The sequence below is a fragment of the Martes martes genome, assembly GCF_963455335.1.
Source record: "Martes martes genome assembly, chromosome: 2".
NCBI classification, from domain to species: domain Eukaryota; kingdom Metazoa; phylum Chordata; class Mammalia; order Carnivora; family Mustelidae; genus Martes; species Martes martes.
The window spans coordinates 126027208-126149103 of NC_137889.1; the positions used below are offsets into that span (position 1 = coordinate 126027208).

General features: G+C 42.4%; 1 protein-coding gene across 2 annotated transcripts; it reads left to right on the forward strand.

Annotated features, from left to right (window-relative positions):
* The first annotated feature begins 62154 nt into the window (after nucleotides 1-62154).
* JADE1 (jade family PHD finger 1) lies at nucleotides 62155-121272 on the forward strand. 2 transcript variants are annotated; one of them, XM_080796115.1, is made up of 11 exons: nucleotides 62155-62339; nucleotides 80127-80204; nucleotides 91636-91721; nucleotides 94724-94881; nucleotides 96695-96882; nucleotides 99691-99902; nucleotides 102899-103066; nucleotides 104341-104457; nucleotides 108601-109122; nucleotides 114492-114609; nucleotides 118204-121272. In XM_080796115.1, the coding sequence occupies exons 2-11, from the start codon at nucleotides 80153-80155 to the stop codon at nucleotides 119112-119114; spliced, it is 2532 nt and encodes an 843-aa protein (XP_080652241.1). In that variant the 5' UTR covers nucleotides 62155-62339; nucleotides 80127-80152; the 3' UTR covers nucleotides 119115-121272. The 2 variants fall into 2 exon arrangements, with proteins under 2 accessions (XP_080652241.1, XP_080652242.1); XM_080796116.1 differs by lacking the exon at nucleotides 62155-62339 and adding an exon at nucleotides 62607-62762.
* The last annotated feature ends 624 nt before the right edge of the window (nucleotides 121273-121896 follow it).

The following is a 121896-nucleotide window of genomic DNA, read 5'->3' on the forward strand; positions in this document are numbered from 1 at the left end:
AAAGCAAAGGTCAAGCAAAGCTTTATTTTGCGTCAAGCATCAAGAATCAAACTGACCGGCCAGGGCCACGCCTCTTACAGAGAGGGGGACCCCTCTCTGTTCCACAGACTAGCTTTTAAGGGCAAAGGCCATGCGGTTGGGCCTGGCCACGCAGAGTTGGCCAATGAAATTGTAACACACAGAAAAAGCTGCACAGTCATGCTAGGTCACACATAAGTGAGCAATTGCATTACAATTTACCCTATAGTAGACATTTGAACCAGCCTATCACCTTGGTCAGAATTGGCGCCCAAAAGGCGCCCAAAGGGCGGGGCCCATACTCCTTGGTAACCAGTATGCATCCCCCCACTGACAGGATGTCTCCACCTGGCCTGACCCACCCTTGTATTTGGGCTTTGTTACCTGGGGCTGGTTTCCGGGACTTGTTTTTAAGTAAGTCCCCTGGGGGAAGGGGGCAGGGACAGTTTAAGTTTTAGAAAACAAAGTTATCATTTAAACTGATGGAAGCGCTCTGGCTAAATAGGTCCTTACAGTATCAAAATTCTTTTTTTTTTTTTTTAACTTATAAATGAACCAGCTTTGACTTGCTGAATCTGAGGCAGCTTTGACCACGAGATAAATTTCCTTTTCTAAGATTCCTTTTCTGCAAACCTACCAAATTTATATCCATTCAGTTTTTGTCCTACACTTTTCCTCTTTTTCATTCTGAAAGAACTAGTCATTTAATTTAAGACAAAAATTACTCTTTTTCCCTTAACAAAAACACACCCTCCATTCCTTGCTTTCTTTTCACGTTAAGTTTCTCTTTACCCTTATTATTTGTAGTAGTTTTATTTACATATACTTATTATAATTTTTAGCCATTAGTAACCTTTTCTGAAACAGAGAAAATGGGGAAGTAGTCAATTGTGAATTTTATGTTGCATACCATAATTCTGCAGCAGATTGGCAAATCTTATGAGTATATTATTTGTATCAGTCAGGGTTCTCCGGAGAAACAGAACCAATAGGACATATACAGATATATATAATATAAGATTTATAATAGGAGTTGACTCACACAGTTATGGTGGTCAAGAAGTGGTGTCTGCCATCTACAAATTACAGAACCAGGAAAGGCAGTTGTGTAATTTAGTCTGAGTCATAAGACCTGAAAATTAAGAGACCAATGGTATAAGTCCCAGTCTTAGTCCAAAAGCCCAAGAACCAGGAACTCTCATGTCCCCCAGAGCAGTAGAAAATGGATGTGTCAGCTCAAGAGAGGAAATTTTCTTTTTCTTCACCTTTTTCTTCTATTCAGGCTCTTGTTGGATTGAATAATGCCCACCCCCACTGGTAAGACCAGTGGTCTACTTGGTCTACTTGATCTACTTGGTCTACTGATTCAAATGCTAATCACTTCCCAGACCTCCTCACAGACACACCAGGAAATGGCGTTCTACCAGCCATCTAGATATCCTTTAGCCTTGTCAAGTTGACACATAAAATTAGCCATCCCTGCATCTCACGATTTTTATGGATATATGCTTCCTCATAGTACAACTTTTCAATATGGCAAAAAGAATTTATTAATAGACCCAAATACATTTAGCTTCTCTGTGCCATATTAAAATAAGAAGCCAAAGTATATAAACTTAAATTTATGCTTAGTGATGAATGTTTCAGTAGTTTATCTTACTTAGAAATGATCTAGATAGGGGTGCCTTCATGTCTCAGTTGTGTCTGCCTTCAGCTCAGGTCATAATCTCAAGGTCCTGGAACTGAGCCAGGAGTTGGGCTCCCTGCTCAGTGGAGAGTCTGCTTCTCCCTCTCCCTCCCCTCTACCCCTCCCCTTGTTTGTGCTTTCTATCTCAAATAAATAAATAACATCTTCAAAAAAGAAAAAAGAGTTAGAAAAAAAGAAGAAAAGGGAAAAGAAAAACATTCAGAATAATTTCTATTTTTTTTAATTTAAAATTTCTATGTTTCTGATAGTTTTAGGATTATTTAATTTATTTAAGTGTGTATTTCTCTCTAAGCCAATTTGGTTGGGTTTTTTTAAAGATTTTATTTATTTATTTAACAGAGAGAGAGAAAGAGACAGGGAGAGAGGGAACACAAGCAGTGTGAGTGGGAGATGGAGAAGCAGGTTCCCTGATAACCAGGATCCTGGGATCATGAACGGAGCTGAAGGCAGATGCTTAATGACTAAGCCACCCGAGCGCTCCTCCCTGAGTTTCTTAGGAGCTTCCGGTGGGGGCAGGAGACTTAAAGTTGTAGTGATTATGGGGAGTTGAGGGCCTGGAGTGGGGCAGGAAAGGTCTGGAGGGGTGGATAGGGGCGTGGAGGAGACAGGATTTGGGAGGCAGACAAACTAAAAGTTTCAAGGGATGAAGGAAGATTGAAGGTGGTAAAAGAAGTAGAGGTGATGGAAAAGGAGAGATCTTAGATGAGCCAGTTAGGAGAGATCCTAAGTTCCAAATTATCCTTTGTAAAATCATGTCAGCTAGAAAGAAAGTGGGCAGAATTAGTGCCTCAGTGATGGAGCATATAGTTAATAGGAGTTTGAGAAAAAGGGGCTTCAGCTGACTGAGACATTCTCATGGGAGAAGCAGGATCAAATAGAGAAGAGAAAGAGGCTTCACAAGGAGCCAGGAAACAAATTTCCAGCCTAGGAGTCAGGACATAAATCACACTTGAAACAAAGTGCTAGGAAGAAATTTCCAACCCCAAAATCAGGGAGTGATCTCCATTTGAAAGTTCTGGAGAGAACTCCCAGCTCAGGAGGTATCTTTCAAACAAAAAACCCCTGTGACTGCATGTAACCCAGCCACAGAGAGTATACTCAGAACCCTAAGAATCAGAATCTGCCCTTACAGCGCTTCAATGGCCTGTCATCCAAAGCACTGGCTTAGTCGTCAGACTCACCAACAGATCCCCAGTCAGTCAGGACTGAAGACAAAGGCTTCAAAGATGTACACTTGGGATCCTGGGTGAGGGGTCCAGGGGTCTGATGATGAATGGGATCCTGAGTGGCAGCATCGTAGCTGTTAAAGAAAAAGTTATTCTGACATCTGTTAAAGCAGTAAGGAATACTTTATTTGGGACTATGGCTACAGGCGTCAAGACTGCGGCAACAGAATAGAGAGACCAGGCTCTGCTCTGAATGCAGCAAAGACAATGGAGATTATAGCCAAGGAGCAGAGTGAGAAGTCTGTGGGTGAAAAATTACTAAGAGGAGATACCCACAGTAGGGGGATTCTTGTTAACTGACTTAACAGGACTCTGACTGAAGGCAGGCTAGGGTGCTCATGTATCACGGGTGGGAGATTCTCTCTAAATTGACTTAAGACTCTCATTACAATTGGGCTACATAGCCAGCACGGGGGCTATGGATCAGGCCTGGTCCAGAGGAAGGTCAGAGGAGTCTGCCTACTGCCTGACCACAGGGAGAGTCTTGGTCAATACCTGTGAGGATCTGCACTTGCCCATGAGTATCCCTGTGCTAAAGGGAGAGTGACATTAAGTGGCAAATAAAGAATACCATCAGAGGTAGAGAAAAAGACACTGGAAGAGAGGAAAATCTTGTATTTTAGTAGCTCTAACAGCGTTTTGTTTTTGTTTTTGTTTTTTCTTGTTTCTTGAACAAAGTGCTCTGCATTTTCATTTTGTACTGGGCCCACAAGTTGTGTTGCCTTTCCTGCATACAACCCAGGGAGCATGTATACAATTGCATCCATTTTCTTGGGATTCTATTTCCTCAGGCATAAACTGGAGAAAAGTTTAGTCTGAAAATGTTTCTTGTCATAATCTAGTTTCCTTATCTCTTTGCAAACAAATGGTTGGAAACAGCTAATCAAATATCTTTAGAGAAAGGGATAATTTTTAGGCATGTGGCAGTTGAAATTCAGATTGTGGAAGAAAATAGTTTATTTTTCTGGAGAGGCAAGCTTCCATCAATAATAAACTAATTGAAAGGACTAAGCAGAACGTTAACATTAGTTTTTGCATTTGTGTAACTTGCTGATTCAGAGCATCGGTAAGGGGCCATGCTATGGTCTGAATGTCCGTGTTCCTGCAAAATTCGTATGTTGAAATCCTGGCCCCAAAGGTGATGATTTTAGTATGTGGGGCCTTTCAGAGTTACTTAAGTCATAATGAGAGGGACCCTCATGAATGAGTTCATGCCTTGTGAAAGAGGCTCCACGGAGACCCCTAGGCCCTTCCATGATGTGGGACAGAGTGAGAAGGTGCCAGCTGTGAACCAGGAAGAGGGCTCTCACCAGAGCGTGATCATGCTGCTACCTTGATCTTGGAATTTCCAGCCTCCAGAACAGTGAGAAATAAATTCCTGTTGCTTATAAACTGCCCAGTCTATGCTATTTGGTTATAGCAGCCCAAATGGACTGAGACAGGTGGGAACTGACCGACCTTATATTTGTATCACTAAAAGATTTACCAGAATAGTACTTCCTGGACAGAAATGAGGACTTGACCTAAGGACAAATTCCAGTTCCATGCTCCCACTCAGAATACAGAAGCAACCCCCCAATTTGCAGACTTCCAAATTTAAACACTTGAAAATCGAGCCTCCACTAGTTCCCTGATAGCGAAAGCTTTTGCTGCTGTAATTATTATACTAAAAGTCTTTTATTTTATTTTCACTTGGCTTTAGTGTGCACTTTGTCTTTGGCTCACACTTTTCTGCCTTCTGAACTTGCCCTTCTTTACCTTCTTACCTTCTTCACTTTCTCATTTGCAAAACAGGACAAACCTCACGCCAGAGGTGAGAATGGATAAATACTATTAAAAATAAAATTATTCCCTGATCTCTCCATTTTAAATATTTCCATTTTAAATATTTATTAAAAATATCATATCTTCATCTCTAAGTAAAACAGGATAACAAATGGATTCAAAGTCTAGTGTTTTCATTCTAAAAAATTACTGCTTTATGAAAAGTTCTTCTGCACCTGTGTGTCAAGGGATTACTTGTACTGCAGTCTCATCTTCCTTTTGCCACAATATTTTACAGAGAACTGCTCCTTGCCCCAAATTCATGCCTCAACATTTCCTTTCTTCTTCTTTATGAAACATTTCCCCATTTTAGCAGGTTTTACACTGTATTGATATAAACATTCAAGTTTTAAAATTTTTATGCCTGACAATGTCATTGGGTCTGACATTTCATTTTAGTTTATGGATGTCCACACCGTAACCTCAGAATAGCAAACAGTGTTCTTTTAAAGAGCTAATACCAACAGTTGATAACGGTTCTCTGTAGCACATTAGAAGTACTCAAGGACACATCTGAGCTTATTAAAACAGAAAATCACTGTAGATTAGTGCTGTCTACCCTTAGGGAGGGATGGGGAGTGATGGCACAGGTGCCAAATACTTTCTAATCCCCTCTCCCCCTCCTCCAAGGTTGGGTAATGCGACATTCTCAAACACCATGGTGGAAACAGCCTATGGTAGGAACCAATTAAGAGTTTGGGTTGAGGGGTGTCTGGATGGCTCAGTGGATTAAGCCTCTGCCTTCAGCTGGGGTCCTGATCTCAGGATCCTGGGATCTAGCCCCCGCATGGGGCTCTCTGCAGGGAGCCCACTTCCCCCTCTCTCTCTCTCTGCCTGCTGCTCTGCCTATTTGTGATCTCTCTCTCTCTCTCTCTGTCAAATGGAAAAAAAAGAGAGAGAGAGAGTTTGGATTGAGAAGGCCTTTCTCAATGCCTCTAAAACCCCAAGATAGAGACCCCTTGGTCGCTAATTATATATTCTGTTTCCTTCCAGTTGGTTACCTTTTGATGATTCACCTGCTATTTTATATAACCCGTGATGCAATGGGTGATAGAACCTCTTATTAAGGTATAATACAAATCTGTTAAATGTGACTTTAAGTGAGCAAATTTGATTCATTTCATAGGCCCACATACTTGTTCAGGGTCACATATTTCTCTAGAATTTTGTTGGGGAAGAGAAAGAATAAATAGAGATCAAGACCAGAGGGTGGACATAACACATGTGTTTGTGCATTCTAGATTACTGAATTTGTTCAAGCTGCTGGTGGTGACATGATGCAGGTGGGAAGGAGAAGGGCAAGTCAGAACCATGATAACTGCGACTTTGATGAAAAAACTGATAGAGGATGGGTTTAAAAGTTTGGGCAAAATGAAGCTTGTACTTTTTTGCCGTACCTCTCTCTGATTGCTGATAATGAGCTTCAGGATATTTAAATTGAAGTTACATATAAATCTTCTCAAATGCCTGGGTTTATCATTTAGTTGTTACTTTAACCTATCATGATAAAGATGTTTATTTGACATGAGCTTTCCTAAAGTCTGGCATAAATCCTTTTGATTTGGAGATAGTGTGGGTACTCACAGCCTTTAGGTAGCACAGCTGCAGATATACAGAGCCTGAGTTCTTCGGTGGATCTCTACTGACTTTAAAGATTTAAGAAGGATAGAGGAAGGAGAGGTCTAGTTTAATAAAGAGACCCCAGGAATAAGAACCTAGGTCAGGTTCTCTGTAAGCTGCTTTTGAATTAACTTCAGTTCCAAGAGCTGAATTGGGTCAGATTAACCTCCAGGTTGCTGGGATTCCTAAAGGTGACTTACTTTCAGAAGACTCAAATCAGGATAATCCTGGAAGTCGACTAACTAAGGAGAATCCTACCTATTGAAGTCAACCCTAAAATAGCTCCTCCCTCTCACGGCAACCTCAGTCCTCTAAGACTAACACAGGAGCAAGCCAAGCAGTTATGATATCTAAATCAGTGTTTTGAGGAAAATACAAGGATGTACTTTGGGTTAAAGGGCAAAGGGAATACTTTTGGTGACTCTGTGATGGCTCTTCATTTTGTGTTCTTTGAGTAGGGAAGTGTCTGGAAACTCCTCAACACAAACCACGGTGGCTTCTGTGATGGGCAGTGATGCTTGAGAAATATCATGTTGCTTGACACTTGGACTTTTTTGACCTAAGTGTCAATGTATTTGTATAAAATACTGCTGTGAGGACCCTTATGTGAAGATGTCTATAAACCTTTTCATTCTTTTCCAAATAATCACTGTAGGAAGAAAAAAACAAGCAGTTCCTACTTCAATATCCTAAGTTGTTATGTCCCATCCAGATTTGCTCTAAAAGTCTCTGTGGAAGAACCAGGAATATGATTTTAATGACCTGGGTGGGTTCTTGCATTATAAGTGTACAAAACACTATGTTGAGAAGGCTTAGTGCTCTGAATCACCCAATGTACTTTATACATTTATTTAGAGAGGAATAGTTTAGTTTTAATTATTTATGATAATAGCTCTCAGTGCACTAGTAAATGTCCTTGGGTACATATTTTGTAAAAGTAATGAAGTCTTTGTAATGTGAGCTTTCTCTTTAGCTATAAGCTGCCCTCCCTTTGCTGAAGAACCAGAGCAGAAGAGTGTGTCTGTGTTTTTATGTAAGAGTGTATGTAAATTACCAGGCTTGAGATTTAGCAAGATGTTACTAAACTTCATCAAGAATTTCTAAAATTTATTCCTGAATATACTCATTACTGCCATCCTCCAATCACCCTCTTTCCCAGCCATAACATTAGCAGCCTGACCAGAGAAAATATCACTGTACAGGAGATGAGCAGCCTGTCAGAATATTTTTGTTGTTGTTGTTTCTCAGTGTTTTTCATGTTGTTCTTCCCCTGTTGCTATAGTCTTCTGGTATTGTGATAAAGCACACAGCAAGAAAGAATGTAAATCTACTCTATTTCCTTCTGACTTAAGTTATCTATACAATAACTGATGGGTAATCTTATTATGTCAAGGAAACTTTTCTCTTTCTATTACCTTCTTTCTCCTACTCTTCTCCCTCTGTCTCCTCTGCATGGGATTAGCTTTATATTTCCCCTTCTAGGAAACTTCCACACACCAAAAGCAGAGAAATTGTCCAGAGGGCAATCAAAGTGCACACATCATCCATTAACTCACAACTGGGAGGGCTAAGACCACCAAAATTATAGGTTCTGCTTTCCACGTTTTAGAAGACAGCAAACCTTGATGATGGTCATGATCAATATTCACATTACAGTGAACAGAGCAAAACCCTGGTACACTTTGATTTAATATCTGCTACATTCGTTCTTTGCAGGTGACTTAAAAGGTGCTGGTGTGTTGTGGTTTGCAACAGGAATTCCTATTTCATGGGGTTTGTTGAGAATTACACGAGACAATGCCTTTAAAGTATTCTGTAGGAAAGAATCAGCCAACCCAGAAAGTTGGTGGGTGAGAGTCACTTGGCTAGTGAAAAAAGTTAGTCATATCTTAATTACTAATGTTGGAGATTTGGAGACTCGAGAAGTCTCTAGATACAGCTCTTAAAATTTTACTATACAGTGTTATCACATTTAGGTTCCCATCACTCCATAGGCTCCAACACAGAAACTAAATATTAAGAAAGTTATATGTAAGTGCCTCACTCACAAATGAGATTCAAACAAATTATAGCCATTTGGACAGGAGAAACAGTTCCCGTAATATCCAAATTATCCACCTACAAATTAGACATGGATTCTGTGTAAATAAAGGAGACTGACAATTTTGCTTAAAACATTTCTGTCTCCAGAAAAAGAGGCTCCCAGGCACTGGCTTTGAAGTAAAAGGGTCACCAGTGATTTAGAAGCACTAGCAGAAACCAGAGAACCTGATCATGGGAAGGGAACTCTTGAGGGACAAATGCAGTGATCCATGAGGCAACAATGCTAGAAAGGACATGTGGGGAACACACCGGGCTGATCAGGCACCCTGCCACACATGGATGGGCACAGAATGGGGAGCGGTTTCTATAACAAATGGCAATGCCACCTGCCCATCAAATTTGGAATGCCAGCTCATGGATGCAACAGAATGGACAATGAAAAGTGTTTTAATTAATCCTTCTATTCATAAAGGTTTCTCTTTCAATGAAAGGGAACTGTTGGGCTCCTGGGTGGCTCAGTGGGTTAAAGCCTCTGCCTTCGGCTCAGGTTATGAACCCAGGGTCCTGGGATCAAGCCCCACATCGGGCTCTCTGCTCAGCAGGGAGCCTGCTTCCTCCTCTCTCTCTGCCTGCCTCTCTGCCTGCTTGTGATCTCTGTCTGTCAAATAAATAAATAAAATATTAAAAAAAAAAAAAAAGAAAGGGGACTGTTGCAGTTATCTACTGCCACGTGACAAACTACTCCAAAATGTAGTGGCTTAAACCACATGATTTTATTTATTTGCTTATAATTCTTACTTAAATCCATTAGTTCATGATTAGTTCATAGTGATTAGTTCATAATGTTTGAATTTGATCAAGCCTTTATTTATTTATTTATTTATTTTTATTTTTATTTTTTATTTGTTTAAGATTTTTATTTATTTATTTGACAGAGAGAGGCATAGCGAGAGAGGGAGCACAAGCAGGGGGAGCTGCAGAGAGAAAGGGAGAAGCAGGCTTCCCGCTGAGCAGGGAGCCCGATGTGGGGCTTGATCCCAGGACCCTGGGTTCATGACCTGAGCTGAATGGCAGATGCTTAATGACTGAGCCACTCAGGAGCCTCTGATCAAGCCTTTAGACCTAGCTCTGATTTCACGAGAAATATAAGAGATAGTGGAACATGTTTTTGCTTTTGTGGGGAACCTCAGTAAATAAAAAAAAAAAAAAAAGAAGAAGAAGAAGAAGTTTCTTCAATAAAAAATAAAATTACAGGGGCACCTGGGTGGCTCAGTTGTTAAGCGTCTGATTTCAGTTCAGATCATGATCCCAAGGTCCTGGAATGGAGCCCCACATTGGGCTTCTTGCTCAGCGGGGAGCCTGTTTCTCCCTCTCCCACTCCTTCTGCTTGTGTTTCCTCTCTTGCTGTATCTCTCTCTGTCAAATAAATAAAATCTTTACAAAAATAAAAATAAAATTATGAGATAAAACAGATAGAGATGAGAGGGAAAACAATAAAGAGAAGAGAGACTTTAAAATACTTATCTAACATTTCCAGTGTGTGGACCTTACTTGGACACTGATCCAAGCAAATTGTAAAAAAAGAAGAAAAATGTAAGACAAGTGAAGACAATTAAGTATGAACACTGACTAGATATTTGATAATATTAAGGAGTTGTTGTTAATTTTCTTTGGGTGTGATGAAAGTATTATAATTATGTTTTTTTAAAGAGAGTCTTTATCTTGTAAAGATACGTAGTAAAATACGTATAGGTAAAATGATATGCTGTCTAGAATTTCTTTTTTTAAAATTTCTTTTGATTTTTAAAAAGATTTTACTTATTTATTTGTCAGAGAGAGAGCACAAGCAGATGGAGAGGCTTGGAGAGGGAGAAGCAGGCTCCCTGCTGAGCAAAGAGCCCAAAGCAGGATGAGATCCTAGGACCCTGGGGTTATGACCTGAGGTGAAAGCAGAGACTTAACCGACTGAGCCAGCCAGGCATCCCTGCTATCTAGAATTTCTTCAAAATAATCAGAAGTGTGGGGTGCCTGGCTGGCTCACTCAGGAAAGCATATGACTCTTGGTCTTGGAGTAGTGAGTTTGAGCCCCATGTTGGAGGGTAGAGATTAATTAAATAAATAAATACCTTTAAAAACAAAGTAATCAGAGGTGTAACAAAATTGACTATTTACACCTGATGAAGCTAGGTAATGAATACATGGGGAAGTTTATACTATTACCTCTATTTGTATGTGTTTGAGAAATCTCATCATGTATATTTTTTTGAGATTTTATTTAATTTGACAGAGAGAGAGGGATTACCAGTAGGAAGAGAGGCAGGCAGAGAGAAAGGGGGAAGCAGGCTCCCTGCTGAGCAGAGAGCCCTATGCAAGGTTTTATCCCAGGACCCTGAGACCACGACCTGAGCCAAAGGCTGAGGCTTAACCCGCTGAGCCACCCAGGTTCCCCTCATCATGTATTTTTTTAATTAGTGGAAACATCATAGCCTCCAAACAGTATAGCAAGAGGTGAGGATAGAGACGGCCAGGGGAATCACAAAAACCAAAAATCAGAAAACATTGTTGGGGCGCCTGGGTGGCTCAGTGGGTTAAGCTTCTGCCTTCGGCTTAGGTCATGATCTCAGGGTCTTGGGATCAAGTACGGCATCGGGTTCTCTGCTCAACAGGGAGAGTGCTTCCCCCTGCCCCTCGCTGCCTGCCTCTCTGCCTACTTGTGATCTTTGCCTGTCAAATAAATAAATAAAATTTAAAAATAAATAAATAAAATCTTTTTAAAAATAAAAAAAAAAAAGAAAACATTGTTACTCTAACAGAAAGTGGGAAAGAAGGAAGAAAAAAGTTGCCTAAACAGTAGAGTCTCCTAGTAAGCGAAAGTTCTTCACTAAGCCTTAGGTAACCATCTTTAGAGTCTGTAAAACTAGCCTCTGTCGTGAAAGCGCATTTTGAGCTAGGACACTCGGTTCTATTCCTGACCTTCCTTGTGGCAAGTCATGCAGCTTCTTTGGGCCAAAGGTGTGCATGGATCCTTAGGCTATATTAAGGGCTGGGACATCCTTTGGCCATTGGCAGCTCTGTGACAGCTGGCTGGAGCTAGAGATTCAGTTTGCTGCCACAGAAGAGAGCCAAGCCAACTGGGTCACATGAGGAAGTAACCTGAGCCCTTTGCTCCAACCTGGTGAGCAACGTTCCATTTTGCCTGCTGCTCTTTGTGGCTATTCAAGGATAGCCAAATGTGTATGACCAAATGAAACAGCCAATCCCAAGACACTATTTGAAGAGTGTCAAGTCTTCTATAAACTTTTGAAATATGATTTGGCAAGTTTCTAGTAAAAGTGATTTGCAGCCTATTTGAATGAAAAGGAAGGAAATGGAGTGAATACCACAAAGATGGCTGCATCTTAGTGACCATATTTTTAGAGGACACGGGAATCTTGGAGAGGAAGAAAACCTTTCTTCACTCTCAAACATTGTTGTGAATTTAAGCTCTTTTCTTCTTTGCAGGTTCATCCTTTCAACAGCTTTCTAGTTATTTTCCCATATGTTCTTCATTTTTTTCCCCATAGATTTTTTTAAATTTACTGCCATCTACTAAGCCCTGCATTTATTCCCATATTTCTCACTATGCAGCTTTCTTATTACATTTCCCATTTCCATTCTTGTTCCCATTGCCTGCTAGCAAAACTTTGTCTTTTAAAAAAAAAATCTCCTCCTCTTTTTCCTCTCTACTTTTATATCTTATTCCCCCTGAAACTCTCTTCTGTTCTTGCTCTTGTCCTCTCTAGTTAGCATATAATGTCCCTGAAAGGATTAAGTAGCCAAACAGTCTCAGAGTAAGGTCAGAATGTGTTGTGATGTGGAAAAACTTCCATATTAACTACTTTATTGGTTGAAGTTATTGTTCCTTTTTATCCTCCTGGAGCATTTACTAGATAAAATGTCTGGATCTTTTTTGTTTTGTTATGTTCATAAAATCTCCTAGGGCTCTAAAAGGCAGGTTGTCTTTCCTTTCTAAGTTGTTTCTCAATTTGATTTTCACGTGAAGTGTTGTGTGGTTGAAGATGAGAAGAAAGAATTCAGAGAAAAACTAGATAGAGAAAAAAAAAATCTGAGTAGATAACCTAACTTAGCTTTGATAAAAACTTAGCTTTGATAAAGTCATAACTAAGTTTTCCTGTGGGAATTTGAGGTACATCAGCACAGGTACTAAATAATACATTTTGGTGATAATGGAGATCTAGAACTGTGCTAAAGAGGGAAAACTACATGAAAGAAAGGGAGAAAAAGGGATTTTTTTTTTTTTTAAAGGGAAAGTAATAAAGGTCCCAGATAACAGACCCATAAATGATTTGGGTGGAAGTAACTAAACTTACTACATCAAAACTAACCACTTTGGGGGCGCCTGGGTGGCACAGTCATTAAGCCTCTGCCTTTGGCTCAGGTCATGATCCCAGGGTCCTGGGATCAAGCCCCACATCAGGCTCCCTGCTCAGGGGGAAGCCTGCTTCTCCCTCTCCCACTCCCCCTGCTTGTGTTCTCTTTCTCGCTGTGTCTCTCTCTGTCAAATAAAAAAATAAAATCTTTAAAAAAAAAAACAAAAACTAACTACTTTGCATATATTCATTGTTAACCTTCTTAACTTATGGGGTCGGTACCATTATTAGCCCAGCAGGGGGGGGAAATTGAGTCATACAGAGGCTCAACCTCCTACCCATGGTTACACAATTAGAAAGTAGTAGCCCTGGGAGTGCCTGGGTGGCTCAGTCCTTCACTTAAGTCTGCCTTCAGCTCAGGTCATGATCGCAGGCTCCTCAGATTGAGCCCTGCATCAGCAGGCTCCCTGCTCAGTGGAGAGTCTGCTTCTTCCTCTCCTGCTTCCCCTGCTTGGGTTCCCTCTCATGCTGTCTCTCTCTGTCAAATAAATAAATAAAATCTTTAAAAAAAAAAAAAAAGTAGTAGCCCTGGGATTTGACCCCAAACAGTAATTAACCACAGTAGCCTTTGGTTTTTTATTACAACTAGTACTTGCTTTTCACACACAAAAAAACCAAAAAACACAACAAACAAAAAAACCTTTAAATTAAGTTTATTTAACCAATATTTCAGTAGAAAGGTAGTTCCAAGATATGGGCAACCTAAAAATTTTGTGTGAACCTGGTCACATTTCAAATCTTTGTTCATATCTGTGATTCCAGTGAACTTGTCATAGAGAATGCTTGGGGCACCTGAGTGACGCAGTTGGTTAATCGTCCAACTCTTGGTTTCAGCTCAGGCCATTATCTCAGGGTGGTGAGATCAAGTCCCAAGTCTGGCTCTGCACTCAGCACGGAGTCTGCTTACAACTATTTCTCCCTCTGCCCCCCTATCCCACTGGCATGCTCATGAGCTCTCTCTCTAATAAATAATCTTTTTTTTTTTTAAGAATGTTTAAAAATAAGTCACAAAGTTTTCACTGGTAGCACTAAGGAATGTAAGACAATTACTAAATGATGGGTTTCAGAGAAAAATACTTTATGTGCAAAATTCTAAGTAAAGCCATAACATAGAACATAATTTAAAATTTTAAAAACCTAGAAAAGAGGGGCACCTGGGTGGCTCAGTAGGTTAAGTAAACATCCCATCCAACTCTTGATCTCAGCTCAGGTCTTGATCTCAGGATTATGAGTTCAAGCCCCATGATGGGCTCCATGCTGGGTATGTAGACTACTTTAACAAAAACAAAATAAAACAAAAAACAAGATATTAATCAGTTAAGGTTAAATTCTAAGAAATCAGAATGTATATACTCGAAGAAAATAAGTGATTTTAAAAGTCCATGTACAACAAACCATGAAAGACTCAATCTCAAAAAACAGACTGAGGGTTGCTGGGGGGAGGGGGGGACAGGAGAGGGTGGTGGGGATATGGACATTGGGGAGGGTATGTGCTATGATGAGTGCTGTGAAATGTGTAAACCTGGCAATTCACAGACCTGTACCCCTGGGGATAAAAATACATTATATATTTATTAAAATAAATAAATTAAAAAAAATCCATATACAAATTTTAAAGGATTTTTTTAAATTTAAAAAATTTAAGTTATTTATTTTTTTTAAGCAATCTCTATACCTGAGATCAAGGGTCACATGCTTTTCCAACTGAGTCAGCCAGGCACCCCTAGGTGAATTTTAATATAGAAATATATCGCTGAAAAAAATATATAGCTGAGGCATGGATATGCTCTTGATGAAAGTATTTCAGGTAATCGTCATGTGATATAAACTTACCAATGCTGATAGTAGTAAGGGTAAAACTCAAGTATATAAAACAGGATAGGAATTATCTATCAACCAGAGAAGGAATTATCTGTGCAATGCAAGATTTTGATTATGAACCAGAAAAAAAGTCTATTGAGACTTACTGTTAGCTCTTTTCTCCTGTGAGGCCATAGAAAAGCTGTCTATCTTGTGTTGTTTACAGTGAATCGCCTATAATCATTTAACGGTTGGCAATATTTGCTGGGATAGCTGAGTGATTACCAGTTCTTATACCACACAGACCAATATTCCATCATTAAACTTTGGACATAGATGTCAGTTGGCTGGGAGGAGCTAGAAGAAGCTGACCAAGTTGCTTTTCTAACATCCTCATGGCAGGTGCTATGGGACAATAAACTGATACTGTATCTCATGGTTAAATATCTTTAAATATCAAGTAGGCAGAGAGGCAGGCAGAGAGAGAGGAGGAAGCAGGCTCGAGACCTGAGCCAAAGGCAGAGGCTTTAACCCACTGAGCCACCCAGGTGCCCCATGTCCCCTTTATTTTTATATAGCGTCCTTCTTTGTCTATTCTTACAATCTTTGTTTTAAAGTCTGTTTTGTCTGATATAAGTATTGCTACTCTGGCTTTCTTTTGATCTCTATTTGCATAATAAATCTTTCTCCATCCCCTCACTTTCAATCTGCAAGTGTGTTAGGTCTAAAATGAGTCTTTTGTAGGCAGCATAGATTGGTCTTGGTTTTTTATCCATTCTGTCACCCTCTGCCTTTTGATTGGAGTGTTTAGCCCATTTAATTCAAAGCAATTATTGATAGACATGTACTTATTGTCATTTTATTTCTTGTTTTGTGGTTGTTTCTGAAGATTTTCTCTGATTCTTGTGTTTCTCTCTTTCATGGTATGCTGCTTTTTCTTAGTGAAATATTTGGATTTCTTTTTCTTTATTCTTTGCAAATTTTTGGTGGTTTTTGATTTGTGGTTACCATTAGGTTTTTATATGACATCTGCATACAGCAGTCTATATCAGGTTGTTTAAGTCTGAACTTGTTCTTTACTCCTCTCCTCCTCTTTTTTTAGGCATAAGGTGTCATATTTTATGTCTTTTTATTTTGTGAGTTCCTTGACTGATTTTTTTAACAGAAATATTCATTTTACTGCCTTTGTGTTTCCTACCGTCACATTATCATTTTTAGCCTCTCCTTTCCACTCAGAGAGTCCCCTTTAATATTTCTTGCAGAGCTGGGTTAGTTGTCATGAACTCCTTTAGTTTTTGTTTGTCTGGGAAACTCTTTATCTGTCCTTCTATTCTCAATGATAGCCTTGCTATATAGAGTATTCTTGGCTGCAGGTTTTTCCCATTTAGCACTTTGAATGTATCCTGCCACTCCTTTCTGGCTTGGAAAATTTCTGCTGAAAAATTTGCTGATACTTTATGGGCTTTTCTTTGTATGTAACTGTCTGGTTTTGTCTTGCTGTTTTTAATATTTTTTCTCTTTCATTATATTTTGCCCTTTTAATTGCAATATGTCTTGGTATGCATTTGCTTTTGTTGATTTTTTGGGGGGTTTTCTGTGCTTCTTGGATCTGGATATGTTTCCTTTCTTAGATTAGGGAAATTTTGAGGTATTATTTCTTTTTCTTTTTTTTTTTTCTTTTTTCTTTAGATTTTACTTATTTATTTGAGAGAGAGAGAGAGAACACGCGAGCAGGAAGGGTGAGGCAGAGGGAGAGGGAGAAGCAGACTCCCTGCTGAGCAGGAAATCAGCAAAGGGGCTTGATCCAGGACCCTGAGATCATGACCTGAGCCAAAGGCAGATGCTTACCCAACCAAGCCACCCAGGCACCCCAGGTATTATTTCTTTAAATAAATTATCTGCCCCCTTTTCTCTCTTCTTCTGGGACTCCTATTGTACGAATGTTATTATGTTTGATGGAGTCACTGAGTTCCCTAAGTCTTTTCTCATTTTGCATAGTTCTTTTTTTCAGCTTGATTACTTCCCATTACTCTGTCTTCTAGGTCGCTAATTCATTCCTCTGCTTCTTCCAACCTGCTGTTCATTCCATCAAGTGTGTTTGTTATTTTGTTTATTGAAACTTTTACCTCTGCTATGTTATTTCTTATCTTTGTGTTGATGGTCTCATTGATGTCTTCCACTTCTTTCTCAAGTCCAGTGAGTATCCTTATAATCATTGCTTTAAATTCTCCATCAGACATGTTCCTTATATCTCTTTCACTTAGATCTCTAGCTGTGGCCTGTCCTTTCATTCATCTGGGATAAGTTGCTCTGTCTTCTCATTTTGTCTAAGTCTTTGTTCCACTTCTCTGTGTTAGGAAAGTCAGCTATGTCTCCTGTCCTTGTGGGTAATGGCTTTGTAAAGAAGAGGTCCCATAGTGCCTTGCAGTTTAGTGTCCCCTGTTCCCCAGGGCCTAGTACTTCCTGGAGTGTCTCCAATTTTTGCTGTGTAGGCTTTCCTGTTGTGTCCTGGTTGCTTCATCTTTCAGGACAGTCATCTGCAGAGGCTGTCTTTGCCTTTTGTGGGCAGTGTTTGATCCCTGGCCTGAATGTGGTGCAATGTTGGTAGGGGTTTGGGCCAGTCTTCTGGGGGAGGGGACCCATTGTGCTGGGACTGAGGTGAGCATGACTGGAAAGGGTGGTTCCACTGGAGTGTGAGGCATGAGTCTTGGTGTAAGCAACTTAGGTAACAAGTGTGGGTGTGGTGACTCTGTGCTAATGCTGAGAGGCCAGTGGGGGTGGGGGAGGTGTGGGTGTGTGGTGGTGGTCATAGGGAGAACTACATGGCACCTGCCAGTTCCTTTGTTTCTGGAGGAGTTTCTCCATGAATGCTGCCTCTCTGCGATATGCTTTGAGATGAATAAATAGTTTTATTCATAATAAATAGTTATTTATTCTCCACTGTGTACTGCAGGCACACTTCAGACCTGTTTCCGTACTATAAGTCTGCGAGCTGTTTGTCCTGCCTCTTCTCCAAAAGCAGCCCCAATGTCCTCTGAGCTCTCCCAGAGCCAAGGGCACTGACCTTTAAAACTCTAGGCTTTAAACCCCACTCATTGCAAGAACTCAAGAAATTCATGTCCTTTTGCTTTCCAAGCCAATCGTTTTGGGGATTTGTTTTCCTTGTGCATTCCCCTGTGTGATAGTCTATCTCTCACCCTTCTCTGTGACTGTGACTCCCTCCCTGCCACAGTGGGCAAAATCCATTTCTCTCCCAAGCCATGTCTTCACAATTACCTCCTTTGATGTGGCTACTACTCTGCCTTTAGTTGTGGAGTTTGTTTTGCCAGTCTTCAGATCGATTTCTGGGGTACTTACATGTTATGATAGTTATAGTTGTATTCGTGGAACTAGGCAAGCCTAGAGTCCTCCTATTCCACCACCATCTTTCCCTCTATTGGTACAAAATTCTTTTGATGTATGTCTATAAGTGTGTATGCATGCATGCCTGTTTTTCCTACTTTAAATTATAAATATTCTGTAAATTTCCTTTCAGACCCATTAATTTTTAAGCTTAATTTAAAAAAATTTAAATAGATAATTAACATAATTCAAATTTTAAAAAATTTTTAAAGTGTATACAGTAAGGACTCTTTCTCCCTCTCTGTTCCCATTTCAACCCACCCATTCCCACTTATGTAGCAACCAATGTTATTAAATTTTGTGTATCCTTCCAGAGATATTTTAAATATATACAGGAAAAACAATGTATAGACAATCTTTTTTCCCTTTTCCACACATGTGGTAGTCTATTTTGCACACTTTTTACACACTTTGTTTTTAGGCAACAATAACTCCTGGTATCTTCTAACACTTTTGCCACCCTCGTGCTCTTTATCCTCTCTCTTCCCATGCTCCCATTTCTCACTCTTGATATGCATTTACTCTGCACTTTTGTAAGCTGGAAACACATTAGTTCATTCACTGACTAGTTTAGCTCTTATTGTGCTAAATCTTGTACATGTTTATCCACTCAGTGTTGCCCATTTAAATGTAAGCCTCCAACTGATGTAACGTATGCACTTAGTCTTTTTTGGGTACAAAATCTAGCATAGCACCAAGAATAATTGTGAGTTTAACAAATATATCTTCATGACTCAGTGTCTGGTTTCTTTGCCATTCATTCAGTTAAATTCTATCTTGTTAATAGGCAAATAACATAAATTGGCCAGATTCTGATATAAGAGATATAAGACCATTACTTATTAAGTCAGTGTGATAGAAAAAGACATATGAAATTTAACTATAAACCCGTCAGTGCTTTCTAATTGTGTCTATAAACTCAGTTCAACCCTAATCAAAATACCAGTTAGATTTTTTAAGGAACTTAATAAACGTGTCTAAAGTTTATATGGAAAGACATATGTATAGCCAGCTTAATTTTTAAAAACAAGAATAAAGGGGTATTAAAATATAACAAAGCCTTAGTATTAAAAGCAGGATAATATTTGTGTAAGAACAGATTAATGAATGGAATAAAGTAGAATGGACATATTAGACAGAATACAACCGATTATAGAGATATACTAATGCATACAAATAATTATTGTCAATTTTGTGGTACCACAAAAGAATGAAGAGAAGATAATTTAAGAGATGTTTTTGGGAAAACCTGTTTTCTCTATTTAATACATATAAGGAAATATATAACTGGATCCCTGCCAAAATCACACATGGACTAAAGACCTCAATGTGAATGTTGGAAGTATAAAACTAGTAAGAGAAAATATAGAAAATAATTTCTGACCTGAGAGAAAGAAATAGCTCATTTTTCTTTTTTTTTCATGTTAAAATTTCCAAATATATCAAAAGTAGGATAGAACAGGGGTGTCTGGCTGGCTCAGTAGGTAGGGTATATGACTCTTGATTTCAGGGTTGTGGGTTCAAGCCCCATGTTGGGCATAGAGCTTACTTAAAAAAAATAGAGAGAGAGAAGAATAGAACAATGAACTCCACATAGTCATCACTCAGATATTAATTTTATTATATTTGCTTCTTCTATTCCCTTTTTCATTTCTTCACTTTACCAAATTATTTTAAAGCAAATCCAAGATTTTTATCATTTTTTTCTTTTTTTTTAAAGATTTTTAAAATTTATTTATTTGTTAAAGAGAGAGAGAGCACAAGCAGGGGGAGCAGCAGAGGGAGAAGCAGGTTCCCTGCTGAGCAAGAAGCCTGATATGGGACTCCATCCCAGGACTCTGAAATCATGACCCAAGCCAAAGGCAGACTCTTAACTGACTGAGAAACCCAGGTGTCCCTATTTTATTCTTTATAGTTTTGTGTGACCACATTTTTTCTGATGGCCACAATGCCATCAGTGAACCTATAAAAAATAGCAATCATTAAGTAATGACTTTTAAAACAAGATTTCAAAATATAAAATATTGGGGCACCTGGGTGGCTCAGTCGTTAAGCATCTGCCTTCGGCTCAGGTCATGATCCCAGAGTCCTGGGATCGAGCCCCACATCAGGACTTCGTGCTTAGTGGGAAGCCTGCTTCTCCCTCTCCCACTCCCACTGCTTGTAGTCCCTCTCTTGCTGTGTCTTACTCTACCAAACAAATAAATAAAATCTTAAAAAAAAAAAAACAAAATGTAAAATATTGATGTATTTGATTATGTTGAGGTTAAGAATTCCTCTTCAAGGAAGAACACAGTAAAGATATGAAAATGCAGAATAGAGAAGATATTTGCATTATCTAAAACTGTTGAGGTTAGTATCTAAAACAAGCAAGGAACTCTTGCAAATCAGCAAGAAAATGACATCAAACTCAAAGGGAAAATGGCAAAGGGTACAACTGGCAATTTACAAGAGCGCAAATCCAAAGTCCAAGAAGCATGTGAAGAGATGTTCAAAGTAACTAGTAGTCAGTGAAAAGAAAATGAAAATAACAGGGGTGCTGGGTGGATCAGTGGTTTAAGCCTCTGCCTTCAGCTCAGATCATGATCTGAGCCCCCCGTCGGGCTCTCTGCTCAGTGAGGATCCTGCTTCTCCCTCCCTCTCTGCCTACTTGTGATCTCTGTCTGTCAAATAAATAAATAAAATCTTTAAAAAAAAATGAAAATAACTAAATATTGATTTATACTTTTATCCTTAAAAATTTTGACTAGCTAATGCCAAATATTGGTGGGATAAGTGCTGGTGAAATGTAGGCAGTATAATTTGGGAGAGCAATCTGGCTCATCTTAGTTAAATTAAAATCACAGTATTCCAGGATCCAGCAGTTCTGCTCCTGGCTATACACCTCAAAGAAACTGCACACAGATCCATTCAGCGATATGTGTAAGGATGTTTGTTATAGGGTTGTTTGTGATAATGGGAAGTAGGAGATAATATGGGAGACTGAATAGATGAAATATAGAATACCAATCAGCAGTTAGAAGCAAAGCAAAGATACATACATAGCAACATGTGTGGACATTAAGAATATGGATGAGTAAAAAAAGAATGAGTATATAATAGAACACCATTTGTTTAAGAACACCTGAGCATAAAACACTGTACATATTACAATAGTACATGCAGCCAACACACACATTAAGTTCATAGTTTACAACCATTTATAATAGTTTCCTGGGTCAGGAGTTGGGGAGGAGAAGAAAGGGGAAATGGGAATGGAATCTAAGGATAAGAGAATAAATAAGTAGAATAAGAGCAGAAACTTGCACATAACAGTGTTGATAATGTATGATGTACCAAGGAATGTGATTAACTCATCTTTCTATGTCCAGGTGGGAAAAGGGGTGGGAGGTGCATAGCAGAGACAGTGTATATACCTTTGGATGAACCTAAAATAATGGGTAACTTCATTACAAGATTTGAGAAACTAAACCCAGATACCTGAAAAAATATCTCTCCTTCTGATTGAATCTCTGATTTAGAAATAAAGACTCTTGTGTAGAATAAAAAGGAGTCACGAAGCACTAAAAACAAACAAAACCCCCCTATATTGCTGGGTGTCTATCATAGGGTCACGGGAGCCAAATGAAGTGCTCATAAAATAGCCAAATCTGGAGCAACTCAAGCAACTAGAAAATAAACTGGTATCAGATTATAACCCAACACGTAAGTATCCATGAGTCTATACTGATAGAAATAAATGACTGAGTCCATTAATACATGGTGAGGAAGACACGAATCTCTTCTGTTCGTGTGCAGAAGGCGAAATAATTTATGTAGCTACTCAACCCATAATGAGGGGTTGTATATATGTATAGCATGTATATATGTATAGTATATATGTATAGCATGGGCTATACATAGACTTTCTTCCAAAGAGGACAGTATGGAAAAGGGACATAGAGAGGAACTTTATAATGGAGAAAGCTGACAGACACTACCTCAGCACGGTGATCAAGGACAACCACAGCAGTCATGAATCATGTTGATAGTGTGTACCCTTAATATGATGTGATGAAAATGATACTGTTCCCAAATCTTTTCTTTTTTTTTAACTTTTTTTTTTAAGATTTTATTTATTTATTTGACAGACGGAGATCTCAAGTAGGCAGAGAAGCAGGCAGAGAGAGAGGAGGAAGCAGGCTCCCTGCTGAGCAGAGAGCCCGATGCAGGGCTCGATCCCAGGACCCTGGGATCATGACCTGAGGCAAAGGCAGAGTCTTTAACTCACTGAGCCACCCAAGCACCCCTCGCAATGATTTTCTTAACACACCCTATAACCCCAGTGTAATCATGAAGAAAACTATCAGACAGATTCCAAAAGAGTCACATCCTACAATGTACCTGATCAGCATTCTTCAAAACTGTTAAGGTTATCAAAAACAAAGACTTAGAAACTGTTAGGATTCAGAAACTGTCCTTAGGAACCTAAGGAGACATGAGAACTAAAATATAATTTGGTGTCCTGGAAATGAAAAAGGACGTTAGGTAAAAACTAAGAATATCTAATAAGTATGGGCTTCAGATACTAATAATATATCAACATTGGTTCATTAATTGTAACATGTACTATATTAGTGTAAGATATCACTAAAAATGCAAACTTGGGGTTTAGCGTGGGGTAGGGAACTCTCGGTACTATCTTCTCAATTTTTCTGTGAATTAAAAACTGTTCTTGGGGCACTTGAGTGGTTCAGTTGGTTAAGCATTTGCCTTTGGCTCAGGTCATGATCTCAGGACACTGAGATGGAGTTCTGCATCAGGCTCCTTGCTCAGTGGGGAGTCTGCTTCTCCCTCTCCCTCACCCCTACTTGTGTGCATGTTCTCTCGAGCATGTGCACGCACACACATGTGTACACCCTCTCTCAAATAAATGAAATATTATAAAAACCCACAACAGTTCTCTAAGAAAGTGCCATGAAGTCAGTGGTCAACAGACTACCTTACGATATGCCCTGATTTGTTCATCGATCCCCCTCCATGCATAGCAAAGAAACTTTCCTTTCCTCCCTTCTAACTCAGGGAGTATTTTAAGATTTTTTTATCTATTTCATAGTGAGAGAGAATGAACACAAGTGGGGCAGGAGACAGAGGGAGAGGGAGAAGCAGGCTCCCAGGGAGTCCTACTTGGGGTTTGATCCCAGGGCCCCAGGATCATGACCTGAGTCGAAGGCAGATGCTTAACTGACTAAGCCACCCAGGAGCCCATATTTTGTTGGTTTTCGTTTTTGGGTTTTTTTTGCTAAACACAAAAAAGATCTTTGCTCAGAGACAAAGAAAGTTTTTCTTTTTCCCCTTTGGTGTTATGAGTGAGCTTGCCAAAGTTGAAGACAGATGGCTTAGCACCCTTGAGTAGATGATATAACTATTTAACTAGTTGGAACTTGAAGAGATTTCTAAGGCAGCTGAGAAATAGCCAGTAGTATACACTGAAAGTCAGTAGCTTCTAAATGTTAGAACAGTAGACCCCTTCCTCTGCAGTCCTTGAAGTTCAACCAATGCAGTTACAGTAATGGTTTTAACTGGTCAGAAGTAACCACCATCGGAAGTCTAGTTGCAGGATCTCTGAGCACAGTGTTCAGACAGGACTCCCCGTGGGGACTTTCAGCTCCAGTGCCTAGCAAGGTACCTGAAACCCAGTAGGTACTTAACAAGTGTTCATTGGATTAATGATAATGTGCTCCTAGAGTTCAGGGCAGTATTACAATATTCCACATATGGTTCTAATAAATTATATAGCCTAGCTGGCAAAATAATTATTTCCCCCTCAATCTCATTTATTTGATTTTTTAAAATATCTTCTAGTTCATGAAATTTATCTTTTTTTTTTAAAGATTTTATTTATTTATTAGACAGAGATCACAAGTAGGCAGAGAGACAGGCAGAGAGAGAAGAGGAAGCAGGCTCCCCGCAGAGCAGAGAGTCTGATGCAGGGCTCGATCCCAGGACCCTGGGATCATGACCTGAGCTGAAGGCAGAGGCTTTAATCCACTGAGCCACCCAGGTGCCCCATGAAATTTATCTTTTATTAGTTCATCTACTATTAGTTTCAAATCTTTGAATAGCAGAACTCTGTCTTTTATTATGGGGAAAGTTGGACCAGGTTTCTTGAAAAGTATCTTTCCCCAAGTAAGTATTAATGTCTTAGCTTGAACTCAAAACTGGCCTAGCAGGAATGCCTAATGCTTTCCTCGAGGAATCTTGAAGCAGTTGAATGTTACAATTTTTGTGTGTATTTTTATTAGCTACAGAACCTCGCCAATTCACTCATGCTAATTCTGCAAGTCCTGTAATTATCACAAAAAAGTACTCTGGCAAATTAACCCCACTTCTCAATGCAAGCTTAATAGAAAGGAGTTATTTTGAAAGCTCAATGAATTATAAGCACTAATTTACAGAACACAGTGCAACACACTTATACTTTGAGATACAGCCTTAAATAGTTAAACAAATTCATTGGCATTAAGTGGTTACATTTCCCTCCTTTATTTTTTTCCTATTGACTTCATTACCTAAGATGTGTCTGACTGGATGCTGGCAAAGGGCCTTCTGGAAATGTGCGGCCATGGTGGAGGGGAGTGGAGGGAGCCCCATGTTTGTGAAGGAGAGTGGACGTCCTGGGAGATACATGTGATTTGAACAACTAGCTCCAATTTGGAATATCATTAAGAGAGTAATGCTTGGTTATAATCAGGGGTTATGTAGTGAAACTGTGGATTCAAAGTAACTAATAACTGCTTAGTATAATCTAAGACTCAGAAAGACCCACAATAGAATAACTACAAAGAAGTAAAATCAAAACACAGTCTTGGATGTTTTGATCACTGAAGCTGGAACAATAGGGATAACCATGAAAGCTTATCTCTGAAATGACTTCTTGCAGGAGTCAGGGAGTGGAGACCAAACGCAGACTCTTAGAAGAACTAACTTCAAAAAAGGTTCTATATAATAAGGGTCAAACTGTTAGACGAAAATGACGAAGACCTCCCAGGGATTTTAGGTCATGCCTAAACCATCAAGGTCAGCACAGACATTTCTAGAGACCTAGTACACTTGCTCTCCCACCCTGGCCCTGCTCCCAGCCCCGGTTAGGCATTGAAGTTCCCCACCAGCCCACATGGGGCTAGAGCACAGGCCTCTTTAAACGCAGAACTCCCTGGATACTGCAGTGCCCTGGAAGTCTTGTGAGAGCCGGTGAGCGCAGCCTGAGTGTCTAGGGAGATCAAACCTGAAGAGAGAGTGAGATAAGGAGAGAGTTGAGTCATTAGTCACCTCTTTTAACTAACTCTGAAGTTGGCAGGCTTCACACTAGACCTGGTGATTAATGGTAAAGAGATAGCTCCTGCAATTCAACTTCTGTAAGTAGAAAGAAATTTAAAGCCTCCCTCGAGCATTTGCTTCCTCTTAAAATGCTTCAAAACAAATCTCAGCATCTGTAGGCTGATGCTGGTTCTCATCTTGCACCCTTGATGGGGAAGAAGGAGAGGGAGGGACAGGCATGCCCTATTGGACAGGGACCCATGGTTCTCTGGCTTTTCACAGAACTCCCCCAAGGGAGAAACAAAGTGACAAAATCATGGGACAAAATGGCAGCCCTGAGAGGTCATTACACTGTCAATACACACAAGTTATTATGCTGACGAGGAGAAGAGTACTTGCAACTTCCTTCCTTTCTTTCTTTCTTTCTTCCTTCCTTCTTTCTCTCTTTCTTTCTTCCTTTCCTTCTTTCTTTCTTCTTTCTTTCTTTCTTTTTAAAGATCTTATTTATTTATTTGAGAGAGAGAGAGTACACAAGTGTGGGGAGGAAGAGGAAGACACAGACTCCCACTGAGCAAGGGAGACTGATGTGGGGGCAAGCTCAATCCCAGGATCCTGAGATCACAACCAAGCCAAAGGCAGATGCTTAACCGACTGAGCCACACCAGCACCCCTACTTGCAATTTTCTAAGGATAGCCTGGAGTTTGCCAAAGAAGTGCTTTGTGTTCAATTATCCCTTGTAGACAAATACATACATAAAAGTTAAGAAAATTCAATACTGAGAATGTTTTTCCTGGCTTTGAAAATGTTCCTAATACATAAGCAAGATTCTTATTTCTGGAGCCTCAATTAGTGTTACTGAAACATGGTACGGATAAGGTGACAAACCCCACTATCCACCCACCTGCTCAAACAGAAATCTGTGATTCCTCTCTTCTCATATTCAATCCATTAGTCTCATTAATTCTCCCTTCGAAATAGTTTAATTCATCCATTCTTCTCCATTTCCATGGCACCATGCTGGTCTAAATCACAATCATATCTCACCTGAACTATTATAATATCCTTAAATAGAGGCTAAATAATCTTACAATAATCTTAGAGAAAACTTACTCTTACTTCTTTATAATCTATCTCATGGCAACCAGAGAATTTTTTTTTTTTAAAGATTTTATTTATTTATTTGACAGAGATCACAAGCAAGCAGAGAGGCAGGCAGAGAGAGAGAGAAGGGGAAGCAGGCTCCCTGCCGAGCAGAGAGCCCAATGTGGGGCTCGATCCCAGGACCCTGAGATCATGACCTGAGCCGAAGGCAGAGGCTTTAACCCACTGAGCCACCCAGGTGCCCCAACCAGAGAATTTTTAAAGTAATCTCTATACCCAATGTGGGGCTCAAACTCATGACCCTGAAATCAAGAGTCATATGTTTTGCCAACTAAGCCAGCCAGGCAGCCCCAAGCCAGAGGAATATTTTTGAAACTCCATGAGATCATGTCATTCATGAGAGCATGTCATCTTCAATAGCTTCCTTCCATGATCTGACCCCTATTTACCTCTCAACTTCATTTCCTCATCCAGCTTCATTTCCTTCATCCAGCCTGAACACCACTGGACTCTTTGGAGTCCCTTGACTAAGCCAAACTTCAATCTCCTTGAGGGACTTTGCCTTCATTTCCTCTGTCTGTAATGCTCACTTCCTATGACTGGTTCTTTTCTGTCCTTTATGTCTTAGCATAATTGTCCTCTCCACAGATAGGATCTCTCGGACCAACTTGTCTCCTTCCCCAGTTATTTTCCCTGTACTAGTATCTCCTGTTTATTTTGTTCACAACATTAATAATTAGAAATTGTCCTATTTAGGGGTGTTTGGGTGGCTGGATCAGTTGGGCATCTGCTTTCGGCTAGGGTCATGATCTCAGGGTCATGGGATCAAGTCTCGCATTGGGCTCCTTGCTCAGCAGGGAGCCTGCTTCTCCCTCTGCCTGCCACTCCCCCTGCTTGTGTGCATGCACTCTCTCTCTCTGACAAATAAATAAATAAATATTTTTTAAAAAGAAATTCTCCTATTTATTTATTAATGTATATGCCTATTGTTGGTCTCTTCTCACCCACAACAGAATCTAAGCTCCTGGGCAGGAACCACATTAGTCTTGTGACATCACAGCATCTCCAATACTTAGAACAGTGCCTAGAATGGATTAGATATTCAGTGAATATTCATGAAATGAATGAACAAAGAAAGCTCATCTAGAGCAAAAGTTGGCAAACTTTTTCTGTAGACGGCCAGAGAGAAAATATTTAGGCTTTGTCATGTAAAAATCTCTATTGTCTATTCTTTTTCATGGGAAAACCATTCCTTGTTCTTATGAAAACAGACCGCAGGCTGGATTTGACCCAGGGGCCATAATTGCTAGCCCCTGATAGAGATTAAGAAAGAAGTTTATATATGACCTCGGTTATCTCTAATGCCTAACTTTTGCACACTTTTTGGAGTTCTAGGTTGTAGTATATAAACTGGAATAGATGCACCAGCTCTTACTTCCTTGCCCAAGACCCCTTCTTAGTGACCCTGTTCCACTCACAGTTCCTGGAAAGACAGCTCAGTATACTACTAGATTCCTCAACAACAAGTGTTCCTTACTCATGGGTGACTGTACTAGAACTGAACACTACCCTGATCAGATAATGTCTCTACAAATTTGAAATTGGGCTACTGAAACTGAACCAATTACATGCTGATGGGCTCTTGATCTGCAATAGTTGGGTAGGGCCATGATAAACTAAAACCAATTATAAGCTCCTTTTTTAAGTCATATTTTAGAATAAAAGTTCCACAGTAAAAAGGTCAATCTACTAAAGAATTTTGAGAGAGAAGGAGAGGCAGAGATAGAAGCACAGACCTGAAGCCACAGGGTCCCAGGAGGAAAGACTGGCCTTGGGTCTTGATTGTCCAGTTCCATGTCTCTGTCTCATGTCTGGGTGTACTTTGCTTATGTCCTTGGACATCTATGAATTGTCTATTGTTATCTGTTCTTTTTTTTTTTTTTTTAGATTTTATTTATTTATTTAATAGACAGAGATCACAAGTAGGCAGAGAGGCAGGCAGAGGGGGAGGGGGAGGCAGGCTCCCTGCTGAGCAGAGACCTCTCCCCCCCCCACAATGTGGGGCTTGATCCCAGGACCCTGAGATCATGACCTGAGCCGAAGGCAAAGGCTTAACCCACTGAGCCACCCAGGCGCCCTGTTATCTGTTCTTAACTGACCTAATTTGAGTTTCTATTTTTTTTTTTTAAGATTTTATTTATTTATTTGACAGAGAGATAGGAGAGCACAAGTAGGCAGAGAGGAAGACAGAGGGAGAGGGAGATGCAGGCTCCCTGTTGAGCAGGGAGCCCGATGTGGAGCTTGATCCCAGGATGCTGGGATCATGACCTGAGCCAAAGGCGACTGAGCCACCCAGGCACCCCAAGAGTTCCTATTCCTGACCAGAGGAATGGGTGTTTCACATTACCATCAAAACTATCAATCAATACAGACATATCTAATGGGTGTCTATGTTTAAGACACCTGATAGACAGGATGAGGGCAAACAAATATGTATAAGAGATTTTTATGGGCCTCCAGGAGGGTAAACTTAGTTGAGGGATGACACAGAGACACAGGAAGTGATAATTAGCAGTGCAAGGCTGTGTATGTTAAGTACCACATGACACGATCCTGTGAGTTTAAGACTTTTTAAGAATCAGGTTTAATAGTAGTTAAAGCAAAATGAAAATAGAGGCTGATGAAATGATGGCTACTGTTTCAAAAGAACCACACAAAAGTGAATTTTGCTTTTATCAGAATTATACTTTTATCTAAGTATTTAAGGCACATTTTAGCAAAATTTCAAAACTGCTAACCATGAGTCAAATCTGTTCAGATTAACTAAGAATAAACCATTCTTGTGCTCTTTCTGAAAGAGATAATGATTATCCTCAGAATAACTAAAAAGTGTTTGGTCTTAACAACAAAGGATAGATAAAGTCCCTGGCGTGTCCAAAGTGTACTCTTGGGTATTTCATCAATACAGGCATCATGTTACCAATCGCCTTAAAAAGGTACTGCCTGATACTGTCTCTGCTGACAAAACATTCAGTCAGAAAAGCAATCTCCAGAGACCTATGTCTGATGTGAGTGCATGGAAGAACTAGTTTTTCTGAACCAAGATTTGTAGAAATACCATCTTCTAAGGATGCTTGCTTTAAGATCATCTCCAGCTGAAGTAGAAATAAACTCTACTCATGCAACAAGTTTATTAGGATTTTTTTAAAGTGCTTTTTTCCCCAAAGATTTTATTTATTTATATGACAGAGAGAGACAGCGAGAGAGGGAACACAAGCAGGGGGAGTGGGAGAGGAAGAAGCAGGCTTCCCGCTGAGCAGGGAGCCTGATGTGGGGCTCGATCCAGGACTTGACCTGAGCCGAAGGCAGACGCTTAATGTCTGAGCTACCCAGGTGCCCCCAAAGTACATTTTTTTATCAAAACATGTTTAAAAGGAAACAAAGATGGGAGATGGGGAATAATTGGTTGTCTGTCATATCAAAGGATAGAAATCCAGCTTATATTTCACGATCTGCTATTTCGTCCCCGAATGGTGTTCTTTGTCTTCCACCAGGTATATACACTTGATACAAACAGAATATGAGTCAGTAATTTGTGTTCATGTGCCAGTGATGATAGTACTATACCAGTTAATGAATCAGCGGTTCTCAAACTTAAGTGTGGATTGGAATCACGTGGCGTGTACATGGTACACCCAGATGTACTGGGCCCCACTCCCAGGATGTCAGATTCGGTGAGTCTGGTGTGGGCCTGAGAGTCTGCATTTCTCTTAAGTTTCCCAGTGTACTGAGGCTACTGGTCCGAGGGAACACACGGAGAACAACTGAACAACTGAACTAATAACCACCCTATTCATATAAGCTTCAGCCCACTTACCAGCCTGGACTCCCCTGCTGGATATACTCGGGGAGTCACTAGAACAGTATGAAGAAACAATCCGAGGTGGTTTTGTATGAAATCTATTGCTCCAAGTCATACAACGGTTTGGAGGATTCTGTCTGTGATTCTGATTGGTTCCGAGTTTCCTGTCTTCACATAAGGCTCAGCGTGAAGTGGTGGCTTGGGTAAAGAAGCACACAGCAGGCACCAGGCAGGTTGCCAGCAAGGAACCGTTGCAGATGAAAACCTCACCAAAGTGAAACAGATTGGGTCACACTGATAGCTTCAGTGATAGTGCTTGGCCAGTCCAGTTTTGGGGTTTGAGAAGGGCTGCCCCAAAGAATGGAGTACTGACACGTGCTACCACACAGATGCACCTTGAAAGCATTATGCGAAGCGAAAGAAGCCAGCCCCCAAAGATTCTACTATATTATATGGTTCTACTCATATGGAAGTCCAGAACAGGAAAGCCTATAGAGACAGAAAGTAGATTCGTAGTGTGGGAGGCAGGCAGTGGGGGGGAAGTTAGCTAAAGGGTACAAGGTGTCTTTTTGAAGTAGTGCAAATGTTCTAATCATGGTGATGGTCGCACACATCTGTAAATATACTAAAAACCATTGATTTGTACACAAGTGAGTGACTGCTATGGCATGTGATTTCTATCTCTATAAAGTACATAATTTATTCATTTTTTACTGTGCTCATTGTTTTCCTACTCTTTAAAAAACTTTTCTTAGTACTTGTACATGTACAGACTGTCTCAAGCCAAGGCACTAACGTTAATGACCATATCTAAAAGCAAAGAAGGGATTCCCCAAATACGATTAAGTCTTTGTTACCTATTATTTTTGTCCAAAGTGAAAGAAAAAGGTATGAGAAAGCACAAAACATACAAGACTGACAAAACAGGAAAAATCTTTTCTGACTTCTTTTAAAAAGTGATTTGTACAGTTTAAGTGCTCTAAGCATGAGACTTAGGAAGAAACCACTGAGGCCTCTACTCCAGGAAGCATAGTTTGAAGGGGAGCACAAGGTTGGGGTCCCAGAAAGTATTGCTATACATCCCTAGGTATAAAGTTGGTGTTAAAACGCTAAATAACATTTCCTTTCAAGGGCAACAGGAGACACTGGAAAGGAGGTGTGAGGAAAAAGGCCCTGAATAGTCCAGGCCTTGAACACAGACAAAGGAAAGTAAATGCTTCAGAAAATGAAACTCATCCCAGAAGCAAATTATGTTAGAGTTCATGAATGTATTCACAAAACATTTTCTGATGACATATACTAGCCCCCGACACTGTAGTCAGATACTCTCCTGGGCTCAAGCAATATAAAGAAAACATACCACATCACCCCTCGAAGAACTTATTATCTAGTGGGAAAACTGGACAAACCAGTGGTCACAGTACTTTCTGATGACCACTTGGTTAAACGGAGCTTTGCAAGCCCAGAAGAGGGACAGGTAAATTATACTGTGGGCTCAGAGACAGCTTCCTGTACAAAATAAGCTTGATTTTAAAGGACTGGTAGGAGTTAGCTAGCTAGAGAATGAGGGAAGAGTGTGTGACAGGTCTGACTTAAGAGCAGGTGGGGAACCCCTGCTTTGGAAGGCGCAACTAGCAGGGCTTGGGTCCTCTGTGCTCCCAGCATCTGCAGAACAGGTCTACATGTTCTAGATTTCCCTGGGGAGCCCTGACCCATGGGACATGGTGACACCGCTTCCTCCTCCTCTTCCTTCCAGCCTGGGACTTTCTGTTGGTAGTGGCTTGCTAGTGTTGTTCGTCTCTGGGCCTCACCATCCCAACTGATTTCTTAGCTCTTCTATCACCTGTGTAACCAATTCACTGAAGTAAATGTCCTCTGGTCCAAAGACAAAAATAGAGCAGGTGGGAAGGCATAGAAACATCATTTCTGACTGGAAACTGCAATTAACTGTGAATGGCTGGGGTGAACCATTTGTGTGAGAGGAGTGAAAAAAATAAATAAGACAAGTACAGGGGTGCCTGGGTGGCTCAGTAGTTTCGGGTCAGGTCATGATCTCAGGGTCCTGGGATTGAGTCCCATTTCAGGCTCTCTGCTCAGTGGGGAGTCTGCTTCTTCCTTTCCCTTTGCCTGACGCTTCCCCTGCTTGTGTGCACTTGCTTTCTCTCTCTCAAATAAATAAATAAAATTGTAAAAAAACAAAAGAAGTGTAGTGTTAGATGCTAAACTGAAAGAAACAGGGAGCCATTGAAGGATTAAACAGGGATCTGATTAGCATTTAGTAAGATCACCTTGGAAGCCATGTAGGGAATGGGTATATTGGGATTGGCCATGGACAAATCAGGAGTAGAAAAAACATTAAGAAATTATTCAAATAAATCCTGGTGAGGGATGATGCCGGCATGGATAGGCAGGAGTTCTCAAACATTTTGTTCTCAGAAGCCCTTCACGTTCTTTAAAATTATTTTTAAATTTTTTAAAAAAATTTAAAATTATCTTAAAAATTATTAAAGTCTCGAAGACAGCTACCTTAGTTCTAGACATAAACAGACACAACAAAGTGATAGAAGACAGATTATCAGTTAATGCATATTTGTGTTTAAGGGCCAAGATAACTTTTCTCAAAAGTTCCTCAGCTGACGCTCTCCCAGTGCTTAAACCAGTCACTAGAAAGCTGGGGGTGGGGGAAGAGGGAGCATCATGTTTGGTTTTAAGTGATCATGATTCATTCTCTGGGGTCCAGCCTCTTCTAAAGCTCACAGAGGTGCCTACCAGTAGGAAAGAAAGTGGGAGGGTAAGTAATGTTGGGTGAGCAACTACCAGGGGCAGCTATGGGATTCATCAGTGTAGAAGCTGAAAGAGGAAATCTCATGTCTACTGGTGATTAACCAGAGAGGCAATAAAGTAAGCTGAGCCAAGTACTGCGGACTGGACTCTGAGCAACACGGACACTTGAGTGAGCAAAGGAAAAGGAACCTCAGAAAGAAACTATGGTACGGGGTGAAGAGCATATGCTCTAAGTCAGACTGTTGGAGTTGGATGCTACTAACCTCATCATCTGTCTGACCTGGAGAAAATCACCTAGATTTTCTACACCTAAGTTTTCTCATCTAGAAAATGGAGGGACTAATTATGCCTATTTCATTAGTGCTGTCAAGAGAGAGGATTAAACACAATACTGTGTGTAGCTGGCCCAGAACCTTTAATAAATGAGGGCTATTGTATTATTCATGTTAGTATTAATGAGGATCTGCTTCAGAGACAGAAAGATGATCAGATGTAACCAAAGCCAGGAGAGTAGAGGATTTTTAAAATATCTCTGGTGATAAGTACAAAAAGAAGTCATAAGGTAAGGGCCATCATGAAATGCTTATGGGTTGTTCTATTTGCGTTTTTAGCATCTACTATTACTGTACATTAAATTAGCAGTCCACAAGTTTTATTTATTTGTTATTTATTTTTAATTTTAATTTTAATTCCAGTATGGTTAACACACAGTGTTATATTAGTTTCAGGTGTATAGTATGATTCAACAATTCTATACATTATTCAGGAGTCATAATGATATGATAAATGCACTGCTTAATCCCCATCACATATTTCACCCCCCCCACGCCCCTCTGGTAACCATCAGTTTGTTCTCTATAGTTAAGAGTTTGTTTCTTGGTTTGTTTCTCTTTCTCTCTCTGTCTCTTTTTCCCCTTTGTTCATTTGTTTTGTTTCTTAAATTCCACAAATGAATGAAATCATGTGGTATTTGTCTTTCTCTGACTTATTTTGCTTAGCATATACTCTCTAGCTCTATCCATGTTGTTGCAAATGGCAAGATTCCATTCTTTTTTATGGCTGAATAATATTCCATTACATATGTGTGTGTATATATATCCCAGTACACACACACACACACACACACACACACACATCACACTTCTTTATTCATCCAATTGGTGGACACTGGGCCTGTTTCCATAGTTTGGCTATTGTAAATAATGCAGTAATAAACATGGGGGTGCATGTATCTCTTTGAATTAGTGCTTTTGTATGTTTTGGGTAAATATTCAGTAGTGCAATTACTGGATCACCGGGTCATAGGGTAACTCTGTTTTTAACTTTTTAAGGAACCTCTGCAGTGGCTGCACCAGTTTCCATTCCCACCAACAGTGTGTGAGGGTTTCTTTTTTCTCCATTTCCTCACCTTCACTTGTTGTTTATTACACTTTTGATTTTCGCCATTCTGACACCATTTTATTTATTTATTTATTTTACAAAAACTCCAGGGGCGCCTGGGTGGCTTAGTCGGTTAGGTGTCTGCCTTGGGCTTAGGTCATGATCTCATGGTGTTGAGATGGAGTCCCGCATGGGGCTCCTTGCTCGGTGGGGAGTCTGCTTTTTCCTCTCCCTCTGCCCCTCCACCACTCCACCCCCTGCTAGTGCTCTCTCTCAGATGAATAAATAAAAACAAACAAACGAACAAAAAACTCCAGACAAACTTTCTGTACCCGTGTAACTGACTGCAGGATTTACATTTTATGCCCTGTATTGTATTTAACCTTCAGTTTCAGTCAAGCTTGCTAGCCTGACAAGATCAGTTTGACTCTTTGGTCTATCCTGCTTACATTAGGTGGCTTTTCCACTGTTAATGTCATCTATATATTAAGTGAATATGTCTTGTATATTTTTATCCAATCTTATAACAGGTAAGTTGTAAGAATATTTAAAAGAGATGTAACTTTTCTCTAAATTTTATTCCATTTCCTCATCGGTAAAATGAGTATAATTATATTTATTTCGTGTAGGGTTGTGATAAATAAGTAATAAATAAGTGATAAATTGTGATAAATAAGTAAACGCTTGAACATGCTTAGTATTGTGTCTACACAAACGTGTTAAATTGTGATAAATAAGTAAATAAATAAGTAATATTGTGATAAATAAGTAAACGCTTGAACATGCTTAGTATTGTGTCTACACAAACGTGTTCCTGAATTCTTCCTTGTTTCCTCTTCTCTTCTTCCTGATATTGTTCCTTTTCTTTTTAAATTTCTTTAAAACATTGCTTTAACATATTGCCTGGCTTATAAAGAGAAATCACATATAGAGTAGAATGATGTTTTGAAAGCCAATTGGCTAGCATAGATTAAATTGAATTTCATGCTTTGAATTGATGACAGTTCCCTAAAGTGAGGTAAAGGCATAAATACACTTCAGTCTCCTTTCTCATGATCCCCTAATCCCCACTCACACACTATACTCCATACCCCCTCCTCCCACAACCCCTCAAGACCCTCAAAGCAGATCATAGTCACTTCACTGTTAATAGAAATATAATCACTGAGTACCTATGATGTACAGAGCATGAAGTTAGGGCTAAAGATGAGAGTAGAAGCCAAAAACAACCTCTGCCTTTAGTCCCAATGTACTCAAGAACCCGGACTTAATTTGCTCAGGCTAAAATCTCTCCTTTCCCCTATAAATCAACTACCTCATGCTAACACACTTAGGGAAAAAAATTATAAGAACCTTTCTCGATTCTGCCTTTTTCCAGGTAACATGCACATTTCATACATATATCCCTTTGTGCTTTCAACAAATATTTCTTCTACCCTTATTATGTGCCAGACATGGTTATAAATACTAGGGATACAGTAGAGAGCAAGACAGGAAAGTTCCCTGTTCTCACAGGGTTTACATTTTAGAAAGGAAAGGCATACAATAAACACACACAAAAGTACGTGAACAAGACAGTGTCAGAAGTAAGTGTGATGTAGAGTATTTGAAAAAGTGCAAAATGCTAGAATGCACCTCCTTTAGACTGGGTGGGCAGGAAAAGCCCCTTTGAGCAGGTGACATTTCAGCTGAGACCTGACTCACAAGAAAGAACCCGTCACACTAAGATCTAAAGAACATTCCAGGCAGAAGAAACACTAGTACAAAGCCCCAGAGGTAGGGATGAAATTGCTGTGTTCAGAGGGCTGAAAAGAGGCCAGTGTGGCTGGATTATAGCACCTGATGGGGAGAGTGGTGTGAGATAAAGGGGGAGAGCCAGAGACCAGGTCATGCTGGCAGGACCTGAAAAACATGGAGGCCTCTTAGAATCTCCTGGGAAGCTTTAAAAACTATGTGGGGCCCTCCTCCAGGGATTCTCTTTCACTTAGCCTGAGGTGGGGTCCAGCCATCAAAAGTTGCCAGAGGTTGAAAATCAGTGATGTCTGGGCTTCACAAGCCATGGTGGGGGATTTGTATTTTCTCCTAAGTGGGATCGGAAATCACTAAAGGGTATTAAGCAGAAGAGTGATGGGATTTGAGTAATTTATTTAAAAGATCCCTCTAGCTGCTGTAATGGAGAGTGAATTGTAGTGAATCAAGAGAGGAGGCAGGCTATTACTACTGTCTTTTTGTGGACATATGCTTTCATTTCTCCTGGGTAAATACCTAGGAATGGAATTGCTGGAAACAACCCAGATGTCAATCAAAAGGTGAATAGATAAACAAATTGTGATATGTTCATACAATAAAATACTATTCAGCAATAAAAATAAAGAACTATTGATACAGGCAATCACATGGATGAATCTCAAAACCATTGCATGTTAAGCAAAACCAACCAGACACAAAACAGTATATGTATACTATTCCTTTTATGAGGTTTAAGAAGAAAAACAAGTAAAACTAACCTAATCTATAGTCATAGTTAATCAGATGTGGCTGCCTCTAGTGGATAAGAGCTCGCTGGAAGGGGGTTACTAGGGAATTAAATAGGGTAATGGAAATGTTCTACATCTTGATTACATAAATGTATGCTTTTATCAAAACTCATTGAAAACTTAGGATCATTACATTTCATTGTATGTGAATTTTGCCTCAATAAAAAAAAAGGGGGAAGAATACTACTACACACCAACTAGAGCGGCTTAAAAAAAAAACAAAAAAAAAAAACAAAAGAAACCAATACCAAGTACTAAATAAGATGTGGAAAACTAGATGTGGAACTCTCATATTTTATTGGTGGAAATGCAAAATAGTTTGGCAATTTCTTTTAAAATGAAGTAGTCACTTAGCATATGACTCAGCAATCTCACTTCTAGGTATTTACTCAAGAGACATAAAATATGTCATGCAAAGACCTGTAAGTGAATATTTATAGAGCAGGGATTACAGTTGGAAGGCTATTTGTAGTGTCCTGGTGAAAGACAATGGCTTAATCTAGGCTGATAGAAATAGAGATGAAGAGAAGTTAACAAATTCATGATATGTTCTAGAGGTAGAACCTCATTGATGATTGAATGAGAAGAAGAGAGGAATCAAGAATGACTTAGAGGGGCGCCTGGGTGGCTCAGTGGGTTAAAGCCTCTGCCTTCAGCTCAGGTCATGATCCCAGGGTCCTGGGATCGAGCCCCGCATCGGGCTCTCTGCTTACCAGGGAGCCTGCTTCTTCCTCTCTCTCTCTCTCTCTCTCTCTCTCTCTGCCTACTTGTGATCTCTGTCTGTCAAATAAATAAATCTTCAAAAAAAAAAAAAGAAGGACTTAGATTTTTGGTATGAGCATCTGGGTTGTTGATGGTGCCATCTACAGAGCTGTGGAAAACTAAGAAGAGTAGGCTGGGGGGAGGAAAATTGATGGTTCTTTTTTAGCCATGTTAAACCTGAGATGTTTATTAGACTTCATGGACATTTTAACTATGAAACTATGAGGATAAATGGCAATAGAATGCTATTCCTTTAAGTTGTGATAATAGAGTCAGCAATAGGCTATGAGACACAGAGCTCGACATACTTTAACGTCTATAATTGAGGATCAAACAGATAGAAAGAATAGGGGGGGGGAAATCCAGATGAGATGAAGCAATAAATAGTTTAATCCAAGCAAATGGTGTAGGGACATGAGTGGAGGTTTATAGGAGCTAGTAGACTTAAAATGAGATAATGATATGCTTTAGAGTCAGGGGTGTAGCTGATAGGACCATTCTTTACTAGTTACTTACTGCTACTTAAAATGTCTCAAAGTTCAGAGGCTTAAAACAATAGTAAATGTTTATTATCTCACAGTTTCTATGGATCAGGAGTTTGGGAGCAGGGGTTTTTGTGTTTTGAGCAGGAAGCACCTGCTTGGTCTTAGTGTCAATCAGGGCTACAGTTAGCCGAAGGCTTGACTGGGGATGGGGGATCTGTTTCCCAGATGGGTAATTCTTTTTTTTTTTTAAAGATTTTATTTATTTATTTGACAGACAGAGATCACAAGTAGGTAGCGAGGCAGGCAGAGAGAAAGGAAGGGAAGCAGGCTCCCTGCCAAGCAGAGAGCCCAATGTGGGGCTCAATCCCAGGACCCTGGGATCATGACCTGAGCCGAAAGCAGAGGCTTTAACCCACTGAGCCACCCAGGTGCCCCCCAGATGGGTGATTCATACACATCGCATGTTAACACTGGCTATTGGCAGGAGGATTCAATTTCTCACCACACAGACCTCTTTGCAAGGTTGTATGAGTAGCTGGCTTCCTCCAGAGCAAACGACCCAGGAGCACACAAGATAGAAGCAATGTCTTTTATGACCTAGCTTCAGAAGGAACTCTGCAACATTTCCACAATATCTTATTGATTACACAGGTGAGTCCTGGTTAGAATGGAAACGTCTACCCAGGGAAGTAACTAACAGGAGGTGAGAATCATTGCAAACAATTTGGAGATACTGGTGACAGGCAACTCTCTTTTTATGTTTTTGAGTTTATGATATATTAAGAGTATAAAGGGACTCACCCTGGTAGTGGTGTCATGAGCAATATTCCCTTAGATATTTGTGGCTTCAAACCTCATATGCAATTCAACCAACTTTGGAAGATATGCTCAAAAGAATTAGAGAAAATAAACTTTTTAAAAAAGCAATAAGAATGTTTTTAAACAGTGGGAAATTTTACAACTAAATATAGAAATGTTTAAGAAAATCAAACACATTATATTATACTTTTGTGTAAAGAAATCTGTCCATTAAGTATTTTAACTTTTTATGATGTTCAAGAGAATATGACCTATTAGAATAACGCATTATATATAGAGTTTATTTAAAATATGTAATCTAAGTAAATGATTTATATTTGTGATTTTAAGTGGAAAATTTTCTTTTTTTTTTTTTTTTTTTAAAGATTATTTATTTGACAGACAGAGATCACAAGTAGGCAGAGAGGCAGGCAGAGGGAGAGGAAGGGAAGCAGGCTCCCTGCTGAGCAGAGAGCCCGACGTGGGGCTCGATCCCAGGACCCCGGGATCGTGACCTGAGCCGAAGGCAGCGGCTTTAACCCACTGAGCCACCCAGGCGCCCCTTAAGTGGAAAATTTTCAAATGTAAATGTAATATTAGACATTTAAAAGAACTTAATGTTAATATATTTATAAGATTAATTCATTAGATATATATGAATTACTTAATTTGGAAAGGTTTTTTGTTTTGGGGAGTTTTTTTTTTTTTGTCAGACAACTATAAAGTATTTTTAAAAATAAATTGAATATGTTGAATTTATAAATGCAGTTAAAATACTTAAAATAGGGCGCCTGGGTAGCTCAGTGGGTTAAGCCTCTGCCTTCGGCTCAGGTCATGGTCTCAGGGTCCTGGGATCCAGCCCCACATCAGGCTCTCTGCTCAGCAGGGAGCCTCCTTCCCACCCCCTACCCCCCTCACTCTTTCTCTGCCTGCCTCTTTGCCTACCTGTGATCTCTCTCTGTCAAATAAATAAATAAATAATTGTTAAAGAATACTTAAAATAGGTTAGTTAAGTAAATTTGGAAATGTGACCAAACATTAATCAAAACCCCCCTTAAAACTGATTGTCTAAATTTAGTTATATCTAGGGACCCCTGGCTGGCTCAGTCCATAGAGCATGCAACTCTTGATCTCAGGGTCATGAACTAGAGCCCCATGTTGGATGTAGAGTCTATTTAAAATAAATAGAAATAACATTGGGGAGGGTATGTGCTATGATGAGAAAAAGTAAATTAAAAACATGATTTAGGGGGGGCACCTGGGTGGCTCAGTGGGTTAAAGCCTCTGCCTTCAGCTCAGGTCATGATCCCAGGGTCCTGGGATCGAGTTCTGCATCCGCTCTCTGCTCAGCAGGGAGCCTGCTTTCTCCTCTGTCTCTGCCTGCCTCTCTGCCTACTTGTGATCTCTGTCAAATAAATAAATAAAATATTTTAAAAAATGTTTTAGGGGCTCCTGGGTGGCTCAGTGGGTTAAGCCTCTGCCTTTGGCTGGGCTCATGATCTTAGGGTCCTGAGATGGGACCTGGGTCGGGTTAGTCTCTCTGCTCAGCAGGGGCCTGCTTCCCCCCCCACCCCCCGCCTCTCTCTGCCTGCCTCTCTGTCTACCTGTGATCTCTGTCAAATAAATAAATTAAATCTTTTAAAAAAGTTAAAAAAAAACCAAAATAAATGGAAATAAATAAATAATTTAGCTATATCTATAAAATGTATAAATTGTATAAAATGTATAAAATGTATAAATCTATAAGCTTACCGAAAACTATCCAGAGGTTTTAACTTTGTAAAGTCAATTATTAATTTTCTAAACAGAAGTAACTTCTGAATAGTTTTTCTATGGACCAAAGTTACCCTTGAGTGAAGAGATTCTCTTGAGTGGTAAGTAGGGAAAGGGAGGAAGAGAGATTTTGGCTGATGAGCTGAGCGGGTCCACCTGGAGGAGCTCCTCCCTGCCAGGGCCAGACCAAGGAGGGGAAGGAAGCAGGAAGCCATGCCGAGTCCCTGTTAGTCGTCTGTCTCCCCATCTACCTCCCTTGTCCTCACTGTGCTCGGTGCATGTGATAAGTGCTGTACTGACCTTCATGCCAATTCACAGCATGATTCTTTTTTTTTTTTATAAGATTTTTTATTTATTTATTTGACAGACAGAGATCACAAGTAGGCAGAGAGGCAGGCAGAGGGAGAGGAGGAAGCAGGCTCCCTGCGGAGCAGAGAGCCCGATTCGGGGTTCCATCCCAGGACCCTGAGATCATGACCTGGGCCGAAAGCAGAGGCTTTAACCCACTGAGCCACCCAGGCGCCCCTCACAGCATAATTCTTGTTCTCCCCAAAGAAGGTAAGCACATGGCATGATGGTCTTTCTTTATTAACTTGCTCTTTGATTGTCTGAGGGATTTCGAACTGACCTGCGGGACTAAGCAAAGGGTACAGTAAAAACCTGCGTGAGGTCCTGGACATAGGATCTGCAAATTCATCATATTGTAGTCATATGACTTATCGATATAAAACAAACGTATGGACAAACATTGATTAATTTTGGGTGGCACAGTCCCACATTTTGTTTTTGGTTGTCATATTGAAGTTTTAAATGGACTCTAACTGATCTTACATCTGAACCCGCTACCCAGCTGTTTTATGGGCAGGAGTACTCTTAAATTTTCTATTAACCCTTGTGTCTGTCTTTCCCAGTTTGTGCTCTTTGTCTGAGATGGCATTAAGGGGCAGGAAGGGAGCCTCAGAAGTCCCGGACTTGTTGCGGGGGAAGGGTGAGGGATCCTCTTAGATGCCGGATAGCAGGGTGGTCTCTCTCTGCAATGGTACCATTTTCCCAGCCTTACTGCCCTTTGCATGGGTTTTAACATCCCCTGCACTGCCTCACCAGTGGCCACAACCTCCCAGTCCGGATTTCTTCCTTCCCTTGCCCACCCTAGCCCTGCCCTTACCACCTGCAGGGCACAGCGATCTCTCACCCAGGCACAGCACGGTCACTTCCACTTCCTACCCTACCCAGCTCAGACAAGCATCTCCAATCCCACCCCTGGGTGGCCAGCTGGCCCAGCTCCAGGGGTTTCCATCAATCTAAGCACTATAAGGCTTTGCTTTCCTAATAGGGGAGGCAGACTGTTTACAGAACCTTTGCTGTGACAAGACCTACTTCCATTTTTCCTTCACCAACTTCATCTTCCTGGACTGGCAGTCAAAACTGCCCACTCAGCCCTCTGTTTTTCTCTTTAATACAGGCAAAACCCCCCTCTGCTCTTGCCATCCCTCTCCCTGACATGCCAGCCAGCACGCCTCCCTTCCTAGGTCCTCAGCAGTTTTCTTACCTCTGTCTTCCCCCTCCTTCCCACAGTACTCAGAGCCTGGAGGGATGGGCTTCTTGCAGGGATGTCTTTCTTCAGGGCGCTAAGCTCTAAGGACTTCACTATATTATGCAACAAAGTATGGTTTGAGTCCATGATGTGAGGAAAACAATCAAAGCTAGGTCATATTGCTGAGGACAAAAATACATTGATGTTGTATATGTACCTGTATTTCAATTAAAATGAACTTTACATACTGTTAATTGAATTTTTGAGCGGGTAGGGATGGGGAATTATATTTAACAAAGAACTACTATCTGACTGTTATATACAAAGTACTGGACTTTATCTACAAGGAGCGGACACCTCAGAGAGGGAGAAAACCTGTTTAGAAGTGTCTCCAGTAGAAGCCAGAAGATGGCAAATGCTGTAAAGGAGGTTCCAGCAGAGTCCTAGGGTGGCATGGATCCCAAATGAATAGATACAAGAAGGGTTCAAGGGGCAGCCACAAATTTCCATTAGGGGAAGGGGATATAGGAAAGAATAAGATCTATGGGTTTCTGCTTTTGAGGATTCATGGTCTAATGGTAGAGACCAATGTATTTTGTGGAAAAGGTGACATTTAAGCTAGACTTTAAAAGACATGTGATTTCAGTAAGCAGGGATAGGGAATGAGAGAAAAAGGAATTTCTAGGAAAAGGGAAGCATGAGTATCACGGCACAGTGGTTCTTTTTCCCCTCTCCTTCCGAGATCCACTTCATCTACATGATTTCTGTGAAAATCATCTTCTTGGGGCCATAGGATCACATGGTCTCTGGAGGAATCATCTGATCACTGGTTGGTAAATGAGGCTGAATTCTGATCCAAAAGGATGATCTATTCTTCCTTGGGAATTTTGGAATGGAAAGTGAGACAAAAATAGTCAATTTCAGGGGCATCTGGGTGGCTCAGTGGGTTAAGCCTCTGCTTCAGCTCAGGTCATGATCTGAGGATCCTGGGATTGAGCCCCACATTGGGCTTTCTGCTTAGCAGGGAGCCTGCTTCCCCCTCTCTCTCTGCCTGCCTCTCTGGCTATTTGTGATCTCTGTCTGTCAAATGAATAAATAAAATCTAAAAAAAAAAAAAGTCAATATCTTTTGGGGTACCAGAAAGTAAACTTTGCAGTTGTTGATGACTGTGACCTTGAGAAATGTAGAAAGAGAGGGAGAGAAAATAAGGAAAAGTGGGAAGAGAAAGAAATGAAGCAGATACAAAGGGGAAAAAAAAGTCACAGAGAAACTGGTGGCCTTTGTTTCTCTGATTTTGGACATTCCTGAAGCTCAGTTGCATTTCTGCTATTGGTTCCCTGAAATACAGGAGTATCTTTGTGGTAAATTTCTTTTTCTTTAAGCTAAATTGAGCTTTTTAGATTTTTGTTATGGTTGTTAGCCACCAAAAATCTCCTAGCCAGTTGTGTTAGTTTCCTAGGGCTGCTCTAACAAATGACCTCAAACTTGGTGGCTTAAAAGCACAATTTATTCTCCCAGTTCTGGAAGGTGTAAGTCTGCAATCAAGGTGTGTGGCAGGGTCACGCTCCCTGTAAAGGTTCTAGGGAGGAATCCTTCCTTCACTCTTTCTAGCTTCTGGTGGCTTCTGGCAATCCTTGGCATTTTCTGGCCTGTAGCTGTATCCCTTTAATTTCTGCCTCTATCTGCACATGGCCATTTTCCTTCTGTATGTCTCTTTGTAACTTCACATGGCCTTCTTACAAGACACCAGTCATTGGATTTATCCCACCCCAATCTAGCAAGATTTCACCTTACTAATTACTTCTGCAAAGACCCTATTTCCAAATAAGGCTAGATTCTGGGGTTCCAGGTCCACATGAATTTTGGGAGGGACATTAACCCAGTTCACCAATTCAGTACACCAAGACGCTAGGGTTGCAGGTTCAGGCCATGTTTAAAGCCAGGTGCTTGAAGACCTGGAATGTTGTGTTGAAGATGCTGAGGTTTGCTCTCTACCCAAAAAGGAGGCATCAACTGCTCTGTGCAGGAGAGTATCATGGCTAGAGTTTCGTGGAGGATTGCTTTGGTTACAGTTTCTTTTTTTTCTTTTTTTTTTTTAATATTTTATTTATTTGACAGACAGAGATCACAAGTAGGCAGAGAGGCAGGCAGAGAGGCAGGCAGAGAAAGAGGGGGAAGCAGGCTCCCTGCGGAGCAGAGAGCCCGATGCGGGGCTCGATCCCGGGGCTCGATCCCAGGGCCCTGGGATCATGACCTGAGCCGAAGGCAGAGGCTTTAACCCACTGAGCCACCCAGGAGCCCCTTGGTTATAGTTTGTAAAGTATCTTGGAGCAGGGAGGGCTGTGGAGGAAGGAAAACCAATTATACCATTGGATAATTCAAGTGAAAGGTAATACAGTTTTGTGTCAGGTTAGAGGAAGTAGGAGTAAGAGAAAGGGACAAGTGGGAGACACATTGCAAGTTCAGAGTTTTCTAGACTTGGCGATTAATTGTACAAAGGAGGGGGAGAAAGAGAGTGAATAAAGAGTCTAGGAAGACTGTACTTTATGGGTGGTCCATAAATATCCCTAAGTTGTTGCCAAGTAAGAGACGGTATTGCCCAGAGGGCTGTATTAAAGAGAAGGACAAGGCTTGAGGATCTCACAGGAACCCAGAGACATTATGGTCAGGTAGTTGGAAGCAAACTTTCAGTTTGGATTACTTCCATGAAAATTATTCCACATTTGTATAAGAGGATTCCATGGCATAGTCTTTACTCGCTTTTGTTCATTTTTGTTTTTAAATAATCTTTCCTGGGGCGCCTGGGTGGCTCAGTCGTTGAGTGTGTCTTCAGCTCAGGTCATGATCCCAGGGTACTGGCATCGAGCCCCACATTGGGCTTCCTGCTCAGTGGGAAGCCTGCTTCTCCCTCTTCTTCTGCCCCTGCTTATTCCCTCTCTCATTGTTTTTCTTTCTCTGTCAAATAAATAAATAAAATCTTCAAAAATAAATAAATAAATACTCTTTCCCTTCATCAAGGTCTGTCTGAATAATGTATTTTTAATTTTAAAAAATCTTGCCAGGGGGCCTGGGTGGCTCAGTGGGTTAAAGCCTCTGCCTTCAGCTAAGGTCATGATCCCAGGGTCCTGGAATCGAGCCCCAGATCAGGCTCTCTGCTCAGCAGGGAGCCTGCTTCCCTTCCTCTCTCTGCCTGCCTCTCTGCCTACTTGTGATCTCTATCTGTCAAATGAATAAATAAAATCTTTAAAAAAAAAAAATCTTGCCAGATTACTTTCCTAAAAGGCTATAGCAATTCACGTTTCTGCTGGCATTATATGAGAGTCTCCTTTCTTTATTGTTTCTGCTATTAGTAGGCAAATCACTCTTTAATTGTTATGATTTAAAAATATGACTTCTTTCAGAGGCTATAAAACATTCTGTCATGTCAACATATCAGAAATTACTTAAACATTTCCTGATTTTTTAAAGGTTATTTATTTATTTATTTACTTTAGTAATCTCTACATCCAGCATGGGGTTCGAACTCAATACTCAGAAATCAACAGTCACATGCTCTTCTGACTGAACCAGCCAGGTACCCCACATTTTCCTATTTTGGGTCATTAGATTGTTTCCCTTTTTTGCTGTAATAAAATTAATAACTCAGAAATGGGCATATTTTATACATAAATATGTCTTTTCCAGTGATGCTTACAATGATGCTTATATTTTGAAAGAAGGGAGAAGATTACATAGTTATAGCTTCCCCAGGTTCTTTGCTTTGTTCTTTTTCTTCCTGTGTGCCTTTCTTTCATTTCACTGATAATATTCTAGGTGGACAGGAAGGGGTATGAGAAAAGGAAAGGGTTAAAACATAGATTTTTTTTTTATTGTTTTTTAATTCTACTTACATATGCTATTCCTGTCCTTCCTTACCAAAGTGATCTAGAATTGCTGTTAAGCCATTATTAGTTGCTTAATTTTACCTTATTCATAGTAAGTTTCTCATTTTATTGATGGAGGATGCATCAGTGATACAATGATTAAGAATACCCTGGCATTGTCTGGAACCTACCAAACCAGCTTGACTCTGTTTTCTTAAAGAAGTTCTAAAAAGCATCAATCCTTACTTCCTTGAAAAAAAAAAAAGAGATGAGGGACGCCTGGGTGGCTCAGTCAGTTAAGTGTCTTTTTTTTTTTTTCCTTAAGATTTTATTTATTTATTTGACAGAGAGAGAGACAGAGAGAGGGAACACAAGCAGGGGGAGTGGGAGAGGGAAAAGCAGGCTTCCTGCTGAGCAGGGAGCCCAGTGTGGGGCTGGATCCCAGGGCTCTGGGATCATAACCTGAGGTGAATGCAGACGCTTAAGGACTGAGCCACCCAGGTGACCCTAAGCATCTGTCTTTAGCTCAGGTCATGATCCTGAGGTCCTGCAATATTGGGGAGTCTGCTTCTCCCTCCGCCTGCTCATGAGCTCTCTCTTTCAAATAAATAAATCTTTAAAAGCAAAGAAACAAAAAGATGAGATTTATATCTTGGTACAATGAATGGTATATAATGTGTGAGTAGATAAATAAATATCCTTTTCTGTATTCTTTTCCCTTAAACATTAGCTATTAGAGTAAGAATGCTTCGATTGCAGAATTCTCACTTGAGCAAGGTTTTTATATAACATTATTCATATTCTTGGCCTTGGATGCCAATTAAGTCTCTCAAGTCTAAAATTGCTTTGTTTGCTTTTTAAAGAAATCTGCCCACCTTACAGACCTACAAGTTAACTAACCAGCCTGTTTTGTTTTGTTTTGTTTTTTCTCCCAGAGGACTTTGCTCTGTTGGTTTCCTGCCAGCTCTTACTTTCAAATTGAAATAGTTCAAGTTTCTCTGTTTCTAGAACATAGAATTCATTATGCCTGGATTTTTGCCAACAATGTCCCTCTCATGTTTTTAAAACTAAGATGAATGTTACAGAATGACCTAGTGGGCTTGACCCTCAAGTGGAAGTCAGTCGTTGATCTATTAGATGCCTGCGTGGTTGATCTGCTCTGGGGAGCAGGGCTGCTAGGGCAGTGGGATTCTGGGAGGATGGGAAGGGCATCCAGGGTGAAGCCTAGGAACTGGGGTGGAGAAATATGTGCAAGAGATTAAGTAAGATTTGGCTGATATGAGGCAAGGCTTAGATTCTTTCTCTGTCCTTAGGGCTCTGGCGGGTCTCTGCCATAAAAAGGGTATAGTCATTCATTCCTATTGGCCATTTGGGGAGAACACAGAAAGCCAGGTGACAGAGAGTATTTATAAAGGGCTCTGGGAAGAACCACTCTAGGTTTGTTTTGTTTTGTTTTGTTTTTCGATTTTCAATGCTCTTTGCTTTTCCTACCTATGCAACCCTGCTTATATTGTATCTACCACTACTGAAAAGGTACAGAACAGAAGTTTTAGGAATGTATACATCAGCATAATCATACAGCCAAATGAATTTTTCATTTGTGCGACCCTATTGAATTACATAAAGAAATTCCTTTGCTTTTTAGGTTACTTTCTAGGAATGTGTAAGAGTCTAAATTTTTTTCTCTTCTGGGTGCCTGGGTAGCTCCTTCGTTAAGTGTCTGCATTCAGCTCAGGTCATGATCTCAGGGTCTTGGGATCAAGTCCCACACTGGGCTCCCTGCTCTGCGGGAAGCCTGCTTTTCCCTCTCCCATCCCCCCTGCTTGTGTTTCCTCTCTTGCTATCTCTCTCTCTGTCAAATAAATAAATAAAATATGTTAAAAAAATAATTTTTTTCTCTTCTAATTGGTTACATAGTTTTTAACTTTGACTTTTACTTTTGGGATAATTGTAGATTGACATACAGGTTTAAGAAATAATGCTAAGAGTGTGCCTGGGTGGCTCAGTCGTTAAGTGTCTGCCTTCAGCTCAAGTCATGATCCCAGCATCCTGGGATCCAGCTCCCTGCTCAGCGGGAACCTTGCTTTTCCCACTCCCACTTCCCCTGCTTGTATCCCCTCTCTCGCTGTCTGTCTCTCTGTGTCAAAAAAAAAAAAAAAAAAAAAAAAAAAAGAATGCTCAGAGATCTTGGGTACCCTTTACCCAGTTTCTCCCAATCATAACATTATGCAAAACTATGGTATAGTATCATTGTGCAATGCATTTATCTACAATATCATTAACATTGATATAATCAAGATATATAACATTTCCTTTTTTATTTTTTATTTTTCTTTAAGATTTTTATTTGTTTATTTGACAGAGAGAGAGATCACAAGTAGGCAGAGAGGCAGGCAGAGAGAGGGAGAAACAGGCTCCCCGCTGAGCAGAGAGCCGGATCCACTGAGCCACCCAGGTGCCCCTCCTTTTTAATTTTTATTATTTTTTATTTTTTATTTTTTTTTAAAGATTTTATTTATTTGAGACACAGAGAGAGAGAGAGACAGTGAGAGCGAGAAAGAGAGAGAGAGAGAGAGCGAGCACAAGTAGAGGGAGTGGCAGGCAGAGAGAGAAGCCGGTTTCCCGTCAAACAAGGAGCCCAATGTGGGACTTGACCCCAGGACCCTGGGACCATGACCTGAGCTGGAGGCAGCCACTTAACCAACTGAGCCACCCAGGCACCCCAATGTATAACATTCCCATCACCAGAAGGATCTTTCATATTACACTTTTATACTCACATATCCCTCCCTTCTTCCCTGACCCTTTCACTATCCCTTGTTAGCTGCTAATCTACTCCATTTTTGTAATTTTGTCATTTCAAGAATGTATAGAAATGGAACCATATGGTCTATAACTTTCGGGTATTGGTTTTTTAAGCTTAGCAAAAATACCTGGAGATTTGTGTATGTTATCAATGGTTCCTTTTGTTTGCTTGTTTAGTTGTTTAATTGGAGAGTACTCTTTTATAGTATCTATATACTATAATTTGCTTACTGTTCACTCATTGAAGGATATCTGGGTTGTTTCCAGTTTGGGGCAGTTATAAGTAAAGATGCTATGAACATCTGTGTAAAGGCTTTTATGTGAACGTAAGTTTTCATTTCTCTAAGACAAATGCCTAAGAGTGCCATTGCTGGGTCTTGTGGTAGTTGCATGTTTAGTTTTATAAGAACCTGCCAAACTCTTTTCAAGAGGGAGCAGAGCAGTTTACATCCCCACCAGCAATGTATGTGTGATCCAATTTCTCCACATCTTCGCCGGCATTATATGTTGCCACTATTTTTTATTTTGGTTATTCTGAAACAAGTGTTGTGATATAGCATTGTGGTTTAAATCTGCATTATTTTCCTGATGACTAATGATGTTGAACAACTTTTCATGTGCTTTTTTGCCATCTGTATATCCTCTTTAGGAAATATGGTCATGGTTTTTGCCTGCTTTCTAATTGAATTGTCAGATTTTTTAAAAAATATATTTATTTATTTCTTTTAGTTGTTGAGTTTTAAGTGTTCTCCATATATTCTGGATTCTAGTTCTTTGTTGGGTATGTGGTTTGCAAATATTTTCTCTCAGTCTGTAGCTTGACTTTTTATCCTTTTCACAGGTCTTTCAGGGAAAAAAATAATTTTGAGAAATCCAGTATATTACATTTTCTTTTATGGTCTGTGCTATTGGTGTCAAGCGTATGAACTCTTTGGCTACCCCTAGATCCTAAAGATTTTATCATATTTTTTTCTAAAAGTTTTACACTTTACAGTTAAGTCCTTAGTCACATATTTACATAGCTATAGATGCCTGCTGTCTGAAATAAGCCTTAGTACTTGCAGTTCTTTCTGTTCTAATTTTCTTTCTCAAGTATCTATTGACTCAAGTCACTGATACCAAGTCATGGATACAACTTCTGATAAAGCACATGATTCAGACTTTGTAATGAGTCCGTTGAGTGATGTACTTGAAAGTATGAACTTGGGAGCCAGACTGTTTGAGTTCAGATCCTGGTACCACCTCTCCCAAACTTCGTGATCTTTTTCAAGTTACTTAATGTAACTTGAATGTCAATTTTTCAGTCCATTAACACCTGGATGAAAATAATAATAATACCTATGTCTAAGGATTGTTGTGAGAAATAAATTAAGTATTACATGTAAAAATGCTTAGCTCAGTGCCTGACACATACACAGAGGACATTCCATAACTGTTGGTTTCCCTCCTTCCCACACTCAATGCAGATTCTCTAGGCACTTTCCCCAACTCAGAGTCTCCTTCCCCCACCCTCCATTTCTTCCTCTCTGCCTCTCTTTCCTGGTCCTAATATTCTCCTTCATTTATGAAATCTTCTCAATCTCCTTTGACATTTGAAAGATTTTTCTGTCTCCAAACTATCATAGTACTCATATATGTGGTCAGGTTAGCGTTATTGTTTCATGGGCATAATATGCCTACATATACATAACATTATGTACATATCTTCTAGAGAACAAGCCCCTCACCCTCCTCCATGGAATATAGCTCTATGCTGGGCAAGTGGCAAGTCATCAACAAGTCCCCAATACACTGATAGAGCGCATCTCAATTACAGCAGGTTTTGTGCAAAGCAACTTGGCAAAATGAATCCAAAGTCTTAAACACTTTGACCTAGTAATTTACTTTTTTCAGAATTTATCCAAAGAATGTTCAGATATAGGAACAAAAATTTATACATAGGAATATTTCTCATACCCTTATCTGTAAAAGTAAGGGCTTAGAAAGACATAAAGATATAGCAATAAAAAATCAGGAATCATGCAAATTCTATTTATATGATAGAATATTATACTATTAATAAGATTCCATTTTCCTAATCATGGATGATACAGCTATAAGGATATTCACTAAAGCACTTTTTACACTAGAAAAAAAATAGAAATAAATTAGAAGGCCAACTATATGGATAAATTAACTTTAAAAGTCACAAAACAGAATTAAAGTTTGATCCCATTTGCTTAAAAAAAATATGTATGTACATATAGATATACAACCATACAAAAGACAGGAAAAATATAAACCAAAATTTTAGTGGTGATTGTCTTTGAGTAAAAGCTTTTTGGTAATTTTAGTTTAATTTGGCTTCTTTAAAGCATAATATTTATATTTTTAGCACAAGAAAATAACAATGAAAGTTATCATCTATTTTTAAAATAGTGTTTTGGAGACTGTTTATTACATGAATATAATCTTCATTCATCCATCACATTCAAAACATTTATTAAGTGCCTACCAACTGCGAGGCCCTTCTAGGAACACAATGGAGAACACAACTGACAAAATCCTTGAATCACAAAAAAATTACAGAATAGTAAGAGAAATGATCATACAGCAATAGTCTTGAATATCATGGGAAATTAGATAAGGGTGGGGGTTAAAGAGGTAGAATAAGCCTTTTTTGTGGAATTTGAGGGAGATGGAGCCAAAAAAAGTGGACAGATAGCGAAGAATGATCCAAGCTTAGGGATAGAGATTTTCAAAGTTATCTCAAGATATCATTAAAGAAATATGAAGGCCATGAGTGTGGGAGAAGGGTTTGGAAGGAAAAGTAGCAAAAGTAAGTAGGAATTGGAACATGAAGGACCTGACAGACTGTGTTGGTGACATGTTCTATCCTTAAGAATAAATAGGGAAAAAATGGCAATTAAAGGTTCTAAATGGAAATGGCATGATCATATTTTTTGCTTTAAAAAGATCACACTGATTACTGGGTAGGAAATGAATTAAAGGGAGACAGGACTGCAGGCAAAGAGACCAGTTAAGTGGTGGTTTAAGTCAATGAGATGGTAATAGTAGCTGTGGGGATGAAGAAATGAGACCTGATGGAGAAGTGATTTGGGGATAAATTGGATTGGTGGTGTTGGTGGAGAGGGTGTTCTTGGGGAGTAAGAGTTTCCTCCGCCCTTTGAGGTCCTTCTAGATGGACTAAGAATCAAATTGAAATGAGCCAGATTAACAGGAGAAAATAAAATTGAAAAGTATGGGGAATCCATGGAAACATGAAGTTCCAAAGACAGTGAGACAACATGCTGTTTATATGAGCTAAGGGGAGTGGTAGGGATCTGAGGATACAAAGTGGAGAAAAACCATTAGCAGGAAGGTGAAAAGAGATGTCTGGAAAACAAAGGTTGCCCTATTATGCAGAAAGTTTCTTAGGTAAAGAGGAATCTCTGTTAATAGCTCTTTTCCTGATACTGGCTGGCAGCTGAGTGGGGAGGTAAAGAGCTTTTCCTAAGCCAGCTCAGTTTCAAAAGCTTTTAACTCAAAATAAAGTTCGTGCCAAAGGGGCACATCTTGGGGCAGCCTGCCCTTGGCCCCCACTGTGTCAAAGAAGAGTAGGAGTAAAGGACGATGTTTTGGCTCCTGACTTGGCTTTTGTGGATGGTGGTACCACTAAATGAGACAGATATGGGACAGATGAGGAAGTACCAACTGGGAGGGAAAATGAATTCACTTTGGGATATGTTGAGTTTAAGCTGCCAATGGAGTGTTCAGGAAACCACTGGAGACACAAGTGTGAAGGTCAGGTGTGAAAGTGGCTGTATAGACATGTGTTTTGAGGGGTGTAATGAGAGTAGATAAGATCACCAAGAGATATATGTATGGTGAGAAGAGAAGACGGCTTGGGACAGAACCCTAAGGAAACACGTGGGACGGAACCCTAAGGAAAACAAACATTTGAGAGGCTGAAAATGAGAAAAAAAAAATGGACTCAAACCTGGTCTGGGACAGAAATTTTTTTGTGTGATGTAATTTACAACTCCTTCTGGGAAGCAATTAGCATTCCTGATAAAGTGCGTGAACAGTTTTCTGACAGACTTTAATAAGACTGAGAACTCCTTCTGGGAAGCTAGGGTTACCCATCCAGCTGATTGACTAGCCTAATAATCTTTAACCAGATGTTCTTTTTTTTTTTTTGTATCCATTCTAAACGGTTAATGGTTAGTGAACCATTCTTTTTTTCTTATAAAATGTCTCAACCAAAATTATTCCTTTAGTTGAATTTTTCAAAAAGCTTCTTCTCATATACTCAAAAACAATTTGTCCAAGGCATTTCTTTTACAGAAAAGAAAGAGGAACCTGCAAAAGAATGAGAAGAGGCTAGAGAAGTAGGAGAGGAACCAAAAGACTGCTGGTGTCATGGAAGCCAGATGAAAGCATTTGAAGAAACAGGACACGCCTGGGCAAGAGTGTCAACTGTTAGGGCAAGGTCAGGTAAAACAAGGATGCGAAATTGCCACTGGAATTAATAATAAGAATGTCAGTGGTGATCTTGGCAAGAGCAGTTTCACTGGGGTGATTGGGGGCATCAGTCTGATATCAGCGGGCTCAAGAGTATGTGTAGACCATTCTTTCAAAAATGTGACTATGAAGAGGAAGGAATAGGAAAAGAGTTTTTGAGAGTTTTTTGTTAGTTTTTGTTTTGTTTTGTGGAGATATTAACTATATTTAAACATACTTGGGAAGAAGTCAATAACCAGGGCAGTAGAGGTACCTGTGAGAGAAGGGCTAACCTTGAGTTAGAGAACAGAGAAAGTGGGTCAGGCTCCAGGGATTCTGAGTCCAGGTAGAGGGAAGATCCTCTCTCCCACTGTGACTGGAAAGAAGGGAGAAGACAGGCCTGCAGGGAAGACTATCTGCAAGTTTGGTGGTAGAAAGTCAAAGACTTTCCTGTCCAAGGGCCTGTTACTTCTGTGATGTAGGAAATTAGAAGCTCCGCTCAAAGTGCCAAGGTAGGTCGCAGGTAGACTAAGAATGGGAAGACTAAGTTCTGAGGAAGATTTCAAGGAGAATGGGAGATTGAACTGACTGGGGGAAATGGGGCGTGATTTCAGGACATTGTGGAAGTGGAGGATAATGAATACATTGTGAAACCAATCAGCACAAGTCTGTGATTTTCTTGAGTAGTGCTTAGAAGTCTGGACTTAGGCATGAGGTAGGCTAAAACATTTCAACTAATCTGGACTGTCCTCAATGAAACCATAGAAGCATTGCAGCTTCCTTTGCCCATCCTTTAAATGTGACACCACAGTTTTGAGCCTAGTCTCTCTTTTTTTCTTACTCTGTGGACCCTTCCAATTAATCTCATCTACTTCAAGTCTGGAGTTAATCTCTCTATGCTGATAACTCCTAAACCAATACTTGCCACTGTCAGTGCCTGGGGCAGGCTGCCGCAAGACAGGCCACTTTGAAATGAACATTATTTTTGAGTTAAAAGTAACCAAAACCCAGCAAATGCAGAAAAGCGCTCTTCTTGGTCCTGCCTAAATTTACATCAGAGAGGAGAGCCTGTACCAGGAAGAGAGCTATTAATAGAGACTCCCCCTTACCTAAGAAACTTATCTGCATCACAGGGCAACCTTTGTTTTTCAAGACATCTCCTTTCACCTTCCTGCTAATGGCCCTCCTCCCCTTTGGGGCTTCAGACCCTCTCCCTTTCCTTAGCTCTCGGAAGCTTCAGGTTGCCTAATCGTCGTTGGAATTTCGTTTCTGTGTGGACTCCCTGTACATATGCCTATTCAATTTTATTTTCTCTCTGTTTCCTATCAATTTGATTCTAAGTCCAGCTGGAAGGACCATAATACAGTGGAAGTTCTTCCTCCCCAACACAACCCAGCCCTTCTTCAGAGCACCAGACTCCTGGGCCCATCTGCCTTCTGAGTATCTTTAGTCAGCGTCTCCTCAAACTCAAGCATTTCGTCTACTCTGAGAATGAATGTGAGCTCCAGGAGGGCAAGGCTTTATTTGTCTTTTTCACCACTGCATGCCCTGAGCTCAGTGTTCAGTGAATGTCTGTTAAAATAAATGAAAGAATCCACTCAGTTCTCCAAGCCCGAGACCTGGGAGTCATCTTTTACTCCAATTTCTCCTTCACCTCTGACATCCAATGCACCAAGTCGTATCCAAAACTAGATATGTCTTATGGCAGGGGGAAAAAAGTGAATTATCAAACAGTTTTAACACAGAAAATTTGTGTTTGCTCTGCCTCCTTTTCTTGGCTTCATTAACACTGGAACTAAACTAGTGGGAGGGCACCTCCCTCCCTGCTTCCTCTCCCTATCTGCACCCAGCCCTCTCAGTCTTTGAGAAAAGCAAGCCCGTTTTTCATTTGCTAATGATTTGGGCTCAGGTTATAATGGGCCATTGAGGTATATTGTGGAAGTAAAGAGGAAAACAGAGCTTTTTTGGAGAGGGATAAGGACCTCGTGGGGTGGCGACAGAGAAGTGAGGGAGGAGGGGCCTGGGATGGGATCCAAGCTTGTGCGAGAAGGGGGGCTGAGAAAGACCCTGCCAGGGGCGCGAGTCCTCCCAGCCACGTTGGAGGAAACGGCTGTTTAATCGCCTGGGTCCGTGAGGCTTGAGCCACTGCTCTGTGCATAGGTTCAGGGCTTGGACCCCTCTGCACTGGGCCTTTACCCAGTTCACTGCCCAGCAGGACCTTCATTTGGTTCCCCTGGAAGGTGCTCTCTCTGCAGACAACTGCATCTATCTAGGGGGTGCCTCTTGAGAGACCCCAGGGAGCTTGTAAGGTATAGAGACATCCCCTTGGCAACTAATTAGTTGGGAGAAGGAGTTCCCACACCCTTCCCTGAAGGGGTGCTGGACTGGGTGAGCTGGAGACCTCCGAAGAGCGGGGACATTGTTAACAATGCCTCCATCATGAGCTGATCTGTCTGCTTGTCTCTCTTCTATGATCAATAACTGTAGGCCAAGCCTAGTTCATCTCTCACCTGGTAACTGCAGAAACCTCCTAACTAGCCTCCCTACCTCCTATCTTACTCCCACCCCATCCATCCTGCACACGGAAGTCAGAGGTTTTGTTAGAAAGAAAGACAAAGGAAGGGGGAGGTAGGAAGGAAGGAGGGAAGGAAGGAAGGGGAAAGAAGCAGCACCATACTTCACAATAGTTGACCCCCTCCTCCTCACCTGCCTAACAGCTGTACTCGTTCAGGTTTCAGCTTTAGGGTCACTTATTCTGAGAAGTCTTCCCTGAGCACCCTCTTCCCAGGACATACACACAAGATTAGATGTCTAGGTATATACTTCCCCCCAACCCTGCAGTTTTTTGTGATTACTTGTTTATATTTTTTAACTAACTTGAAAATAGGCCTACTTGTCACCTTCTCTCCAGCGTCCATCCCTCTGCTTTGAGTACGGTGGGTAGGAGTAAGATCTACACTAGTGGTTCTCAAACTTGAGCATGGATCAGAATTACTTGGAGGGTTTGTTAAAACACACGTTGCTGGATCCCCCTTACTGATTCAGTAGGTCTGGCATGGGACTGGAAATTATGCATCTCCAGTAAGTATCAGGTACAGCTGCTGGGGCTGGTTGGAGATCACATTTTGAGTTACCAGTCTGGTCCTAGAAAGAAGAGAGGCCAGAGGGGTAGGTAGATTGGAGTGACTTTTCAGATAAAAAGAAAGGATGAGTGAGAACTATACATTTTGCACATCTCAGAAGTGGTGGCTAAAATGGGAGATATTTGAATTTGATATTAAACTTTCCAAGAGTTGACAAAGTCCAGGGAGTAACTATGAGAATGCATGGTTGAAGTGGCTTGTAGATAAAAGTATGGTATGGAGGCAAAGCCCTGAAAATTTTAAAAAATAAAAAAATAAAATTTTTTTACTTGAAAAAGTACAATATTGAAATTAAAAGAAAAAGGTGTAAGTGAAAAGAAAGATTGTAAAATGGAATGTGTGACATCATTCCAATTTTATTAAAAATGTCTAGAAAAAATACTGAAAATGCATGGCAGTGTTTATAATAGTTATCCCATTGGGTGAGTTATATTGCCTTTGTAAATTTTCAAAATTCTCTCAATAATAATAATTCTTCAAAATTATCATATTTTCCTTTCATCATTAGAGCAAAGCTTTTGTTATTTTGAACCTCTCCAGTCTTAGACATTTCCATTTGGTCGGATTAAGTTATATCCCTTCTTAACCCCCTCTTGGACTTGTTTCTCATTGACAACTTGTGCTAAAAGTATGAAAAACAACAAAATGGAAACAATGAAAATAAACAAGCAAGATGAAAGGAAAAGAAAGAAAGAAAAAAAAAATAACGTGGTTGTTACTGACACCCACAAGAAAGTATGTCAGATGTTGGCCTTCAATCATTCCATATATTCGAAGGTTGTAACCACCTACCTGGAGGGATAACCAGGCCATTCGGGACTGGTGACCTCATTGACTGGTCAGACAGGGTACTCTAGTCCTAATCTCTTACTCATCGCCTCCTGTTTCTCATGGGATTCAAGCATGTGCTAAGTATGGTTTCCAACTTTACTCTTCTTATTCAGAATTATACCTCCTTATCTTTCTTTGAACTGGATCCTTTCCCACCCAAATAATACCATTTTTTAAAGTAAACAAAAAGTTATTCTTTTCTATCATTCAGTATTAAAATTATTATTGTTTTTTAAGGATTTTATTTATTTATCTGACAGAGAGAGAGAGAGAGACGAAGAGAGCACAAGCAGGGGGAGCAGCAGAGGGAGAGGGAGAAGCAGACTCCCCGCTGAGCAAGGAGCCCAATGCAAGGCTCCAACCCAGGACACTGGGATCATGGCCTGAGCTGAAGGCAGCTGCTTAACTAGCTGAGCCACCCAGGCCCCCCTAAAATTATTTTCTTAAAGATGGCTTAACAACCTAAACCCTCTTCATAATAAGGTTTATTTGGGGTATAAATTCAAAATTCCAAACAAGTAAAGTTCAAATATACTTTTAGAACACAACCCATTTTATCCAGGATAGCCCTTGTGCAATTAAAAAATTCTCTCTATATGTCATAATGTATACCAACTAGCAGTGGTATTTGCCAGTAAGAATTTTTTGTTCATTTCTCTAAAGGAATGAGATATATAGCAGTTTCAACATATGCATTTACTTCTTTTTAATTGTGAACAATTCTGTGGGCACCTGGCTGGCTCAGTTGGTAGAACATGCAACTCTTGATTTCAGGGTCATGAGTTCAAGCCCCATGTTGGATGTGGAGCCTATTTAAAAACAAAACAAAACAAAACATAAAACAACTATTAATTATGAATAATTCTGAATCTCTTATCAAGACCTTATAATTCTTTACCTACAAAGATGTACATACAAATGAAATGATTAAGTAAACATTCATAGGTTTAATCATGTATGGTTTTGAACTCAGAAATATGAGTATAAAGTTCCAAATATTTATTTCATAAAAATCCATTTTTACGGAAGAAAATAATTGAACAGTGTGACTACAGCAGAATGTAAGAGATACATAGAATTATAACTTCCATCACAAACATGGTCAGATCAGGCCAGATGAGATCAGGAAAGACTAGAATTTTTTTTTTTTAAGATTTTATTTATTTATTTGACAGAGAAGGACTCAGTGAGAGAGGAAACACAACAGGGGAAGTGGGAAAGGGAGAAGCAGGCTTTCCACTGAGCAGGGAGCCCAATGCAGGGCTTGTTCCCAGGACCCAGGGATCATGACCCCAGCGGAAGGCAGAAGCCCAGCAACTGAGTCACCCAGGCGCCCTGGAAGACTAGAATCCTGATATTTCAACCACACTAATCACTTTGTGGCTCTTTTCTTAAATGTCATTTCATCTCTGGCAATAAAGTGTGAATTAACAGAACTGTTCTAAAGACTAGGAGATGGGGTGCCTGGGTGGTTCAGTGGGTTGAGCCTCTGCCTTTGGCTCAGGTCATGATCTTGGGGTCCTGGGATTGAGCCCCAAGTCAAGCTCTCTGCTCAGCAAGAACCCTGCTTCTACCCCCCCACCCCCACCCCTGCCTGCTTGTGATCTCTCTCTGTGGGTCAAACAAATAAAGTCTTTAAAAAAATAGCAATAATAGGGGCGCCTGGGTGGCTCAGTGGGTTAAAGCCTCTGCCTTCGGCTCAGGTCATGATCCCAGGGTCTTGGGATAGAGCCCCATGTCGGGCTCTCTGCTCAGCAGGGAGACTGCTTCCCCCCCTCTCTCTGCCTGCTTGTGATCTCTGTCTCTCAAATAAATAAATAAAATCTTTAAAAAAAATAGCAATAATAAAGACTAGGAGATGGTGATCCTGAGTGATTGGGCAAGGTAAGACAGTAAGTGACAGAATGGAAGAGAAAGTAGTTTTTCTAATTGCCACCTTAGTACTTCTTATTCTACATTGTGTTACCTGTGCAGCTGCAAGGCAAACCTTGTCATTGCCTCTCCTATTTTAAAAATAGCTTGTATAAAAGTTTCCTTCGTGGTCTGATGGCAAAATGCCTATCTTATTTTTTAAATGTCAGCTGTTGGGGTGCCTGGGTGGCTCAGTCGGTTAAGCAGCTGCCTTTGGCTCAGGTCATGATCCCAAGGTCCTGGGGTCAAGCCCTTGTCTACTCCCTGCTTGGTGGGGAGCCTGCTTCTCCCTCTCCCTCTGCCTGCCACTCCCTCCGCTTGTGCTCCCTCTATCTCTTAGAATAAATGAATGGGATCTTTAAAAAAAAAATGACAACTGCTGATCATCAATGACAAAATGTTTTTACATGTTCCTTAGGACTCAAGTTGTCCTTCATTTATTCAAATAATCACCACTTTCTAAGTTAGGTAAGAACAATCAGAAGTCACTGAATGTTAAAGAAGAAGAGGCACCAGATACCATCTGTCAGTCATCTCACTGGAGAAACTAAGACCCAAAAGCCTTGTCAGAGTCACAGTGTGAGTTGGTGGGAGTCTCCTGACTTCTAGTCCAGGGTTATTTATAACACATCACACTGCCTCAGTGCATCAGTATTTTGATGTCATGGCATAATTGAGAGAATATTCTTGGGACCATCAGTCCTGGTCAATCTGTCAGCTAGGGGAGTCTGTGTGCCATTCTACCTCTTTATTTTTCTCATCAGCTTATTCAATACACTTTCATTTTGTTGCCTGGTGTTTTGGGAATGGGATAGTCAGAAAAAACAAGTAAAACATTAAATAGCAAATGTGTGAAATTTTTTTAATATAAGCTAATTTTTTTTTAAAGATTTTATTATTTGACACAAAAGAGAGACAGCTAGAGAGGGAACACAACCAGGGGAAGTAGGAGAGGGAGAAGCAGGCTTCCCACTGAGCTAGGGAGCCCCATGCACTCTGGATCCCAGGGCAGATGCCCAAGGACAGAGCCACTCAGGTGCTCCATTTTGAGGGTTTGTTTGTTTGTTTGTTTGTTTGTTTTTTTGAGAATATGTGCAGGAAGTCTGGCTGGAATTTAGAAAAGTTGCAAAAAAATTGGTTGAAGACCAAGAAAGAGATATGGAATAAATGACCCAGGGAACTGATAACCTCCTACTGCCCAGGGCCTCTGCTGGGTACTTTTATGGAGCTTTCTCATTCCTCTTAACAACCCTTTAGGTTAGGGGCTGTTAACCTCATTTTATTACTCATGAAGCAACTGAGGGTCCAAGAAGTTCTATACTTTACCCCACAGCCATACAAGTTGGTCAACTGGTAGAGCTAGATCCAATGTGGTCCGTCTGGCTATGAAGCCTGTGTTCTCGTACTTCTGCAGGAGAGTATGTGTAAGGTGAACCAAGGAAGGTAACAACAACTGCAGTGTAACCTAGTGATAGTAATAATGACAGCATAGTGCTTTAAGTCTGTGATCTCTGAACATGATTAAATGAGCCTATAGAATAGGACTGACAGGGTGTCTCTGTACTTTTCCTCAGTGAAACAGGAGAGGAAGATATGAGATTTAATACTTGAGATTTCTTTTGGCTTCCTTGTTTTCTGAAAAAGTATGGAAAGGCTCAATTAGTTTTGTTTTGCAACATTTATCAGATTATGTTCATTTTTTTTTCTTATTGTGTTCTTGATGTAGGTGGATAGGTTGGTGTGTGATTGTATGAAATCAAACCTGGTATCTTCAGAAGAATTCTTCCAGCAGATAAGCATGCCTTTAGGTTCAATATCCAATTTTGTAATTAGTGACCACTGTTCACATTTACTAAATGGGAGTTTTTATCTGCACCAAGGTCTTTTTCCTTTTGAAGCTAAATGACATATACACACTCATTTCTTTTATGTTAACCTCCGCATGAATAAGCAAATTTGTATTCTGTGGAAAATCGGTTATTTTTACACTTAAATAACTTCCAAATAAACCTCTGACGACTAATTTTATGTTAGTCTGCAATTCCAGTTTAAGCTTTCCTCTCCATTTTCGTATCTGGAAGGCAATGTCCAGTTCTGTAATCCTGTGAAATATAAAGCTGGTGTCCATTTATAAATAATCACTCTCTTCTAATGAATTAATCCTCAATTGCAATTATCAGTTCGATATAAACTTGGGTAAAGATACAGTCCGTCTCCAAAACTGGATTCTCTGTATTTAAAAATGTCATTGTAATTCTCAACTCCCTAGAACTGTTACTACAAAAGAACTATTTATTTGGCCGTTCAGCCTAAAAATAAAACCTTTCACCCAGATTACACACTTTTAATAGTCACATTGGTATCTAAACAATTTTAAACGAATTTGAAAGAATCCATTTCTAGATGCAATGAGATTAGATAAGAGTTGGAACTGGGGCAGTTTGAAGAGGGTGATCTGAGAGCCCACCTCCCTGCTTGGAGACACCTCAAGAATTTCTAGACTCACAAGGGAGGTGAGGGAAGAGATTTTAAAAGCTGAACAGTGCCACTCTTTGCCAGCTCCTGCGGACGAAGGCCCAGCCGGCTGCGGCGAGGACCGCGAAGAGTTAACAAGGGACGGAGCCCCCCGCGCCGCGGACTCCCGGCGCGCTCCCTCCGCCCTCGTGTCCCCACCCTCTCGTTTTGGCAAGGGATTAAAGTGCTCCCCCCTGTGGCAGCAGTGACCCAGAAATGAGTTTGATTCACATAGCCCTTCCTCCATAACAAGCCAAACGCCCGTCCGAGAGTGCCTCCCTGCGCGAGTGCCGAGTGTGAGCGCGCCGGCGAGAGCAGGGGCCCGCCCGGCGCGGCCAGAACTCATGCAGCGCGGCGCGAGCGGCGTGGAGCCCAGCGCCTCCGCCGAACCCTTCCGCAGCAGGTACGCGCGCGGGCCGCGGGGGGCGCGCGGGGGGGGGGCGCGCCGCGCCTGTGCCCGCGCGTGTCCGCGTGTGGGTCCGTGTGCGCGTCCCGGTACCGCGGCGGCGGCGGCGGCGGCAGTGGCAGCGGCGGCGGCTGCAGGACGAGCCGAGAGGCTCAGCCATATTTGATGGTTTTGTTGCTTTGCTCGGGAGTTCTCGGGAGTAATTTAGTGCCGAAGGTCGCTGCCTAGTGGAAATAATATAGTACGTCATTAATATGGCGCCAAAAGATTGGGTTCTCGATATGTAGCGAGGAGGGAGGGCAGGCAGCCGCCGAGCGCAGCGTTACTATCCCACCAGTAACTTGGGCATTGCTGGGGCGGGGGCCAGAGGAGGAGGAGGAGATGATTTTTGGATCCTGAGAATTGATCTGTGTTGGATCAGTAAGTTTAATTATGATTAATTTTCAATTTTGGGGGGCTGAAGACTTAGAGCTTTTTTCTTCTTTCGGATTTGCGAAGAACATGCGGTTTTCAGGTGAATCACCATTTAAACGCGTTTGGGAACAGAAGCCCAGTTTAGTTGGCTTTAGTTGATACAATTTTTTAAAAAGCCAAAGCGCATTAGGCTGCATGAAAGTGGAAAGCATAGTAGCAACTTGGTAGACAGATGGCAATGGCAGAACGCAGGTCCGCGTACATATATGAATCCAGAGTGTGTGTGACCGTGGTGGCGGGGGGACGACTATATTTGTCCAAACATAGGTGTGTGTGTCTGTGTGTGTAGGTCCATCTCTGTAGGGTGGCCGCAGCAGCCCTGGCTCTTGTCACCGCGTCACCACATGTCCAAAATATTCTTTGCATCAATTCAAGGGCAGTGAGCAGGGGGTGTAGGGACAGCTTGGCAATTAGATTCTTCCAAATTGGGTTTCCAATAATCAGATCTTACTTAAAGCGAGACTGTAAAGTGTAAAACCCTTCATCGGTGAAATTAGGAAGGAGTTGCATTCGTAGAGCAAAGTACCGATTAACCATGAACTTAAAAACGGATTGCAAATTGCAACCTTTGGCACCATCTGCAAATTGTGGGGGTGGGGTCGCTTGGGCTTCCCTGCCTTAAATGAACGTGCAGTGTGTACCCCGGGACTGCAAGTTGCAAAGCCCTTCAGTGCACGTGTCTGGTGCCTGTGAGTGTGTGTTTGTGAGTTGGGGGCTGTTGTTTAGTAGCCAGCAGGCTTTCCGGATTGTTGGCGCTGGCTTGCAAATGCGGGAGAGGGATGGAATGTGGAATGTTGACCAGGGAACCGAATCCTGTCGGAACGGTCCCATTTGCTGGAGAAATTCGATCCCTTCCACCTCCTTCCCGCTCCCCCCCGCCCGCCTGCGGGCAGGAGGCGGGGCCGAGGACGCGGCTGCTGCTCAAAGTGGCGGAGCGCGGCGGCGGGAGGCAGGTGCACGGCACCCGCCAGTGGGGGTGTCTCAACTTCCGCGGGCGTTTAAATAGCAGGCTCTCTCCCCTCCCACCGGTAATAGGTGACTTGGCGGCCGAGGGCGGCGGGGGGAAGGGGACGGGGGAGACCTGGGAGCGAGCCTCCGTGGCACGTGGGCAGGTGCTGGGTGGCCCCGGGGCCAACTTTTGTAGCCCGCCTCTGGCGTTGGAGGAGAGGCGGCTCCATGTGGAAATGGGGGCGGGCGGCGGCCGAGGCGCTGCTTTCTTGGCCGCGGCCGGAGCGTCACCTAACGGTCCCAGAGGCGCTGCCGCGGGGCCCGGGGTGGGGGGCTTCGGGGGCGGGGACGCCCGGCCCGCCGCGCCCGCGCCGCGGGAGCCCCGCACAAAGCCTGCGGCGCGGGGGCGTCCGCCGCGCCCCCGCCTAGGGAACGGCCCGAAGCCCGTCGCCGTCCCCGTGCCGATTCCGGCGGGCGGCCGCAGGCGTTTGTTTGTTGGTTCCGCGCCGCCTTCCTTGCCGGATGGCTTCCTGTGACAGAGGTGATACACAGTTTCCAGAACTGTCTGGGGGCGGGAGCGAGAGCGGGAGCCGAGCCCGCTCGGGGCTGCTCGCCGCCGCCGCCTCTCCCATCTCACAGCCGTTTCTCGCCGGCGCGCCCGCCCCAGCTCAAAGGTGCCGCCCGGGAGGGACTCGGGGAGGGGGACGGCGCGGCCGTTTCCAGCGGCGCAAGTGGCTTCTGGACGCGAGGGAGCGTTTGATTTGCAACTGGGGCCGAGCGGATTGGTGCAGCTGGCGGCGGCGGGGCGGGAGGAGCGGCGGCGGCGGCGGCGGGGGGTGGCCACTTTCAAATGGAGAGGGCGGCGGCGAGGACGCCGCTGCGGAGGGAGCGGGGCTTGGTTGCGCCACGAGAAGGTGTCATCACTGCACCGGGGCTAATTCCGGCGGAGGTGCCGGGAGTTACTTTCCCCTCCTTCCGCGCTGTTGTTTCTGTCGCCTCGGGAAGAGGAGGAGGAGAGGCAGGGAGGGAGGGAGGGGGCGGCGCCGCGCGGAGCCGCGGCCCTGCGCACACCCTGGCGGGAGGCGGGAGCCGAGCCGTGGAAGCGTTCTCTGGTGCGGGGCGGTGGCCCGGCTCCCCCCACCTCCGACCCCCCCCCCGGGATTTCCCCTTCTCCAGCCTTCTTCCCCACGGCGCACCCTGCACTCCTCCCTCCCACGCGGGCTTGGCGACCCAGGGTCCTCCACCCCCGCCTCTCGCTCCGGTTCTCCCCCACTCCAACCCCTCCCCCCCACCCGCCGGGCTCCGGGCTTCCCGACCCTGGGCTCCCCCTCTCGGGCGCGCGGGGGCGGCCGCAGCCCCGGCGCCCGGTGAATGCAGCGAGCAAACAAAAAAGCGGGCGATTTAAACGTGCCTTCGAAACCCGTTAGGAATGCGTCGTCACCCGAAGACCGTTTAAAAGCTGCTGTGGCTGGCTTTCTAGTAACGAGGAGACCGGCGCCCCACCTCGCTTCGGCGGGGGCGAGGGTCCGCCGTCCTTCGTGTAGTCCGTCCAAGAGGGAATTGAAATTTTCTTTTCGTAAAACGATAGCTTCAGTTGAATGACACAACAGCAACATTTTTAGAAAAGTGGGAGAAAATCTGAGGTTTCCATTAATAAGGAATGCTTAGGGGCTTATTTCCCAAATATTTTTATTAGGTGAACTATTTTTCCGTTTCAGGAAACCCACTGTGAAAGAAAGCCTTGCTCTTTAGTTACTTGTAGTTCAAGGCTTTCATTATCTTTCAAAGCTGATGAGCTATTTCTATAGTTCTAAGGTACAGGGAAATTATCACGCTGAAAGCTGGTTTAATAGTGGTCCACAATGGTTAGAGATTACTACAGGAAGTTGCATTTTGATCAGATCACAGCTGATCAAGATTTAATCACTTCTAGGTAAAGGAAGAGTTCTATATAACCATACTTTGACAGATTTAATACTTTAGGTACAGTAATTGTAGTAAAGTGGGTAACACATGTTGGGAGAGATAGAGGGTATTTTAGGGGTGACACTTAATAACAAAGATCTGCAACCCGGAATTTTATTGCTTTTATCCCAAATATTTTGGTGTCATTTAATGTCACTTTTAAATTAGATGACTTCCTGATTGGTATTTTGCTTTTCTTAAGTTTGTGTATTTTTATATTTGTATATGAATTGGCATCTTTGATGTCTGCAACAAGTAAAATTTTCAATTATGTGTTCATTTTCCCCATATCTCCCTTCATTTTTATACTAGCCAGACAAAAGGGAGTTGCCTGATAGGCTGTAGACCTTGAACTTGATTCCATCTTAAGATCAAGATCGGAGGCTGCTTTTTTGTAAGAAAAGTTGGATGGGCTGCCTCAGAAATGTTAACTATGACAAAGCTAGGTGTATGTTCATTTAAAAGGAGAAAAAAAAGTCTATCTTATTAGTTCTTCTTTCCTCCCTTAACAGGTTTTGGCCTATAGTGAGCGGTTTAGTCTTATTAGTTACTAAGGTTGAAAGAATAGCTGTAAGGAGAAAACCGAAAAATGGTAAGTGTGCTTGAGAATGAGAGGAGGGGGAAAAAACTCTTAGGAGTTTAAGGAAATGTTACATTTTAAAGGGACTGTTGCTTAGGTCAGAGGCTTGGGGGGAAAGATTAGCTAAACACTTGGAGAACTTGGAATAAAAGCAGATCTGCATGTGAATTATCTATACTAGGCATTTAATAAATACAGATTTTTTACTTTTAGGAGCCCTTAGTGACTTAAAGTATTATTACAGAGGTGGTGTTACATGTGTATTGTTGGAAATCAGAAAATACAGAGAAGCAAATATAATAACACATTTCTACTATCCAGAGATCACCACTGTATCATTTTATAGATGACTGTTTATGCTTATATATATAGTCTTAAATCAAAATGAGATCATACTATACATACAGTTCTATAAAGATTTTTTTTCCTCTCCCTTGTCTGCCAGCTTGGTAAATTTTCATCTCATCTATTACTGGGATATATTCAGATATCCTCAGTTGGCCCTGAAATATAATGGCAGCTTTGTCTAAATTAATACTGTCCAGCTGAGGATCAATTATTGCATCTGGTGATTATTTCCCATACGTAGATTTTAATCTGTAGTTACTTTTTGACAGAACATCTGACATTGCGGAATCAAGCCTTTGGAATTAATCATGACTGGATTTTTAAAAAGTTAAAAATGAAAATCGCATATTATTGTAACTTGGGATTACATTTGGAAATTACTTGCTTGAAAAATACTTTAAAGAAATTTGCTTGACGTTTTTATCTGGAGTCTTGTTGGGAAAAGAATTATCAACTGTTTGTTTCAATGCTGAAGTGGTGGAACAGCAAACATCAAGATCTCAAACTGATCATGTCCTGTATCTACGATTTGTGAGGAGTAGGAAAAAGGCATATGAATCTCAGTTTGCTTACTTCCTGTTGTGAAGCTCTTGGCTTCTTTGGCATTGTGGGACACCCATTATACCATTGCAGTTAACAGCCTGTCAGAATATACATTGTAAAGCCAGTTTCCCCACAAAGTTAATAAAATAGACATCTTGGCCAGTACATTTTGCTTTTTATTTGGGTTGGCATCAAAAAGTTTGGCTCAGTTGTTCAGTTATACCAGTATTAAAGTTCTTTCCTCCCCTCCTGGTAAGTTAAAACATTGGTATCACATTCAACAATACATTAAAATTTCTTAATTTTTATTTATTTATTTATAAACATTTTATTTATTTATTTGACAGAGATCACAAGTAGGCAGAGAGGCGAGAGAGAGAGAGAGAGAGAGAGAGAGAGAGAGAGAAGCAGGGTCCCTGCTGAGCAGAGATGGGGCTCCATCCCAGGACCCTGGGATCATGACCTGAGCCTAAGGCAGAGGCTTTAACCCACTGAGCCACCCAGGCGCCCCTAAATTTTTTTTAAAATCTTAAAGGGTGGCTTTGTTTGGAGTTGTTAGCTCTTAGTATCAGAAGCCTGGTAGGAAACTTAATAGGAAGAGTATTTTAATTCCCGAGACAAGTTATTTCCTTGAAAGTATTCCTGTTCAGTCTGTTTTCTCCATTTTCAAGATCTTGCAGTAGCTTATGTGATTCATTATTTAAAATTTGGACAATTATTACATTATTTGTAGTGTATGATATTTAGAAAGTTTGAGATTGATTTGAGAGCTTATTGTCATTTGCCTGGCATACTTACATAAAAGTATTGGTCTGTGATCTTGAGGGGTGTTAGGTTTTGTTGTTTTTGCATTTGGTGGAGTAAGTTCCCTGCATTCCTTAAATATGCCAGGGTGGCCTTAGAGAGCCTTTTTACCTTTGAGTGGAAGTGGCATCTTGTCTGTAGGTTTAGCTTAGGGTCAAGTATCCTCTGAGTCCGGACAAAATCTAGTCTAAGAGGATATTGCTCCTGACTCTGGTGATGTTATTGTGGCCTTCTCTGGCCTAGGTGTTGAACGATTACTAATAATGTCTTTCCTCACCTGAAAGCGACAAAAATATTGCCAGACATGGAATGGAAAACTTAGTTGTTGGGCAGTTGCCATTCTGTAGTAACTGGACCAATGGTGTATGATGTGCAGTTAACAAATGTTTAGGATCAAACTTGATTACTCTAAAACCAGTCCAGTATTTACTTTTTGCTTTTGGTTCTCCAGGTTGAATCAAAACATAATTAGGTGATTGAGGATTGTTGAAGTTCATTTTTAAAACCTTGGGTTTTTTTGGGCTTGTTTGTGGAAGGAAGTAAGCCACAATATTCTCTTGTTGTAAAAGCACTCAAAATTGGCAGTGGTATATATATGTATATGTAGTATTGATTAATGTTTGCACAGGAGATTTTATGAAATCTCCTGACAGCTTCTAAGACCGTTTCTTAGAACTGATTTTAAATGACGATTTCAGTGGTGGGAGTCCAAACTGAAGAGTAAAATGAGTTTTGTTTTGTTTTTTTCTTTACTCCTTACTCCAGAGTAAGGAGCAAGTATTAGCAAGGGTAACAAGTTGCTGGAATTGGAATGGAGGTGTATGGTTGGCTTTTGTTTAACACAAGGTACGCTAAACTTTATTTAAGATTTTTTCTTGATTACTCATGGTCATCTTTACAGGTATCAGTTATTTCAGTGTTGAAATATAATGGTGCATTTAAGATATAGAGGCTGAGTACTGGTGGCTTGTAACTTCTTTAAAGTCAAGCGTACTTGAAATCTGAGGCCTGTGGAACTTCTCCCTGGAAAAATCGAGTTGCATTGAAATTTGTGTGTCATTTCAGGGATTTGCAGGATACTTTTAAATGTATTGTTGGAATTCCATTTTACTGTTTAAATTCTGGTGATTTCTTTTTATGATTTCTCTCTGATACTTTCATATCCTTGTTAACCATGTATTCTGAAAATGCCTGTCTAGAACAGTCTTTTTTTCCTTATTGGTTATTGGCTTAAAATTTAAGTAAGAAATGTGTTAGAAGTTTTTATAGTTTATTTTTTATTAAAGATTTTATTTATTTATTTGACAGACAGATCACAAGCAGGCAGAGAGGCAGGCGGAGAGAAAGGAAGGGAAGCAGGCTCCCTGCCGAGCAGGGAGCCTGATGCCGAGGCTGGATCCCAGGATCCTGGGATCATGACCTGAGCCCAAGGCAGAGGCTTTAACCCACTGAGCCACCCAGGCGCCCCAGAAGTTTTTGTAATTTAGTGTGCATGGGTCCAAGTAGGAGTCTTCAGGGGTATGAGAAAAAAATCACAGGTTTCTAGACATGGTCTTTAATTTGCTTAGAGCATCCCCATCTCTCTTCTCCCCTTTTGAGTCTTCCCTGTTCTAGTTAAAAACTTCCTGAGGAATGAGTGTGTCTGATCCTTAACTTTGTAAGCTTTAAGGCACTTGTTTGCCCAGGACCTGGTCATTGATTTACATTTCACTAAACATACATGATGCTTGTTTATAAACATAGTACCAGTATGTTGATTTGTAGCAGAGATCAGTACACTCTTTGCAGAGGGCCAGACAGTAATTATTTTAGGCTTTGTGGGCCTGATTGTCTCATAAAACTGTTTAACTCTGCTTTTCTAAGTATGAAAGCAGTCTCAGTGGACAAAAAAAATTAATGAATGAACATGGCTGTGTTCCAATACAGCTTTATTTGTGGATAGTAAAATTTTGAATTTTTCTTAATGTATCATGAGATGTTCTTTTGACCCCCCCCTTTGACCTCCCCCACTTAAATATGTAAAAACCGTTTTTAGTTCTGGGGCTGGACAAAAATAAGCTGTGAAATTCTGATTTATATTGAGACTCACCATTACCTGGTCACCACATTGTTCCTGTTGGGGCTAAGTTACCTTTCTGTTAGGAACCTGAAATAAGCTGAAATCACAAAAAACAAACAAAAAAAACAAGTTGGTTTGATAAATACAGAGGGAGTTTGCTAGTCTGAGGACTGTGGTTCTTAATTGTTTCGTTCTTAGATCCCGCTTGAGGACAGAATTTATACCATGGGCCTTTGTGTACCTGGGAAAGCACACTTAGGTAGTCATACCCTCCCAAGGGACCCTGGCCAAGAAGCACCATGTAAGGGAATATGGATTATAGACTGGAGTTCCCTGCAGAGGGAGATTACCTGTTTCCAGGTAGGATGTGTGTGTCTTCCGGCTACTCCGAAGCTAATGCCTGCTGCTCAGAGGACTCATACCCCCTGTGATTAGTGTTCAGGAAACTACCAGCGCACTCTTCTTCCAGCTCTACCTTTTGTGTGCTCCACCAGGCAGAATGACATTTACAACTGTCTTCATATCAGCTTGCCAGGAAACCATGTTTCAGTTTCTAAGTTAACAGACTGTTTTTCATTGATTATACTTTCGTTGTCTGCTCCCTGATAATATATAGTATGCGGCCTTAATCTTTTAGATAGCATCTTTCTAAATCACAGTCGGTGTCCAGGAGGGGAGAAGCCTGTGGTGTAGGCACTTGGGAGGTGGCTGGCACTGGAATGCCCACTCACCTTGGGAACTGGTCTTTTGTTTGGAGATTGGCTATGTTCTAGATCCGTGTGTCTTTGCTCATGCTGCTTAACCTCTCCAGAATTCAATGTATTAATCTTTAAAATTAGGAAAAGTGGTTTAAATGATCTCTGAAATGTTTTTTAATGCTATAGCCATTTTATGGGTTTCTTTTTGGGAAGATTTCCTGTAAACCCAGTCCATGGGTGAGACTCTTTTCAGCCTTAAACTCAGAGTACTTTTCGAGACCTTGTTGCTGGGTTTTGAGACCAACTTTATGTGTCAGTGATCATAATAACAAGACTTGTACAATTGTGATAATGTTTGTTCTCACATGGAACTCAGATGATGTGTAAATGCTGTTTTTGTTCAGTGTGCTATCCAGGTCTTCTAATATACAACATTGGGAGTCCTTTATTTTTTTATTTTTATTTTTTTTCCCCTTTTCAACAGTACTTTAACAATTTTTGGTGATTTAACATTGTTAGTGGTAACTGATAGTTTCTGACAACCGGCTATAATCAAGGAACAAAGTCCTCAAAACAGTTGCATTTCGATCTGTGCACAGTGTTAATTGTCTTTAGCTTGTTGAGTCTGGTTTCTGCAGAAGCTGCTTTGTATATCCTGTATAAGAACATCTGGTTTAAGCATTTAAAAATCTTTTAAAATTACCCTGTAGACACTTTGCATTTATTGACTTATTCTTACGTGGGCAGAGTGAGGGTTTGTAGACTCCTTTCTATCCTTACCCTCACCTTGGTTCATGTAGAAGTATCTTCTGTTACCATTTGGTTTTTCTAAAAGTGTTGTCTACCTTCAGGGGACTTTTAGACTTTGAGCTGGTGTGTGTATGTGTGTTATATAAATTGGAATCTGGTGTGTGTGTGTGTGTGTGTATATGTTACATAAGTTAGAATTTGGGGTGTGTGTGTCTGTGTATGTATGTTATATAAATTAGAATTTGGTTCGGAAACCCCAGGGTAGACTGGAACACAACTTCTGATTTCAGTAAATATTTTATAAAAAAACAACAACAACCTTTTAGTTTTCCCTGGTTAATTGTCAAAAAAATGTGTGTAAAGAGGGTTAGGGCATATGGGGCAAATAGGCTTTATCTCATGAATTCTGACTGGTGGTAGCACTGTGTTAAGAAGGATTCTGAAGTCATGTCTGGTCTTGTGGAAAAGAATGACCTAATTTATTAATGCCTGTCATGGGTGGAGGAAATGGCCTGTTTGGTAGCCATCTCTGGAATGTAGCTTTTTTTATTTTTATTTTTTTCCAAAATAGTAGTACTCTTGCAATGGCTAGGAAGTGGAAAGTTTATTCTTTAAAGGTAGTTTAAACCCTAGTTTTCCTGTCTAAGTTAATTTTTTCTATTCTTATTGCATATATTTTAGTGACCTGCTACTGGTAATGGCTGTTCTTACGTGTTTTGAAAACTTTTGCTTTTAAGTAAATAATGAGTGGGTGATAATAGCATTTTATGGTATTACCCTGTTACCTTTTCTCCTTTTTTCCTTCTGTACTACTGTTCCATCAAATATTCTTTAGAAGGCAGACATAAATAAGCTTTTGGTATCTCATAGTTTATTAGTGGCTGCTTCTTTTAAACTTGGTGCTTCATATGGGACTCAGAAGTTGTGCTCCCAGGGTCTTGTATTTATGATTAGGAGCAGGGAAGAAAGGTGTTTGATTTTAACTCTTTACTATTACTTAATGTTTACTATTATTATAAATATCGGATAGTATCATGGTTAAGCAATTAAAGTCATATAAAAGGTCAGAAAGGAATAAAAGTTCTCATCCCATTCTATCTGAACACTTTGGTCACATTTCTCAGAGATAAATAGGATTAATAATATCCTTTATATTCTTACAGAAATTTTCCATGAATATGCAATTGTTGTGTGTATATATTCTCTTCCTCTATCCTTTGTATGTGTAAAAGGACCTATATTTCAGGTTTTTCTTCCTCCCTTATGGTTTGCTTTTGTTTAATATCTTTGGCATCTTTCTATATCTGAGCATATAGATCTTTATTTTTAAAATTTTATTTATTTATTTGAGAGAGACAGACAGAAATAGGGGCAGAAAGCATGAGTGGGGAGGAGAGAAGCAGGCTCCCCGCTGAGCAGGGAGCCCGACCTTGGTCTCAATCCTAGGAGTCTGGGATCCTGACCTGAGCCGAGGCTCCTGCTGGGCATATAGATATAACAGAAGAGACTTTTGAGTAGTTAGAAGTAGGGATAGAAGCTCAAGATTGGAGGCCATGGTGGCCTATTGCCTTTATTGTTTGGATGTGAATTCCGTTATTCCCACGTCAAGGGAAGTTAAATAAATTCTAAATACAAATGATTGGAATGTTTTGTCATAGCTGCTCTTCAGTTGCTATCTCTAATTGAGTCAGTGATTACAGAAACCTGTGAGGGGTTTGATTGTTTTTAGAGCTCATAAGCAGGGATTGGATTATTTATAAATTTGGCGGATGGGAACTGCTTGTGATTTGTTTAGAACCACTCAAATTTGTAAATTGTTTAAAATCTTGAAAAAAAAATTTTTTTTTTTGACTTTTAAAGGCTGAGTTTACAAATAATTCATGAAGAATTTACAGTGAACTAAGGCGTTATAGCACTCAGGCTTTTATTAGTAATGTTTGTACGAATAAATACTTTAGTCATGATTATCTGGTCAGTTATAATCTTTTTTTGGGAAAGGTGGTTTTTTATTGCTAATATAAACTCCACTGAATATTTTCAAGTGTGACATACTCACAAAGGCTCTATAGTAGCTTAGGCAGCATTTTTTTAAACAGATTTTGATATATGACATTATAAAGGACATTTTTAAAAAGTTCCCATTTTAGGGGGTTTGAAATATTTGGACAAGGTTAAAACTTTAACACTTAAGATCTAAGCAGTTTGTCATTTACATCAAATATATGACTTTTTTTTTTTTTTAAACCAGATCTAACCCTTGCTTAAAGTGAGGAAGCTGGATTTGAGTTATAGTCACACTAGTATTTTTAGACTCTCAGTGAGCATATGAATTAGATAATGTTGCCTATTTGAAAACTTACGAGCAATTAATGTTGTCTTTAAAAACAGGTAAGAAACCAGCTGGATTTCTTTTACGTTCATTTGGGGAATAGAAGATTACTATCAAGTATAGATCATTATTGTATTTGGATACTTTGTTACACTGGGTATTGTGTATGCCACAGAAGTTAAGGTGACTTCTTAAGAAAATACAAGTTTTTTTTTAAAAATGGGGGTTATTCAGTAACTTAGGAATCAAAGTATCAATTACATAATGTTTAAAAATAATATCCAAATTGTATGAACTTATCGAACAGAAAGGAAGTAGCTCATTATAAAATACTTTTTATGTAACCATGAGTTGGTGTCTGAAAATATTCTCCTTTATATACATTTTTATATTACACATTTTCTGAATACATCTTTAAATATAGTACATTTAGGTATCAGATTAACTTTGACAGAAAATGGAAGGACACCAGTAAATTTAAAGATGGTATGATGGGGGTTCCTGGGTGGTGTAATTGAGTGTCTGACCCTTGGTTTTGGCTCAGGTCATGATCTCAGGGTCTTGAGATCAAGCCCCACAGTGGGTTCTGTGTTTAGTGGGAAGTCTGCTTGAGATTCTCTTTTCCTCTTCCCCTCCTGTTCATGCTTTCTCTCTCTCTCTCAAATAAGTAAATCTTTAAAAATAATATAACAAGAGTAACACCAGTTAAATGTCAATTAGATATTAAAGTGAAAGCATCTCAAATTCTGTAAAGCCAAGTGAGCATAAGATACACTTTGTATATGAGAACTCAGTCATTCATCCAATAGTTTATTTTCAAATACAGTATATTTATTTATTCATGAGAGACAGAGAGAGGGAGGCAGAGGGAGAAGCAGGCACCCTGTGGAGCAGGGACCCCAATGTGGGACTCGATCCCAGGACTCTGGGATGGTGACCTGAGCCGAAGGCAGATGCTTAACGGACTGAGCCACCCAGGCTTCCCCACTAGTTTATTTTAATACATAGCATTGCTTTAGGTGATAGCATAGAGAAGTCCTTACAGGTGTTCAATTGAGTACCTCCTAGAACTTCTTTAGAGTAAAATAAGAATGAGACATAATGGCTAATACTTTGAGGAAGAAACCTGACTTTCTACCTATGAACTGTAAGATAATTAAAATCACTAGGGTATAATCCTTACTATAACTGTAGACTTTATAGCCTGATAAATGGTCTTGTTATGCCACAGAGAGTAATTCTAGTAACTGGACAGTTTCTTTTCCTCAAATTGGACCCTCTTTCCCAGGAATAGCACTGAATAAACATCTTCAAATTCTTAATTATCTCATTCTTTTTTTAAACCCCTTCACTCCTTATCCCGGAAGTCATTCCTCATTCTTTATTCCTCAGAATCACATACCAGTCATGCCTCCCTGAACCACACCCAGGTCACTGAACTTGTTCACTCTTCAGTAATTCCTGAGCCACCTTGGGAATGGATTCCTTCAGCTAATGGCTGCTCTTAGCTTCCCGGCATGCTGATGTATTTCCCCCAATTTCAGTCTGAGGAATTTCAAGGTTTCAAGGTACCTTGCTGTCTCATTTATGTATGCCATGTCCCACTGTAATCCTTGAATGGCAGTCAAGTAACCTTTATAGCAGTTATCACAGTGAAGCCACTTGTCTAGTTTACTGTATCTTCTGGCCATTCCGTATCTTGTTCACCCTATCTTGGATATCCAACTCAATACAAATTTAATCGAATTAATATAGTAGTTAATCCACTTGTTTTAACCTGTGTGAAGAGAAGATTGAAGGAGAGTGGTTTGCATGTAATGTCCACAAGGATGGTCATATAAATAGTGCCTGTGCTTGGTGAGGAGTTGGTGCCTGGTTGTCTTGGCATGCCCCTGCCTGCAGTGGAGGTGCCTGAGGATTGGCACTGGATGCATCCAGCCAGGGTCTCTGGCTAGGGACCTCCTTTGACTTGGCCTTTCCAGACAATGTTATTATAATCAGGCTTCCTAGGTAGTCTTCCTCTCTTAGGACAAAGTCCCAAATTCCTAATAATTAGTATTTTTGTCTGCCTAGCTGTTCAGCTTCCCATGGCAAAGGGATACTCCAGGCTCTTGTAAATTGCGTCACCTTGAGTCACTTTTGATGAAACCAGGCAGAGTGGGTGAGGACTGAACCCACAGTTCTGGATGTGTTTTATTGTAGCTGTCCTGAGGCTCTTTTGTGCAGGACCCTCTCCGTGGTGTCTTATTTTCATATTTAATTAAAGAGGATCTCTGCTCTTTTTTTTTTTTTTTTTTTAAAGATTTTATTTATTTATTTGGCAGAGAGATCACAAGTAGGCAGAGAGGTAGGTAGAGAGGGGGAAGCAGGCTCCCCGTTGAGCAAAGAGCTGGATGCAGGGCTCCATCCCAGGACCCTGAGATCATGACCTGAGACGAAGGCAGAGGCTTAACCCACTGAGTCATGCAGGCGCCCCAAGGATCTCTGTTCTGAAGAACTCTATAAATTTCTAGAGACACACATATGGAACATTTAAGTGATCATACAAAGCAAGAATTGATTATTGAAGAAAATAACACATTGAAAAGCAGGGTGAAAAAGTTTTTAAAACAAGATGGAATGAGTGGTACAAAATGTAAGTGCTTGTAATTGGAATGGTAGACCATGCTTTGTGCTGAGGCCCCCAGAGGAGAAGAAGGGCAGAGAAGCCAGCGTTAGCAGAGGCTGAGAATGGAAAGAGGCCTGGCCCAGCAGAGGCAGGCCTAGCTGAGGGGGGGGGGATGTTAGGAGAGATGCTTGGGTAGAGTTGTGAGGGGCCAGGTGGCAGAAAACTTCTGAGTTTCTGGCTGGACTCATTTGTAAGTGTGCAGCAGATGGAGAGATTTGTATAAGGAATGACTTGATGTGGTCACCTATTAGAGAGGATTAATTTATTGTAATAATCAGAAGGGGTAAGAGATTGTAGGCACAGAGAAAGGGAGGTGCTTAAAGCTATACTGATATAGGTGTTTGAAGACAAATCGGTGAGGCAAAGTTAGGGGAACTTGAAAGAGTCCTACATTATGAATCAGTAAGGCTTGGCAATAGGATAAAAGGTAAAAAGGAAAGTGTATTAGTAAACAAATGAGCAAATAGTAAGATTCTGGTTATGAAGATGCTGTGCAGAGTAATATGGTATGTTACACGTATGTTGTCAGATATTACAGTGCTTTGCCCAGAATGTTGTGCTTCCACTTTTGGCTACCTCTCCTTACTCTTTAGGACTCTGCTCGGGGAATTTTCCCCTGACTCCATCAAGCTCTGTTCCTGCAGAGCCTTGTGCCTACCACTGTCAAGCACTAACCATGACTGAATTTTTATTGACTTGTCTGTCCTCAACCAGACCAGGAATTCCGTGAGGTCCGGAACAGTTCTTTTTCTCCAGCGCCTCCAAGTAGATTTGGTATTTACGTGTTCATGGGGTGCATTATACACTATTATATCTTCTTGTACTTTCTCTGAAGTGTTGTTTTAATTATTACTTACTACACTATCGTCTAGATAATAATCAGCCATGCCCTAAAGAGTCAGCAAAGGTAATGATGAGGCGGGCCCTCTGTTTCTCACACTGGCTTTTATTGGTCAGATGTTTGAAGCATACCACCACTGTATTGTGTATCTTGAAGATACTAATGTGTACTTTGATTTCTTGATACAGCAAGTAACCCCAGGTGAGATAAATCAGCATGATGTCGAGGTTTAAGTGTATTAGAGCAACAGAGGAGGAGATTCTGCCGGCACTAACCCCTGTTACTTTGCCAGGTTCCCTGGAGAAGTATAATATAGCATTCTCAACCTTCATTTCTCAACATCTTTCAGGGTGGATGAAAATGGAATGCGTTAGGAGGAATATACTATTTTTATTCTTCTTTTACTTGCATAATTTTGCTTGAGAGAGTGTTTATATATATGTGTTTAGGAGCATCATTCTATTTTGGCCAAATGCTGGCATTTTTCATTTAGTTGAACTGGGTGTTTTCTCTGGGAGTTGTGTTTGAAGGCTAGGAGGAAGACTTTTTGACTGAAAAGGATGCTAAGTTCTTTAAGCTCTTTTAAGGTAAATTTAAGTTGTCTGAGTCAATGGAGATGTGATCAGCACTGGTTTTCTTGTGTCTAGTCTGGGGTGGGAGCTGCATCTCTTTTGGGTCACATCACACCCTTTTTTTCTTTCTTTCTTTTTTTTTTTAAGATTTTATTTATTTATTTGACAGACACAGGAGAGAGGGAGCGCAAACAGGGGGAGTGGGAGAGGGAAAAGCAGGCTTCCTGCTGAGCAGGGAGGGTGTTGTGGGCTCCATCCCAGAACCCGAGAAAGGCGGACGCTTAATGACTGAGTCACACACGTGCCCCACACCCTTACTTTTAAGGAATTCCTCTTTAGGTAGCTCTTCCTTCGTTTGTTCCTTCCTTTTTAAAAGCTGCTTGGTGTAAATAGGCTTTTGGGGAGCTTGAAGCTGTTTTTAGGAAAAAGTGGTCTTTTGCTTTTTCCTCTTCTCCCTGTGCCTCCTGTTGGAAGGGAAACAGGGCTGCCCCCTCTGGAAGGTTGGAGGAGAGTTTAGCTGTCAGTAGTTGATGTTTTCAGCATGTGGTGACTGGGCAGGAAAGACAGTCCTTCCAAGTCGGGAGTTGGCGACAGGTGTTTGGTGTGGACGCTTCTGACTGGAATGGGCCTGCCCCAGGCCAAGTTATAGATTGCTGGGTTAGTTATGAGTGAATGGGGCTCTGCAGAAAGGGGATGGGTGGGTTCTAGGACTATGACCCCGTCCCCATGGTATGAAACCTTAGCATACAAGGTAGCCCATGACCCAGATCACAAGTCATGTCTGGGCTGCCACTTGGTAAATTGTTTTATTAATGGTTTTTGAAGAATCAGTTTGTGAACAGAAACCCACAAAGCTTAACTGGTGTCTCAGAAAGAAAATATAAAGTGTTGGAATTACAGATGAGGGGCCTAACATTTGAGTTAATCATATAGGTCTCTTTTGTAGGTGGGAACAGACTACAGTGTATGATGGGTTTCTGCCTTTTTTGGTCTGCTCTTAGTAGGTCCATTTAGAGTGGAGCTTTGGGTTTCTAATTTCTATCTTGTTCTAACACAGTGGTTCTCCACATTTTTAACCCACACTGTTCCTGTGCTCTGGGCTACGAGAAACATACCACATTCCAATGCTCTGATTCCCAATGAGGGGCATCTTGGGATGTACTTTTCTTGAGGGGCTGGGTGTGTACTTCTGACTTGAAAAGCCCTCCTCTCTCATCAGGAATCATTGCCCTGCAGTAAGATCAAGTTCCTAAAAATGCCAAGGGAATCAGTAATTTCAGTTTGGGAAAGCTTTTTGGATTTCTTTGGAGAGCTGCCTGTGCGAATATGACCAGGGAATCCATCTTTATAAGTTCATTGACTGGCTTTTAGTCTCAGGTCACTGTCTGCTAAGTAGAGTCTCTTAGCTGGTAATGCTGGAGGTCTGTAATCACCTGGAAGTAGTTAGCAGGCCAGGTGTCTGTCTGGCTAGGGTAGGTTGGACCAGGCTGTAAGGAGTTCAGTGAAGTAGAAATTGGTGTGAACTTAGGGGAGGAGCTGCTTAAACTTTTTTTGACTTCCTTTCCTCACGAGTAAAGGGGAGGGGGCTGGATCAGCTACTGTGTCTAGTTCCTTCCTGTTGGAGCTTTGAATGCCAGAGGGTTGGAGATGGCTGGAGGAGATAATTGCTTTCCTAATGCCCCATTTATTTTGTTCCTGCAACTCCAGGTTATTTGGCTTTTAGGATTATTTTAGCAAAATTTGCCTGAGAAGCATAATCATGCCCAGTGCAGTGTAAATATTCACACATTCAGGCACAACCTCATCCCCATCCTCCATATACACACGTAAAATATGAATCTGTCTGTAGTGGGGAAGCACTGTGCTCATTGCTTCGGGTTTCTTTCTGCTTTGCTTGCTGCCAGTCAGCTAAAAAGACTCCTGGAGTACTTGTAGTGATAATGTCACTGGAACTAGAGAGAAACGTGGCACCTTTAGGAGACCTACTGATTCATGACTTTGCCACCCCTCCCCCTCTTTCAACCTGTTCTGTTAAAGATTGCACCTAATTATGTATCTTTGGTCTTTTTGCTGTTTACAATTCAAATGCTACTTAAAGCCAATTGTTTGCTTTTGTATGCTGTAAATCCTGGGCTGCCATCTGAAGCACAACTTGATGATTGTGTGTTATCATCTTGGGTTAAGTGCTGTCTCATTGCTTTGCAGGCTGCCTGCTGTTTCCCGGGGAGATCATGAAACGAGGTCGCCTTCCCAGCAGCAGTGAGGATTCTGACGACAATGGCAGTAAGTCCTGCTTTGTTGTTCTTGGAGCCTACCCGGGTTTGGGTTGGTGTAAAAACATGATTTTTTAATGTAATGCTTTAAATAGCTGAGGCCCTTCGCATATCAGACAGGTCAGAGAAAGCCAAGGCCTCTTGAGTGTGAGACTGCTGGTCTGTAACCAAGTCTTTCTGGTAAGGTTGACTGCAGGCGGGCATTCCTCAGGCTTCCTGTTTGTTATCCAAGGATGAAAAGCCAGTTCCAAGAGTCACTGGTGTGTCTGTTTTTCCTAAACATCATTTATGGCACTTAGACTTGCTATTTATGAAGAGGGAACTTAATTGAAGCCAGTTAATTAGCAACTAGTTCAACCTGATACAGGGGTAGATTGAGTGTGATGTGAGAATATTAAGTATGGATTTTTAGTGAGGCAGGAGTCCATGCTCTTCACTTGACTTTTAACGTGACTGTATTTAATACTACTCCTGTCTGCATCTCTGCTCTCTGGCATTCTCGTATTTTCACAGTGCAGCTGAGAACCAGAAGTTGGCTTCCAGGCAGTCAAAATAAATGTCATACAGCTTCTGTGTATTGAGAAGCTAACATGCTACTCGAAGAACTCCTCTCAGATAACAAGGGAATTTTGTACCTAGCACAGTGCCTGAGCTCCAGCCTGTTGGCTTATGTTTTAGATTACAGATGAAACTTGGGAAACCTGCTTGCTCTGCTGCATGATGGGAAAGGTATTAGGCCTGCTTTCAAGGAACTCTGTCTTAGACATACATAAAATCCAGGTCTGACAGAAAGTCATTAGGGGAGTAATAGAGATGTCTTTTTGACGCTTGTTGGAAATGTACGTATATAGGCACAAATTCAGAGGACAGGAGGACCAGGGAAACACAGGATTGACATTTGGGCAGGTCCTGAAGGATGAAATAGTTTTTAGGCAAACAGGATTGTTTTCAGTTTTCTGGTCTGGAAGTCTTCAGCAGAGTAAAAGCTGTAAATTATAGACAGCAAGCCTTTGCTGCTAAAGGTGGCCACACTGACAGCCATGAGAAACCTTGAGGAGGAACCATGAAAACCAGAAGACCTCAAACACGGCATTCTGTAGGGGGCTTTGGGGACAGGTGTGGGGCAGTGGGATGTAGATTTGGTGGCTGTTGGAGGGGTGTCGGGTGTTTGGGGTACATGGAGTGGTAAGTTGTGACAAGATCATGAAAAGCTGGGTTTGGCGAGCTAGGGGATCAGGGACTTTGGGGGCAGATGGTAGGAGCTGCTGATGTTTGGCACAGGGGAAGAGTTAACTGGGTGAGGGAAGGAGAGGCATGGAGGTTTGGGGGCCCCAGAGAGCAGAGCTTCCCTTTAATTTCAGGGAGAGGTGTTGAGGGTCGGTGTCCAGGCACAGGCAGCTAAAACCTCTTGGGAGAGCCCTTGGGAGAGCCTTCTGAACTTCTTAGCGCTTGTCTGTACACAGCCCTCACTACCTGTTTTTTGCTCTGATGTTTACTTAGGCTTTTTACTCCTTGAGGCAAAAACATGCTGATATTTCTCTTCTACCCCCTGTGGTGCCTATCAAAGTGTCCTCAGGAGTCATAAGTACTCAATAAATGCTTGCTGTTTGCTTGAATACACAATTTTGTCCTACAGCAATTTTAAAAATGTCTTGCTTTTTAGGTTCAGAATTAATCAGAAGAAGGTTTCATGAATTACTTTCACATACTAATAATGCTGGATACAAGGCTTGGAGTCCTGTTTTAATATATTTTTTGGCATTGAGCAGCAGGTTTATGCTCACTGTGTTTGCTCTTGTTGCTGCTTCATCTCTTCCCTGAGAGAACTGGGTTAGAGGAGGTTCTCCTGGAGGCACCTGGCTGGCTCAGTCGGTAAGGCCTGCGACTTCTGCTCTCGGGGTTGTGAGTTTGAGCCCCACATTCGGTATAGAGATTACTAAAATCTTAAAGGGAAGAGAAGGTTCTCCTGGAGCATTCTCTTGGACTTAACAGCCTTCCCCTCTCTGGTCTAGAGCTGCCCAATAGGATGGAAATGTTCTTATCTGCTGTAATTGAGGAACTCTGGGTTTTAAGATGTTGTTTAGTTTTAACTAGTTAAAATGTACATTAAAAGAAGTTGCATGTGGCTAGTGACAACCATGTTGAACAGTGCAGTTCTGGACCATGGCCCAATCTACTCTTCCTCAGCTGCACAGAGGCTCCTGATAGCCCCAGAGGCCCTTGTATGGGTCTGTTTGAGCTGCCAGAGCAAACGGCCGCAGACTGGGTGGCTTAAGCAACAGGTAATTATTTTCTCACGGTTCTGGAAGTCTCAGATCAAGATGTCAGCAAGTCTGGTGTCTTCTGAGGCCTCTCTCCTTGGCTTGCCTTCTTATTGTGCCCTGACACGATCTTCTGAGCATGTGCATCCTTGGCATCTCTGCGTCTAAATGTCCTCTTAAGGATATCAGTGAGATAGGATCAGGGTCAACCCTAATGACCTCATTTTAGCTTAATCACCCCTTTAAAGGCTTTTATCCAAATGCAGTCACATTTTGAGGTACTGGGGCTTAGCCTCCAACATAAGAATTCTCTGCAGCCCTAGAAGACCAGGTGTTTCATCTAAATAGGGTTTTCCACCTAGAACTCTTGTTAGAACGGAAGGAGGAAAAGAGTGCCCGAGTTCACCAAAATGTGTCCATCAAAAGTCACCTTAATGGTTTGACAGCCATTTTCTACTTCCTCTTAGTACATTCCTGTCGGGGTGCCTGGGTGGCTCAGTGGGTTAAAGCCTCTGCCATTGGCTCAGGTCATGATTCCAGGGTCCTGGGATCGAGCCCCGCATCGGGCTCTCTGCTGGGCAGGGAGCCTGCTTCCCTTCCTCCCTCTCTGCCTGCCTCTCTGCCTACTTCTGATCTCTGTCTGTCAAATAAATAAATCTTTAAAAAAAAAAATACATTCCTGTCTGTGCTGGCCTCCCTGAAGAAGGTAGAGTCAGAGCATTAATATTATAGAGGGCTGGAGGGTTAAACTAGGTAGACCACAAAGCTGGGTTCTGTCCTGCTCAGGCTAGATGAGGAGATCACGACAGCGCTACTAGAAGATAGGTGGGCCATCCTTTTGTCATGTAGTTGGTTCAGTATAAAGTGTATGTTGATGCTCTAGTACTGGACTGTCGGTCCAGGCTTAATGATTTGGTAATTACGGTAGACGATATAGTAAACCAACAGGTCTCATTAAGAACCCTTGGAATGCCAAAGCTTATAAGAATACGTACATATCGATATTCCATGGTATCTCTGAGGGCAGTTGTTTCACAGCAGAGGCCTCTGGTACCAGTCGGCATATTTGTGTTAGAGCCCATCTTTTTGTGTAAGCCCATGGTGGTCTGATTGGGGTGCTCTCTGCCCTTGCCGTGCGGTCCCTAGAACCAGGCCCGCCCTCAGGGAAATCTGGGCACTTGGTAAGTTCTGATTGCAAGAAGGGTTGGGTGTGTGCAGTGGCTGCGCCCCAGCCTCTCCAGCCTGCAGCCCTGACAGAATTTTGGCAGCAGTTCCCAGCCCAATGCAGAACTTGTCCAAGTGGAGGAGAGGCAGCTGCAGACATCAGCGTGGGGCCACAACACCAGCCGCAGCCACGGCGGGGCCCTGCTGGCCTCTGGGCTGGAGTCCTTTGTTTTCTGGCCTGATCCAGGGGAATACCAGTGTGGTATTTACAGTTGGGGATGGATGGGCATTTTCTGTGCCAGTGCAAGCCCTCATCCAGCTGCAGTTGGAGTTGTTGAAGCGTTTCTCCAGGTGCCCTGTGGAGGGCTGGCCCTACAGTTAGACGAAATAGCATTGGGGTGTTCGCAGGCTGTGCCTGTTAATAGCTGGGCTCCTGGGACTGGGTGGCCCTCGCTAGGTTGAAGTTACATATTGTGCCAGGGTGTGGCCCCAGGAAACACACCCTTCATTTCCTGCTTCCCAGCCCAGGATCCTCTGTCCTTAGGAGTTTTGGCAAATGTGGGAATGGGATCCACCAGCTATTGTCAGTATTTCCAAAACCTGAAGGAGATTGCATTTTTATCTTCAGTAAAGCTGCAGAGGCTAATTAAAGCATTGAGTATCCTTTCTTTTGGCAGGAATTATGGATTGTTATCTCAGGCCAATTAACAGCTCTGATCACCATTCTTCTATTTTTTTTTTTTCCTGTAAAAGTAAGACAAGAATTAAATATTACTTAATGAATACTGTCCATTTGGCACACTTTTTTTTTTCTTTTCAAAATATGGGATTTTTGGCTGGAATAAGGGAGCCAAATGTAAATGATGTTTTTGGGTTTTTTGGGTTGTTTTTAAATGTGCCTCTCAGACACAGAGGGAAAGGAAAAAAAAATTATTTATTTATTTATTTATTTATTTATTATGAACAATGAGAGAAGTGTGCTGACACTTTATAAAGTTTTTCCTGAAGTTGTGAAGCAGGGCTTCCTTTTCCTGTTGAATTTCATAACTGTCAGGACTGTGTTGACTTCCCTGTGGGAAGGCCTGGAGAGTGTTGCTGGGGGTTTGGAAACCAGGTACCTTGTGGACCCTCTGGTCACCTAGTTTCCACACCTGTACTAGCCCTGAAACATGTCTTCTCCAGTTAGCAGCTGAGCTCTGCTCCATCACCTGTGATGATGAATGTGCAGAAAAAGTGCTGAGCAAAATTCAGACCTACTAATTTTGCATTTAGTAACTCAGGTTGGTGAGTGGTAAGCATAAAGTTATGTGAGGACTTTTGTTTTTCTCCAGCTTACAGCTAAACAATGAAGAGAGAACAAAATTTTAGTGGATGAAACATACTTCTGCTTTGTACCTCTTTATGTCTTGTTGCATTTAATGAGTTCCCTTCCATCTTTCAATAACTTGCTGTCATTTTCTTAATTCGATTGGCTGTGCTTGGTTACCTTCATGCAAGTCTTCAGTGGTTTCTCTTTTGCATGCTTCCACTTCCATTCATATTTGACTGTACTTTTAATTTGTTCTTTTCCCCCATCAGTTGCATCTTGTGACACTCAGGGATTGTGTAGGCATCTTGAAATGTAGGGGATTTTCGGTTCAAATATTGCAGAATGTGCACTGACACACAGAGATGGCTTTGCCTCTTTTCAAACCCAACGTGTGGCTTGGCTTTGAGAGGCAGAGCCAGCATCTTCTTGGGCTATAGGAGCGGTTAGCACAAAGTGATCTAGTCCATGGGCTAGTCTTCTGTAGCCATTGGACTTGGATGTCGGCAGGAGCGCTGGGTAAGTGAAACACGTGTGTGTCCATTGGTTGAGGGCACAAATATATTTATGTTGAAATATTCCAGAGCCAGTTTTTTGGATATATGCATGAAGCTCTTGTACGGAGCTAAGCTGTGCTGGGGTGGAGGAGAATGGGGGAAGTGTAGGGTCAGCCCCTGCAAGAAACAGCAATTATATTAGAGTCTTGTCTTCTATCATGCAATTAAAGCAAATGGTTAATAACTACATTAAATTTGCTTACTTTCCGGTGGGAGTTTCCACAGCCTTGCTTTATTTGCACAGGGCTGTCCCTAGCTTTGAAGTAATGCATAGGGGTGTATCTTGGATCTGTGCTTTTGTGACACCAGTTGCCCTGCCAGACTTAGGGACTCATTGGTCCCTAAGTGCCTTCCTTTGTTAAGTTGGTTTAACATTCCTGAAGACACCAGCATGTGATGTAGTGTCTAGAAGCAAAGCAGTGTTGGAGACCTAGGAGATTCAGTATTTGGTGAGTGGTGTGGTTCTTTCAGAGTTTGCATTTTGTGGTGGTGTCAGCACCCAGACCCCCATTCGTTCTGATTTCTGAACCTCTTGTGGGCTCCACAACCTGGCTTATCACACACGGGTTACCAGTGGAGTGTGTGCAGTAGGTAGTAGATTTACTCTTGAGGTTTTTCCTTATTTTAGATCTAGGGCAAGAAGCATGGCTATTTTTAATTTCAAAGGAGAATGTTCGAGATACCTGCCTAGTAGGACCCAAAAAACAGTTGAGTGCTCTGTGCACATACGGGGTCCATGCTCATGATGCTGTGATCTGTAAGCCTTTTATAACTTTGATTGTTACCCCACAGAGCTCTGTTTCAGTGGGAGTTTGGGGACATTAAAATAAGATGCTTTGTCTAATCATTCTTTCCAGTGTTTAACAGAGAATTGTTCTTAAATGGTGTACATGTCCAGAATTTTTAAAGTCACTTAAACTTGTCAGTAGAGTGGACTTTAAGTAATCCTGTTTTGTGTATAGACAGTGAAGTAATTTTAGACATCATTGCCAAATTTCTAGAGTTCCCAACTCCTCCTGAAAGCAACGAGAAAATAGAATTTTACTTGCTATATTCTTAGTTTAGTTTGCCATTAAATGTTAACATCCTGAAAACAAAAACAAAATGCAGTACCAACAAAGTGTGATCTTAGCACATGGTTTTTAAGAACTTACAGGTGTCTAGTGTTTTGCTGTAGCATGAATCACTATCTCCTGGTCCTTGTGGTATTTGAAATACTCTTGGTTCTGGGGTTTTTTTTTTTTTTCACCCGACATACTTAAAAAAAAGATTTCTGTAACTTAACTTTTTTTTTTTTTTTTTTAATTAAAAGGGGTTGCAAATTATTTTGCTTGAATAATACTCTGAGAGCTTCTTGACCACTTGAAGAGAGCATTGCTGTGGAAAGAACTGGTATAATACTGTCAAGACCTGAGTCTCTTGGCCTGTAGGCTTTCTGTGAATGTTTCTGTAGATGTTGTTGCATTCCTGTCAGGAGGCAGTGGCCCCAGCAAGTTGTTTTTAAATGCATTCTTTTTTTAGATTTTATTTATTTATTTGACAGAGAGCTAGAGATCACAAGTGGGCAGAGAGGCAGGCAGAGGGAGAGGGGGAAGCAGGCTCCCTGCGAGCAGAGAGCCCGATGCGGGGCTGACCATGACCAGAGCGGAAGGCAGAGGCTTAACCCACTGAGCCACCCAGGCGCCCCTTTAAATGCATTCTTGCTTTATTTTCCATGACCTCGTTTTCCCAGAACTCAAAAACACATCTTTTTTTTTTTTTTTTTTTTCCTTTAAACCTGTCTTCTAGGGGCACCTGGTTGGCTCAATCGGTTGAGTGTCTCTCTTGATCTTGGCTCAGGTCATGATCTCAGGGTTAATATCCATCTCTGAATTGGGCTCCTCACTCAGTGGGGAGTCTGCTTGAGACTCTCTCCAACCACCCTCCACTGCCCTGCTCGCTTGTGTTGTTTTTCTCTAAGATAAATAAATAGATCAGTCTTTAAGAACAAAGCAAAACCTATCTTCTAGTAAGTAAAACAGGTATATTCTTGGTGCCTGCCACCTTCAGTTTTTGAGTTACAGTGGTGGTGATTCTTGTTGAGCATGGCTCTTCTCAACAACACTATATTTTTTTCCACTTAAAATTTTTTTTTGAGAATCTGCTGTGTGCACGATACCAACTTAGGGATACTGTATGTTGTAAATAGTCACCTCTGTCTTGGACCTCATGGCTCTTGACAGTGCTTAAAAGCAAGTAAACCAGAAAAGGGATTACAAGTAACAAATACCTACTGTTGGACATGGAAGGATCCTCTAGTTCTCTATGCAGATTCTCACCTAGTTCAGCAGCAAAATCTAGGTTTTATGCAAATTACCTGTGTGAAGTAAAATACAGCATTATCTTTTCCTTTACTGTTAATGGATGATGGAAAATCATCACTTATTTTCTGCATGCATTTAAAGTATGCACTTTTGATACATTTTGAAATATTTATACCCATGAAATCATAACACTCAAGATAATCCTTCTCTCTTTTTCCTAATCAACCTCTGATCTACTTTGTCACATAGCTTAGTTGTTATCTTCCGGAGTTTTGCGTAAATGGAATAATGCAATATGTATTCTTTGTCTTTCATCACAGAATGATTCCAGCATCATGCTGTATGTATCATTAGCTCATTTTTTTTTTTCCTTATTGCTGGGTGGTACTCCATTGTATGCGTATACCATAATTTGGGTAGTAAATTGTATGGATACCACCGTATGTATGCTCATTCAATTTGTGGATATTTGGGTGATTACTGGCTTTTGGCTCTAAGGAACATCCCTTTTGTCAGTTAAAATTTAAATTTTGCCTTTTCGCCAGTCTTTCCCTTTCTTTTTTTTTTTTTTAAATGTTTTTTTAAAGATTTTATTTATTTATTTGACAGAGAAAGATCACAAGTAGGCAGAGAGGCAGGCAGAGAGAGGAGGAAGCAGGCTCCCTGCTGAGCAGAGAGCCTGATGCGGGACTCGATCCCAGGACCCTGAGATTATGACCTGAGCTGAAGGGAGAGGCTTAACCCACTGAGCCACCCAGGCACCCCTCAGTCTTTCCCTTTCTGCAAAGTGAGTTTAATAGATTACTTTTTCTCTCCTTCCTTTTGCATTAGTTAAATTAGAAGGAAGAGGGACAGACTATTTCTGGGTGGACCAGCATTTCCCTTGGATATTACTATTATCAGATACCAAATTTGGAGCATCTTTGGATTCCTGGTTATAAAAGCAAATGTGGCCCAGACATTTTCAAGAATATAAAAGCAGTCCTAGGAAAAGTTTCTAAGTGATTGCCATTACTTGGATTGTGTTCTTGGCCAGCAAAGCTGTGCACTTCCTGGAAATCTTATAAACTACCTGGGAGGGACTTCTGACAGATCCCCAAGAAGAGGCAAGAGTGACACAAAAACCAAGAATGAGCAAATTTGGGGGCACCTGGTTGGCTCAGTGAGAAGAGCATATGACTCTTGGGCTCCTAGTTGGCTCAGGGTCCTGGGAGTGAGCCCCTAGTCATGTCAGGCTCCCTGCTCAGGGGGGAGCTTCCCCCCCCCCATTTGTGCACTCTCTCTCAATCTCAAATAAATGAATAAAATATTTATAAAAAGAAGAGCATGCAATTTTGATCTTGGAGTCTTGAGTTTGAGCCCCACATTGGGTATAGAGATCACTTAAATAAAACGTTTTAAAAAAGTGAGCAAATTTATTTTCTGCTTTAACTCTGAAGGTATTTGACTGTAAAGACTCACCTCCCCTCACTCTATATTCATTTTTAAAGTATAGCAGTGGAATGATTCTTCTAAAATTTCTGGTTTTCTTATAATTATAATCCTTTTCCTAGTAATTCAAAGGAAAGGGGCCATGCCTTTTTGTCCTGTATCTTCTTTCCTCTCCACAAACAGTTGGGCACCCTTCTAGAGTTGTTGTTTGCACTCTTCTGTCTGTTCTCTTGGCCTGTGGGCTGGCCAGAGGAGGGCCCGCAGGACCAGAGGGTGAAAAGAGACCTGTCTGAAGACATGAACCATCTGCCTGCCTCTCCAGGTTCTTGAGTTGGCTTCTGTCTTTACTTTTTCCGATGATGACCGGACATAGAGCTTTTGCAAGTTGGGTTTGCACTCCTGTGTGCCCAGAATATTTCCTTCAATGTGGGAGTGAAACATTCTTACTGATTAGAGTCTAAAGAGACATACTTATTATTCTTTAAGGGGCACCTGTAGGAAATGTAATTCTGCTAACCTAACAGCAGTCAGTTGACCCAGGAAGAGCCTTCAGAACTGGTGATCAAGGGTACTACCCACATCTGTGTCAGAGGAGCCTGGAAATCTCCTTTAGTCTCCGTCATTGCAAATCTGATAATAGGCTTATGTGTAGAATCTGTTTCTTAATGTCTCCAAGGTCTTAAGGTGTTTTGATTCTGTGTCCCTCGTCTCTGGAATCCACAGAGATAAAAGCTTCCTACTTGAGTGGCAGATGATTTTATTGGTAGAAGGCAGTTCCTTTAGGTTTGGGCTTTTCTTTTGTGGAGGTTTGTTAATTTCTGGGAAACAGTACAGTATGTATTCAGGTTAGAGGTGAGTGATGAGGAAGTTCAGCACTTGCCAAGGGCAGTTGTGAGGGCTGTTTCAGCTCTCTGGTGGTGGTAAGGTACCCACAGACAGGAAGCCACTGCAGTTGACCAATAAAACAAGTGAGAGGAGGCAGAGGTGGAGGTGGGGAGAAGAGAGGCGGGGATTCTCAGGTATTGGTAGTTGCACTGAATATAACTCAGCCAATGGTTGGCTGTATCCTGAGTGAGGAGAGTCTAGGATGACTCCTAGATTTCTGAATTCTAGTAGAAATGGTAGTGGTATTTATCAGAGTAGAAATAGAAGAGGAATAACAGGTTTGGGTAAAATGTTGAGTCCAGTTTTTATCGTGTGGAGTTGATTGACCTAAAGAACCCCGAAGTTGATGTCTTATCTGAAGGTGAACGTGGACCTGGAGCTTGGCAGGGAGGTGAGAGTGGGAATGCGAGTTTGACAGTCTCCTGGGCACATTGGGAAGACCCAAGGGCAGGGATGACAGCCCCATGGGGAGAATACTTGGAGCAAGAAGGAGAAATGCTAATGTGTTCAGGATTCATAGAAGACTGAAGTTAGCACTGAGTCGATGCCAGGAAAGAGAATTCCCACCCAGGCTGAGGGAGCATCTCAAGCAGGATAGAGTTCATGCTGCAAAAGAGGTCTTAGGCCTGAGAGGGGCTTAGACATGGTGGCATTTAGGAGATATGGGTGCCCTGGTAGGGCTTCCGGATTCTGTGGCCTGGTGAGGGAGTGGCATTAGTTAGTTGTGGAAGAAAGGCACAGAAAAGACCCCGTTGGCATTTTTTTGGGCAAGGTGAGTAGGCAATTTTAAAAAGTTAATTGGCCATAGCACTTAGTCTGGTGCAGTCTGAGCTTCCCCATTTCAGGCCGTGCAAAGTTCTTATGTTTTGTGGAGTCAGAACTGTTTTTTAATGTTTTGTGGGGTGGCATTATGATTTAACATAATGATCTAGCATTTAGAAAGTTTATTGAAAACTCAAATGCTTTTCACATTGTATTTACCAATGTGAGAGACTTGGAACCTCTTGAAGTGCAGGCTTACAGATGAAGGCTCTGCACGGGTGATACTCTTAAAACGCCCCCCTCCTGTGTGCTGTTACCTGGGCTACACAGCGAGGACTGGAGGGATCTGGTTAGGCCTGCTCTGGAAAGTGTGTGGTTTAAGTACTGGGAGTGGAGGAGCATTGCTGCTTATGTTGTGGGGAGGCGCTGAGGTGAGCCTTGCTGAATTTGGTTAAAAAAGCTCCTGTGGGAGTGCCGGGGTGGCTGGCTCAGTTGGTTGAGGGTCTGCCTTCAGCTCAGGTTGTGATCCTGGGACCCTGGGATCAAGCCGGGGGCTGAGCAAGGCTTAGCAGGGAGTCTACTCTCTCCTGCCCCCACCCCTACTCTCCCGCCCCCACCCCTTCTCTCTGCTCCTGCCGGTGCCTGCTCGCTCACTTGCTCGCTCTCACTCGCTCTCTCTCAAATAAATAAAATCTTTAAAATAACCAAAACCCCATGAACACACAGTGATTTGTGTACTTTTAATTGTTCCTCTTTGGATATTTGTCTTTAGGCCTCTCAACTACTTGGTCCCAGAATTCCCGATCCCAGCACAGGAGAGGTTCCTGCTCCAGACATGAAGATCGAAAACCTTCAGAGGTATTTCCTGAATGATGGTGTGACTGTGCATGTCCTACCGTGTGCATGAGTACATGTGGTTGGCACACACCTGGTGGATTGATATTGATGTCTCTGCAATCGTGGGGAAGTTATCTAACTACTTTGGCCTCAGTTTTCAAATTTCTAAAATGGGGGTGACACGGGTGTTTGCCTCATAGGATTCTTGTGAGGATTAAGTGGGGTTAATACACAGACGTTAATACATACTAAGCACTTAAAAGAGTGCTCAGTAGTAAATGTTAGCTATTATTATTAATTATATTCTTTTTTTCCTTTTCTGTTTCATCTTCGCTGGCTCCCAACAACTTTTCCTCTGGCCAGGAGATCAGCGGGTTCGGCTGCTGCCAGTCCCTGCCAGCCTCAAGTTAGTTTTGGCCATGAATTTGTGGCTTATTTGGCAACAACCCATTGTAATTCTGGGAGTTTTGTTTCGGCGAGATTATGTTTAAGGCTTTTTTTTCCCTCTTTTTCGATTTGTTTTTCATCTTCTATTTTCCTGCTCCCCCATGTTTTGTTACCTACCTCCCTACCTATTATCTGTCTCTTTATTTAAAATTGCTTTTAGGTGCGTTTCTCTGCAGGCCTTTGTTGATTAGGGTCCTCTACCAGGCCTGAGATAGGTTTTATTTGACAACCTTGGCCAGGCTCTGAGGATTTGAATGATCGAAGAAAGGGCATTTTAGTTTATCACAGTTTTCAGGTGGGCAGGCTGTGGGGAGGAGGGCCTTAGGTTCAGCCCCTGGTTTTGTGTTGCCTCTTGAATAGATAGCTTCAGAGGCTGCCTCATCCCATAGCTGCAGAGCCGAGGCCTGTGCTCCACCAGCTCCTTCTTTTTCTGGGTCTGTAATGGGAGTGCTGAGAGGGTCGCTGTATTGAGGTTAGGCGTTGTTAGTTGTGGAATATCATTCTCCATGAGGAATCGTAGTAGAAAACCATCCCAGGAGACACTTAAACATTAGATCAAACCTTCATGGGAAGGTGGCTGTTTTATTGCCTTTGTTTTCCCAGGTCTTTGTCATTTTTAATCTGCAGTGCTCCCCTCCTTTCCTGTGGGATCTGAGTGGCTTTGCCTATCTTTATTTCTTAATTCTCTGTGCTGCCTCCACAACCAGTGTCCTCCCGTTCACGCTGTACTTCTGTTACTTCAGGACAATAGTGTGGGGGGTTCAGATGGGGGAGCTAGTACTGGGTCTGAGGGGCACCAGGCAGCAGGAGGCTGAGCGACATGGATGGCACCGGCCTTGTCCCTGACCCGTGTTTTGTTTTTTATTTTCCTTTTTTCCCCTAAATTCTGAGTTGAGCTCTTAGTTCAGACTACTTTACACATAGGTTAGCGCTAACATCGAATTCTGCCAGAGACTGGGGGATCTGTGTAGGGCATCTGTTCAGTTCTTGACTGTCCTCCGAGTCTTTCAGTAAAGGAAGGGTGGGTTGTCTTTTCTCGTATTGTTGCCGCAGTTTGATTTTCCTCCTCCTTTGGCTTACTCCCTTGTTTTTTACTTAAAAGACTTAGTTGGAATGTGTTTTTTAACTGATTTGCTTCCTAAAGATGTAGACTTGTGATTTTTGTTTTAAAGTACTTTTCTCTTGGGTGGGGAGAAGGGCATGGGTGATATGGGTCCTGTGCATCTGGGCTGGGCGCCTGCTTTGGGGGGCTCAGTGCTGCAGGGGAGCCTGACCTTGCTTGTGCTTTTGCAGACAGTGCACAGCCAGGTTATTGCTTGTTACTGGGACTTGAGAAACGAGAAGTGGCATAGGGGGGAAAAAGTCTGTGTTGAAAAAATGGCAGGCCAGAGAAATGGACTTTTTATTCATACACTGCCCTCAGACTTTATTATGGTGAAGTTTATTAAAGTAATCACCAGTCTGAAAAGCCACCAGGAAAAACAAATATGGACCTATTAACAGGCGTATAATGTGAACTGTGCTTCACAGCTTAAGAAAGAACTCCCTGTCCCAAGAAGAGAGAGTTCAGCATTGTGACTTGTGTAAACAGAGAGTGTAGCTTACAGATGCAGGCATGCTTTGTGCCAAATACAACTTTGGGCCAGCGCTAATGCCAGGGTCAGAGCTTCCTTATGTAGCCCTGAGACACTGGTGGACTGAGGACGAGGCCCTGTCTGGCTGCCGGCGCTGCACTTCTGCCCTTTTCCCAGTTGGGAGGAGCAGCCCTGCGAGGGCCACTTTTGCTCTCGTCTCTACCTCTGATGAGAGATTGAGGAGCTCTGTCTGTACAGGGGTGCTTTGGAGTTTTGGGGGGTCTGTTTTAGGTGGGGCCAAGAGGGGGTAGAGTAGCTTGTTTGCTTTCTTTTTTTCTCCGTCCCTCCCCTCCTTTCCTCTCAAATACTGCTTCCCTTATAGAAGTTATGCCAGGTAAACATGCGTAAACACGTTCTTTACAAGCTCTTTTTCTGACTTGACCCCACTGGTCTGTCATTGCTTCTTTCCCATATTTTCCCCACATGTACTTATGTGTGGCACCTGCCAGCCAGGACCCGACTGCCTGGGTACCTTGCCGCAGGCCCTGATGCTCTGGGAGGCAGGAGCTGGGTGGTGGTGGTCTGCGCATGGGAGAGGAGGCCTGGTAGTTCTGGGTTTTGGCTTGAAGTTGTTGCATGGTTAGTGGAGTTTTATATCTTACCAAAAGAGCACCCTTGAGTGAAATCTCAGCAGCCCTCTTTTGAATTGAGAGTTTCTAGAGTTTTTGGGAGGAGGACAACAAGGTTGCTTCACTGCTGTCAGAGATGCTGCAGGCTTGTGGAGTTGATGAGGAAGTGAGAGGCTGGTGTGAGCCCTTGCCGCCCCCAGCCTGAGAGGCCAAGGGCGCAGCAGGCCAAGGGGTTCCTGTAATAGGTCAGACCTGGTCTCTGCTGATACAGTGACCTTGTTACACGGCAGCTCCATGGTTACCCTGCAGCTGCCAGCACTCTGAGTCAGAATGCAAATATCACATGTCAGTGACCCTTTCTTTCCCTTTCCAGGTGTTTAGGACAGACCTGATCACTGCTATGAAGTTGCATGACTCCTATCAGCTGAACCCAGATGAGTACTATGTGTTGGCAGATCCCTGGAGACAGGAGTGGGAAAAAGGGGTCCAGGTGCCCGTGAGCCCAGGGACCATCCCTCAGCCTGTGGCCAGGTAGACGTGTCTCTCCACCTGCCATTGCCTTTCTGCCAACAGCCAGGTGCCTGAGAAGAGCAGTGAACTAAGAGGGGGCCTCAAGTGGCCATAGAAATGTGTAGAAACATGCTTTAGGTCCAGAGGGAGTGATTTTGTGGGCCATGGGCCTCCATACTTAATATTCCAGCCATCTTGGGAAGGTGCTGCTCTCTTACGAGAGGAGGGCAAATTCCAAGACATTTCAGGGAGGTGACTGGTTGAGGGGAGGAAATTGGGATGGTTATACAACTGCTGCTTTTTTTTTTCCCCCCTCACCCCACCCCCATTTGTGTTCACTCTGGGGAGCAGTTCTGCTGGAGGAGTGCCTGGCTTCGTGGCTGTTGCAGGGATGGGTTCCACCTCTGGAGGAGGGCAGGTGTGAGGAGACCTGCCAGGTTATGGTTGTGTGGAAGGGGGGCTTCAGAGAAGGGACGTTTGATGAGTTCTCTTATTATTTTATTTTATTTTATTTTATTTAAGGGTCTTGTGGGTCCGGGGCCTTGATGACCTGCCTCCGCATGGAGCTGGGGCCTGTTTGCTCCTTCCTTCACTGTGCTGCTCGGCTGACCGTGGAGGCCCTTCATTGGGAGGGAAGATTCAGGGCCTCTGCGCTCAGCTAACGCCTGGTTTCTCTGCTGTGCTGTTGGTTAGCTGCCGGCTTTGTGAAATGGACTCTCTTGCCATTGCTGATTATTGTTGTTTTGGGGTCTCTGTGACCCCAAGCTTAAACGACCAATCTGATGCTTCCGTAGGCCAGAGTCGTTGGCCCTGCAGGATAAACACCATGTTTGCCTTCAAATCTACGTTTGGGGCACAGCACTGTTTTCACTGTTTGGATGGCAGTCCCCATCCAAAATTACTCGCCAGGTCATTTTTTTATTTGGGAGCCCAGACCAAGAGCAGCACATGTTAACCACAGCTTATAGAGTTTTTAGCTAAAGCCCTGCTCTTGGTTGAGTCGGAGAAATAACTCCCTTTGGTTTGCCTGTTTTACCTGTAGGTAAAATCACTCTGGTAATTACGAGGTTGATGACAGTACTTTGACACTCTTTGGACCACCTGCTGATGGTCTGCTGACATGGCAGCATGGAGGGAGGAACTGTGTGGACATGTGGGGCCGTGGTGCTGGGCCTATGTTTTTAGGAAGAGGGCTCTTCCTTCCAAGTTGGGAGGGATTCAGTCTTGTGTGCTGTCATTTCTTTTGAGTGGGGTGTAGTGAAAGGTGCTCCAGGTCTTAACAGGTGTGGGGAGAGGGTGGTAGTATAAGGAGAAGCGGGAGTTTGTGTTCCTCTCCTGGGGTCCTAAGCATTTGTTGGGAGAGTCCCCTACTTGGCTAGGCCTCTCATATTCTTAGCTTGCTTAGTAATGGGCAAGGCCTAATTTTATTTTTAAGATTAGAGGTGGTGGGTTTGTCCCTTGGTTCCCCAGGGCCCTGCTGTGCATGTCCTGCCGCCATGTTCTGAAGAACCTGGTGCTAGACCTTCAGCAGGGTGGGCAGGCCTGATTGGTCGAAAGTGACTTAATTGCTAACTCTTGAAGCTTAGGAGGTCAGTGTTTCGGGGTTGCCAGCAGGTCGGGGCAGCCACTGTCCTAGCTCAAGGCAGGGCATGCAGTATCCCAGGAAGCCAGTTGGAAAAAGCTGTTTTGAGGATGTCTCAGTGTTAGCCTGTTTATCCGGTGATAACCTGGGGATTAGGGTGTTGTAAGTGGAAGCAAATTTTGGGCCTTGTGAAAGACTTCCTTTCTTGTGGCAGGAAGGGTAACCTGGCTGCTTTGTTTTCTTGTTAACTAGGGTCGTGTCTGAAGAGAAATCCCTCATGTTCATCAGGCCCAAGAAATACATTGTGTCGCCGGGCTCCGAGCCTCCAGAGTTGGGCTATGTTGATATCCGGACGCTGGCCGACAGTGTGTGTCGTTACGACCTCAACGACATGGATGCTGCGTGGCTGGAACTGACCAATGAGGAATTTAAGGAGATGGGTGAGAGACCATGGGTTATAGTGCTTCATTAATGAATGATAAATAGAGAAGAATTTCAGGCATATGGGTGTGTAGCAGAAGCCCCTCAGCATCGTCTGGTGAAGTCCGCTCCATCCTAGCTTCAGTTTCAGAATCATGGGGTCTTTTTCGGAGATGAGTGTGTCTGGCTATGGCACCTGTGTTCAAAGGGACCGAGTCTGTGAGTGGCTTGTGAAGAGAGTGGTGGGATTGAAGGAAGATGTTTTCCATGAGTATATATGGGAGGCAGGATTCCCCATCTCTGCCTTGATCTACCCCCCTCACTTGCTTATCTCAAGGGAACCGAAGCCCAGAGAGATGAAGCTACTTCCTCAAGATGACAGGAGGGTCTGGTCCGCACAGTTTCATGCCCTGGTGGTGTTTTCCTGCGGTGCCATTCAGATCCTTTCTTCCTGTGGCCTGTTGTTTCTCTCAGGAAACTCCACACCAGCCAAGCTCACCGTTCTCTAATACACCTCTTGTATTTTTACTTCTGTGATTCTCAAGTCCTGCTCCAAACCTGGAGTGCTTTTCCCATTCACCTCTGTCCTGCTTTCTTTCTGTGAAACCCCCACTTGGCTGAATGTTTTGCCCATCGTAGGCTATTTTCTCTAAGTTATTCTTTTTGTGTTCACCTACAGTTTGGGGCTTCTGTACCTCGTTTTACTTGCGCCTCCTGGTGTCAAGACCAGGATGGTATGTAGGTTGTATCTTACATTGTCACCTCAGGCTGCTAAGTGCTACTTGAAGAGCTGTGATGAGCAGGAGCACGGAGGTCAGTCAAGTCTGGGCTTGGAGTGAGAGACTGAGGATTCATTAGAACTTGTGCTGTGGGTCCTGGGTTGGGGAGAGGTGGCAGAGATGTCTGTTGGCAGTTTGGCACACAGTAAGTAAGCGTTTATAGAATGCTTGGTGGTGTGATTTCAGAGCCCTGAGGGACAAAGACTGCTTTTGCTGTGGATGGGTCCCCGAGCCTCACATAGGGACTGGCGGATAGCAGGTGCATGTTGTGCCGCCGCACTCCCTGGGCCTCAGCCCGCTGGATGGGGGCAGTCAAGCCAACTGAGCCAGGAAGGTTGATGCTTTCTCCTTGTTTGATCACTCACGTATTTTGACAAAGTACAGTGCCTTCCTCCTGGTCCCTGCTTTTAGGTATTAGTGACCATGACGTTAGCAAGCCAGGAGGTTGTTTGACATAATCTGTTGATAAGTTTTCAGAGCTCTTTTGGAACTGAATACCGTTGGGTTCTAGCTTCAAAGATTATAAAGTTCTGCTTTGTAACACTGTGGGAAGACCTCTATCATGCACTTGACTAGCTAGGTGTCCTGTCTTACGGTAGAGGGTACAGCCAAAGATGCCGAGGCCTTTGTGGGTGGTTTAAGTAACGAGTACTGGGCTAACTTGCCAGATGGAAAGGTAGTCTGGAATACTTTGGCAAGACTGATATGCGGTTGTCTAACATAAATTGAACATATGCTTTTTAAGATGTTTTAGTTTTTATTGGTCTTTGTAATGGTAGAAGTTAATTATAGGGCATAGAATTGTATTTTCAAAGCCAGTGTTAGTTTCAAAACTGGTAGGAGGTATTGAGATGTAAGTGCCTGGCCAGGCAGTGGAGTATTTTATCAGTAACTGGAGTGTGGGAGATGGGTAGGTGGCTTTTTTGAATATGTGCTTAGCGCTTATCATGGTGGCAGCTCTGTGTTCTCCAAGTTTTTAAAAACTTGAAGTGTTAATTTGATGGCTTCATATTTATCAGAGTGCATAGAAGTTGGCTCTAATGACCTATTGTTTCTTGCCACTTACATGTTCTGTTAGAATATTTTTATAACCTGGTTTTTCTTTCTGCATGAGTATTTTCATTGTAGGAAGTTTGGAACATATCCACAAATGGAAGGAAATAAAAGTCTCATCTTACCAGTATTGTAACCACGATAACCACTTGAAATTTATTTTTGATCATTCTTGCATAAGAATGCATTTTATTTGATTCGCAATGAGCTGTTTCCCTTGCTTCAGACATTCCTTGTGTTTCCGTCTTTCATGTGTCTGATTGACTATGCATCTCAACTTTGTAAATTCAGAGGGTGAGGAGGGATAAACCAGTTAAAAACATTTGTGTGCTCACAGTGAAATCTGTTCTCAGAGCAACATTTTCAGTAGCAAGAAAGGAGTGTTATTCAGAAGACACCCAAACTATAATATATGGTCATGGTGGGTTTTTTTTTTTTTTTAAAGATTCATTTATTTATTTAGAAGATTTTATTTATTATGTGTGTGAGAGAGAGAGAGTATGTATGCACAAGCAGGGGAAGAGAAAGGGAGCGGACTGTCCTCCTGAGCAGGAGCCTGATGCAGGGCTCGATCCCAGGATACTGGGATCATGACCTGAGCTGAAGGCAGATGGTTAATTGAGCCACCCAGGTGCCTCATATGGTCATGGTTTTGTTATGTATCATATAATAAAATGCTAGTTTAACAATATATGTATTTAATATCCTTAAACCCTTTTGGGATTTATCTTTTGCTTTTCTGCCTACAACACTATAGCTCAGTACCTGACCATAAGTAACAGACTGTTGCATGGAAGATTCTTTTTGCCTTTTAATTTGAAGATCCTTCCTTGGAACAGTCTGAGAGGCATTCTGTAGAAAATGTTTGGGATCCTCAGGATGGATTTATTTATAAGATTATTTATACATTATAAATACAAATATACTAATAGTGTCTTACTGTAATGTTTATCAGTATGGTTTTATTAAAATGTTTTTGGGGCACTTTTCCTTTAGGAATGCCTGAATTAGATGAATACACCATGGAGAGGGTCCTAGAGGAATTCGAACAGCGATGCTATGACAATATGAATCATGCTATAGAGACTGAAGAAGGCCTGGGGATTGAATATGATGAAGATGTTGTCTGTGATGTCTGCCAGTCACCTGACGGTGAGGACGGCAATGAGATGGTGTTCTGTGACAAATGCAACATCTGTGTGCACCAGGTATGTAGGCAGTAAGGCCCAGAAAGAATGGAGCCGCCTGGGGTGTGAGCTCACCGGCTGCCAGGGAGGCCAGAGGTCTCCCTCCAGATGGGGTCTGTTTTCCTGCTGTCCTAAGTGAGTGAAAGAGGTGTGCTCTGTGAACGACATCTTTTGTTCCTAATAGGTTCTTACAGTGTCTGAAGTATTTCCTACTACTTTCTTACATCTGGAAGAAGAGGATCCTCTGTGGAGATCTTCTTCCCTCGCATAATGTTTTTATTCCCATCCACAGAAGTAAGGTTTGCTTCAGAGGAATATATGCAGCCCCTCTGAACTGGCTCACACCTGAGTTTAGATATGAACACTGGGGGCAGGGTAGGGGGCAGTTTCTAAAAGCTGGTTAGGTTGCTGTATTAGTTTGTTAGGCTGCCATAACAAAATACAACAAACGGGGTGGATAACAGACATTTATTATTTTGCAATTCTGAAGACTGGAAGTGTGAAATCAATGGTGCGTTGGTGGGCCCTGTTCCCTCAGAAAACTATAGGGGAAGCCTTCCTTGCCTCTGGCTTCTGGCGGTTTGCTAAGTTGTGTTCTTTGGTTTGCAGCTGCACAATTCTAGTCTCTGCCTTTGTTGTCTGACGGTGTTCTCATGTGTCTGTCTTCACACATGGCCATGTTCTCCTAAGGGCACCCGTCCGAATGGATTTAGGGACCCACCTTATTCCCATATGATACCATCTTAACTGGTTATATCTGTTAAGACCCTGTTTCCAAATAAGGCCACATTCTGAGGGACTTGGGGTTAGGATAACTTCTTATCTGTTTGGGACTCAGTTCAACCCATAACATTTGCTAATGTGTTCGTTTATAAACTGTGATGTTAAGAGTAAGGAGATTCCTTTTCTTAAATGTTACTTACTGTCCTTTGTGTGCCCACTGGCATTTGGTGGTTGCTTGCTACCATCCACAGAAAGGTAAAGCCTCCAACATCAGTGGGAAGGGTGGTGGGTGATGTTAAAAAGCTCGTGACCATCTCCAGCTCTTCTCTCACGTATTCCTTAATGCAGTAATGAAGTAATTTGGATTTCTGGGGAGACACTAGTTTTTATATACGCTCACGATTTAAAAGGCTATCATTCAGCTGTTGATGCTGAGATTTAAAACAAACTTAAAGACTCCTCTGGAATAGTTCTTTGGGCGACCTCTCAGAAAGAAGAATCAGGTTTGTTCTGTGAAGTTCTTGCTGATCGTGTATTCCTTCTACAAGAAGGAGGCTTCCCCTCTTCTTGAAGACGTCTCCACTGGTGGCCTTGTGTCAACTCATCCTGACAAGGAGGCAGGAGGCCACAGTCTCTTGCTCTAGTCCTGTTACAGGCCACCTTTTGGCTCTAGATTTTCAGATTATCTGGGAAGTTTCCCTGGGATAACAAGATTCTCAAAGTGGTTTTGTTGTGTCAAGATCACTCTGACTACCAGTGTTGCTGTTTTGTTGCTGGTGTTCCTTTCCTGGATGATGTTTCATTATTTTTTATGCCATTTTACTTTTTTTTTTCCTCCCTGAGAATTTTGTTTGTAAACAAGGGTTCTGCTTGAAAACAAGTTGAACCCCCTCTTTTATAAATGGGTTCACTAACGTCAGGTTGGGCTGTTTAGGGCCCGTTGTGGTTTAGTTGCGTTGGAACTGGGACTTGGGACCCTGGTCCCCCAGCCCCACCCCTCCGCCCAGCCTGCCATGCCGCATTGCCCCTTTGCCTTCACATTTATATCACTGTCCTGTTGGGAGGTTCTTGAAGGCTTCTCTTGAGGGCATACTGTATTTAATTTTTTAATTTAGCGTAGACTTGATTTTCCAGTAAAAAAAGAGTTCTCTCTTCAAATGTGACTTTTTCTAGAATGCCTCATACAGACCTTTTTAGTATTTGAAACCTTAATAGTGTCTTTTAGCTCTGTTAAAAAATTTTTTTCCAGTAAGTCTGTGTTGACAGTGGCTTACTCATGGCACCGACCTAGGGCTCCTAAGCTCCAATCTTGGTGTTGCTTAACTTTGCTCCTCTCTTCATGCTTGTGGTTTCTTTTCTGTGTCCTGGCTATTCAGATCGCAGAGTGGCTGTGTTTTTCCTGTCTGGAGGATTGGAGCTATGTTACTGTGTCTTGACTTCCAGTCTTCTGGCTTCTTTATCCTTAAAGTTCTGAATAATTTGGTGTTTTTAAAGGTTCTGAATGTGCTCCTGGTACCATCCTGGTTTTGTTTCTTCACATTTAACATTTGCCTTTTCTTATTTTTGAACCATCTTAATGACTTTAGTGGTAAAACCCTTGATTTCAGCAGTTTTATGTTGTCTGGTGTAATGTTGCCATCTTGTGCAAAGCAAGCTTTGTTTTAAATATTGGCTGAAGACACCAAATTCTCTTTGTCTACAGGGTCTCATTTTTCTGTGCATGTTGTGCTCAGTTGGGAGAGTGGTGGGGTCTAGTGAGCGGATTTTGTTTGGCTGTGGGAATGCGGATGCTCCTTAGTTCATTCTTTTTTCATAGGCCATCACACTGAATAGCTTTTGTAGACTCAACTGCTTTGTGCATTTTTCCCTCACTTTGGTATCCCACCCACATAAGTGAATCAGAGAAGGAAGAGCTTCCCCCACTTAGCTTCCTGTGATGTTTTGAGAATTTATTGCCCAATATTTAGAAACTTGGTATAGATGGGTGCCTGTAGCAATAGAGTAAAGCAGGTTTTCTGTCAAGCTTTTTGTCCTTCAGGATTTTTCAGGACCACCTTCTGGTAAATAAGGATGTGTTTATCCCTGAAGATCCCAGATACCTCCAGGCTGCTGCTGTGAGGCTGGCTGGCATTTTTTGCTAAAGGGAGAGGGTCTCTAGCTAGGTGGATGTGGGAGTACTTCTATTCTATTCTGTTAAAGTCTTTCTGGGTGTTTTTTAAATGATAGATACATGGGGAAAAATAAATCTTTCTTCCTTCTCTCTTTTCTTTGGGGGATGTGCTGTGGCTTCACAGGCCTGTTATGGAATCCTCAAGGTCCCGGAGGGCAGTTGGCTATGCCGGACGTGTGCCCTGGGGGTTCAGCCAAAATGTTTGCTGTGTCCCAAGAAAGGCGGAGCGATGAAGCCTACCCGCAGTGGCACCAAATGGGTCCATGTCAGCTGTGCTCTGTGGATCCCTGAGGTAGGTGTAGTTCTTAGTAGTAGCCTAGTTCAGGAGTACTATGGGCTTTATAGCTGGGATTGGGGGTGGGAAACCACTCATAAATAGGGGTATTATAGCCGATGAGTGAAAGGACACCTATTAATTGTTGTCTTTTTTTTCTTCCCTCTTAAACGGAATCTCAGGCATACTATCCTCTTGACTTGGTACATAAATTTGTGGGAATGTTAACAGGAAGCAGCAGTGAGTCGGACTCTTGGTTGTGTTCAAACCACTTCAGAACTGTGTCCCAGCTGACCCTCCCACTGCTGACAAGTGCTGCCAGGAGTGGGCCTGTGGCGGTCTGGCCTGGGTGCTCCTCTGGCCTTCCCTAGGGATTGGCTCTGAGTCCCTGGGCCTGGTGAGCCTTCCATGCAGCACTAGATGGTTAAAGAACCACTGCTTTAGGTCACATTTTTGTGATTTTTATTAAAATTCTAACTTAGCCTCAACCTTTTTAATTTCAGGTCTGGTCTAATTTATTTCAAGTCCCAGACCTTGACTAATTTAATTTGCATGGCTCACTATGAGACTGTCATTTGTGGTTCAAATTGCAGCTTTTTTTGGGGGGGGGGGTCTGATTTTGGTGCATTTTTTTCTCCTGAGGAATATTATCTGGGAATGATTTGGATTGGAGTCTTGGTATCACTGAATCTCATGGTTTGTTATTAATAGGGATATAGTTTAGTGATCCAGACTGAATGCAGACAGGATGCCTATTTATCTTGGTAATTTTCCGCTTTGAATTGTAGTAATGTTTTCTGACTGGAAAGAATGGTTTTCTTCACTGAGGGAGATGCTAAAATTAGTATGTATTTACTTCATTGTTCACAGACTATTTAAATACATCTAGGAAGGCTTTTCAGTCTTGACCACTTCATTGTGGGCCAGAGGTTTAGTTAGATTGCATTGTCCTGATACAGACCCATCTTTTGCTGTCAGACACTCAGGTGAGAAGTGACTGTTACTAGTTACCTTAGTGTTTCATAAACAGGACCCCCCCGCCCTCGATGCATGGAGGGCATGGAGCATGGGGACTGGGCTCCGGGTTCTCTACTGCTGCTGGCCCAGAGCTGGCACCTGCACTGTCCAGATGCTCAGAAGTAGGGATTTTCCTGCCCTAGGAGAGTGCATGCTTGCCCCTTGCCACCAGCTGGTAGGATGTCCGTAGGAAAATACGTTTCTACTGTCCATGCTCAGCTCTTGCTTGTCAGATGGCCTCTGCCAGCCTGTCTTGCTATTCCTTGGGCCTCTAGGTGAGCATTGGCAGCCCTGAGAAGATGGAACCCATCACGAAGGTGTCTCACATCCCCAGCAGTCGGTGGGCGCTGGTGTGTAGCCTCTGCAATGAGAAGTTTGGGGCCTCCATACAGGTAATTCACTTAGTCACAATAGTGTCATTTTCTTTCTCTGTTTTGGGGCTGGATGAGGGAGGGCTCTGTGAACTGTCAGAGGCTTGGAGAGGTCTAGAATCAAGGTTCTCACAGCTCTTCTGAGGCTGCTGAGGAAGGATTTGAGCCCAGTGCAAACATCTTTAGCTGGTGGATTCTATCCAGTGTAATCAGAACCCCAGCTGTAACAATTACAGGCAACTCGGAAGTCCACTTGAGCCATAAGGCAGTTCCCGTTGGTCTCTGGTTTCTGCCTTTCTGCCCCAAGCCTGGCACTGAGGCTCTTTCCACAGGCAGACACCTTCCAGGAAGAACCAGTCTGGACGCTGGAGTGTTGGCCACCCTCCCAGTGGCCCTTACAGGGCCGGTGGCAGACCCGCCTCTGTGGCTGCCTCCCAGTCCTGCTGGTTTCAGTGTGCTCATGGAGTGTGTCAGACCTTAGCTGTGCATTGTTGAAAATCAGCTCGGTGTGCTGATACTTTCGTGTTTGGTAGAATAGAGTCCTTGGAGCACCAGCTAGGTAGAGGGACACTGGAGGGGTGCTGCACCAAGTGTTGTTTGCAGAAGCTGTTACCTGAATCCAGGTTGGATACTTGATTCGTCAAGGCACCACGTGTGTGGGGTGGGTCGGAGGCGGGGGAGAGCTGCTGTGTGCAAACTGTGTACACACACACACACACACACACAGACATAAGGTAGATAGAATTATGGAGGGAATGTAAATGATTTTTCAGGTTTTCAAAAACTCTGCTCCAGAGGTTAATTTCTGGGCTTCTTGTTTTTTTGTTTTGTTTGTTTTTAAAGATTTTATTTATTTATTTGACAGAGATCACAAGTAGGCAGAGAGGCAGGCAGACAGAGAAGGGGGAAGCAGGCTCCCCACTGAGCAGAGAGCCTGATGCGGGCTTTGATCCCAGGACCCTGAGATCATGACCTGAGCTGAAGGCAGAGGCTTAACCCACTGAGCCACCCAGGCACCCCCAGGCCTCTTGTTTTTGGCAGTTGGAGTCATGACTTAGGACCGGGATGCTGCTTCATTCCCCAGGTCTTCAGATGCTGTTTGTGGTGGACATTGGCCCTAAAGGCCGAGTCCAGCTCTTCCTGTAGGAAGTCCACAGCTCAGGGCCATGGGCTGGTCCTCGGTCTCCACAACACAAGAGCAGAGAAGCGGCACCGTTTTGAAGTGGGTTCTCTCTCTCTTTAAAAGATTTTGTTTATTTATCTGACAGAGACAGCAAGAGAGGAAACACAAGCAGGGGGAGTGGGAGAGGGAGAAGCAGGCTTCCAGCTGAGCAGGGAGCCCAACATGGGGCTTGACTCCCTCGGGAGGCAGACAAATTTAACAACTGAGCCATCCAGGCAGGCCCCTCTGGAGTGGCTTCTTTTGATGCAGACGACATAACAGATCAGCACAGATATGAACTGTTGGGCTTAGGTTTTAAGGAAATGACCTCATTGGGCAAAATCATTTTGTATTTTGGCTAATATTTATTTCAGTAAAGTTATCTACTGACCAGATGTTTTTAGAATTTTTCATTTTGTAAGCCTGATGTTTCTACTTTTCTTCATTATCACCTCCACTGGAGTAAAAGGATCCAAAATGTAACAAGGAGTCAGAGGGTGAGGCACGAGATAGCTGGTGGGATTTGGCTACACACCTTGAAAATAGTGGAGGATTTTGCACATCAATAGAATCAGTTTAAAACTAAAACATGGCAAAACCCTCTGACTTTTTGGGGAGAGAATGGAAGAGAAAATTTTTTAAAAGCCTCAGAACTAAAAACAAGCATTAGAGCCCTGTGAGTGCATTTCTTGCATAGACCTGCCCATGTGAGCACTTGCAGAACACAAGCCGAGGGAGACTGAGGGAAATGGAAGTTATTTCCTTCCATGTTACCTGATGTTCTGCGGACAGAATTTATGCCCTTTTCTGAGTACACCAGTCCTGTTCTGAGAGGTGGGTGAATGAGATCATCTGTTTCTCTTTTGAAAAGAACAATGGTAAAATGACTTTTTTTTTTTTTTTGTTGCCACTGACCTTTTTTTCCTAGAACATTAATTTGAAGCAGTCTAAGAGGCCAAGTAAGGTTGATGATTTTTCATATCTTCACAGAATAGATTGATTTTATTAAAGAATTCCTCTCTGAAATGTCTGCAGCTGGAAGGCTCTGGTTTATGTTTCTGTAACATCTGTTTGCTGAGTCAACCTGAATAGGAAAACCCAGAGGAAGGCCGTTTGGCGCTTTTACAAAGTCCTGTATAAATATTCTGCTGCAGCTCATTCCTCTTTAAGGTTGGAACGTTTTGGTTAGATGTAGTTTAAGCCAAACCCAGATAGTGTCTCGTCATCTGTTCCCACTTTTACTTCCCACTTGGCTGTGGGCTAAAAGGGAGGAGCACTTTGTCTTTTAATGATAGTGGCCAGGTGTGTATGTGTGTGTGTGCATGCGCATTCTGCCTGCCACTAAAGCTGATTTCACACATTTCTTGGAACTGAGGTTATTTATAGGTAAAATTACAGATTTATGTGAGTTCATGTGCCTGAAGTGTTTGTAATGGGATTGGTGAAGGGAGCTGGATTTTCTGTACTTCTGGGTAAAAGAGACTTTATAAAAATGGAAGAAATCATGGCTGCCAGTGAGTCACCTCTTAAATACTGAAATGATTAGGGGAAAAAGCCCCAACTCCAGCCTCTGCCATTTGTAGTTATGGGATTCAGGGTCTGTTGAATGAGTTTAATTAAGCTTTTCAGCTGGCCTGCGGCCACCAGGTTCTGCTCCTCTCTGCAGTCTTGGTGTGCCCGGGGATCACTTGGCCTCAACAAATACAGTGTTGCTTTTAAGGGACTGGCTTCAGTCACCACAAGGAAATCTCCTTCCAGGGATTTGCCCAGTGAGATCAGATGGGGAGAAGTTAATGACTTTTCTCCTGCTAGCCTCTGGCTTGCCATCTACATCAAGGCTCTAAATTGTAGCCCTGATCAGGCAGGGAGAGGGACAGTGTTTAGTGAGGCGGGAGACACAGCAGGGTGGGGCCTGGTCTCTGGGTCACCCTCCCTGTGACCCACAGGAAGTGGGTCCTTCGAAGTTGTTCTACCACTCTGCAGTTCAGTCTCGTGATGCTGGGCCTCTCCTGGCCCCAGAAGCCTTCTGCATCTGGTGGAGCCTCGTCACCGACAAGACCTGTTCCCATACCCCTTCCTGTGCTCGATCGATTCTCCTTTTACCTGTTCTTTCCAGGAGTTTTTTTTATTCACTCTTGTCAGACTTGGCTGCTTGGAAGAAATGTACTATTTATTTTCCCATGTGTTCCCTTCCTGGCTGGAAGTAAGCAGGAGGATTCATGTTCCTTGAGAAACTCCGAGTAGTAGTAATTTTTCCTGAAGAGATTCTTTTTCAAGCTTTTTATATAAGCACTTTAAAAAATTAATTTTATTTAGTTATTTGATACTGAGCAGGGAGCCCGATGCAGGACTTGATCCTAGGACCCTGGGATCATGACCTGAGCCGAAAACAGTTGCTTAACCAACTGAGCCACCGAGGTGCCTCTAATTTATTTTTTTAAAGATTTTGTTTATTTGTCAGAGCACAAGCAGGGTGAGTGGTAGAGGGAGAAAGCAGGCTCCCTACTGAACAGGGAGCCCAGTGTGGACTCTGGGAGAATGACCTGGGCGCCAGGCAGATGCTTAACCAACTGAGCTACCCAGGTGTCCCTAATAAGCACTTTTAAAAGAGTTCAAATCTAGGAAAACTAATTCCTCAGAGTTTACTCTGCGTATTGAGCCCATGTTCTTTTTAGTGTAATCTGTGCCAGACCACCTTTGTTTACGTGTGCCATTTGTGTAATTGTGTCTGCCTTAAGAGGCGTTTTGGATGCAGTTACTTTTCCAAGAGTGATGGTTTGGTTTATGAAACCTTTCATGGAAAGAGTTCCTTCCCTTCAATACCTAATTTAAGAGAAGACTAGACATGCCAGGGTTAACTGAGGTAGAGAGCCCTCTCCTGGCGCGTGCTTGAAGTACCACTCTTCCTGTGTGTGGATGTGAAGAGGGTGCCCAGCACAGAGGGCCTTCAGCCACTGTCGATCCATAACCGTTTTTTCTTGCGTTCTCTGTGTTCTTTACAGTGCTCTGTGAAGAACTGCCGCACGGCCTTCCATGTGACCTGTGCTTTCGACCGGGGCCTGGAGATGAAGACCATCTTGGCAGAGAACGATGAAGTCAAGTTCAAGTCCTACTGCCCGAAGCACAGCTCACATAGAAAACCTGAGGAGAGCCTCAGTGAGGGGGCCGCACAGGAGAATGGGGCTTCTGAGTGTTCCCCTCGGAATCCGCTGGAGCCTTTTGCCAGCCTTGAGCAGAATCAAGAGGAGGCCCACCGGGTGAGTGTCCGCAAGCAGAAGCTGCAACAGTTGGAAGATGAATTCTACACCTTCGTCAACCTGCTGGATGTGGCCAGGGCCCTGCGGCTGCCTGAGGAAGTAGTGGATTTCCTGTACCAGTACTGGAAGTTGAAGAGGAAGGTCAACTTCAACAAGCCCTTGATCACTCCAAAGAAAGATGAAGAGGACAATCTAGCGAAGCGGGAGCAGGATGTCTTGTTTAGGAGGCTGCAGCTGTTCACTCACCTGCGGCAGGACCTGGAGAGGGTAATGATTGACACTGACACCTTGTAGTGACTTAGAAAAGAAGATTGCAAAGAGGCGGCTGCTTGCCCAGAGCAAGGAATGGTAGCCAGTTCCTTTACTCCCAGACCCTTGTATACACTGCAGCATGAGGTTGTGTCGGTTAAATATATTTATGGGCTGGTAAACTCATTGTACATATGTGTAAGACTGCCACAGAGTGGGGAGCTTCTCTGTGATTTATTTTTAAAACACTTTCCCACTAATCCCTGTTGTTCTGTAAGATAGATGGGGTGTGTCCCCTCCCCCCTTCGTTCCAGTACTAGAGGGAACTGAGCCCCAGGAAGACGACCAAGGGATTGGCTCAGAATTGTTTGCAGATGCAGTTAGAAAGACCAGGTGGATTTGATTCATGGTGGGGGCAGGCAGAAGTAGAAGATTCTTGTTCAGACCTGGGGGAAACACTGGGTGCCAGTGACAGGCTCACCAAGGAGAGCTAGGCACTGCTTCTCTGGCCCACCCTCATTTCTTGGCTAATTCACAGGGACATTCCCGATACCGTCCCCAGGGGCGAGCAGGCAGTGGGTGCCGATGTGTGTGCATGAACTTACATACACTTGCGTATCTGTTCCCGGAGGTTGTCCTGGCAGTGAGGTGCTAAGTCATTACTGAGGCAGAGTATATACTGTGCGTGTGTGCTCGTGTGTCCCTGTCCATGTGTGTCTGTGGTGTGTCTGTGGGGGGCTGGGGTGGGCTAGCTGGCAGACAGGGCTGTCTCATCTATCTGAGGAGCCCCGAGTAGTGTTCAGTACACTACTTGATCCGACTACTGGATTGTGAACGTAGTGGCTTTTGGCTGCCTGGAGCCTTGGCTGATGGCACTTCCTTCAACGTGTGGCTGCTTTGTGCCTCCCCAATTCTCCATTATCTTTGGAGCCCCAGTCTGGACCTCCCTACCTGCTACAGGAATAATTAGGATTGGGCTGTCTTCCCTCCAGGGCCTCCTGTTCCCCGTAGGTAGTTTCTGACTGAGGTTGCTAATTGGGGATGCATCTTAGAGCACCTTCTGCGGCAACTCCCCTGACTGCCAGCTACGATTAAATTCATTAGTGCACAGGAGCTGGGACCCAAGCTCTCTGGCCTGGAGCATCCTGCACTGAAAGGCACCCCAGTGGCCTGAAACAGTTACCGCGTCACCCCGAAGCACCTCACTTATTAGCAGGGAATGATTCACCTGCCTGGGAGAGGATCTGACACAGAGATGATTTGAAATGAGAGTGTAGGCAAAGAGCAGGGATAAATCGGAGGAGTATTAAGCTGAAAAATCCAGCTCTCATAGAGACCTGTGTGGCCCCGCTTAAAGATGGCTTGGTGCGGAAGTATTTAGTGTTCATTAGAGATCCTTTCCGTAGGAGACCGAGTGCCGGAGGGCCAGCTTGTTGCAACACCCCCTCTTTGACCAGGTACGGATTCCAGATTCAGGGGGAGGCTGAGCGGGAGGAGGGTTTGTGAGGCTCTTGTGCTGCTGTACCCCCCCTGGTGGTGAGTGTAAAGAAGACCTCGCCTCTACCACCTGTGTGTGGCATTTGTAAGAGAGGGAGGAGAAAGGGATTCAGAAAGATAAACTGGAGTCCTGCTAAGAAGCCATTATTCCCAGCCTGACGACCGCTGTACATGGGGTTGCATGAGCTATGGAGTCAGATAGTCCTCAGGAGGGAGGACGAGAAGTCTAAATGTTTGGACTGTGTTTGTCTCATGATCACCACAGAATAAAAGTGTAGAAAATGCTTGTGGTGTACTAACTCTTTTCTGTACTTCAGCTACTCAGATTAACACGCACTTATTATAATTAAATTCTAAACATTTTTTTTGGAGTCCTTACTGTTGGTTTTTAAGTAGAATGATACCGATGATGTACGAGAAACAGGGAATAAATCAGGATTTTTGTGTGTGTGTGTGTGGCATTACTTACAATTATTAAAAGCCTAGGCCATTTTAGGGAATTTAGTGTCTGTTTAAAAATGGGCTTATTATAATGAAAAATAAGTTTCCAGAATTTGCCACAAGGCCAGCGATGGTGGAAGCTTTAAAAAAACATTGAAATCCGTACTGTGCTCCTGAGAGCCGCACAGTGCTTTGTAATTATAGACAATTAAGTATATCAGGCCAAAGGTTTATCAGGGCAGGGGTGACCGGAACAAATCCTAAATTACTTTTTCAATTAAGTTACAGTTCTTCTAATTCACATAGTAGTAGTTCATAGCAGATATGCAGAAGCCATGGATACATGGGATTATAATCAAGGCTGTGGTTGGTTCTAAACTGACAAATGAGTAGCCTTCATTAGAAATGCAAACAACTGATGAACGATAATGTTAATAGCTCTTTCTTGCAAATACACACCTCTGGGCATTCCACACCTGGGTACAGTTCTGGATGGCAAAGTTAGGTGGCAGGAGTGCATTTTAGGAAGGCTTGGGAACCCCCATTTTTAAGAAGATGCAGTTGCTGAAGTGTGGTCCATGGCTGTGTCAAGTTCCCGAGGCTGCCACTTCACTCTGGTGGAATCCCTATCCCCTAGACATTGTCTTTTACAAGATGCAGTAAATGAGAACTTTCTCAGAGACCTGCCTCCTCTGCACTTGGGGCTCATGCGAAGGGGCCAGCTCCTGGGAGACTGTCCTACTCAGCACTCAGTGGAATGGTCACCTCTGAGAATCTGATAGAGGCTACAGGTGTCCCCAAACAAAATGCATGTTGAGCTTTAGTGTGCGAGCAGTGTTTGGGATTCAAGAAAACTCCTTAAGACCATTCTTGGATTCTTGTGGGCAGTGGTTCTCAGAGCGCGGGCCCCAACCAGCAGCAACAGTACCTGGAAACGTAACAGAAATGCAGAGTTTTGGACCCCACCTCTGACTCCAGAAACGGGGGTGGGGGTGGTTAGTGGCCAGCTTCCTGTGTTTTAGGGTCCCCTTATGTTTCTGTTTGAGAATCACAGGTTTGGGGGAAAGCCTGACTCTAGTATAGTGTGGTGTGAGGATGCACCCATGAACTGGTTTTTTTGGTAACTCCTCACTGGCAACTGCAAGAGGATGAAGGAGGGGAAGATGTTTGGTTGAGTGGCGCACAGGAAGGGCGGAGCATCCAGGAGCAGCTGGGGCTGCTGGTGGAAGTTGTCCTGTGAGGAGTGTTTTGTGCATAGGAGGAGGAAGGTTTAGTGTGCTTACTAGTCTAAATGTGGTCAGCCAGGGCTAGGTTATTCAGGAGTTCATTTGTCCCAATGAAAATCCACCACGGCCTTGGCATTTTGGGGTTACAGGTAGAGGTTTCTTATCAGAGATCATGAGGGCATAGTAGTGGAATTTGTCCACTTAGCAGTCAGGGTGGAAGCCTTTCCTGGGGATAGTGGTTGAAGCAATCAGAATTAAATTTAAATAATATGCAAAGTTCAGGTACCCTGGTTTCCTTATTTTCTGTTTTCATGGATACTTTCAAGTCAGCTCTAAGTATCTTGGCTGTACATCTGACTTGAATAGAGTAACCTCGCTTGTTCTGAGGATGTCAGAATTTGTTTCTGTTTCCTATTTCCAGAAGTCAGATTCCTTGATGTAAAAACTGTTGGCCAAAAGTTTTTAATCTGTGATATAGACCTAGTCTTGCCTCTTCCTCTCTTTGGCCTTCCATGCTCAAACCCCTGCCCTGGTGGAACAATACTTACTAAAGATAATAGCCTGTGAACCACTCCGATCCCCATACTGGTCAGGATTTTTAGAAAGGACATCTTCCTGGCCTGGGGCTCTGAGGCTGTCAGAACAGGCTCTGGCCAGGGTGAATTACACCAAAATAGTATTGACTCTGAGATAGAGCGATTTTCTTCTCAATTCTTTAATTCTGAGATTACACATACACATGCACACATGTCTATACATCAAGAAGAGCTGTTAGGAGGATGCTGAGTAGTCTGCCAGGTGATTGAGGGTCAGCAGAAACCTGACTGGGTGCTCCTGCGTTAGGCCCGGAAACCACCATGATGCAAAAAAGAAGAAAGCCAGCCAGCCATCCTGTCCCTCTTTATGCCTCCTGTCCTCTTGGAGACAAGACAGCTGTGAACACAGGAAGAGCAGCTGGAATGGTTAGAGTTCAGAAAGGACTGGAAACCTTAGGGGAGGTGCTTGCACAGAAGCCAAAGTGCCAAGTCCCGTGTGTGGGGCCTGTTGCCACCCTTATGGGAAAGGTCGGGAACCCTTCAGCTTGTTCAGTCGAGGTGGCAGGGAAAGGGGTTGCCCGCACCTCAGGAGGACAGAGGTGTTAAGGGAGTGTCGCCGTGCTGTGCCTGAGGTAGAGGCCCTGCACTCCCGCCGCCAAGCTCTAATGGGCCTCTGGTCTTCATCTTCCTGAAGAGGTTTAATTGTAGCTCTGGGGTGTTGAATTTGACATTTGTATTTTCAGGTGCATGCAATCTAGTCAGGTTTCTCAGTAGGCTTGAAGACTGAGGAGTTAAGGGCATTAATTAACTAGTTATTTTGTTTTCGTATCAACTGGTCATAGGTGGCTTTAAAAATGGGGAACAAATCTATGTGTCGATTAGTTCATATTGGTTAGTGGGTGTATACGTGGGTTCCCCAGCAGCTATGGTCAGATGCCAAATGGAGCTTTTAGTACTTGGCTCTTTTTTGTCACTTACGGATGAATGTGGAAGAGGGCAGTGGCAGTTGGTGGTGGTGATACAGGGAGATGGACTTGAGATGCTGACAGCATATCAGTAGCAAAGCAAGGAGGACATTTCCTAGGTTTACATTCTAGAGGAAAGCAGTAGCTACCTGCAGGCTGCAGGCATTTCAGATGGTGTCCGGTTGATAAGTTTACTCGGATTCTGGTACCCATTTGGTCTAGTGGGCTTGGTGCAGAGATCAGTTTTGGCAGGTGTGGGTAAGGGTGCTCCTGTGATGGCCCTTGACCCTGTGCTTCCATAATTCCAACTTCAAGAGATGCTTGATAAAGTGGCTTCTGAACTGCTTGAAAGCCTCCCATCATAGAATTCATGGGGAGTGGCTCCTGAGGGGTGGTATGCAGAGCCCCTTGGCAGGAAGTGGCATGTCTGGCCTTGGACCCCAGTGGTCTTTCCTGCTGGGATGAGCCTCAGGCTGGGTGTGGTGGACGAGGCAGGGCTTCTGTTCAAGGTCCCCACCCATTCTCTCTTCCATGTTGCTGCCTACGCGGAATCCTAGTTAGCAGCCCAAAAGTGGTTTAGAGATTGGATAAAATGTTGAAGTACATCTTGATTTCGACGTCACTCACAGCCCTAGTAGAACACATTTCTCAGGTAAAGAAAAAACACTGAAGTACCGTTATGATGTGTTGCTTACTTAGCGTCTTTATTCTCTACGTTCTAGGTTCGGAACCTCACTTACATGGTGACCCGCAGGGAAAAGATTAAGCGGTCTGTGTGCAAAGTCCAGGAACAGATATTCAATCTTTACACTAAGCTCTTGGAGCAAGAAAGAGTTTCAGGTATGCATTAAGCTCTTGTAGGTCAAACAATAGTGCAGGGGTTTGTAAGCCTTCCCATTCTGGAAAAGGAAAAAAAAAATAGTTTCTTTAATTTTCTTTTACGTATGCTATAGGAGAATCTTGGAAGCACTGACTGAGGTTTCTATTTCAAGAAAATCTTTGGGCATCTGAAGCATCACAGTATAGGGAAAAGGGCTTTGGATGTGACCTCTGTGACCTCAAATAGGGATTGAATCCTATATCCTTTACTTATAGGCCAAACACAAGCAAGCCCAAGTTTTCGGAGGCTTCCCCATTTCCTCCTGTGTAACATGAGGATGATATCTCAGGCTACCTACTGGGAGCTCTTGTGAGACTTGAGTAGAACAGCAACTTCTCTGGTGTGTTGCAAAGCACCTGATAATTGGAAAGTGTCATGGGGATACCCATAAAGACTTACAGATTGTCTGGTCTTTGGATCTACCTTGTAAGGTGTGATAAATAAGATCTGTTAAGACAGTATGCTTAAGGCACACATCCATGTTGAGATAACATTTCCAATGCACATTTTGGTGTAGGTGGAAGGTTGGATGTTTTTGAGATTCAGCACCAAGTGTTTATTTAGTGCCCTCTCTTCTACATTGCTCTGGGTTAGGCAGAGTGAATAAGGAAACGAAGATACATACTTCCTCTGTTGTGGAGAGCACATCTGTTACTTGGAGGTGGGGTGCATGCTAGGGCAAGTCCTTGAACCTCTCTGGGATCCTGGATCTGTAAGAGGGGCTGGGTTCAGAATCTCCACATCCCCTCGGTCTCTGAGTACTGACATTCTGTGACTGTGAATCCCACAGAGCCAGCGTTCGGAGGCTCTCAGGCAAGGAGATCACGGAGTGGATCGGGCAGGTCTTGGGTCTTCAGAGCCCTGTCCCCAGGCCCAAGCACTTGCTTTGTGTGGCCACAGAGGGCTAGCTTTTCCTGCTGCGGTGACTTTTTGTCTCTAGATGGCTGATGCATAGGAGCAACAAAGAAGTGGTTATACCCTATTACATTGAAGTCCAAATTCTGGTTTACCTAAAACTAGCCAGATGAATGGAACTAGACTTAAGTTGGTCAGCTGAACAAAGAGAAACAAGCTTAGGGAGTTTTGAATGGTATTCTTGAGGCGTTGTTACATAGTGAATACTAATGGCATTAACTTACTAATGTTACTTAGATAATTTTCTTCCCAAGAAGAAATATTTTCCAGATGTATCATTAGCTAGAGTTTATAGTTGTAAAACTTAAATTTTTGTTAAGTAGGGTTCATCAGGGAAAGCAGTTTGATTCAGAGTGTCTCAAGTGAACTTCTTTCATTCATTATTCCTACTTGAATGCAAATACATGGGACCTATTTTATCCCTTGTCTTTGTGGCCTCCTGTAAACAGCTGTCTGCAGATGCCCCAGCTTCTGGCCAGCATAGGCCGAGCTACCTGTGCTGCCCTTGAGCAGGATCCTTAATGCTGTGGCACAATTGCGGAGTTGTGCCATTGGAGGGCTTTCTGTGACTCTGGTTAAGTTGTTATGTAATGAGTGATTACCTATAAAAATAAGCCGTAAAGAGCATTTTCATCTGATTTCGCTTAAGAGTCATTTTTATTGCAGGCAGCTTTTTGCATTTCATGGCTCAGGTTTTTATTTGGGTAAGTGATTGAGATTCTTCACCAGATTCTTCACCAGGTTAGGAAGTGTTTTGTGTAACATAGCTGTAAGGAAATCCTACTGCTATCCCAGAAAAGGTAAACAAACCCTTCTTCCCCATACTAAGTGTGATGGGTTGAAAGCAACATTAATCTTTCTTCAGGCTGCCACAGGGAATGAAGTGGAAACCCTTTAGGATGCCTCCTCCCACCCTCCTTTCCAGTTTTAGACTTTCAGCTGTAGTCTTACTCATGCCACAGGTGGATCCCCAGTCTTAGAAGATAGGTGGTTCCAGGTGAGGAGGAGATGGCCACAGCTTAGCCATGTCGGTCAGGGTCCATGGTTTGGACGTGTGTGGGAAGGTGAGAACGGCAGGGCTGTTCTGCTGGAGGAGCATGTCCTCAGTGGGGACCATGCTTCCAGGTCCTGAGGCCAAGGCTTTTCAGAGACATGGATCCCAGGTAGATGGAACTCAGAGTTTAGAAAATGTCGGTCCCTCTTACCTTTGTTTTCCCACAGTAGGTGACTGAGGAAGAGAAATGGGAGTGTGGCATGAAGGTTGACCTGAAGGTTTGATCCTTGAGAAAGCAGGCAGTCTCCGGCCCAGTGGATTGTAGAACTCCCTCCCCTGTGGCGCCCACATGCCTTCGTGTTCGGAGCGCTCCATCAAACTCCGTTGTGTTTGGAGTTGCTTGCTCTGTTCTGTTCACATGTGGTGCCTGTGTCTGTGGAGCAAGGAGGTCTCGACCCGACTCCTGCCTGGCAGAGCCTTGCTTTCCTGGCGGTTTATACCTTATGGGAGACAGAACATGAAAACAGCTCTTTATAGAGCTCCCAGAGGCTCTTGCAGAAATGTGGTCCTTGTGATAAACTCCAGTGTGTTATGAATTCTTGTTTTTCACGCTGAGGGTTATGATTCCTTAGTTGGTTGTGAGATGAATTCAGTGGGTCACTACCAGCATTGAAAGCAAGTGACATGTCAGTGCCACATCTGGTGGAGAAGGCTAATATGATTTCATGAAATGTGAGCTCTTACTGCATTACATTGTGAAATTTTAGTTATTGTGATTTGCAGCAAAAATGTTTCCAAAACACCATTTTAACTTATCCTTCTCGTGTTGGGTGACAGTTCAGTTTACTTCCACAAATAGGCTTTGTTTATAATAGTGAAGATTTAAAAAACATTTACTAGGTATCAAGAATGATTTTAAACTAAACCTTCCTTTCTCGTTTCATGTACTTATAGTTATTTATCCTCATCATAGCCCCACGAGGGTACATTTACTTTGGAGAAAGAAACTAAAGATTTTCATTTACTTATTTATTTGAGAGAGACTGCGCCAGTGCAAGAGAGGGTGCAGGGAGGAAGGGCAGGAGGCAGAGGCAGAGGGTGAGTCTCAAGCGGACTCCATGCTGACCATGGAGCCCGACGCAGGGCTGAGTCCCGTGACCCAGAGATCACAACTGAGCCGGAAATCAAGAGTTGGGTGCTTAACCGACTGAGCCACCCAGGTTCCTTGGAGATTGAAACTTCTAAGGCCCCATTTGCTGCCCTTGTGATGCTCTCTTTCTTGTCTCAGAGGCAGATGCCTAACCAGGTGCAGGGGCCGAGGCAGTGCTTGACCAGGGCATTCTGCATGGATTCCTCTTTGAAAGTCAGATCACTTGTTTTGTTTGAAGGAGAATGTTTCTCTTGGAAAGATGTTTCATGAAAACTTCTGTGAGCTTCAGCTATTTTAGAAAATACAGCGTATTAAATTGAGTCTACAGACTGAATGCAGATTCTCAAGGCGGGTAATATTTCTTATAGACTGGGTGGTTGTGTGTTGTACTTTTGGGTGGGAAGTTTGCATTACTAGGGCCATGCTCAGGTTCTAGAATTTTATTTTTTTGGATCTGCTTCTGTAATTTTTTTCTTTGTGGTTATATGTTCATAGGTGTGCCTTCTTCCTCCTGCTCCTCCTCCTCACTGGAAAACATGCTTTTGTTTAACAGTCCTTCTGTGGGCCCTGATGCTCCCAAGATAGAGGACTTGAAATGGCATTCTGCGTTCTTCAGGAAGCAAATGGGTACTTCCTTGGTTCATTCGCTGAAAAAGCCCCATAAGCGAGATCTGTTGCAGAACAGCACTGGGAGTGGAGGCAAAACCCTGCTGAAGCAGCCGGACCTGTGTGGGAGAAGGGAGGGGATAGCGGTCCCAGAGAGCTTTTTGAGTTTTGAAAAGACCTTTGCAGAAGCACGTCTCATATCAGCACAGCAGAAAAATGGGCTGGTGATGCCAGACCATGGGGACAGAAGAGACCATCGTTTTCATTGTGATCTCAGTAAGGGAGACTTAAAGGACAGACCTTGTAAACAGAGTCACAAGCCTCTCAGGTCCACAGACGTGTCCCAGAGGCACCTGGACAACAGCAGAGCTGCCGCCTCCCTGGGAGCGGGGCAGGCAGCACCTGGCACGAGGAAGGAGATAGTGCCCAAGTGCAACGGCTCCCTCATCAAAGTAAACTATAACCAGACTGCAGTCAAAGTGCCTACAACGCCTGCCAGCCCAGTGAAAAACTGGGGAGGATTCCGGATTCCAAAGAAAGGGGAACGGCAGCAGCAGGGAGAGGCCCACGAGGGGGCCTGCCACCAGCACTCAGACTACCCCTATTTGGGCTTAGGCCGAGTTCCAGCCAAGGAGAGGGCAAAGAACAAATTAAAATCTGACAATGAGAATGACGGGTATGTCCCTGATGTAGAGATGAGTGACTCAGAGAGTGAGGCATCAGAAAAGAAATGCATACACGCCAGCAGCACTATCAGCCGGAGGACAGATATTATCAGGAGAAGCATTCTGGCCTCTTGATGAAACCGAGATGGCGTGGGGTGCCGCGGGCTTGTCGTGGAGTTGCTAGACCAGAGCTCTGATGTGGGGGGACAAGCAGAACCCCATCACTCCTGAGCTACACAAACACATTTACTTGCAAGTCAGATTGAATTTTTTTTTCAGAGTGCTTTATGAATCACTGTTGTGAGAAGTGTGTTATCTGCAACTTGTTGAGGAAACACAAGAGTAGATTGTAACCCTCAGACATTAGTACTTGAGGCTGAATTAAACACTAAGATAAGAATGACTGAAATAAGTCTTCAGAGGGCAAGGCTTACGGAAGCCTCCTGAGTTTGTATTGCCCTCTGTATTCTTCCCAAAGCACAAACTCTTGGTTACCTGAATATGCGGAATCAGATGCAGTTCTTGAGAAACCCTCATGTACCGTTTAATAGCCCATAGAACTTACTTCCTAGGACTGTGGTAGATGTTGAAGTCATATTTATACTTTGGCCCACAAGGCTGTTTTTGTTGCATTGTAGTTAGAGGCAGCAGCTCCGAAGCTTCAGTGACTCTAGGGAATTCATGTGTAAATGAGAACAGTTGGGGAAGAGAATTAAAAAAAAAAAGGTCAGATTTAGAAGATCTGAAAGGGCAGGGCGGAGCTGCTGCAACTTGCAGATTTAGGGTCAGTATAGCAAGGTCCTGTTGCTGAAGCACTTGAGTGTGTTGTGGGTATGGGACTGGTGGAGAGAGAAGCCATTAGAAAGTTCTGTGAGAAAGGGCAGTTGGTCCCATTTTTATCAGTCCTCTTGACCTTCCTCTTCCCCAACCACTTCCTTTTGGGCCAACTTGGGATCTCCCTGGCCTTTGGCAATACCTGGCCATCTGGCTTCCAACAATACTAATGGCTATTCAAAGTTCAAGCGATGAACTTCCAGACTCTGGTGACATACTTCCCAGAGCCAACCACTATTGCGTATGTTGAGGAATCCGAGCTTCCAATATGAACGGATTCCTTAAGGAAAAGGAAAAGAAAAAAAAAGAAAAAAGAAAAAAAAAAGCAAAATAGGTTATATTTTAAAAACAATAGAAAGGCAATAAGTTGCGATAACCTCTTACCATTGACCAAGGTTATACGGGAAAGAGACTGAAGTGTAATAGGTTTCCTGGAGTCAGAGTTCTAAGCTCCAATTCGTAACTTGGACTTTCTAATTGCAAATGGCAATAACTAGTAAGTTATCAGCAATAATGAATTTAGCATTAAATTTGAGTACAATGTTCTGTTTTTGCACTCACTGCAGTGCGTATGTATTAAGACAGTGGATAGTGTTAAGGTCCTGTTAATTTTCTTTGGAATTCAATGTAGTTGTGAATCAAACTTAAGGAAAGTTTAAGTAGCAATGAAATTTAGAATTATGGGCACTTGGAACAAGCCCAACTTCCCCCAAATTATCCTTAGTTTGTTAATATCAGTATTCAGATTCCTGATTCATTTATACATCTGTTTCCATGTGGCAGGGACATTCTGATACTTAACGAGGGATGCTTTGAGTTCTGTAGTTACCTTTCAAGTCTTCCAGGTGATTGTCAACAGCAAAAAAGGCTTATGGAATTCCATCTTGCTATGCAAGTTTTATTGGATGATCAAATAGTAGATCTGACACATCCCCATTGTATGTATGACATTTTCAAACCAAGTCTTAACTTTTCGAATACATTTTAGTAGCTAATTCAGGGGAGGGGAAAGAATGACCCAGGTTTTAGATTGACTATTTTTGAGCTATGGGGCTCATTCTGAAAGACTGCTGTCCAGATAAGCTGTTGCTACAGATATTAGGAGTTTCTTAATGAATCCAAGTTGTACATTTACTCATAGCATAATTTAAAAATCAGATTTTTTGCATATGAGCAAAAACGTTTTTGTTGGATACAGAAGAAGGTGGATACTTTTTACAGTTATCTTTTGACCACAGCAACAGCTCTGGGTGAGAGTAGAATATATAGAGGGGTAATCTGTCAAGCCATAGAAAGAAAATCTAAATTTTAGTAAGTATATGACCTCTCACCATTTTAAGAGGTACCAGATTCATTTGCACTATTTAGGAATGCTAGTTTTGTGCAAAAATAATGCCTTACCTGTTTTTCCCCACATTTAGGTTGAAAAGCTTTCAAATGTTCCAAGTTATGCTGAACCAAAAAAAAAAAAAAACAAAAACAAAAACAAAAAAAACAAAAAAAAATAAAGAAAAACCCACACAAAAACAAAACACAACAATAAAAAGCCCACACTTTTTATTCCTGCTTTGAAATGCAAATGGTATAGAGCACGGTTTCTCTGACAGTGTAATGATAGCTTTGTAAGTTAGTTCACGTCCTGCTGGGAACTCTGTATGAGGCGGCCATACGCAGCACCCACCCACCCCACCCACTTGCACTCTCTTAGTAGGAGCCATTTGCTCTGCTTTTCCTTTCTTTTCTTTGAAGCTTTATCTTTCCTTGTGCATCCTGACCAAGAAATATCTTTGATTATGATCAATGTATTATGTCAAAATGTAGGCTAGTTAAACTTTTGTAAAGTTGCCTGGAATGTCATTTGTTAGGTTATAAACACAAAATCGAAAATGAAGGGTTCTATGTGTTGTGTACAAATCTTAATTATTTTGAAATGGACAAACTTGTCATTACATTTGTAACCTTGTACAGAGGATTTTTCACTATGTGCCTAGCTTGGTGTCCATTCAGCTAAAATTGGAAAAAAAAGGTGCATGAAGAGTTAAAAAAAATCAGAAATTAAACAAAGTATATGTAGAGATGACTA

What these genes read in the sequence shown, in the direction of transcription:
- JADE1 (XM_080796115.1), top strand. Translation starts at nt 80,153, where the DNA reads ATGAAACGAGGTCGCCTTCCCAGCAGCAGTGAGGATTCTGACGACAAT. An exon ending in AGTTTGGGGCCTCCATACAG is followed by an intron (nt 104,458 to 108,600) that starts GTAATTCACTTA and finishes TGTTCTTTACAG; the next exon opens with TGCTCTGTGAAGAACTGCCG. An exon ending in GGAGCAAGAAAGAGTTTCAG is followed by an intron (nt 114,610 to 118,203) that starts GTATGCATTAAG and finishes ATATGTTCATAG; the next exon opens with GTGTGCCTTCTTCCTCCTGC.